At 38.4% G+C, this 144,179-nt stretch overlaps 1 protein-coding gene across 3 annotated transcripts; it reads left to right on the plus strand.

Annotated features, from left to right (window-relative positions):
* The first annotated feature begins 9,375 nt into the window (after positions 1–9,375).
* Positions 9,376–89,932, plus strand: Smarca1 (SNF2 related chromatin remodeling ATPase 1). Of its 3 annotated transcripts, XM_075957565.1 has the most exons (25): positions 9,422–9,711; positions 15,381–15,467; positions 18,448–18,614; positions 18,903–19,003; positions 19,112–19,212; positions 22,251–22,430; positions 25,450–25,605; positions 26,739–26,870; positions 27,860–27,928; positions 32,473–32,582; positions 33,167–33,393; positions 34,365–34,486; positions 37,119–37,154; positions 38,000–38,152; positions 40,462–40,594; positions 42,108–42,256; positions 44,279–44,398; positions 54,526–54,636; positions 54,902–55,015; positions 71,628–71,750; positions 74,142–74,274; positions 77,083–77,201; positions 77,313–77,525; positions 88,293–88,403; positions 89,446–89,932. In XM_075957565.1, the coding sequence occupies exons 1-25, from the start codon at positions 9,538–9,540 to the stop codon at positions 89,515–89,517; spliced, it is 3,213 nt and encodes a 1,070-aa protein (XP_075813680.1). In that variant the 5' UTR covers positions 9,422–9,537; the 3' UTR covers positions 89,518–89,932. The 3 variants fall into 3 exon arrangements, with proteins under 3 accessions (XP_075813682.1, XP_075813681.1, XP_075813680.1); XM_075957567.1 differs by lacking the exon at positions 37,119–37,154 and having other exon boundaries at positions 9,376–9,711; XM_075957566.1 differs by lacking the exon at positions 37,119–37,154 and having other exon boundaries at positions 9,402–9,711; positions 15,381–15,482.
* The last annotated feature ends 54,247 nt before the right edge of the window (positions 89,933–144,179 follow it).

A 144,179-nucleotide genomic window follows, 5' to 3' on the forward strand; every position in this document is an offset into this window, starting at 1 on the left:
TGTATTCTTTTAAACACTGCCTGGCCCATTAGTTCTAGCCTCTTATTGGCTAATTTTTACATCTTGCTTTAACCCATTTCTAACAATCTGTGTAGCACCACGAGCTGGTTGCTTACCAGGGAGATTCTTAACCTGCGTCTGCCTTGGATAGGGGAATCATGGCGACTAACTGACTCAGCTTCTTTCTCCCAACATTCTGTTCAGTCTTCTCCGCCTACCTAATTTTCTGTCCTATCAAAGGGCCAAGGCAGTTTCTTTATTTAACCAATTAAATCAACACAAAACAGAAGACTCTGCCCCATCATAGACAGCTTCATAATGACCCTGGAGCCCCTCTTAAGTCTTGGACCAAGTAAAACTAAAGCTTTCTGAAACAGCAAAGAAAAGACTAATTTTATTGGTAGAGAAAATTTCAAGACCATATAATGTTGAAGCTGGGGCATGGTTGTGACTGATAATCCTTAGGTAGGTATACAATGAAAATGAACAGGCAGGACAGAGAAAAAAAACAAAATATACTCTTAGAGAGAAAAAGAACACCAGGAAGCTTACTACTCCACTCAAGGCAAGTGATAGAAGAGAGGAAGTAATTGTGAGGATTAGCACCATTAAGAAGAAGCTTCCTGCTCTATGGGGGTTGGGGGTGGGAAGAGATAGGTGCCCTCATAGGAAAACCTCATCCAGCTAAGCTGCCACTCTGGGAAAGTCTGCTTAAATAGTTTTTGCTCCTCGAAAGCACCTGAAGAATGTAATTCAAAGAGGCCAGAGTCCATTCCAAGATGGCAGCAAAACTTGGCAGTGTTGTTCATCGGATGCTGGCTTTAGAGGGATGGAGGATTCAAGAGTAGCAGGGGCATGAATTCTTCCTCCTTGGTTTGCAGAGGACCACTGAGGCCAGACTGTGCAGCAGCATAGTCCCTGTGTAAAGACTCTGAGACTGCAGGAGGCCATTGTGTGAAGCTATTAAAGTGAAGTCTGGGTGGCAGTAGAGACTCCAAGATTACAGAGATGCTAGAGCCATGGGGTATATGCCAGTAATAGCTTTACATAGGGAATGAAGCCATCCTAAGAGAGAGAGGGAGGAAGGCTGGAGTCATTTAAGCCCTTCTGACAATGGATATGAGGCTACCAGATTTGCTGTTTGCCCTGATGAGTGCTGGTCTTGTTTTGGTCCAGAATTTCTTCCCTATGCTCTTTTGGAACCGCAATGTATATTCTGTGCTATCATATGTTGTGTGTGGTTTGAATAGGAATGGCCCCATAGGCTCATAGAATTGAATGCTTGGTCACCAGGGAGTGGCACAATTAGGAGGTGTGGCCTTGTTGGAGAGGGTGTGGCCTTGTTGAAGTATGTGTGTAACTGGGGGTGGGCTTGAGGTCTCAAATGCTCAAACCAGGCCCAGCCTCTCTCTCTCTTTTTCTCTCTCCCTCCCTCCATCTCTTTTTTCTTTCTGTAATCTACTGATCCAGATGTAGAATTCCCAGCCACCTTTCCAGCACCATGTCTGCCTGTATGCTACCATGTTTCCCACCATGATGACAATGGAGTAAACTTCTGAACTGTAAACTACCCCAATTAAATATTTTCCTTTCTAAGAGTTGCCATGGTCATGGTGTCTCTCCACAGAAATAGAACAATTACTAAGATGTGTTGGAAATACGTAATTTGCTTTTGAGGATTTTACAGGGTGTTTCAATTAAGAGATTACCTTTAGTTTCAGAAGAGATTTTGGACTTTTAAACAGTGTTTAGACTGAGAAGGACTATGGGCACTTTTAAAGTTGGGATAAGTACATTTTACATATGATATAGCCATGAGTCTATGGGGGGCTAGGAGTCGAATGTAGTGGTTTGAATGAGAAATGTCCCATGTAGCATCAGGTATTTGAACATTTGATTCCCAGTTGGTAACACTTCTTGGCATGGTTTAGGAGGCATGGCCTAGCTGGAAAAAGTGTGTCACTGGGGGGCAGGCTTTGGGTATTTACATTCTCATAGCATTTCCAATATACTTTCTTTGCTTTTTGCTTGTGTTTGGAGATATGAGCTCCTAGCTTTCTTTTCCAGCAACCAAGTCTGACACTTGCTGCCATGCCTTCCCGCCATGATGGACTCTTATCACTCTAGAACCATAAGCCAAATTAAAACTCTGCCTTCTAAAAATTACCTTTGTCATTATATTTTATCCTGACAACAGAAAAAGTAGCTGACACCTGCTGTAAAGGAGCCTTGAAAATGTTAAATGGTTTTTTTCTCTTTGCTGCTCCCAGGCTGAGTTTGGAATCTGTGCCCCAGAAGCTGTGATTCCCAAGTTCTCTGTTTTTTTCCCCCAAGAGCAAAGAGAATGAATGCATCATCTGTGGAGTTGTTGTCATTTGAGGATATGAATGTAAATATTTCCTGGGACAAACGGCATGGCCTGGATAAATACTCAAAAGACTCAGTGCAGGGACATGGTGCCTGAGAGAAATTCATAGCATACTGCATTTAAGGGATATGGTACCAGATCTGAAGTGATCTTCAAATAAGCAAGAATCATACTGGTGGATGGTTGAAGATATTCCAAATACATAGTGTCTCACATGTCTCAAAAATGAATGGCCAATATTAAAAGATACCATGAAATCTGAGACCAACGGTTGTAGTAACTTGTCATTGTAGATAGCAACACATCAATCAAGGAGAGCATTCATTCAAGGTAAAGATATACTTTGAACTCAAACTGTATTTCAATGTGTTATAGGTAGTAGAAACTAGAGATGATGCCTGAGTAACTGAACCATGTATTGTTTGTTATGCATGTGACAGCTGGGAAAACTGGACACCTAGGACAAGATAGAAGAAAAAAATGAGAGAATCAGGAAAAGCCAACCTAGATGTCCAAAGGTATGTATGGAGGGTGGAGGACCCAATGTAGCAGTTCCGTCAGTTCTTGGACTGAACATTCCTATGTCGTTTTCAAAAAGTGAATCATTCCATTATAGTCTTTGATATGTAAATTGTACTATCATACACAAAGTATGTTCTTAAAAAACCCACGAATCAGATATGTTTCCTGGTTTCAGGTAGGTGTCAGTCTAAGTTGGGGAGTATCTTGATTCTTTTTTTGCTTAATTTACTTCTTTTCTTTGCAACTTGCCTTCAGAAAAGTTCAGTCGTACTAAATTGCCGACCCTTAAAATGATAATAGGCTCAATTAACTTGGCAACTGCTTAGGGCTAACTTCCAGCCAGGGCTTTCTTTATATTCGTGGCTCAATCTGAAGCTTGAAGTGTTAACTTGAGTTTTTGTCTTTTTGTTAATTAGCATTCACTGATTGCATTTTTGCGCACCAAGACCATCTAAATGTTTATTTTTTAAAATATTTTTCATCCATCTTTATTCTGCATCTTTGTTAACCACTTTAAGTTACTTGTTATCGTATCTGCTTTATCTGATATAAAGCTGAGGGCAGAAAGTTTGAATAACTGGATAGAATTGGAACTCCAAGCTTTTGAACTACCGTATCAAAGCCAACCGCTCTGCTGCCAGGAATAATTTTTACCATGCATATTGTGTCTTTAATAAGCCCAGTTTATATAATTTAGCATGTTTCGTGTTTTAGAGTATTATGGATGGATTGAATTTCAGGATTAGAAAGCACGTGAGAAATTTGTTATATCTTTTTCTTGACCTATGTTTTATATACTAATTTCTAAAAGTAGAAAAATCTTTATAAACATATGGCTTAAAATGGTTACAGTTAAAAGCAGTTCCTCACCCAGATCACCTTTATTGTAATCAGTAAAATAATTTCTGTTGTTTCTGCTGCTTTACCCACCATGGCCATATTGTTTCTTTAGGATAAAATGCTATTGTTTGTCTCATTATATAGCCCAGGCTGACCCTAATCTCTCCAACTTCTAGCTTCATCCTTCTGTGATTATTGGTATATGCTACCACAGTCCTGTGTTCCTTTCTAGCTCATACTTCTGGCTTCGAGCAACTTTTTTTTGTTTGTTTGTTTTTCGAGACAGGGTTTCTCTGTGGCTTTGGAGCTTGTCCTGGAACTAGCTCTGTAGACCAGGCTGGTCTCGAACTCACAGAGATCCGCCTGCCTCTGCCTCCCGAGTCCTGGGATTAAAGGCGTGCGCCACCATCGCCCGGCTTCTTCGAGCAACTTTTTGATTTTCATCGTTTACCATTTTCTTTCTTCCTTATGTAAAGAAGCAACCTTATCAAGGAAAACTGATATAATAGAAAGTTTAAAAAAAAAACCCGAGTCTGGCAGTGGTGGTGCATACCCTTAATCCCTGTACTCGGGAAGCAGAATCAGGTCGATCTCTGTGGGTTTGTGGCCAGCCTAGTCTACAAAGTGAATTCCAGGACAGCCAGAGCTATTGAACAGAGAAACTCTGTCTCGAAAAACAAAAACAAACAAACAAATCCCCCCCAAACCTAGATGCAATAGAAAAACTGTCTCCCGTGATCCTACTAACCACATTACTGTAACTACTGGTAACATTTGGAGCAGGACTTTTCAATAGTCACATAAATCCTTTCTTTGCTTTTTTCCCCCTGAAATAAGAACAATCTATTCTTGACTTTCCTTTATAGTCAGCTGAATAGTAAGGGAATATTTCTGTGCATAATAATTATTTTTTTTAAAAAAATTGTTATTTATTTATTTATTTATTTTTATTTTATAATTTATGAGTGTTTCCCTGCATGTAAGTGCACCATATGAATACAGTGCCCATGTAGGCCAGAAGAGGACGTCAGATCCCTTAGAACTGGAGTTACAGATGGATGTGAGCCATCACATGGATTCTGGGAGTTGAACTGGGTCCTCTAAACAGCAGCCAGTGCTGTTATCCACTGAACCATCTCTCCAGGCCCCACAGAACCATTCTTTATGTTTGTTTAGTATTTCATTTATGAATGTGTTCTACAATTGTTTTCCAATCCCTTCTTAAATACCTAAATTGTATTTAAGAATCCCTTAGGGTTTCCCCACTCTGCAGTAACTGTCCTAAGAATCAATACTATTTGGGTAATTTAGAGGAAACACCAGGGAGATAGGTGATAGGAATATTTTTCAGTTATTTTCTCAATATAATTTCACTATCAAGGAAAAAGCCCCATGAAGAACAGGGAACTTGATAAAGATGAAATGGGAAAAAATGAGATGTTGAATGAGTTTGGAATTTGGATCTGGCTTATGACACTTACTAGCTATGGAATCTTAGATGAATTATTTAATGTCCTTAAATTTCCATGTTTTCATCTGTGAAAGAGATATGCTGATTTTTATTTGATGAAATTATTAGGAGCTAAAGGTAATATCAGATAGTAAGGACGTAGCATACCACGGTTCAGGGAACACTGCAGAAGAGAAAAACAGGGATGGAAAAGCCTAAGGGTATGGTGATGTGCAGCAGAGAGATGTCTTCAGGGTATGTCATAGTCATTGCCATGAGGCTGGGACTACATGCATAAGGCCTGCACAAGCCTGAGACCATTAACCTTTCATCATGGATGGAAGATGGGTCCACAAGGTTCTGTCTCCCCACAAGGAACTATTGGCTGTTAAAAGTTGTTGGATGTAGGGGTGTCATTTTCTTTAGTGGGGTAAGCCTTGCTTTACCCTTGCTTTAATAAATAACTTTCTATCTATGCGTGGGTAGAACTTCAACAATAACTTCTTCTTCATCTTTCTCCTCCCCCTCCTCCCCCTCCTCCCCTTCCTCCTCCTCCCCCTCCTCCTCCCCTTCCTCCTCTTCGTTCCCCTCCTCCTCTTTCCCCTCCTCCTCCTCCCCCCTCCTTCTTTTTGAGACAGGGTTTCTCTGTGTAATAGTTCTGACTGTCCAGGATTGCTTCTTTCTGCCTCCCAAGTGCTGGATTAGCGTGAGTAAAACTTCTAATTCAGCTCAGTGGGTCACACACGAAGACAGACAGGAAAGTAAAATGTGAGTTTCTTTGAAAGGAAAGGTTCCAGCAAGAGAAAGGCTATAAGACAGGAGAATGGAGGTGAACATGACTCAAATTCATTACATAAATGCACAAAACTGAAAAAATGCATAAAAAGAAAACAAATTTACTGCAGAAAAGCTTAAATAAACTAAAAAGGAAGGAATTCAGTACACTACCTGATACACTATAAGGTGGTTAAGAAGTGTTGCTATTCGATAAAATCATTAATTTTCCTTAATGTCAGCACCAAGGGCATATAGCTTTAAAAATGCCACTACTGTAAATTAAAAAAAAAAAAAAAGGTGAGAGAGAGTTTTGGTTCAAGCAAACTGGTATCATAGTTGCAACCAGGATACTGTGACTAGAATTCTGTGTACTAGCTTCTAAAGATAATGATGTGCTTTGAAGCAACCATCTGGGCCCCATGACAAATTTTAGATACAGGATAAGAGAAGGAACACAAGGCCCTTGAAGTGGCCTTTAGAAACTTAGTGAAACAATTGAATAGCACATGTGAACATGCATTCTTGTAATTACTGGAAAAAGTATTGCCCTGTTAAAGCAACAACAGCACAGCTTCTATGATGCTCATATCTGCCAAGATAGACATTAGCACAGGAGGTTAGATTAATTTCCAGATTACGACATCCACATGGCTTCCTTTTTTTATAAACATTTGCCTTGTGCTCCAACCCTAATGGAACAGTGCAATTAAAGACCATTTCACAAGTTCCTATTAGGGTGGAGGAGAAACAGATAGAGCAGAGTATAGAGAATCATAAGTGAGGGGACTTGAACAAAGTCTCCAGATCAGGAGTGTAGGCAACTTCCCAAATAGGAGGGTCCGTGCTTTGTAAATACCAGCTGTTGCTGTAAGCCAAAGGCCAATATTTACATGAATCCTGTGGCAAAGTCTATTGACTGAGCATCCACCTTCCCAGGCAAATTTGTATACTTGTGCTCCCTTTCAGCCATCCTGTCTTAAAAAAGATTGATCACCTTATACATATGTGAGAAATTGCCAAAGTAAAAATACGTTATATCCCCCCCCAACCTCAAATAACTTCCCAGAATTCTTCTCTTGGAATGTGGAACACATATTCACACAGAAAAAGACGTCCTGATGAAAGTGTATTTAATACATGGTGTACCAGAAACATTGTATGGGAGCAATAAGAAATATGGTACCTTAAAAACAGGAGCACAGAAAAAGAAAACAAATACTTCTTGGAGCTTTCTTATCTTTCTACAAGCTGCAGGCAGTAAATGGGGGAATTCTGTTTTCTCTCAGTTTGCATGAAAACTGCAATTCTGAATGAAATTCAAATGAAAAATGCAGTTTGAATGAAAAGAAAAAGAAAAAAAGGAAAGAAAAAATGCTCTGCTTACTCTGTTTGATAGGTATGTATATACAGCCTACCTTTTCCTTTCAGGTCTTCTGTAATTTGTCTACCAAAAGACCTTAATGATTGATCGAGGAGATTGTACATGCAGGGGGAAGGGATAAGAACTCGTATTCCTTAATGTCTTTTAATAGAAAATATATTTTAATAGAAAATTCATTTCTAATGGTCAGTTAGTCGACTTAATGTCCCTCTCCATCTCCTTTAATGGAATCTGATACTTCAGAAATACCAGCAGTCTTTATCCTGAGACACCCAATGTCCATTGGGTAGTGCATGTCTATACTTCACTAAGAAATGCCATCAGTGGACTGGGGTGGAGGGATTCACACATAATGACGGTAAAATGAGATGATACCATCATCAGATTCTTTTTCTTTTTTTTCTTTTTTTTTATTTATTCATTATGTATACAATATTCTGTCTGTGTGTGTGCCTGCAGGCCAGAAGAGGACACCAAACCTCATTACAGATGGTTGTGAGCCACTATGTGGTTACTGGGAATTGAACTCAGGACCTTTGGAAGAGCAGGCAATGCTCTTAACCTTTGAGCCATCTCTCCAGCCCCAGATTCTTTTTCCCATTCTTTGGCACACTCCTTCAGTCACTGGCTTCTTCTTTGCCTCCTTTTCTGTGTTTAAAATTAGACCATGAAATGGAGCATGGTTGCTTATGCCTGTAATCCTAGGGATTGAGAGGCTGAGGCAGGAGAACTGCTACAAAGTAATGGTCAGCTAGACTTGCAGAGCAAGACCCTACCTCAAAGGAGAGAGGTGGGAGAGAGAAAAGGTGAGAGGGAAAGAGAGAGAGGCACTGAGCAACACATACACACACAGAGACAGAGAGAGAGACACACAGAGTCAGAGCAACAAGACCTAGTTTAGGGACACAATCTCACATCCACATTAATCCACAATCTTAATTCACATTAAGGCACAAGTGACCAGATACAGATATATTTGGGGTCATCTGATTGCTATGGTACTATTTACACAAACCACAGCTTATTTTAGATGTGTTGTTTAGGGAGGTCTGCTGATGGACGTTAACTATGTGACACAGTTACTTTGGAAAGCAGTTGCTTCATTTTGGAAACAGTATGCTTTGTGATTGTTTGGTATACTGTTTCTTACATGGTCTGTTGTCTGTCATTTCTAGTGACTGAACTTTAAAGGATAGGATGTCAATCTCCCCACTGTTTATAAATAATAAGGGGACATAAAAGCAATAATTAATAGTCGTGTTTATATACACGTGCACCTTTTACAAAATACATTCAGCGATCATTGATTAATAACAAGGATATGAGCAGAACAGAAGCAAAAAAAAAATCATAGCTGTTTAATTCAATGACCAATATCAGGTAACCTATCACAAGTTGCCCTAGGTTTTGTGGAAGACTTTGACATTATCTCCTTTGAATTTTAAGATTCAGGGGTGCATTCAAAAGAAGGACTCCCGAGTGTTGGCCATCTGAGGAAACCAGGGTGGAAAGTGGAACATATATTCATAAAATCTCTGTCAGGTTTTGCCTTCTGAGGGAGTATTTGCCATCGAGTGATTCAACTTCTTTTTCAGCAGAGTTTCTGAAGGTTGAGTGTATACTATCAATCTAATTCTCCCAGAAACCTTCAAAAGGGCAGTCCCCAGAGGGGGTCTGGGCTTTTGCAGTGCAGTCATTGGCTGAGGAGTTCTTTATGCAAGGAGGGGGAGAACACACCGAGGCACAGAGGTGCAGAATAGGTAGGGCAGATTTGAGGGAAAGAGAATTTCTTTTGCACACATCTGTGAGGGAAACTCAGGCTCACTGTTGGGGGCATATGGAAAAGTAGAATTTTTAAGGGGCCATGAGCTGTGTGGGTTTCATCTGCCACCCCTGTGTGCACCCCACATTCAGGCAACAGTTGGTCGTGTGGGACCAGCCCGGGCTCTGGGTGGGGAGGGGGAGTCTCGCGATTGGTGAGGGGGGGCGGAGGGGGAGGGTGATGGGGGGGAGGCCATGACGTAGGGTGGGTGGACGGAAGTGGGGCAGGGTTGAGGGTTATTTAAAGAAGGTGGGGGGCGAGCGAAGGGGTTGGAAGCTAGTGTTCCCTACCCCTGCTCTATCTAGCTCTTCCTATCGCAGCCACTGCAACCGCCCAGGAGCCTCCCTTCTCCCCTTCATCTTTCCCGCTCCAACGCCATGGAGCCGGACACGGCCACAGAGGCAGCCACCGTGGCAGCCTCGGATGCCAGAGCCACAATCTTGGTCCTAGAGGATGAGCAGCCTGGGCCGTCCACCTTTAAGGAGGAGGGAGCGGCTGCCGCCTCCACGGAAGCCACCTTGGCCACTGAGAAGGGCGAGAAGAAGAAGGAGGTAAATAGGAAAGGGGTGTGTGCGCGCGCTCTGTGTGTGCTGGTCACATCCTGTGCCTGGCCCCTCATAGGGGCCCAAATCCTGACCTTTTGGCGCCGACAGGTACCGCGATTCCTGCAGGGATGGGGGCAGCAGGGCGGCAGAACCATTTAGCATTCCTTCCCCTCCCCCTTTCCTGCCGGCCGCCTGCTGGGCGGGGGCGGGGCAGGGCGAGGGCGCGGCAGGATAGCGGGGTGTCTGCTCCTGAGCCTCGAGTTTTCCTATCCCCGGGTCCTCCACCTTTCCGGAACTGGGGAAACGGTATGGGGGGGGGGGAGATGGGGCCGTGCAGGAAAAAGCCTCCGCCTCTCCCTTTCCTCGCTTGTTCTCCTATCCTACCCCCCTCTTCCCGTCGGCCTCTGCCTGGGAAATCTGGGCCCTTCAGTCCCACCGTAGCTGAAGGGGGTTTGACTGGGGCTTATATTTGTAATTTAAATTTCAAGGTGCTGGTGGTAGGGGGAGCAGGACGGGGAAGAGGAAAATGGTTGGAAGAGAATGCTTTCTTTAATTGGCACTGTCTTTGGGATTACAGAAATAAAAAAAAATAATCCCCCTTGTTCCTTTGATCCCCCGCCTCATGGTGAGGAGGGGGTGTCATGTCAAGAAAACAACCTCTCCGCGGTTTACCTTACAATCCTCACACCGAGGAACCATGCTTGCTGTCTTAGGAAAATGTCCAATCTCTGCACCCTCACCCTCTTCTGCCCCGCCCCTGGTGGTAGAGTGTTTCACCCCAGGCCACCCAGATGAACCCCCCCCCCCCCCGCCCTCTGCCCCCCGTCGTCCCCCCCCCTCCCGCCTCCACACACACACATCTGGCCTGGTCTTCCAGCCTTTCACTTCCCTTGCCTACTGGGGCACCATTCACTCCTGGACACAGGCAATTGTTTTTTTTTTTTTGTCAATTTGTTGTAAAGTCCGAGTCTGTAGAATGAACTACTCCTGATACACGCACGAGAAGGAGCCGCTGCCAGTCACACCTATTACAGGCCAATCCAGGAAGCAGGTATTATTTCACATGAATATGCAAGTAAAACTATAAAATGCTTCGAAAACTGATGTTAAAGGAGAGGATGGAGTGTAAGAAGTTTTGATGTCTAATAAAATTGCAGACCAGATCGTATATAGGTGGATGTTTTTCTGTTTATGACATACACAATGATTTAAAAAAATGGTGGGTAATTGAAATCATGCTTTAGAGATCTCAAGTGGGTTGGTATGAGTTATTATACAATACTATGCGACTAGACGGACAGCTTTGGGAGGAGAGGAGCACCTTTTCGCCTTGAATTGGAAGAGTGATGCTAAATCCTAGCAGTTCCTTAAGCCACTCAGTTTACTGTTACAAAGTCGACTAAGCAGAAGACAACTGTAGTGCTAAGTGAAAACCATGGGAGATACTGGATGGAAGATGTGTGTAATACCTGGATCAATAAGACAACATTGATGATTAAATCTGGGTCAAATACCATGTATCAAAGTTCAGAAATGTATCTAGTGCCTTTTATTCCCTGGATTGGTAAATATAAGTGCTAACAATTTCTTCTTCTTCTTCTTCTTCTTCTTCTTCTTCTTCTTCTTCTTCTTCTTCTTCTTCTTCTTCTTCTTCTTCTTCTTCTTCTTCTTCTTCTTCAAAATTTCCACCTCCCCTCCTCCCATTTCCCTCCCCTCCCCCCACTTCCCCTCCCCCTCCCTCTCCAGTCCAAAGAGCAGTCAGGGTTCCCTGCCCTGTGGGAAGTCCAAGGTCCTCCCCCCTCCATCCAGGTCTAGGAAGATGAGCATCCAAACTGCCTAGGCTCCCCCAAAGCCAGTACATGCAGTAGGATCAAAACCCAGTCCCATTGTCCTTGGCTTCTCAGTCAGCACTCATTGTCTGCCAAGTTCAGAGAGTCCGGTTTGAGCACATGCTCCATCAGTCCCAGTTCAGCTCCCATTAGATCAGTCCCAACGTCTCAGTGGGTGGGTGCACCCCTCGTGGTCCTGACTTCCTTGCTCATGTTCTCCCTCCTTCTGCTCCTCATTTGGACCGTGGGAGCTCAGTCCAGTGCTCCAATGTGGGTCTCTGTCTCTATCTCCATCCATGGTTAGATGAAGGTTCTATGGTGATATGCAACATATTCATCAGTATGGCTATACGATAGGGCCATTTCAGGCTCCCTCTCGTCAGCTGCCCAAGGAACTAGCTAGGGGCATCTCCTTGGACACCTGGGAACCCCTCTAGAGTCAAGTCTCTTGCCAACCCTAAAATAGCCCCCTTAATTAAGATATATACTTCCCTGCTCCCATATCTACCCTTCCTCCATCCAAACCCTCCCAATCTCCCAAGCTCTCTCCATCCTCCCCTTCTCACTTCTTCTTCTTCTTCTTCTTCTTCTTCTTCTTCTTCTTCTTCTTCTTCTTCTTCTTCTTCTTCTTCTTCTTCTTCTTCTCCTTCTCCTTCTCCTTCTCCTTCTCCTTCTCCTTCTCCTCCTCCTCCTCCTCCTCCTCCTCCTCCTCCTCCTCCTCCTCCTCCTCCTCTTCCTCCTCCTCCTCTTCCTTCTCCTTCTCCCTCTCCTTCCTCTTCCTCCTCTCCCCTCCTCTCCCCCCCCTTATCCTCTCCTCCCCTCCTTCCCCTTTCCTTCTTCTTCCTTCTTTTTTTGGAAAGTAGCCAATGCTGAATTTTGAAACTGTATAAGTTTTTGGGTTTTCATTGTGAAAAGACTGGGGATCAATAAAGTATATTTACAAAACATGAAGTGTATTGCTGTATGCTCATGAACATACACTGCTCTGGTGGAACCTCATTTGTCCCCTCAGGATAGAAGGTGCATTTCCTGGGTCTCCAAAGTTTCCTATTTTGGTCAATATTTTCTTTTTTTTTTAATTTGTCAGTTGTCTCTAAAAGCTTAGATTGGGGCAGCCATGAGGAATAGAATGTGGGTCCCGCTAGCCAGGTAACACACTAGGCCTGTACATACCCGAAGACCTTATTTCTGAGGGTGACAGAGCTAGAAAGATTGCGGGGACGTGGTGGCTATAAGCCTAGTGGAAAAAAGACAGCCCTTGGTTGAGCGAGAGAGACACTGCCTCAAAGGAATAAGTAAAAAGCAATAGAGGAGGAATCTTGATGCTCTCTTCTGTTCCCCACACTTGATGCATGGCACCTTCACACTCATATGTGCAGACAGCCAAGCAAATGTATAGAAACACACATACACACCTTTTAAAAATGTTATGTATATTTTGAACTACCTTGAATCTGGAAGAAGTACACATTTGTTCTTTCCTCATAGTCGTTGGTTATTATACTTTGACAGTGATACCAAGCCAGCTGACATTAAGCAGCTTGTTTCCCCTCAACTAAATAACCATTTCTCAGACTTTTTACAAAAGTAATAATAGCTTCTAATTATTTCCCCTTCTAATATTTTTTTTTGTCTCCTCAGCAGCAGGGTATTTACTTTTACTTTTTAAAGATTTCATCTACTTTAATCAGAAAGAAATTATCTATTGTATAGGACATAGCATTTAAAGCATCTGTAAAATACAAAAATATCAGTGATACTTAACCCCAGGAAGAAGGGATGCTGCTATAGAGAACAGGATTTCAGTTTGGAGTTCTGCCGTGTCTTCCTGGTCTCCATGGTACACCTTGGTTTAGTAGTCTTTACTATGTCATTTGGTACTGCTTTCATTCCTTTAAGTGTACAATGAGATAGACTTGGATAGAGCTGTTAGTGAACTGATTGTGACAGCCCACACAGCGTTATTTTTTCTTACCTTCTGGTTCCTGAAAATATTAAAAAAAAATTTGTTTTGGATAGTAGTGTCAATAAAGTGATTACCCATATCTTTTAATAGTACTACTCAAGATGAGGGATTCATATAGTGTGTGATTAGTTTTTTAAGCACAGAAGTAATTAATAAAATGTTTTTCTGAGATGTAATCTTCTGAAAGTGAAGTTTATTTCCCATATATATGTATATATATATATATATTTGTATATATATGTATATATATTTGATGAGGTACTTATTATTGTTTTAAAACTTGAAAACTCCACCTCATTAACCTTTTAAGATACAAGTGTGAATTTTTTAAAAGACTTATTTATTCATGTATTTTATGTATATTTTGATATCTAAAATTTTGTTGCTTTGAAAATGAGACTTATAGTATATGTGACTTTTTTGGTTTTTTTTTCAGGGTCTTAGAGAAACAGGGTCTCTCCACATAGCCATGGCGTTCCTGGAACTCACTCTGTGGACCAGGCTGGCCTTGAATTCATAGAAATCTGCCTACCTCTGCCTCCTGAGTGCTGGGACTAGAGGCATGCATCATGACTTCCAGCATATGTGACATGTTGAATGTATGCTCTTCAGAGTGTCTTTCTCAGTTTCTATTCCAGTCCACCCAGAATTTCATTCAAGCCAGCTCACATAGTTGATCACTGCACATAAGATGCTGCCTATCTCTATAGATAGGTATTCTGTGATCAGTGCTCCAGAGTAGGCCTCTGACCATGGTCGAGTTCCATAATCTCTGAATTTCCTCAAAATAAAACTTTTAGCAAATGTTGGAAGACAGTCATGAATTATTGGAGGCATTTTATTTTCTTGTTTAAGGCCACATTCTGGTGCTGAATTACTATGGAAGATTTCAGAGATAGCTGGACAAAAGCGGTGATAAAAGTGACCTCCCTCAATTCTTTTGTTTTCATAAAAAGATTTGTACTTTAATTTCTGTTTATGTTCAAATTCAAGTATTCTTGGTATTCATCTTGATGAATAGATTCTTGTTTTTGTTATGTTATCTTTTAATTTCTCTCAGAGAAGGATATTTACTGTAGGTATATTCTGATACTTAAATCAATAGGCTTGTTTTTTCATAAGATGTTGACCCTGTTTTGGCAGGTTATTTTAGACTTCTCATTGCTAATTGATGCTAGTGTTCACTAAATTATAGCATTAAAATATCAGCAGTTAATAGAGAATAGCTCTGATGAATCACTTGAAATAAAATGTTTTTGTAACATAGCCAGAATAGTTTTCTTTCCAGAGGAAATAAAGTGACCAGTTTGAAGTTGTACTATTGGATTATTTTAAATGTATGAGATCATGTCACACTATATAAAAACGTACATGCTTTAATTAGTCTAGGACAACAAATTTCAAAAGTGTCGTTTCAGAAACAGCAGCCAGAGTCTTTTATTCTGAAAGTCTGGCTGGTTTCCAGTACATAAAGAAGTGTTTGGGAGGGTTATTATTTACATTTCTTGAATTCTTTGGTTTGTGGTTGAGCATTAGCCTGTTCAGGATTTCTAAGTCTGCTATTTTATGGTTACACATTTCTTCTGCTTTAATTAAAAAAAAAATAGACAATAAGGATTAGTGTTTTATTTTTGGTTTTTATTCTAATTAATGCCATCTCTCTGATATTTCAGCGTTGCCATTGGACCTCAGGTGCACAGAACTGGATTAATCATAAGCCCTGCTTCATAACTCGCTCTCCTCATTGCTCCATGCACATCCCTCAGTGATTTATTTATCACGTTATTTAATTACTTTTGGCTTTCTTTAAGGAAGAACATGGACAAGCTTAAAGACCTTGCTTTGCAATTCACTGATATTTATTTCCTTTGAAATTCTAGAAAACCACTTCTCCGTTTCAACTCAAACTTGCTGCTAAAACTTCCAAATCTGAAAAGGAAATGGACCCAGAATATGAAGAGAAAATGGTAAATATGCCCTTGGTAAGGTAGTGACCACTGTAATTCTCTTTTTGTGTGTGTGTGTTGTTTGTTTGTTTGTTTGTTTGTAGACAGGTCTGGTTTATATACTTGCAGGCAGAAGTTCTTGAACTTGTGATTCTCTCTCCAGCTTTAGCATCCTGATTTCTGTGATTATTAGTTCCACCATACGTGGCTTATAGTTAATTTTATAGTGATATGAAAGATGAAAAAAATTTGTCTATTTATGACTCAATCAAATTTCTGAGTACAAATGTGATTTGAAACATTAAATTGTCACAAGTGTGTATCTATGTGTGTATGTATGTGTGTGTGTTTGTATGTGTGTGTGTGTTTGTATGTGTGTGCGTAGATCAGATGTGGACTTCAGTTATCTTCCTCAGGCATCTTATTTTTTTGATCCTGGCCTCCTTATCCTGAGGATGGGTTTTGGTGGGTTTTTTCCTTAGCCATTCTCTCCCTTACTTAATTTTTCCTCACTGTCTTACCAAGAGCTCACAGATTTGGTGAGGCTGAATGGCTAGTGACCTGTAGAGATACACCCCTCTTTCTTGTCAATGCTGGGAGCATTGGTGTATGCCATTATACCAACCTTTTTATGTGGGTGCTAGGGATCTGACCTCAGGATGTTATTCTGCTGTGACAAGCACTTTACCCACTGAACCAACTATTACTTTTTATTGAATAAATTAATCTCATTTTCAAAGGAGAAAATTAAGGATTGCGGAAATTATGTGGAATAGTTGAGATGAGAAGCCACATCTCACTTTTGCTCAGTGTTCTTTAGCCAATACTAAGATGCTATAAGGCAAAAATATTTTGTGTGCTCAGTGATGAAGGTATCAGTGGCAGTATCTGTGTGGCTTTGTACCCTGAGGGTTATGCAGTCAAGATTCCAGATCAGTATTTCTCCTTAATTTGTATATAAATGAATACTGTACATCAAGAAAATATGTATTATGGCAATCCATCTTTTGAGGTATATTCAAGCATATTTACCCAATGCATGAAAGTATTACATACTTAAGTAATGTAATCTTATTTGAATGCCATATATTGTTTTATGATTTGTTTAATTTTCAGTCATCGAGACCTGGAGAGGTAGTTGGAACTGATTTTTCCCCCAAAGGACTATTTTTGCAGTTTAAAAATAAACAGAGAGGAAATACATGTTTTAGTTGTTAATAGCTGTTTTACAAGAGCCTGTGCCTTGATGTTTAAGACCACATCTAAGAAGACAGTTAATGTTTTAACAGTTCTAAAAACAACATTCCAGAGAGGATAACATGAAGTGGAAAAGTTTGGCCTCTATCCAGCTCGTCATCTGAATGTATTTTTTTCTAAGTCTTGTATCTATGCTAATGAATGTTCTTATAAGTTTCTGGTGTTCTTATTACTTTTTCACCATTAATCAATTATTCTCTGCTGAATGGTCAGAAAGTAACTTTAAAAGAAAACACAAACCAACTTCATCTCTTTATCTAGGATGAGGTACAAGTCTTTAAATCTTTAAGGTTTTGTAGTAAACACTGTTATTTTTAATTTTTTTACTATATTTTTTATCAAAAATATTTTTTTACTATATTATAAATATGGTTTTCCCTCCCCTTATTCCTCAGATTCTCCCCAACTCACTTCCTATTCACATCCATACCCCTTCTTTCTCTTTCTTAGAAAATCAACAAGCATCTAAAAAAGTAATAATAAATAAAGGCCATTTATTTTGATGCTACAAGTTATATATAATGCTTCAGAGCTTATTGAATTTTAGACTACACATCATTCAGTACTTAATACAGATTAACTGCTTCCCATATGAGTGTACCAATATTTTTTCTCTAAGCTCTTTTCCCTTGGGTAGAAAGTTTGCATACTAATAACATAAAATAGAATTTCCCAGATCACCACAATTCAAAGCACTGTTTATTGCATTATTGTACCATGACATTGAAATATTTTTTGAGAGCTGCTGATTCCATACGCTAAGATTTCAGTTATTTGCAGCTTGGTAATTCTTTTTTTTTTAAAAAATATTTATTTATTTGTTTATTTATTATGTATACAATATTCTGTGTGTATGCCTGAAGGCCAGAAGAGGGCACCGGACCTCATTACAGATGGTTGTGAGCCACCATGTGGTTGCTGGGAATTGAACTCAGGACCTTTGGAAGAGCAGGCAATGCTCTTAACCTCTGAGCCATCTCTGCAGCCCCAAGCTTGGTAATTCTTAAAGTTAAATTTATAGTATGTATATATCATCATTTACATGTGTTTATTTATTTATTTTTAGTTTCTTGAGAAAAGGTCTCTCTGTGTAGTCCTGGTTGTACTAAAGCTTGTTATGTGGACCAGCATGGCTTTGATCTCACAAAAATCCTCCTGTCTCTGCCTTCCAAGTGCTAGAATTAAATGTGTGTGCCACAACTGGCCCCAATTTATATGTGTTTCTATGTTTATGGCATTATAATTGACATTTAATTTTCTATTATTAAGGAAAAGAGAATCATATTTTAGAAAGACGAATGAGTTATATTTTCTAATTTTGACTTTTTGATCCTTTTGTCATATTTTGACACTGGGACTTGAACTCTCGGCCTTGGCGCATGCACCCTCCAATGCCAAGGGTATACATCTTTGGGGAGCATTTAATAAATCTGTCGGGTCATTTTTCTTCTGTTCAAACTGTTTGAAATAGCATTTTAAAATGTGGTTACTTACAAGCTGTTGAAGCTTGGGAGTGTTTCTTGCTCATTCTGTGCCTCCAATTTATCATCTGTAAAATGGCTATGACACTAGTGATTACCTCCTGGATTTCGGAAGGGGATTCGGTACATTAGTATGTTAAGAGCACCAAGGATATTGCATGAGTTAAGCAGAATATAAACGTTTGCTAAATAACTTTGAATAAAAAGTTATAATCTAAAATATAAAAGAAAATCTTTCCTTTTTCCTCTCTTTTGTAAATTAGAAAGCAGATCGAGCAAAGAGATTTGAGTTTTTACTGAAGCAGACAGAACTTTTTGCACATTTCATTCAACCTTCAGCACAGAAGTCTCCAACATCTCCTCTCACCATGAAACTGGCGCGTCCTCGAGTAAAGAAAGATGACAAGCAGACCTCGGTTTCTGCTGGAGAGTATGCACCCTTCTCTCTACTTTCTTCCCCCTCTTTATGCCTCCCCCTTCCCATTCCATTTTCTCAGTATAGCTATATAAAAATATGATTGTTGGCAATATAAATATGTCTTGGAGACAACAATATTTGTTTTTTCCTTTACCAGAACTTAATTAGTTAAAAATGTAGACTGCTTCTAGCACATTCTATGCCAGACACCAGATAACACATTCCTTTTTCATAAAAGTAGTTAGCAAACCTAACTTAGTTGGTGCCTCAGCATTGGTGTTTTTTTTCCCCCCGCCTTAGCTATCGCCACAGGCGCACAGAACAAGAAGAAGATGAAGAACTGCTGTCAGAGAGTAGGAAAACATCAAATGTGTGTGTTAGATTTGAGGTTTCACCTTCCTGTGAGTACTTCATCACAGTCACGGCTCATTTAACAGTTCCTTTTGAGAAAAACAAATTTCCTTGAGTATCCTAGCAGAGTATGAGAGGTTCTTCATTTTTATTTTCAGATGTGAAAGGTGGACCCCTGCGAGATTATCAGATTCGAGGACTGAACTGGTTGATTTCTTTGTATGAAAATGGAGTCAATGGTATTTTAGCTGACGAAATGGTAAGGCGCTGGTATTTGAAATATGTTCTGAGTTACTCAAAGTTTTTAATGTAAATTTGAACTACCTCTGCTGGGATTCCCTATACCTGGAAACTTTACTTAGTGGAAAAATGATTCACTTTTTAGCTTTATTTATTTTCCTTTATGTTTGTGAGTGTCTGGCCTGCCTGTATGTGTACCATGTGTCTGCAGTGCCTGGGGAGGCGAGAAGTGAGCATCAGATCCCCTGGAACCGGAGTTATGAATGGTTGTGAGCCATCACGTGGGTGCCGGGAATGGAACCCAGGTCCTTTGTCAGAGCAACAAGTGCTCTTCACCTCTGAACTCTGCCTCTTGCCTGCAAAAGAATGTTTATAGTCTACAATTGTTCAAACAACTTCGAGAATATAGCCCTTTGCCCAGCACAAAGATCAACGGAGATTTCCTGAAGTGCTACAACACCTCTTTTTGCTTTTGCTTTTGTTTGCACTTTGGCTTCTAGGAAGCCCAGAGAAAAGTGCAATCTCAAAGGAGTATCTCTTCACCCTTTAAGGTCTGCCCTTGGCGATTTCTTTTTCTTCTTTTCCTTTTCTTCTCTTATGCTTTACCTTCTAGTATAATTTTCCTTGATAACTTTTCATTTCTGTTTTGCCTTTGATTTGTGTTCCATGTTTTTATAATAGGCAACCTGGTGTCTTCTCGGGAATGAGGTAGGATGTATAAACCAAACAACACGTAAATGAACGAATTCATACATGAATGAATGTTGTTTTGTAACTCACTATGATAGGCCACTATTATATGGCCTCAGACTAATGGGTTTCAATTCTTTTGCTTTAGCCTTCTGAGTGTTGGGATTCTAGGCATAGCCATGATATTCAGCTTCAGTGTTGAGTCTCCATAAGAGTAGAGTGCCAAGTGACAGTCTTTTGATAAGATAATGAATCATGGTCATGCATGTAAAATAACTGAAAAAGTAAGATCATACATGATGCTAATTGAGTAGATGAGGGGATTATATGAAGGCCCAGATTTGTATTTTAAGATAAAATAATGAAATTAAAGAGAGGACAGAGGGAGTTATAGACCTATTTTACCCATTAATATAATATTTATGGACCTAGGAGCCATATTTTCAATTACTACTCTCCAGAAGGCCAAGTGATGCCGTGCATTCTATGACATCTAGTCAGTCCCATAGGCACTCACTCATCTTTGGATGAGCAGCTATTGGTTGTGTGGCAGAGCATTTTTTTAAAAGCAAGAGTCAGTAGCACCTTACAGTTACATTATTCAGTTCAGAGAGCAAAGGCCTTGATTTCTATCTCACCAGAAGGACCAGGATTATTCACCCCAAGAATTTCTTGGCCACAACCTGTCTAAGACAAATGATCTAAAGATCCTTCAAGAGTCTGCTCATTCCAGACACGTTTTAATTAATCTTATCTTTTATTTTTTATTGTCTTTTTTTAAAAATATCTTTTTCTTTTCCTTTCCAGTACTGGAACTTAAACCTAGGGCCTTGTGTGTACTAGACAAGGACTCTATTACCATGCTCCACACCAGTCCCTTCTATATATTTTGTTTTGAGTTAAGGTCCCATTATGTTGCTTAAGCTTTTAACTTGTTACTGCTTCAGCACCCCCCCCCCCCCCAAGTAGCTGAGATTGCAGGTGCATCCCGTCATGTCCAACTTGTTTTAATTAGCAAAAGAGAGGAAGACAGTTTAGAGAATATATGCAATTTACAAAACTAAATTTTTAAATTAAGTCACTAAGTAATTTTAATTAATAGTAATTCTGCCATCAAGAAATAACCACAGTTGTCATTTTGACATCCTTCTTTTTTAATTTTTCTTCTAGATGTATAGTTGAGCTCATATCGTATGTATAATTTGGCATTTTGACTTCACATTCATATGTATTTTTCATATCATTAAAACAGTTTGTCAAAGGAAGTTTTTACTGCCTAACAGTCTTAAGGAGGTACCACTGTTTCTGCCCACTCTTGTCTTGCTGCTGCCCGTTTGGACTGTTAGCTGTGCGGTATAAATAGAGTTATGATGACAATCTTGTCCTTAGTTTTCCTGTTCCTCTCAGATGGTTCTTACAGGACTCCTGGAAGTGGAATTATCTTCTGAAACATTTTAAGGTTTTGGTGGATATTGGCCATAACAATCCATCTTAAGTGACTTATCAGATAAGATATAGTCCATAAAAGTGGTATTTAGCTTAGATTTATAGAGTGAAGTTATCTGCTTCGTTTAGAGAGAAAGGCGAAAAGCTCCTTAATTATTTAGTGTTTACTTTTACTTGTGAGGCTGGGATCAAACCCAGGGCTTCATGCTAAGCAAGCGCTCTCCACTGAGATACACCCCAACTCTTTATTTTAAAAGAGTGACTTTAAAAGGCTAGCGAGCATACTGCATAGGTACCTTTCCCATGGGCGAGGTGGCAGGCTCGTGGGTGTTTGATATGTTACTTTGAAAAAGCACACTGTGCTTGGAGATCTCTAAGGTCTTTTCTCACTGCAGTGTTCTGTTCCATTTTGATTCCTAAGGTCGTTAAGGGTGTGAGGCGTAAGTAGACAGCCGTGAGTCTCTTGAGATGCGCAGTCTGAATATTTAATGTGCTGAAGTAATGTTGGTGACAATAGGAAAGAAAGGTCACCATCTCAGGAGGTTGTAGAAAGAAGTCTACTTTTGTGAAACATACATCTCAAAATTCCCAGTTTTGCACCTACTAGAAGAGATTATGTAATCAGTTCGCTTGCTCCTAAATAGAGTCAGCATGTCCTCAATGGAAGGGTAATTTATTACACAATAATTTGACTAGAGGTTGTTGGTTCTTTTCCTCCTCACTCACGACAAGTACTGAACTGAAATGGTTTTGTGTCTTTCTTCTTCTTTTTTTTTTAGTCTCCCCTCTTACTTTTCATTGGTGGAAACCTAATTCCCAATGTGAGACAGGTGGCGAGTATTTTTCCTAATGTTGTTTCTAATAAATTGTTTCCTTTGAAAAGTGTATTTATGTGTTTTTCCCCTTGTGATGATAATGCAGGGTCTTGGAAAGACTTTACAAACCATTGCTTTGCTTGGTTATCTGAAGCACTACAGAAACATTCCTGGACCCCACATGGTTTTAGTTCCAAAGTCTACGTTACACAACTGGATGAATGAATTTAAACGATGGGTTCCGTCTCTCCGTGTTATTTGTTTTGTTGGAGACAAAGAAGTAAGAGTAAGTTGAGAAACAGCTTTAAAAAGGCTGCCAAGAATATCATTTCTAGACTGCAGTTGTACAATATTGCTGTTAAAGACACTATGCCTACTACTACTACTACATAATACTCCAGTTACACTGACTCTGAGCTAGGCTCTATTGTATTGTGCACATATTAACCCATTTAGTGACCACATTTGTGAACTGTGTCTACTTTTTAGCTAGTAAATACTATTAGCAACCCCAATTTGTGATGTTTTGGAGGCAGAAATGGAAATGACTTAAATCTTGCTGTTTGAAGTTTTGGCTTGCGTGGTGCATTCGTCCACACATAGATATCTGTGGCTCCAGAGAACCTTACCATTCTCTGCTTAAACAAGACTTTGTAACATGTCTGTATTGTCTCAGATAATACTAGAAATTTAGATTTTGACAGTGGAGGGAGAGGTATTTAAATTAGCTATTTGTCCAGTTAGGCTGTAGTTATTTTAGAACTGTAGAGTCAATCAAAAAGTAATGAATTATGCAAAACCAAAAAAGAATAATTTTCTTAGAAAGCATATTATTGAACTTTGTCTTTATTTTGCCCCCAGAGAACATAGTTTAAAATAAAAGTTTATACTATTTTACATATTTAAATAGATGGAATATCAAGAGACACTCAGTGGAATAGTACCATAATGAATTATGTAATTTAATCATTATCATTTTGCTTGAAGAAAATTTACTTAAATTTATTTAAATTTAGCTTATAAATAATTTAAATATTGAAATACTGAGTTCATAAATTTAGAATCAAAAGGTTGATTCATCCTCTAAGCCTATTATTTCTCCATAGCAAATTGGTCACTTAGAACTCATTTGTGGTCATTGCCTTTACTTAATGTAGTACTATTGCTTACAAAATTGCATTTATAAGATACTGATACTTTAGTAAAATTATGTCTTGAAGATTGTAAGTAAAAGAGTAACATATAGGCTTGAGTTTTCATAGTACAATATTTAAACTGTATTTTTATTTTGAGATAGGCTCTCACTATTATGCCTGGCAGGCCTGAAACTCACTATGTAGATCAGGCTGGCCTCAAACTCATCTCTACCTACCTCGGCCTCCAGAGTATTGGGATTAAAAATGTGAGCCATCATGCCCAGTGCATAAAAATGTAATTCGATGGCTTTTAATATGATGCATAGAATCTAAATGTTTCATGAAGTACCGCTGGGAGTGTTAAAGAGAGGGAGAGTGGAGGTACTTTAATTATGGCTGCTCTGCCTCCTGGGAGGTTGGGATTTTGCTCACTCGAACAGTCTCTTAGTCTGGAAAGCCAGTCTGTAAAGTCAGTGTTTTACAAATTGTGAGTCATCATCCATGAATAGGTTGTGGTTTCATCTTAGCAGTGGCAACAGTGTTTTAAAACACCAGGAAGGAATTGCAGAGTAAGTAAACAGAGTTTCATACCGCGGCAAACAAAAGTATTGCTTTAAGAAATTGTTTAAGTTGTTTTTGGACACACACACTCAAACATCTATCCATATATTGGGTCACATGTTAAATGCAGCTTATTATAGTTCATTATTAAAATGTTCATAGCCAGGAATTCACAAACACACAAGTAATTAATGTGCTAAGTTCAGTTCTTAGAGATTGACATTGATGTATCTAAAATTCTAGATGATCATTTATAGAGCCATTTGAACCCTGGTATTGTATGGGATAGATATGTTGACCCTTTCATTTTTATGACTTCCTTAAATAACTTAGGAGGCAAATATTTAATAATGAAAATTTTAATTTCTATAAAGGCATTTGAGTTGTGAAGTTATTAGAGATTATTCTTGATGCTATCTATATAAAGAGAGGTGCTCTTGATCCTGACAGATATAAATCCATCTTGAGGTCTATTTCAATATTGCACATCTTTATCTATCATGGAGGAATCCATATCTAGTGGGCATGGAAACAGATATGTTCTTAATTCCAACGTCACTACTGATTGCACAATTATGAGTGAGTTTTAATGTGCATGATTTTAATACCAACAAAAGGAGAGCTTTTGGGTCATGTGACCTTCAGTATTTTATCAAGATATCTAATTCTAAGTCTGTTCTACAGTTTCATAAATACTAGATAAGCTAAATAAAAAATAAATACCAGTTTCATGAAACTCTTGAGAAACCATGAAACTGAAACTTCTACTCAGTGAAACAAGGGTAAGGTTAGTAGGGATCAATGAGATCTGGTACCCAGCCTGCCCCCAACAATCTTCTAATATTTTAACTTCCTTTTAAAATGTGGTAACTTCTCAGCATATAAAACTGAGGTGGCTACAATGCTATTTTTCTGTCATCTTTGTTAGTCTAGGAAACTGTAAATATTGTTGAATGAATCAAAAATGTGTTTGGTGCATATTTATGAATTAAGAGTTAAAGATGCTTTCTCTCAAGTTGGCCACCATGTTGGTCACTGCCTGTGTAGATTTAAAAACAGTTATAAATGGTCTTTTACTAGCTTCCTTTACTACATAGAGAATATTCCCTTTATGAAACTGCAACCGTAGCCTTATTAAGAATGTCACAAAAATAGTAAGGTGCTTCTGGGACACCTTACCAAAGTACACAGTTCTTTTCTACTGGGAAATGAAGGAATATATAAAATGTCACCAAAGGTGGGAACTGTTACTATATGTTAAGTACTTTCTGTTTGGTAAATAGATTATGTTAGTAGTGTTTGAATCTTTGTAATACTAAGGTATTCAGTTATTTCGTTCATGTTCTTTTTGGGCCTTTTGTGATATGGAGTGATATTCTGACTCACGTAACATGAGCTTTTGCTTTTTTTAAGTTGATAAATATGTTCTCAACACAGCCAGATTATTGACTACAAAGCTATTTTGGGCCCTGATATCCTTATCTCTCAAATGAACAAACAAAATATGCTCTATGATGTCTCATATGACTCTTAATATTCTCCATTCAGATGAATTTGGTGATCACCTTGTCAACATAATGTAATAGAGCAAACTTTATTTTGCATTAGGCTGCTTTTATCCGTGATGAAATGATGCCAGGAGAGTGGGATGTGTGTGTGACTTCTTATGAGATGGTAATTAAAGAAAAATCTGTGTTTAAAAAGTTTCATTGGAGATACTTAGTCATTGATGAAGCTCACAGAATAAAAAATGAAAAATCTAAGGTAAGTTCTCAATATCTTCATTCAAATTTTCATTTACTTAGTAGGCTTGCTTGTCCACTTTTCAGTGTTTAAAATAGAAACAAAGTACTAGAAAATTGTGGTTTTATTCACAGAATGTGAATGACAATATTTTTTAAAGTGTCCATAAAGAATAAATTATTGAATATAGGACCAATAAAGGTTGAGGACAGATTTCAAATGCAAATTAGGTATTGCAAGCTCTTCTGTTGTAGCCTAACTCTGTCATGCTACATTAGTTTAATATTGCTGAGAATATTTGGTGTACAGATATCATTAGCATTGACTTATTTTTTTATTGAGCAATTGCTTACCTTATGTGTATTCCTATGGATTAGAAAAAGGAATTTCCTGGAATTATCTGACTTGTGTGAATTAGAGTCTGGTGTTAACATTGAAAAATATCAATGATTTGTTGCCATTCAACTTCGACAGTAGGAAAACTTCACTTATAATGATGAACCTCTCTTTGGATCACTGGGCTACTTTGGGAGAAACAGGGACAGAACTGGAGCAAAACCACCAGGTGGAGCATACTAATTTCACATTGGAACTAATCCTTGATAAGAGGATGCATGTTAAAGCATAAATGCTTCATTAAGAGCATTATGAAAATAGGAATTTTTCTAAGATTACTGATTTTTATGTCTTTGTCATATTTTTTGTGGTCTTAAATTTGAAATATTAATACATAGTACCAGGAAAAAAATGAGTTCAATTCCGGTGCTGAATAATTGTGGCCAGGCCAAGTTGGAGCTTAGCTATGCATGTAGATGAACAACATGGTTGGTGGGGAGATTTTGTGGCATGATATGGTAGCTTGGATTCTATGGAAGACGTTTGACTTTCTGAGACCCAAAATGGAAAAACTAAAATGTTTCATGGTGGGGGAGGGATCTCAGATATAAATATGATTTGTATTCTTTCAGGTGTGGAAATGTCTAGGATATTATAGTGTGCAATGCCACCTGAACTAGTGTACTTTTCCATAGGAAGTGAAATTTCAAGTCTTAGTGTATCACAAATGTATTGAGTGAAGTATATAACCGAATGCTGAGCATTCTACAAAACAAAACAATGCTTATGTAACTACTATATATATATATTTTTTTTAGCTTTCAGAGATTGTTCGTGAGTTCAAGTCCACTAATCGCTTACTTCTAACTGGGACACCTTTGCAGAATAACCTGCATGAACTCTGGGCTTTACTTAACTTTTTATTGCCGGATGTCTTTAATTCTGCAGATGTAAGTTTAGAACAGAGTATTTGTGTGAGGGGTAGTGGTGCTCGCGGTTGAAACCAGGGTATTTAGCTGATGCTTTACTACTGATCTCCAATCCCAGTTCCAAATCATAATACTCCTTCCCTCCCTCTCTCCCTCCCTCCCTTTCTCCCTCCCTCCCTTCCTCCCTCCCTCCCTCCCTCCCTCCCTCCCTCCCTCCCTCCCTCCCTCCCTCCCTCGCATTCTGCCCTTCCTCTCACTCCTTTGTTAGTATTGTTTGCTGTGTGTGCATAATGTGTGTATGTGTGGAGATTAGAGAATAGCTTGATCAAGTCACTTTTCTCCTTGTACCTTTATGTGTGTTCACAGATACAACTCATATTGTCATGCTGACCCTGTGAGTCATCTGTTTTCAAAGTAGAGAAAATAGATTAAAATTTATACCTTTTCCATTTGTGATTCTTCATTTGTGTGTTTTAGTTTTTTTCAAGAATAAGAAAGTCCCCAAATTTTAGAGTAAGCATATTTTGGGAAATAGTGTATTTCCATTCTTTCTGATTATTCTGTCCATTATTTTGCCTATATCACATTGTTACCACACTTATAGGATAGATTGAGTTTAGAGTAGTGTGTTCAACCTTTTCATTAATTTGAGAGACGTATTATTTTTTCATTATTATCAACACATTTTATGAGATCAGCAGATTGAACAGAGTGATTTAAGAATTTTAAGGCTTTTTTTAAAAAAAAAATCCTAATCCTCTTAACTAGACATAACTAGATAGAATGTGGTATGATGTAGTGCTCCTTTTGATTGCCATTAAAATTTTGTCAACAATTGCAATAATTTTCACCTATTATAAAACTAAAAAGTAGGACTATCATTATAAAATATTTTGGAAGTCCTTTTAAAGTGAATTATTTCTACATTGGTTGTATACAAATGTATAGAGTATTGAGTTTATTTTTAAAAAAACATGTGTACTTATTCTAGAATTTTCACCCCTTCACAGGACTTTGATTCTTGGTTTGACACTAAAAATTGCCTTGGTGATCAAAAGCTTGTGGAAAGACTCCATGCAGTAAGTAATAGTAGTCAAAAAGTCAATAACAAACTTAATGGAATATAATTGAACACTAAAATAGAATCTGAACTTGCAGGCTGCAAGTTTGCCTCAGTCTCATTGCTTCTCCCTTGTAGTCCTTTTAAGAAATCCATGGTCAGCAAAGCTCTCTTTGGCCTCTCCAGTTAACTTTTTCTTTTGGTCTCCACAATCCTATGGTCCTTCCTTGTGGGGCCTCTTTACTCTTTAATACCCCTCAAGTCCTCCAGATGGCGTCAGTATTCGTCTTGTTGCCCTGTGAGCCTTCTGAGTCACTGCTGCTGCGCTGTATGTATAAACCTCTGCTCTAGAGTCCTGAGCCCTCTCTCAGTTCCATCTTCCACATGCCATCTTCTTTGTCATCTGTTTATCTCCAGGTGATGTCCCGTATTTATTGGTCAACATTTTCCAATCTTTGATAAACACTTAGATCCCTGTGTTACTCATCCTATTTCTTCTGTAATATGACAGAGACCTCCAGTCCCCAGATCCCTACTCCAGTGTATCAATCTGAAAAACCATTTTCTATCATTTGGATCACTCTTTTGCTAGTACTGTCAAGCCCTTTTGCATCCCTATTCCTCTGCTACACCTGCCCTGACAACTCCAAACTGGAGTAAAGTAATGCTCTCTGTCTTCTGGGTTTCAGTTTTGCTGTTGTCCTGTGTGAGCATAGTGAGCATTTTTGTTGTACTGAGACTGCTCAATACTGATAAAGACAATTCTACAACTCTACAGGTGGGAACGACTATAATTTCATGTTCTCTAGGATAAGCTGGAAATTCATGATACTGACCCCCTCAACATGACCTTCTACAGCCTTCTTTCCCTTTTCTTCTAACAAATGATTCTGATCTCCCCAACCTCAAGACTTCCATCTCGGATGTCTCTTGCCCTCCAACCTCGAGTCTTCTATCTCAGGTGTCTCTTGCCCTCTCTATCTCTCAGGAGGTAGCACTATTCTCTTCTGAATGACAAAGTGGAAGTCATTAGGTAGGAATTCATTAATATAGGTCTGTCTTCCAAAGCTCTGTACATTCTGGTAAATCAGCTGCCTGAATGGAAGCATTATCTTTTCTCTGCTCAATGGCAAATTCTTCCATGTGAACTCTAGATATCATCATTTCTTCTTTTTCTTATGGACTTTACCCCATGGTTTATTCTTATAACTGATTAAATTTTTTACTTATCCATCTGTATTGTCTCCTTTTCCTCAATACATAAACATGTGCACGTAGATATCTTGTGGTCCTGGAGAAGATGTTTCTGAGTTATAAAAGATAGCAAATGGATAACAGCCCTTTGTGCGAGGGCTCTGATTTTCCAAACCCATATATACCTGATGTAATACACACACACACACACACACACACACAGAGAGAGAGAGAGAGAGAGAGAGAGAGAGAGAGAGAGAGAGAGAGGAGAAGAGAGAAAGCCATCTATAATCTCTCTCTACCTACCTAGCATCTACTATCTATCCATCTGCCCATCCATCTGTCTGTCTATCATCTGTTCATCTGTGGGAGGTCACTGTAGAATTTACATCTGTCAGGAAAAATGATCTAGGCAAGGGAAAAATGAAACTTGGTTCAGCTTTATTGGTGCTAAGCCAAGACTTCTTGTTTATTTTTGCCATATTTAAGCATAACACAATTTTTGGAAAGTTTTTTTCTATAGCAATTAACTCAGCCCCGTGAGTACAGCAACACTTAAGACATATTTACATTGGGCTCTTTGCAAAATCCATATGGCCTTGCCTGTAAGACGGGTTCTTGTTGACTTAGAAACTATGCTTTAGGATAAGCATGTAGGGAGAATGACTGATGTAAACATAATCCCCATGGGAGTCAGGATTTGGTCTGGCCCTGAGATAACACAGAAGTCACTTAGGCTGTTATATTGTACAAATGACATCTCTTACAAGAATGAGTTTTATGGCCTAGAAGTAATGTTCAAGGTTTTAGGGGGAAAAAGTCTGGGATAAGTAAAGCATAAATTCTGGAAGATAGGAGCAGAGTCTGGCTCCTCAGGCTGCAAAGGATTACCAGATTGTAAACTACATCCATTCCCAGCATTCTAGAAGAAGGATAGCTTAAACATCTCTTTCCTTTGAAGGATGCCTGTGACTTTAACTTTCCTGGCTTCTCCAGTGTTTATCTGTGTACACATGCACTTTTTTGCCCTATCCATCCCTGTGCCCATCCATCCATCAATGCCCCTCATCTTTGGGTACTTAGCTTTGATTTTCCTTTCTTGACAGCTAACCTTCTTGAAAGAGTAGTTTACTTCTACACCTTCAGTGCCTAACCTCCTAAACTTACTCATAAACCCACTGATCATTGATATCTCTCCATTCCATATGAGTGTAACCCATTTTTACATAGTTTTCAGTGACATTTCAGTTGCTAAATTCAGAATATACCAGTTTACTTCTCATAACTATCTTGTAAAATCTATATAGTACCTTTTCTTTGTCTATCATTTTGACTTCTATCATTTCAGTTATCCAAAATCATAGTCTAAAAATATAGAAATAAAGACAATAATTAATTTCTATGCATGAACTACCACTAGTTTCCATACCAGTCTTGGAAGTGAGTATCATTATGCTTAATATAAAATACTTCCTTCTGTTAAAAGAGAATATATTTATATAACTTATATTGCTGTATTATAATGCTTGTTCTATTTTGTTATTATTATTATTTTACCATATTTCTGTGTGGGATTTATAAATTAAAGTTATCACATATATATGACATCATATTATATATAGAATTCTATATAACTTGTTATTTTGAGAATCTTCTAAGAATTTTGGACTCTGTTTCCAGTAGGACAACTGGGAACTACTGACCTTTAACTTTCTACTGTATTCTGAGGTTTTCTTTTTTTGCCTCAAAGTCTTACAGATAGCTTAAATGCTTAATAAACTTTTAGATAAGTTTAAGATGCTCAAGCTGAAAACCAGCAGTCTTATTATCTCTTATAGATATCTAATAATAATGGCTGAAATTTATTGCATGTCCACCACAAATAATCTTTATACATGAACAACCACAAATTTCTATAGCACCTTTGGAAATAGGTATTATTTTAAATGCATAATACTTATACTTATACCATAAATATACATGCTGAAATATTTTTAGATAAACGAAGAAATAAAATTGAAAAAATTATTGTCTGAGTATTTAATTCTGCTTCTACTTCTTAGAATAGTGACTGGTGAACTTACTGAACTTTAAATAATCATATTCAGCCAGGTGGTGATGACACACACTTTTAATCTCAGCACTCGGGGGACAGAGGCAGGAGGATCTCTGAGTTAGAGGCTAGCCTGGTCTACAGAGTGAGTCCCATGACAGAGGAACTCTGTTGAAAACCCCAAAAGTCAAAACCAAACTAGAACAAACAAACAAACAAAAACCAATAAAAAAGAAATAATCATATGAGAGATAGCTCAGCAGTTAAGAACACTTTTGGTTCTTAGGTAGAGAGGACTTGATTCAGTTCCCTACATGGTATCTAACAACTGTGCATAGCTTCATTTCCAGGGGATATGATGCCCCATTCTGGCCTCCATGGGCACCAGGCACACACATGTTGCAATACTATACATGTAGACAAAACACACATATTAAAATAAGATAAATAAATCTGAAAAAATTGAGAAAAGAACCCTTCAGCGATTTATTCTAAGGATTTAACTACTGCCTGTAAAGATAATGGTGCAGTATGTGACAACATTGTTGGCAGGTACTCCATGAATTGGAACACCATTATTTTCTTGTGACAAAAATCTGTGTTTCCTGTATACACTAATTACCTTTTATATCTATTCATTCATGTCTTTAAAAAAATTGAATTCTTTTCTTCTTATTCATTTATATAATTATTTTAAATGACACAAATTTAAATTTTATTTGGAGGGAACTTAAACTGAAACTCTCATTTCCTATTTTCCCTAGGTTAAAAAATCTTGTATTAAAAGCAGTATTTAAAACAAGAATTCATTGATTATTCCGTAGACAATGGTCTTGTCTTCAGTTTTAGTTTCATTTCTCCTGTCACACCAGCAACGTTTAATTCTCCTCTCTCTTGTTTAGAGGGTCTGGGAACTGAACCTAGAGTCTTATGACTGCTGGACATTCACTCTTGTTTTTTTCCTGCCCCAGCCTCCATTCTGACTTTTTTCTTTCAAGACAGGGTTTCTCTGTTTAACAACCCTGGCTGTCCTGAAACTTATCTGTAGAGCAGGCTGGCCTTGAGCTCACAGACATCTGCCTGATTCTGCCTTCTTAGTGCTGGGATTAAAGGTGTGCGCCATTTCCATTTTCTAAGGAGTCATTTTTTGGTTGTTATTTACTGAGAAGTTAGGCAACTGTTGGTGTTTGTTATTGTTGGCGTTTGTTAGAGTATGTATTAGGATGAAAGTTTTAACAGTTGAATAGCATTAATGAAATACACAGTTTGAAATTGTAAATGCTTTATGTGTTTTTATAGTAATCATTGCTTTTTAGGTTTTAAAACCATTTCTGTTACGCCGTATAAAAACTGATGTAGAGAAGAGTCTGCCTCCTAAAAAGGAAATAAAGATTTACTTGGGACTGAGTAAAATGCAACGGGAATGGTGAGATATTTTATATTCACTAACATTTATTTATATATAAGAATTTATTAAAAATCACTTTTGCTGGTTGTTCAGCATGACGATTATGTTTTATTTAAATGGCAAGTTGTGCCATTTAAATATTCTGTTTGAAAACCATTGTGTTTATTTGAAATGGAAGTTGAGATTGCTTTTAGCTCCAACTTGAATATAGCTCAAACGAGTCAAAGTTCACTGTAAACTTTCAGTAAATATTTTAGTAAATGGATAATTGTCAGATGTAGTTGCTGGTAGTTGATAATTTCTAGTAATGGGTATAGTATATGGACATAGGACCATAAGCAACGTAAGTAAGATACAAAACAAAATGTTCAAATCATTAACTTCTTGTTTTTTCAGGTCATATTTTCTTTCAAATCAAAAACCTTTTTTGATCTTCTGGCATTGAACCTGGGGCACTGTGCATGTTAGACGTGCATTGTACCATTGAATGATACCTCCAGCCCTCAAACCATGCCTGCTTTTATCTACTATATTCCTAGTGGGACATTTATTCATGGCATTAAGTGTTCTTAAAATTGATTAATTATAGTTTAACATTTTAGGTATACAAAAATTCTGATGAAAGATATCGATATTTTAAACTCTTCTGGCAAGATGGACAAGATGCGACTCTTGAATATTCTGATGCAGCTCCGAAAGTGTTGCAATCATCCTTATCTATTTGATGGGGCAGAGCCTGGCCCACCTTATACGACAGATGAGCACATTGTCAGCAATAGTGGTAAAATGGTAGCTCTGGATAAGCTGTTGGCGAGAATTAAAGAACAGGGTGAGTGAGGGATTTTTCAACTAGCTTAGTGTGGGATAAATTCCCAATAATGGTTTGTGTATGAATAAAATGTTTTGCATTCACCCACCTATTTGGCTAGTAGACATTGTGGAGTACTTACTGTTTGTCAGGAATTGTCCCGCAGGCTAGGAATGCAAAGATGAATATGACAATGATTTTGCCTTGAAGAAGCTGGCAGTGTAGTGAGGAAGAGGAGCTGCAATTCATTGTATGGAGAGCACTTCCTTGTGCTGTTGAGAAACTGAGGCTTGGGATTGTCTTCCCAGTGGTGATGTTTGAAGTGAAGGCTGGGGAATGTGGGTAGGAGTGAGCTCTTGGTAATGGGAGGGGAATGCTTTTCTAGGGCAATGCAACAGGTGTGAAAGGGAACACAGCAGAGGAGCTTATGGCGTGTGAGGTAGAATGGCATTTGGTGAATTTGGTAAGGAGCATGGAACGTCTTTAAAACCATACTTCAAAAAGTCTTCAGACTTCTATTTTGGATGCAGAGGAGTTAGAGAAGACAGTGGCAGGAAGTAACATGAGCAGAATTGTATGTCAGGAAGATAACGTTGGAAGCACTTTGTGGGAATTCTACTGGGGATGAGAGAGTAAAAGCAGGAGACAAGGTGGAAGACAGTTGCAGTAGTAGTTCAGTGAGAGATTAAGTGGACCATTGAAGATCCTAGTCCTAAGGAAAGGCACAATCTGTGGTAAGATTTTGAAGACCTACTGAAAACCTTGTAGTTCAACAAGCACATAATTTTGTATAACATTCTTTGTCTTTTTTGTGTGATTGTGTGTTCATGTGTCATATTATTTAGATTGTTTATGATGCTTTATTTTGTTTCTGGCTTTCAAGCTAGCTAAAATTGCTAGCATATATTAATTGCACAAAGATGATGTGTTTCATTATGGCATTTTCATACTTTACACAAGTCATGTAATTGTTTTCTGGTGAAATCTTTTAGGGTCAAGAGTTCTCATTTTCAGCCAGATGACTCGCCTGCTAGACATTTTGGAGGATTATTGTATGTGGCGTGGCTATGAGTATTGTCGACTAGATGGACAAACCCCACATGAAGAAAGAGAGGTGAGGACAAGAAAATAAAGCAAGGTTTTAAAAGATCAGAACTTAGTTTTAGAATAATTTTCTTTACCTATTTGTTTTAAACGTTAGTCTGGTCTACTTCTAGGTGGTACTGAATTTCTCACTGCCATCATGGTATTTCTTCCATATTTATCTTCCATTCCACCATTTCCCCCCCAAATCATCCCAAGCTCTTCAAGGATATTCTTTCTTAAGAACACTGTCTGATTCCATCCTCATCTATTTTAGCCACTGCCCCATTGATTCCTGTCTCTCAACTTACCCTTTGACTTCTGATGTTGTGTTATTTTCTTGATTTGTTTCCTGCTTTAGACCCTTGGCATTTATGGAGTTTAATGGTGGATATTTTGCTGGTTTATGATGAACTAACTTTAATATTGACTTAAGAAGCAGTCTTGACTGTGGTGGGTTTTGTAAAAATGAAGTTATAACAAAGTAGGTATAGGTACTTATGAGTTTGGGATTTTAGGACACCAAAATGTTGGTTTGTGAGCATGAGTAAGTACACGTACCCAATGTCTTCTTCAGATTTGGAAATTCTTTTTTTTTTTAATTTTTTTTAGTGTCTCTGTAATTTTTTTTAAAGATTTATTTATTAAGCATCCAATGTACTGCTGGCAAGGAAGGCACCAGGTCTCATTACAGATGGTTGTGAGCCACCATGTGGTTGCTGGGAATTGAACTCGGAACCTCTGGAAGAGCAGCCAGTGCTCTTACCCTCTGAGCCATCTCTCCAGCCCAGATTTGGAAATTCTTGCAAGTCTTTATTATTATTATCCATCACAAATGTCATGGGTCAAAGGCATTTTTAACCCACTATTTCACTTTGTTGACAGCTTTGCTAATTCTTTCTCTCTTTTATGTGATCCTTTAGGTCTCTGTCTTTGGTTTCTTCTTTAAGTCAATACTCATGCTCTGGGCAAAAGAACAAAATTTTATGGTACAGTAGAAACTACACAGAACTCGGTTTGAAGGCCTGACTTTTAGTATTAACTCCACCACTTTCATTGAATTCTGAAAGCCTCAGTATCTTTAATATCATAACGATAAAATTAATACTAAATGCTTCTTCCTGGTGACATTGTGAAGACTGGTGGATATAATAGGTGCAAACAAACAGTTTAAAAATACACAGTACACTATATATTGTGTGCCACAGGTCTTTGTATATGTTTAGGGCATCTTCTTAGACTGTGGGAATCTCAGCCCGTGTTCTTCTCCTTCCATTGAAACAGTTTTCTGTCTCTTATTCGCGCCCTTATTGAAGCCTGGGTATCACATAGTATAATGTTGCCAACAGCTCAAAGACCTCTTTGTTAAGGGCCTTTGGTTGGCTACCTATTGAAACAGTTGCCATAACTTTTACACATAAAAAAATGTTTAAATGCTTCAATTATTTCCCACCTTATAGTTTGAAGTCCTCTAAGACAGTGACTTGAAGCTTTTGTTGGCTGAGTTCTGAGCACCTATTTATTAAGTATAGCACCTTTAATACTGTTCAAGATGATTGAGATTGACTCTTCTTTCTAGAATGGAGAAGACACCAGACAGAATTTAGTAGGCATTATCTCACCTCAAAATGCCAGTTGTGTCACTTCTGACCTATCTCCCTGCTCATTACTAGTGATATAGAAATAAATCTTCTTCTCCTTCTTCTTCTCTCCAAATATTGTTTTCCTTTCAAAGATTTTGAATTACATGCATCAAATATGATACAAAGAGGTCAGAGCCATTCTTTCTTTTCCCTGGGAGAGGTCCTGTTTATGTAATAATTTCAAGTCTTTTCCTAATACATTTGATTCTTTGTCTATCAGCAATAGTGATCCCCCTTAATAATTCTGGCATTCACTCTTTCCCTATGGATAAATAAGCTAGTTAGGCCTCTGGTCATCCTCTGACGTGAGGGAAAGGGATTAACATTTATCAAGCAGCTACTATAAGCCAGGCACCTTAAAGTTCCAAATGATCCCAGTAATCTGGATAAGGTGCTGATAGGATTTTTGCCACACAAAATTGTGTCAGAGACGGTAAAGGCTCATGTCTCAGATAGATATACATGGCTGAGTTATGCTTCACTCCCAGGTTTTTGCTATTTCCTCTAGACCATGGTGTCTATCACCAATCTTATTGTATTCTACACTGTACAGTTTCATGCTCTACCGACTGTGGTAATGCTAGTCACCTTATCTGCCTCGAGCTTAGACCATATGTGTCTACTGAATTAACATATATGTGCATTTTGTGACTATATAAGTAATATATGAGTACTGAGGGAGATTTGCAAAATCTGGGAAATCTTTACGGGAAATAATATGTAAGAAATTGATATCATACTACATAATACATACATACATATATATAGTGTATATAATATATATTATATATATCAGTATTCTGGTACTTTTAATCAGGATTATATTGCGCTTTGTTAGTATAAATAATCATTATAAATAGTTTTAGGAAAATATTTAACCTTAATGATGTAGTACTCTATGTAATGTGTCCTCTTGTTGTTAATGGTTTAGGTTGTTTCCAAGTTTTCACTGTTGTAAATAATGCTACAGTGAAAGTCCTTATACATAAATCTTGTGCACATCTCTCATTATTTCCTTAGGATAAGTTCCTGGAAGTGGAATTACTGGGTCAAAGGGTATGACCATTATTAAGGCTCTTGGTGCATGTTGCCAAATTGCTTTCCAGAAAGATTGTTCCAATTTACACCCCCAGAAGCAATATCCCTCTGCTCCCTCATCAACATTGAGTATTATCCTTTTTTATCCTTAAAAATGTCATTATATTATTTGTTTGCATCTATTTTATTACTAGTGAGAGATGAACATTATTCTTGCTTTATATATATGTATATATATACACATATATGTATTCTGTAAATTGAAGTTGTTCACTTTTCAGGTTCCTTTTTCTTCTGGTCAGCATTTTCCTAATTAATTTCTATCAGGTCTTTGTAGAGAGGATGTTAACAATATATTAATTTCTAGGTTTCTTTACTAAATATTCCTGAACATGTTATTCTGATTTTTCTGATTATTTACCAATTTTACCTTTGTCATAGTAGTGATATTGATCATCTTACTGTCCTTTGCATTTCTCAACTTTTCTCTCTCTTGATTGACCTTACCCACACCTTGTTTAGCAGGCCTTGGAATGATATTGATGTTTCTATCATTTTACTCAAAGTTATATTTTACTTGTTAATCAATTAGAACACTTTTACTATTATTTTCAAAGAATGCAAATGAATTATTATTTGATTAGTTAAACTTGTTTGTATGATTGCTCTCTGTCTCTATTGGATAACATTTTCAAACTCTTTTAGAAAAACCTCTTTTATCCCGCTGCTTACACAGTATAGCTTTGAAGAATATTATAAAACATTAGGTTATGGAGAATATTACATATTAAGTATTTTCTGTTTCTTAAGATTTGGAATGTAATCCATTTTCTCTTTTTATATTCCTGTGTTAATTTAAAAAGGGAGCGATAGAGGCCTTCAATGCTCCTAATAGCAGCAAATTCATCTTTATGCTGAGTACAAGGGCTGGAGGTCTTGGAATTAACTTGGCAAGTGCTGATGTGGTTATCCTATATGATTCAGACTGGAATCCACAGGTTGATCTACAAGCTATGGTTAGTAATGTTTAACAATACCAGGAAATTACTGAAGCTCAGAATACTATTGTTTATATAGCACAAAGTTAATGAATGATTAAAGTGTATGATTTTGGAGAAATTTCATAGAAGTTAGAATTAAAGTTGCTCATTTAATTGCAAAAACAAAAAAGATGAAAACCAGCATATATATCTCAAATATAAGTGCAAAACTTAAATGCCTATATTTTTGCTTTTATCATAGAATAGAGATATCAGCTTTTTCCTATTCTTGAGTATTGAGGAGGCTTCCTTAGTTTGTTTTAATAAGAAGGATTAACAAGAAATCTCATTATTTTTTGTAACAAATATATATTAAAGTCTTTAGGCTAGGTGTGGTGGCGTGTGCCTTTAATCTCAGCACTCTGGGTTTGAGGTGAACCTGGTCTACATAGTGAGTTCCAGGACAGCTGGGACTGCATGGTTATACCTTGTTAAAGAAATCTTTCGTACTAAAATTAGAAAAGGTCAGATTTTCACTCTTGTGATAAAATAATTGGGAAGAGAAGGTAAAAAATGTGAAAAAGGAAAATGTGCTGTTTGAGGACGTCACTGGAAAACTTGTGTGCCTGTATTCATTTGTGCGCATGTGCACTCCTGAGAGGGCATACCTGGAAGCTTAGAGATGGCATGAGGATGTCTTCCTCAATTGCTTCTCTGTCTTTTTTTGAGACGGGTTCTCTTACTGAGCCTGGAGCTTGCCACTTTGACTTGCAAGGTTGGCCAGTGTGCCTGCCTTGCCCCCCACCCTGAATCCATTTGTCTCAGCCTCCCAGTTCTAGAGTTGCCAGTGTGCACCTCCATACCTGGCTTTTATGTGGCTGCTAGAGATTCAAACTCAGGTCCTCATGCTTGAGCAGTGAGCATTTTCCCCACTAAACCATCTTTCTACCCCTGCAAATAATTTTGTGCGTGTGCGCGCATACACACACGTCCACACCCCCACCCACGAAGCTGTTTCTCTTACCATTTATCATAGCCTGGTCATTCAGGGACTGTTGTTTGGAGTTTAAATTTTTAGATATTTGTAGAACATTGAATGATCTTTGAATGTGCTTCATTTAAAAACTGGCTATCGGACTGTAGTGTTTTTTTCAATTCTTTTTTATTTATTTTTTATTTTTTTGAGTTTTATTTATTTATTAAAAATTTCCACCTCCTCCCCTCCTCCCATTTCCTCCCCCTCCCCCCACTCACCCTCCCTCTCCAGTCCTATAAGCAGTCAGGGTTCCCTGCCCTGTGGGAAGTCCAAGGTCCTCCCCCTCCATCCAGGTCTAGGAAACTGAGTATCCAAATAGACTAGGCTCCCACAAAGCCAGTACATGCAGTAGAATCAAAACCCAGTGCCATTGTCCTTGGCTTCTCAGTCAGCCCTCATTGTCAGGCACATTCAGAGAGTCCGGTTTGATCACATGCTCGTTCAGTCCCAGTCCAGCTGGCCTTGGTGAGTTCCCATTAGGACTGTAGTGTTTTTGTATTTACTACAAGGACTGTCTGCTACCTCGTTTCTTTGTTTCTCTCCACCTCCTCTCTGTTCCCCTTCGTTCTGTTAGTTTCTGCATTTCAAATACACCCGCCCCACATGCTTATATTTTGCCAGAATTTGCCACCTGCCCCCTTTGCTAATTATAAACCATTGGAGCAATTCTAGTATAGTAAAATTATGAAGATCTCATTAATATTTATGAGCCTTTACTATGTATCCCAGAATTGCCTTGGTAAGCAGAAAGAACGGCTTGATGGATGTGAGATAAAGCAGACTTTGTCAATGTAGCAGCCCTCACGAACTACTTTGTTCCTGACTGCAAAAACACCTTGTTTGTCCTAGAGATGGTCACATTTAGTGAAAGTTACTTAGTAACTTTTTTTTTTTTTGGTTTTTCGAGACAGGGTTTCTCTGGCTTTTGAGCCTGTCCTGGAACTAGCTCTGTAGACCAGGCTTGTCTTGAACTCACAGAGATCCACCTGCCTCTGCCTCCCGAGTGCTGGGATTAAAGGCTTGCGCCACCATTGCCTGGCGACTTAGTAACTTTTTGTCCTCATCTTAAAGGGGATTTGCCTTATGAAATTCTAGAAGATTCCCAGTAGTAGCACAGCACAATTTGAGATTTCTTTGTTCCCAGAAGTCTTTGGACATTCTTAACATTCATCATCCACCTTTCACAAGTGACAGGCATAGAGAGAGATTGAAGTCTGAGTTTTACTTTTGGATATTTATAGCATTGTAGCTATATGTCTAAGTCTTGTCTGCAGTCTTCAGCATCTTACAGTGGGACTGTTTCTGCTAGGATCGGGCACATCGCATCGGGCAGAAGAAGCCGGTACGAGTCTTCCGTCTCATTACTGACAACACAGTGGAAGAGAGGATTGTAGAGAGAGCTGAGATAAAACTGAGACTTGATTCAATTGTTATACAGCAAGGTATTTCTATGTGGACTTCATTAATTTGGGGAGGAGAAAAATACTTTTAATTTCCTTCAGAGAAGTTTACTACTTTTTTCCCTTTGATTTTTAGCTTAATGTATTTTCAGCATTTCTTCCTTCCCTTTCCTCCCTCCAAACCCCCTATATGCATACCCCTCCTTGCTCTTTCAAATCAATGGCCTCTTTTAAAGTTGATTCGTATTGTATTCATATTTGTAAATGTATATTTTCAAATATAAACTTCTCAATCTGTATAATGTTACTTGTACGTAAATAATCTTTGAAAATACGTTTGTAATCTTTCTTATGTTTTTGGTTGTGAGCCTAGCCTTTAACTGCTGAGCCATCCCTCCAGGCCTGTTGTAATCGTTCAAATTTAAGCCTACGCTTTCAGTATATGACATAAGATCACTAGGTTATAGTTGAATGCCAATGACATGACTTTTGCAGTACTTTATGCTATTTAACACATAAATATTGGCTTCTGGAAATTTTTAACAAATACACACTAGAGAATCTTTTCCATAGGAGACGTTATCTGGAAAACAAGATTGGAACACAAAAAAAGTATTTCTGACTTGGATTTTTAACTGAAATAGTGAACTAGAAAATGCGAGTAGTCGTTTATTAAATAAATAACACTAAGCTCACCAATGTTTTTTTTTTTAAATATTTATTTATTATGTATACAATATTCTGTCTGTGTGTATCTCTGCAGGCCAGAAGAGGGCGCCAGACCTCTTTACAGATGGTTGTGAGCCACCATGTGGTTGCTGGGAATTGAACTCAGGACCTTTGGAAGGGCAGGCAATGCTCTTAACCACTGAGCCATCTCTCCAGCCCCCAAACTCACCAATGTTTGTGATGATATTTTGTTTGTGATCTGACAAATAAAGTTTGCCTGAAGATCAGAGTGGAGAGCTAGGCACAAGTTAGCCATAGAGGCCACACAATGGTGGCACACACCTTTAATTCTAGCACTCTGGAGGCAGAAGCCTTTGCAAGTTTAAGGCCACCCTGGACTACACTAGATTGAGGCTGTCTAAAAGAGAAACAGAGCCAGGAGGTGTTGGCTCACACCTTTAATGCCAGTACTTGGGAATTGCAGGCCTTTAATCCAATCACTAGGGAGGTGGAGACAGGGAGGGATATGGCTGGGTGGAGGAAGAATATAAAGTGGGAGCAGACAGGAGCTCAGAATTCAGTCTGAGGTTTCGTAGAGAAGGCATTCATCTGAGGAGTCCTAGAGACGGGATACCCTATTCAGTCTGAGGACTTCATAGAGGTAAGAACTAGCGGCTGGCCGCTCTGTTTCTCTGATCTTTCAGCTTTCACCTCCTAATATCTGACTCGCATTTTTTATTAAGAAGACCAATTAGAATTCGAGCTACAAACGTTTCTCATAAAGCTGCTTTATGTATGATTTAATTCAGTTGTGTCTGATCAGAACCATTATACTGTACTTTCTTTGACATAGAATTGAATGTTTCTAAATTTTATCTGCTCTCAGGAAGACTCATTGACCAACAATCTAACAAGCTGGCAAAAGAGGAAATGTTGCAAATGATCCGCCATGGGGCCACCCATGTTTTTGCCTGTAAAGAAAGTGAGCTGACAGATGAAGATATTACAACCATTCTGGAGAGAGGGGAAAAGAAGGTTAGTTCAAAATAGCATTGTATTTTCAAGGTGGGTTATTTACAATCCACATATTTCCACATACATGTTGTATTTCTGCTGAACTGCATGCTTCAGACAAGGTTCTTCCTAAGAACTTGTAGAATTGTGTTTGCACGCATAGGGTAGGGCTTTACTTTTCTTAGCTCAGTGACACTAGGCACACCATTTAAAATTAAGTGATTTATGCCTTCTTGAAAATATTTTACTCAAACACTCTCCATTTTGTATGTAATTGCACATGGAAAGACTGCATTTTGTGATTTTTTTGTTTGCACTGTATTAAGATACGGTGCACTATTGGAAAGTCTTTTGTAAACATTGTGTGAAACATTTGGGTGATTCTTTGTCAAATCACCCTAAGTGGTTATACAGTATTGCAATTGTGTGTCTAATGTGCCCTTTCCACTGCAAATGATGGTTAATTTCAAGCATAAGAAAAGGTAGATAGAATTGTGTAATGAGTTCCATGTGTTTATCACCAATTATACTAAAAAAAAAACAAAAGACATTGCAGCTTTGCCTCACCAGAAACACGTTTTTAATAACATCAGATATTTAATATCCAATAACTACTCAAATTTTAAGTGTTACATAGCTAGTTTGTTGTACTTAAAGAAATATTTTCCTTTTTATTTTTAAAAAGTAAAGTCTGTACATTGCAATTGATCCATATGTTGTCCGTATACTCATCCTCTGTTTGTGTATTTCCCCCATAATTTACTTGGTAATAAAACTGGGTTGCTTGCCTTTTCACTTAATCATTGTGTAGATTTTGTAGATCTATGGTCCTTTTAAAACATGTTCGGGATTGTCTCAGTTCCTTTGGTCTTCCTATAACATAATACCTGAGGCCAACTATAGGGATAAGAGATTTTTGAAAGTGCAAGAGCCTGATGCTAGTATTGTCTTCCAGTAAGGGCCTTATGGAGGATAGCATTCCATGGTGGGAGTGTGTGTGCAGAAGAATCTGACCTGATTTCATAGCAACCCACTGTCATGAAAATCTAGTCTCACAAGACCAAGAAAGCAGGCTTCTGAGATCACAGTTACTCCCGAGGGAAAACCTTTAATCTCTCTTAAACATATAGTCAACATCTTTTGACATTCCACCAATTCAATACCATTACAATGGGGACCAAACTTGCAGCTCATGAACCTTTGGGAATAAAAAACTATTGAATTTTTCATTTGGTTCTCAAAAGCAAATTGATTCTCAAAATGCTTTTGTTTTAAAGGTAATAGAGCAATCTTGTGTTACTGTGCTTTATATCAATATGCAAAAAGTGTTTTGGTTTAACTTTGCCTTTATGATAGCATTAGCTGTTTCTCTCATTAGAGATACACAATGGAAATTATAATATGGCTGCATCTTCATTGATAAATGTCCTTTAAAGGAGCCTTGAGTGAAAATATTTGGGAATGGAACATTTAATTTTTTTTAAATACTCGAGACAAGTTAAAATTTTAGGACTATTTTGTGTGTGAGTGTGTGTGTGTGTGTGTGTGTGTGTGTGTGTGTGTGTGTATGTGTGTGTGGTGTGTGTGACTGGAGATAGAATGTAGGGCTTTGCATGTTGTATGTAAGTCTTCTATTACAGAGTTAACCACCATCTCAAGAACAGTATGTTGTCTCTCCCCTCCTCTCTCAGCATTGAGGTCTTTAAAATTATTTTAATTTAATTTAATTTTATATGTACGGGCATTTTCCTGCATGTGCCCTTGGAGGACAGAAAAGGCTCTTGGGTAAAGTTGAATTGGCGTTTTGAATGGTTGTGAGGCACTGTGTGGTGCTGGGAGTTGAACTCGAGTCCTCCACGAGAGCAACAAGGGCTCTAAACTGCTGAGACATCATGCTAGCCCCTAATGTTGAGCATTTTTCCCTTGTAACTTAGAAGAGTAGATATTTCATGGCAAACCTGGCTTCCAGAAAAATAGGAAATTCACATTTTTTTGCAAGTTAATTTACTGATAATTTTCTCATTTCAACATATTCAACTTCAGACTGCAGAGATGAATGAACGCATGCAGAAAATGGGAGAATCTTCTCTAAGAACTTTCAGAATGGACCCTGAACAAAGTTTGTACAAGTTTGAAGGAGAGGATTATAGAGAAAAACAGAAGGTAACTTTATTCTTGCAGTCATTCAATGGTCGAATTTTCACTTTTCCTTGTAAAATCTATACGATAACACAGGCATTCATATATTTCAAGGTCAGTCATGAATCTAATTTGCTTTAATATGATGATGGTCATATTGCTGTCGTCACTGCAGCTCAGTATGCTTTCCCCACATTTTGGATCGGAGAGTTTCATGTTTTGGAGTCTTTTTGATTTTGAAATATTTACAGAGCTGTAATTGATCTGCCAATTTGAAGTCAGAAATAATATAAAACTTTTCTTAAAATTTGGAATTTTGGAGCATTTTGGAATTCAGATTACTTTTAGATTGGTACGCTCAAGGTGTTTTTAGTTTCACTTTGTTAGTGAAAGTAAGGACAGGAACGTGGTTGAGTCCTGAAACTCAAGCTGAAATCTCATTTCTGTTATTAGGGAAATGACTTTGGGTACTCAGCTTTTTCATGTAACAAAGGGAGAATGGAGTAAGAATGCAGAGTGATCCTCATAAGGAAATGGGTTAATATTTGTGAAGTAATTAGAACAGCACCTGGCAGCGAGTGTCTTAGTTGCTTTTCCTATTCGTTGTTATAAACTACCCCGACAGAAGCAACTTAAATGGGGCTGGAGAGATGGTTCAAGGGTTAAGAGCATATACTGTTCTACCAGAGGACCTGGATTGGAATCCCAACACTTGCGTCTAGAGGCCCACAATCTCTTATAACTCCAGTCCCAGGGGACCTGTCACCTCTGTCATCTGTGTATCTGTTTACATGTAGGTACACACACACACACACACACACACACACACACACACACACACACACACACACCCCTAATTTATAAATAATAAAATATCTACAAAAAGAAACTTAAAGAAGGAATGGTTGTTTGTTTTGGTTTACAGTGCAAGGTACAATGAGTACATCATGGCAGGTGGAGCGAGGTAGTAGAAGCTTGAAACAGTTGACCCTGTTGCAATCACAGTCAGGAGGAAGGCAATGATAAATGCTTTCGTCAGCTAGCCTTTCCTTTAAATTAGCATTTAAAAAAAGAATTATGTGCCGGGCAATGGTGGCACATGCCTTTAATCCCAACACTTGGGAGGCAGAGGCAGATGGATCTCTATGAGTTCAAGGACAGCCTGGTCTATAAGATCGAGTTCCAGGATAGGCTCCAAAGCTACAGAGAAACCTTGTCTTGAAAAAAAAATCATGTGTGTATGTGTGTACGTCAGAGGATAACTTGTGGGAGTCGGTTCTCTCTTTCTATCTTGTGGGTTCCTGGTATTAGACTCAGATTGTCAGGTTTGGAGGCATATGATTTTATGGATTGAACCTTCTTACTGCCTCCCTTCCTCCTTTTTATACAGTCCAGGATCCCATCCCAGGGAACGATGGTGCCCACCATTAGACTTCTCACCAACATACTGTATCCCCAAAGGTTGATCTCAAACATACTACATCCCCAAAGGTTGATCTCACCAACATTCTACATCCCCAAATGTTGATCTTACCAACATGCTACATCCCCAAAGGTTGATCTCACCATACATCCCCAAAAGTTAATCTCACCAACATGCTATATCCCCAAAGGTTGATCTCACCATACATCCCCAAGAGTGTCCCACATGATTTTAGATCTCATCCAGATAAAAACAGATTTGTGATCACAGTTAATATTAACTGAGCATAATGTCACATTAGCAGTTAATTGCCACAAGGGCTTTATTATATGTAGTCCTTTGAAAAAGAATGCCTTGTGATATACGACATAGATATCAGTGTTGAAGAAGTGAAGGTTTTATGTTTTGTATGCTTAAACTGGAATTTAAGCAGTAATTTTAAGCTTTGTATTTTAAAATGACTTTAGATGAATGGAAAAATAGCAAAAATAATAGTTTAATGCTAATAATATATGTGTTACTTCAATTATTGAAATGTAAGAAACTACCATCAGAGTTTTTTTTTCCCTTAATGTTCTTTTGCTGTTCCAGGGGCTTCATTCTAGGATTCCAAATTGCATCATTTTAACTAGACTTTAGCAGGGTGTGGTGGCATATGCCTTTAATCCCAGAACCTGGGAGGCAGAGGCAAATGGATCTTTGTGAGGCCAGCCTGTTCTACATAGTGAGTTCCAGGACAACCAAGGCTACGTAATAGAAAGACTCTGTCTCAAAAACCTAAAACTAAACCAAACCAAACTAAGCAAAAAAAAAAAAAAAAAACCCCACAGAAAAACCAAACAAACAAGACTTTATTTTTAAGAGGAATTTTAGGTTCTCAACACAGTTAAATGGGAAGAACATATATCCCTTGCCTCTGACATACACCTCTCCTCTCCAATCCTGTGCCAAAGTGGTACACGTGTTACAATCATGAACGTACATTAACACATCACTGTCACTCCAAACCCATCATTTACAGCAGAGTTCTTTTTATTAGAGTGGCATATTATAAGATTTTTAATAAATGCGTAGATATCTACCATCTATCATTAAGTATTTTCACTGCCTAAAAAAATCCTTTGTGCTTTACTCATCCCCCCACCCCCGCCGTTTTTCACTGGGCTTCTGTCAAGGATTCATCTTTTTATTTGCTGTTTTCATGGTTTTGCATTTTTCAGAATGTCATACCATTAAATGAAGTCTTTTAGAGGTTGAATTCTTTCATTTAGTGATATGTGTTTCAGTTTCCTCTGTCTTTCTTCACGGGTCAACAGCTCATTTCCTTTGTAGTACTGAGAGAGAGTTGACATTCTGAACGCCCCGCTGTTTATCTAAGGAGCGTCTTGGTTGTTTCCAAGGTTTGGTGGTTATGAATAAATCTACTGTATACATCTGTTTGCAGGATTTTTTTAAAAACAAAGTTTTTTTTTAAATTCCTTTGGGAATACCAGGGAATATGCTTGTTGAATTCTATAAGAAAAGTAAGTTTACATTTGTAGAAAACAGCCAGACTTTCTTCCAAAGTGGCTGTGCCGTTTCGCATTCTCCCAGCAGTGAATGAAAACTCAGTCCACATCTTTTCCAGTACTTGGTGGCATTGAAATATTGGATTTTCACTTTTCTAATTGGTGTATAGTGACTTCTTAGTATTTTAATTTGCATTTTTACTTTTAAAAAATTTGGGATTATATTTGCATCATTTTTCCTCTTTCTACTCCCAATATGCTCCTCCTTGCTCTCTTTAAAATTAATTTCTTAAATATATAAATACAACCTGCCCAGTCTATCTTATGTAACTTGTATGTATGCTTTCAGGGCTGACCATTTGGTGTTGGATAATCAGCCAGGTGCCTGGGCAAGGCTGTTTCTCCTGCTGTCAGCATTTCTTAGTTGCTTGTAGTTCTTTGTGTAGGGCTGAGGTCACATGAGCTTCCTACCTGCCTGCATTGCCATGCCTATTGGCGTCATTGACGTCATCAGTGTTCAGCTTGGATTTAGGCAGTTATGCTAGTGAAACATCATTGATGGAGCTTTTTTTTTTGACATTTCTAGGAGACGTAATTTCACAGCACACTTTCTGCTCCTCTGGCTCTTAGAATCTTTTCTCTCCCTCTTCTGAAATGCTTTTTGAGCCTCAGTGCACGAGTTGTGCTGTACACATATCAGTCGGAACTAGGCTCCATGACTTTTCGATTTGGTTGGTTGTGGTTTTATATGATGGTCCATGTCTGTTGCAAAGAGATATTTCCTTGATGCAGGATGATAGCTTTTGGGGTCCAGCTTCCGCTCCGGTTCAGGTCCTGAGACAGAGAAGGGATGTCAGCTCAAGGAAAAAGTCTTGACTACCAGGTGGACTGCACTCAAGTGACCCCAAAAAGCTTGAGCTATCTTTGCTTATACTGTAACAGAGTTTTTTTTTTCCTACCAGGCTTACATGAACAGTTTTATTATTGGCTCCTATTTTTTTTTACTTTGAAGAAATACATTGTAATCATCATAAAAGCTCCCATCGTTCCCATTTATGCTTCCCAAACACATTTTCTCACCTCCTACATAACCTTATTCTAGACACAGAGTTTAGCATTTTTGTAAACTTGGCTAAATAGGAGCCAGACACATCCATCTCTTGCAGCACTTATCTCTGCTGGCTGCTACTTGTGGTTACAAAGTTAAAAAGTAATAGACATGGGTACAGTGCTTTAAGAACAACAGTATTCAAATACAAACAATTCTTTTATATTGGTAAGATATATTTTTATACAGTTTCTTGTTCTATAAGAGGGTGCCATGTCTCAATTTCTCTGTAAAAGGCAGATTTTGATAAGGTACCCTTCTCCCATCCCACTATACTTCGTCCAATGATATACGCTCCTATGTATGGTAAAGATGGATCTCTCTAGCCCATATTTTATAATGCATTTTCCTATTGAATCATACTAGATCTTATCATTAATTTTATGTGCCTTGTGTCCAGGGAACTTACTCTCAACTGTTGCCACTATGTATATTCCCGAGGCCTTTTTTGTATTCTCTGTGTGTGTGCCTTATTCTCCTTTCCAGGACGGTGAGACATGGTTAATGTTTCAAGTGGTGTTTTCTCATATATACCTAACTATCTCTACTAAGTCAGAAAAGTTCCCAGGATTAGGAGTTGTGTTTAATAATACCAGATAAGAAATTTGAGGAGCTTTAGCTTCTGGCTGAATCTTAGGGAAAAACACCTGAGAAAGAAGAGACTTTCAGGGAAAAATTACAGCTGTTGCATGTGTGATTGAGAAAATAAAGCTAAAAACTGCCCAAAGAATCAACAACATAGTGAGAGAAAAAGGAGCCTGCAAGCAGCATGAAGTTTGCAAATTTTTCTGGTCCTTGCCAACTGAGAATCCATTTCCATGGGTGATTTGCCCTGAGGAAACCCACTGGACGGTTAGTGGTTAGTCAGATGCTGAACTGAGACTAGGCTGTACGACTCTTGACAGATACCTATACTTTTACCTGTGTGTATAAGAATAAATATTCAGAATGCAGTTAGGACTTATGCTGCTTTAGTAAAGTGGTGGTTTTGGGTCTCTGCAAAGATCAATGGCTTCACTAGCCCTGTGTAGTTGGCTAACTTTCTAATACCAGACATGTTTGAGTGAGTCTTAAGTCCAAGTAATTAACAGTTGGTTCCTGCCAAGGTCTGCATACCACTACTATTGCACCATGCTGGTCATCATTGTGGTTCACAGATGTCATAGCTGAGTAGCAATGTTGGTTGCTTCCCTCCTTTGGACGTTTGCATGGCACCTTTTGGTACCATGAAAGCTACTCCTCAGGGAGGAGACATTCATTTCCAACTCAGGAATCTCCGGGTTTTGTGTCTGAAGTGCAAGGCACCTTCAGCAATAGGGACTTAATCTTTCACTTCTAGGGGGCAACAAGGTTAATAGCAATATTCTGCAATATTTTGGGAGTCTCTTGGGCCCTTCTGACCAACAACTCAAAAGAGGGATTCTCATGCTTGATTTGGGGGATTTTATTAGATAGCTTATGCCTCTTTGGGGTAACTGCCAACTGAGATGGGAAGATTTCATTTAAGCTATGTATGTATTTTTATAAACAGATGTAACATGTATTAGAGGTATTTTTAGATAGATAGTTGATGTATGATTCTTTATGACTTTTTGCCAATCCCCTTACTGTTATTTTACCCTCCTCCCTCCTTCTGTATTAACCACCCTCTGCCTCCCTAGAGATCCCTCCATTTTCCACTTCTCCCCTCAAATCCCTTGTTCTCTGCTGTTCCCTTCTCTATTTCTAAGAGGTGTAGAGGGTTTTCTTCTTATTTTAATCTGAAATTTCTTGGTGACATGTTGAACATATTTTCCACATCCTTAACTACTATCTCTTTGTCTTCTTTGTTTAAAGTCTTGTCCAGTTTATTTTTTCAGCTGAATTGTTTTGTTTTTTTCTTGTAGTGCCAATATTTGGATACTTTGTTTTCGATAATGGTATAATCAATTTTGCTCTTACTAATATTGTCTCCCCATTTGTAGCTTATTTTTCATTTTTTTATCCCACATTACTCTTTTTGCTGTGTATGTTTTTTGCCTCTACTAGTCTGTGTTAGTTCTCCAGTTTTTTTCTTTCATGACCTGGACACTCTGGAAAAGTACTCATCAGTTAGTTATTCGTAGCTCGTCTCTTGCTTTGTGTTTGTTTGGACAGTTTTTTTAAAATATTTATTTATTTATTTATTTATTTATTTATTTATTTATTTATTATGTATACAATGTTCTGTCTGTATGCCTGCAGGCCAGAAGAGGAAGCCAGACCTCATTACAGATGGTTGTGAGCCACCATGTGGTTGCTGGGAATTGAACTCAGGACCTTTGGAAGAGCAGGCAATGCTCTTAACCACTGAGCCATCTCTCCAGCCCTGTTTGGACAGTTTTTAAGGATTTTACTGAGATTATGCATTTTTGGCAAGAATATCCCAGAAGGGATGTTGTGTCCTGAACATATTGTCAGACCATCAATGAACTTAACCTATCTTTTTATGGGTGATGTTAACCTTTTTCACTTAGTGGATGGCATCTGCCAAATTTCTCTCTTATGAATTTAGTATTTTTACTTTTGTAATTCATAACTATCTTAGGAAGGATATTTTCAAAGTTGTATGTGATGATCTTAGCATCTGTAGGGGGAGTTATTGTTATGCTGTTTACCTGAGGGCCATTTCCTCATTTCATCTATAATTCCTACTTGGGAATTTATGTAAGAGGAAGATACCCCTACTCTGTTAATTATTTATGTCCTCATTTATTTAAATTGATATAGATTCATGTCTATTTATTTTGACTTACAATACAGTTGATTATTATTATTGTTCAAATTGTTCCATAAAACATATTTTTGAATTTATAGCAATAATGTTTCATTAAAGAGAAACACTTTTTTAGATCTTGATTTTACTGCAAACTGAGAGCTGAATCATTTTAAATTCCATCACATCCATTATACTGACAATACTTTCTTGCCATCATTCGCCTCTGATAGGTTTTGTTTCTTGGCTTATATTTGTCTGTTTTATTTGCAATCTTGGACGCTTTGTGTTTTATCCTGCTTAGATGGAGGTGATGGCCTTTCTGTACAGGGTAGAAATTTTCTACCTAATATGTTTTTTAGATCTAATTATATGATATAGATTTTATTTACTCTCCAATTATTCCTATGGGTTATTGGTATACTACGAATCTTTTATAAAGTGGAAAAATATTAATAGAACCTAAATAGCATTGAAACTTCCTTTTTTTTCAGTGTTGGGACTTCCTCATGCTCAGCACATCCTATACTACTGAATTACATCCCTAACCCCATTCAGTTAAAGTAAGATTAGTGTTAGAAAATACTTGTGTATGTGTAATATAATAAGCTGCCCCATGCTTTGATTTCTAGCAAACATGATAATTTACAGATAATATGTATTTTAATGATTATAATGATTCTTCTAATTGAATGTCTACTATTAACAGTAATATCCAAAATCAGAATTTTTGAGTTCTCATTTGAGATTATATTTTATTTCTATGCATTCATGTTTTCTACATAGGGTCATAATTAGGCTCATATTGTTTCTGAACAGAATTGAAAATCTGATAGTATATTGTTCATAAATCTTAGACATTATATGTTAAGTTAGATATTCACATGTGATTTATTGAATCAGTTACATTATTTTACTACCATGCCTAGTAAATTTAGTCATGGTAGCTGACATTAATCCTTGATAATTTAACTTGAATAAGTTAGTATAAATACGCTTTTGTCTAAAACAAGCCAATTCAGTATAATTAATTCTCTTTCTGAAAGTTCAAGAATTGACCTTTAACACTTATTTCGAATTTCAACATCTACACTTTCAAACATATACAGATTGGATGACCAAATTACTTTTAGAAAGTTAATTTCAAGTATACATTTTACTTTAATTTAGAAAGATTAAATTATATGTTATTTATAAAATCTTTTTTTGGTGTGTGTATATGTGTGTATGTATGTTCACATTAATGTGGGTGCACATGTCTGTTTACATGTGTATGGAGGCCAGAGGTTGATATCTAATGTCCTCCTTGATAGTTGTCTGCCTTGTATATTGAGGCAGAGATTCTCACTTGAACCCAGAGTTTACTGATTGGACTAGCCTAGGCCAGCTTCCTCTGGGGGAATCCTCTGTTGCCACCTCCTGAACTATTTATAAAATCTTTTTTTTTCTCAAATACTGTCACCTCACACACTTATTTTGGTATAAGAACCATAATTCATCTTCCTCCTTTCTTCCTTCCCTCCCTCCCTCTCTCCCACTGTTCTTTCCTTTCTTTGTTTGGTATTAAACCCTGGGCTTCTTACATGCTAGACCAGTTCTCTACCACTGACGTACATCTGTAGCCCTAGATGTGGATATTTATTTTATTTAAGCATCCCATTTTAATTTCTTTTAACTTCTAAGAATTAGAAGGCATTAAAGGTCATTTCCTCTATGCTTTCTTGTAATGAAGGAATCTCACTTTATAGGGTGAGCAAGATGACTCAGTGAAAGGTGCTTGCCACCAAGCCTGACAGCCTGAGTTCAATCCTTGGAATCCGTATGGTGGAGAGAACCGACTCCTAAAAGTTGTTCTCTGATCTTCCCAGGTGCGACATGGCATGAACATGCATGCACACATACACACATATGCACACACAAATAAATAAATGTGATTTGAAAAGAAATCTCATTTACAACATCTGCAACAGATGATAGCCTGTGTTTGAATTCTGAAGTGCTGGGGATCCTACCTCTCTCTGGGAAATTCCTTTTACTGTTTGCTGTCTTGCCCTTGTGTATTCTAGGCAAACAGTCTACTGCTGAGCTACACCACCAGCCCTGTGGACTTAGATTGCATAATGATGGTATTGTTTCTTGTAACTTTGCACATTGGTTTGAATCTTATGAATCAACAAAAAAATAAACCTATTCTTTGCTATTGTATAGATTTTGACTTATGAGCCTTAACATTAAGATTTATTTCTCTAGACACAGTGAGAACTTGTAGATCTCTAACCACCCTCATTATCTTACTTTATTATCCATGTTTCTCCTAAGTGGTTGTGGGGATTGAGCCAAGGGTCTTGTGCATGCTTAGCATTTGTGCTACTACTGAGCTACACAGGCAGCCTTGCCATCCACTCTTTGCCTATGCTGAAATATTGAAATCAACCTTAAGATAAGATATTGGGACCATTAATGGTAGATTAATAGTCTTTTAAAGGCCCCCATGGCTCATTTAAAGTCACTAGTAAAATGGAGAAACACCGTGAAACAGAGAAAGCAGAGAAATAAGAAAATTTTTCCTTGGAGTCTAAAACTTTGTATTGTCAATTTTGTTTGTTGACTATTAAAACTCATTCCCTATCTGATAATGGGGTAAGTTTTGCAATGAGACAAGTCTATGGTATAACCTTATTCTCCATGTGTAATAGTAATACCTTAACATTAACTGTTGGCTAGTTAGCTACTGCTTTCGGATATGTTATTGTGTGTGATATTGCGGCTCCAACCCAGGGCCTTGCACAAGTTAATCATACAGGGTTCTACCGAGCTAGAGTCTCAGATCCTTGTGGTCATATTTAATCTTCAAGGTAAGTATTAATTGTTCTCATTTTACAGAAAACAGAAATAACCCTCCAAGATGTCTGTCCAATGAAATGTACGATTCAGATTCAAATCTGAATCTTGCTGATTCTAGTGACTTTTGCCCACTCCTCTACAGCTTGCTTTTCTAGAAAGTTCCCTTCAAACATTTTTCGCTTTTGCTGTGAAGGAGGTGTGCCTGTCATGGTGCTTCTCGTCATTTACTCCCCTGGCCTATTATATGTTTAAAGTTACCAGAATCAATACTTCCCTTCCTTTTTTGAAAATTCCTCTTTATTTAATTAAATTGACATCAGATACTAACCAGAATATGCAAATTATTCTCAATTTAGGAGGAACTAATTTTAAAATTATTTTCAAAAATACAAAAAAAAACCTTTGCTCCTAAACTTGATTTATAGCAATGTTACAGAACTTTGCAGGTAGAAGTAGAATTTATGAACCTTATTGCATGTGGTACTGAGAAAATAATTTGGAATAACTGAACCTCTTGTTCTTGCTTGTGTGTAGCTTGGTATGGTGGAGTGGATTGAACCTCCTAAACGAGAACGCAAAGCCAGCTATGCAGTGGATGCCTACTTTAGAGAGGCTTTGCGTGTCAGCGAGCCAAAGATCCCCAAGGTAAAACTGTACAGGGCCAGGTTTTATATGCTGTTGCAGAAGTCTCTTACATCTGGTTTGTGATTCAGATCTTCTCATATTATTGCCAAATCATCGTTCCTAAAATTTAACAATACAGTCAGCACTTGCTATGGGCCAGCCATATGAATGGATTTTGTTGTATTTATTTTTCCGTATGTAAAAATCACTAGAGTTACTTATATCAGCTTTGTGCTTCATGAAAACAAGTATGTATGTATGCATGTAACATAGTTTTTCCTCATAGGCTCCTCGACCTCCAAAACAGCCAAATGTTCAGGATTTTCAATTTTTTCCACCACGTTTATTTGAGCTCCTGGAAAAGGAAATTCTTTATTATCGAAAGACTATCGGTTATAAGGTAAGGTAATTTTTTTCAAATTAGTGTGATATAATCTTTTAAAAATTGTTTTGTTTTATTTTATTTGTATGAATTTTTTCCCTGCATGTATGTCTGTGCTCCATGTGAGTGCCTAGTGTCCTCAGAGGCCAGAAGAGGATGTTAGATCCCCTGGAAATTAAGTTACAGGTGATTGTGAGGCACCATGTTGGTGTTAGGGACTGAACCTGGGTCCACTGGAATAGTATCAAATTCTCCCAACTACTGAATCATCTCTTCTAGTCTCAATATTTTATGTGCTATTATAGAATTCTCTTATAACATGGTTTGTTATTCCAATTTTCTTATATTATTGCCAAATCATAGCTACTAAAATATAACAATACAGTAAGCATTAGTTAAAATAGACTATGTACTCTAGCTAATATTAAAGAATATAAGAACATATAACAATTTTTTTAAACTTTTTATTTTTATTTTTAGATTTTTTTTTTTATTGAGGAAAGGAAAAAAAAGTTTCCCCCTCCTCCCATTCCCCTCCCCCTCCTCCCACCCTTCTCCCCCTCCCCCCACTCCTTTCCCCCTCCCTCTCCAGTCCAAAGAGCAGTCAGGGTTCCCTGCCCTGTGGAAAGTCCAAGGTCTTGCCCCCTCCGTCCATGTCTAGGAAGGTGAACATCCAACCTGGCTAGGCTCCCACAAAGCCAGAACATGAAATAGGATCAAAACCCCGTGCCATTGTCCTTGGCTTCTCATCAGCCCTCATTGTTCGCCATGTTCAGAGAGTCCGGTTTTATCCCATGCTTTTTCAGCCATAGTCCAGCTGGCCTTGGTGAGCTCCCAATAGATCAGCCCCACTGTCTCAGTGGGTGGGTGCGCCCCTCATGGTCCCGACTTCCTTGCTCATCTTCTCCCTCCTTCCGCTCCTCATTGGGACCTTGGGAGCTCAGTCCAGTGATCCAGTGTGGGTCTCTGTCTCTATCTCCATCCATCACCAGAGGAAGGTTCTATGGTGATATGCAAGATATTCGTCAGTATTGCTATAGGATAGGGTTGTTTCAGGTTCCCTATTCTCATCTGCCCAAGGAACTAACTGGGGACATCGCCTTGGGCTCCTGGGAGCCACTCTAGGTTCAAGTCTCTTGCCAGCCCTAAGGTGGCTCCCTTAACTAAGAATTGTGCTTCCATGCTCCCCTATCCAGCCTTCCTTTATCCCAATCATCTTGTTTTCCCAAGTTCCCCATCCTCCCCTTCTCACTTTTCTCTCCCCATCTCCCCTTACACCCATCCCACCCCACCCCCAAGATCCCAATTTTCTCCGGCAATTTTGTCTACTTCCCATAGCCAAGAGGATAACTATATGTTTTTCCTTGGGTTCACCTTCTTATTTAGCTTCTTTAGGTTCACCAATTGTAGACTCCGTGACCCTTATTTATGGCTAGAAACCAATTATGAGTGAGTACATCCCATGTTCATCTTTTTGGGTCTGGGTTACCTCACTCAGGATAGTGTTTTCTATTTCCAGCCATTTGCATGCAAAATTCGAGAAGTCATTGTTTTTTACCGCAGAGTAGTACTCTACTGTGTATATATTCCACACTTTCTTCATCCATTCTTCCATTGAAGGACATCTAGGTTGTTTCCAGGATCTGGCTATTACAAATAATACTGCTATGAACATAGTTGAACAAATGCTTTTGTCATATGATTGGGCATCTCTTGGGTATATTCCCAAGAGTGGTATGGCTGGGTCCAGGGGTAGGTTGATCCCGAATTTCCTGAGAAACCGAAACACTGATTTCCAAAGTGGTTGCACAAGATTGCATTCCCACCAGCAATGGATAAGTGTACCCCTTCCTCCACAGCCTCTCTAGCAAAGGCTATCATTGGTGTTTTTGATTTTAGCCATTCTGACAGGTGTAAGATGATATCTCATAGTTGTTTTGATTTGCATTTCCCTGATTGCTAAAGAGGTTGAGCATGACCTTAAGTGTCTTTTAGCCATTTGAACTTCTTCTGTTGAGAATTCTCTGTTCAGTTCAGTGCCCCATTTTTAATTGGGTTAATTAGCATTTTAAAGTCTAGTTTCTTGAGTTCTCTATATATTTTGGAGATCAGACCTTTGTCTGTTGCGGGGTTGGTGAAGATCTTTTCCCAGTCAGTAGGTTGCCTTTTTGTCTTAGTGATAGTGTCCTTTGCTTTACAGAAGCTTCTCAGTTTTAGTAGGTCCCATTTATTCAATGTTGCCCTTAATGTCTGTGCTGCTGGGGTTATACCTAGGAAGCGATCTCCTGTGCCCATCTGTTGTAGGGTACTTCCCACTTTCTCTTCTCTCAGGTTCACTGTGTTCGGACTGATATTGAGGTCTTTAATCCATTTGGACTTGAGTTTTGTGCATGGTGATAGATATGGGTCTATTTTCATTCTTCTACAGGTTGACATCCAGTTGTGCCAGCACCATTTGTTAAAGATGCTTTCTTTCTTCCATTGTATACTTTTAGCTCCTTTATCGAAAATGAGGTGTTCATAGGTTTGTGTGTTAAAATCCGGGTCTTCTATATGATTCCATTGGTCGACTTCTGTTTTTATGCCAGGACCACACTGTTTTCATTACTGTAGCTCTGTAATAGAGTTTGAAGTCAGGGATGGTAATGCCTCCAGAAGATCCTTTATTGTATTGGATTGTTTTGGCTATCCTGGGTTTTTTGTTTTTCCATATAAAGTTGATTATTGTCCTCTCCAGATCTGTGAAGAATTTAGATGGGACCTTGATGGGGATTGCATTGAATCTATAAATTGCCTTTGGTAGAATTGCCATTTTTACTATGTTGATCCTCCCAATCCAAGAGCAGGGGAGGTCCTTCCATTTTCTGGTATCTTCTTCAATTTCTTTCTTCAATGCCTTAAAGTTCTTGTCAAATAGATCTTTTACTTCCTTGGTTAGAGTTACCCCAAGATATTTTATGCTGTTTGTGGCTATCGTGAAAGGTGAAGCTTCTCTGATTTCCCTCTCTGCTTCCATATCTTTTGTGTATAAGAGGGCGACTGATTTTTTGGAGTTGATCTTGTATCCTGCCACATTACTAAAGCTGTTTATCAGCTGTAAAAGTTCTTTGGTGGAGTTTTGGGGGTCGCTTATGTAGACTATCATATCATCTGCAAATAACGAAAGTTTAACTTCTTCCTTTCCAATTTGAATCCCCTTGATCCCATTATGTTGTCTTATTGCTATTGCTAGAACTTCAAGCACTATATTGAAGAGGTATGGAGAGAGTGGACAGCCTTGTCGTGTTCCTGAGTTCAGTGGGATGGCTTTGAGTTTCTCTCCGTTTAATTTGATGTTAGCTGTCGGCTTGCTGTATATTGCTTTTATTATATTTATAATACCCTTGTATCCCTAATCTCTCCAATTCTTTTATCATAAAGGGATGTTGGATTTTGTCAAATGCTTTTTCAGCATCTAATGAAATGATCATATGGTTTTTTTCTTTCAGTTTATTTATATGATGGATTACATTGATAGATTTTTGTATGTTGAACCAGCCCTGCATCTCTGGGATGAAGCCTACTTGATCATAATGGATAATTTTCCTAATGTGTTCTTGGATACGGTTTGCCAGTATTTTGTTGAGGATTTTTGCGTCGATATTCATGAGTGAGATTGGCCTGTAATTCTCTTTCTTGGTTGAGTCTTTGTGCGGTTTTGGTATCAGAGTGACTGTAGCTTCATAAAAGGAATTTGGCAATGACTCTTCTGTTTCTGTATTGTGAAATACATTAAGGAGTATAGGTATTAGGTCTTCTTGGAAGTTCTGGTAGAATTCCGCATTGAAACCATCCGGTCCTGGGCTTTTTTTGGTAGGGAGGTTTTTGATAACAGCTTCTAATTCTTCGCGACTAACAGGTCTATTTAGGTCGTTCACCTGGTCCTGGTTTAACTTTGGTATATGGTATTTATCTAAAAAAGTGTCCATTTCTTTTACATTTTCCAGTTTTGTGGCATACAGGCTTTTGTAGTAAGATCTAACGATTCTTTGAATTTCCTCTGTGTCTGTGGTTATGCCCCCCTTTTCATTTCTGATCCTATTAATTTGCATATTCTCTCTCTGCTGTTTTATTAGTTTGGATAGGGGTTTATCAATCTTGTTAATTTTCTCCAGGAACCAGCTTTTTGTTTCATTGATTCTTTGGATTGTTTTCTGTGTTTCTATTTTGTTGATTTCAGCCCTCAGTTTGATTATTTCCAGTCTTCTACTCCTCCTAGGTGAGTCTGCTTCTTTTTTTTCTAGAGCTTTTAGGTGGGCTGTTGAGTCTCCAATGTGTGCTTATTCTGTTTTCTTTAAGTGGGCACTTAGTGCTATGAACTTTCCTCTCAGGACTGCTTTCATAGTGTGCCATAAGTTTGAGTAGGTTGTTTATTTTCATTGAATTCGAGGAAGACTTTAATTTCTTTCTTAATTTCTTCCTTGATCCAGGTGTGGTTCAGTAGTTGACTGTTCAGTTTCTATGAGTTTGTAGGCTTTCTGGGGGTAGCATTGTTGTTGAATTCTAACTTTAATCCATGGTGATCTGATAAGACACAGGAGGTTACGAATATTTTTTTGTAACTGTGGAAGTTTGCTTTGTTACCCAGTATGTGGTCAATTTTCGAGAAGGTTCCATGAACTGCAGAGAAGAAGGTATATTCTTTCCTATTTGGGTGGAATGTTCTATAGATGTCTGTTAAGTCCATTTGATTCATTACCTCCATTAATTCTCTTATTTCTCTGTTAGGTTTCTGTCAGATTGACCTGTCCATTGGTGAGAGAGGAGTGTTGAAGTCTCCTACTATTAGTGTGTGCGGTTTGATGGCTGCCTTGAGTTTTAGCAATGTTTCTTTTACGTACGTGAGTGCTTTTATATTAGGGGCATTGATATTCAGGATTGAGACTTCTTCCTGATGAATTGTTCCTGTTATGAGTATAAAATGTCCCTCTCCATCTCTTCTGATTGATTTGAGTTTGAATTCAACTTTGTTAGAAATTAGTATGGCCACACCTGCTTGTTTCTTAGGTCCATTTGCTTGATGAACCTTTTCCCATCCCTTTACTCTGAGTAGGTGCCTGTCTTTGTGGTTAAGGTGTGTTTCTTGTAAACAGCAGAATGTTGGATCCTGTTTTCGTATCCAATCTCTTAGCCTGTGTGTTTCTATAGGTGAGTTGAGCCCATTGACATTAAGTGATATTAATGATCAGTGGTTGTTAATTCCGGTCACTTTTTTAGTAGTAGAGTTTGTGTGTTTCCTGTCTTTGAGTTGTGCTGGTGAAGGGTCTCTAGATGTCTGAGTTATTGTGGTTATTGTTGGACTCCTTGGTTTGTGATTTTCCTTCTATTACTTTCTGTAAGGCTGGATTTGTGGCTACGTATTGTTTAAATTTGTTTTTATCCTGGAAAATTTTGTTTTCTCCATTTATAGTGAACGAAAGCTTGGCTGGGTATAGTAGTCTGGGCTTGCATCCATGGTCTCTTAGTTTCTGCAGTACATCTATCCAGGACCTTCTGGCTTTCATGGTTTCCATAGAGAAATCAGGTGTAAGTCTGATAGGTTTACCTGTATAAGTGACTTGGCCTTTTTCCTTTGCAGCTCTTAATATTCTTTCTTTATTCTGTATGTTTTGTGTTTTGATTATTATATGGCGAAGAGATTTTTTTTTTTTTTTGGTCCAGTCTATTCGGTGTTCTGTATGCTTCTTGAACCTTCAAAAAAATATCCTTCTTGCTCACCTTAGGAGACCTGGATAGAGGTGGGCAGTCCTTGGGCTTCCCACAGGTCAGGGAACCCTGATTGCTCTTCGAGCAGATTAGGGAGGGTGACTTGATCGGGGGAGGGGGAGGGAAATGGGAGGCGGTTGCGGGGAGGAGGCAGCAATCCTTAATAAATAAATAAAAATAAAAAAAATAAAAAAAAAATAAAAAAAAAATATCCTTCTTTAGGTTGGGAAAGTTTTCTTCTATAATTTTATTAAATATATTTTCTGGACCGTTGAGCTGTACTTATTCTCCTTCTTCTATCCCAATTATTCTTAGGTTTGGTCTTTTTATTGTGTCCCAGATTTCCTGAATGTTTTGTGATGAGAATTTGTTGGCTTTGCTGTTTTCTTTGATCAGTGTGTTTATTTTCTCTATGGTATCTTCAGTGTCTGAAATTCTTTCTTTTATCTCTTGTAATCTGTTGGTAGTACTTGTCTCTGTATTTCCTGTTCGTTTACCCAGATTTTCCATCTCCATCCTTCCCTTGGTTTGTGTTTTCTTCATTATTTCCATTTCATTCTTCATGTCTTGAACCACTTCTCTTACCTGTTTGATTGCTTTTTCTTGTTTCTCTTCGTTTTCTTGGGTATCTTTGAGTGATTTTTTTCATTTCCTCTACCTTTTTGTTTGTGATCTCTAATTGTTTAGGGCAGTTTTTCACCTCCTGTTTAAGGTCTTCTATTATTTTCATATAATTTACTGTTGAGTCAATTTCTTCTAATTCTTCTAGAGTAGGGTGTACAATTCTTCTTATTTCGGGATCTCTGGATTCTGGTGATGTCATGTTGCCTTTCAGGTTGTTGGAGGAATTCTTGCCTTGGCACCTTCCCATCTCTTCCTTCAAATGGAGCTGGGAGAGGCCTGGTGTCTTGGTCCTGTCTTTGCTGTGATTGACTCTCTGGGTGTATCTCTTCAGTGTAGAAGCAGGAACCATTCCGTCCAGATGGACCTCCTCAGCACCAAAACATGGACGCCTTGTAGTCCAATGATGCGAGGACAAAAGGGGGAACTTGGGGGGTAGGGTGGGGACGAGTAGAACACAGGACACCCTGCCGCACAAGCTGAAGGTGCGCGTGCTCCCTTTGGGGGGGGGTCCTTGCCGCTCTGGGTGGGTAGCCTTAGTATAGGAGCAGAAAACTGTTCCTGTGCAAAGGACCTAGCAGAAAACGCAGGCTTGTGAGGGGGAGGGGGGGTCGGGTGTAAGAAAGACAGCCCTGCAGAAGGAGCTGGGGGAGGGGGGCCTGTGCTCTCTTCCGGGACAGTCCGCCCCTGGAAAGTACACACTCACCTGTCCAGATGGAACTCCTCAGTACCTAAACAGGGCCGCCTGATAGCCCGATGATCCGGGCCATATAACAATTTTTTAAACTAGTAGTAATGATTAAGCTGTTGATTCACTCAAAAGGGTCCCCAATGAAATCAATTGGTCTCCAATATTTCAAAACAGTAACATCTGTAATAATGTTATTTCAACAGATTTTGTGTTCAGATTGTCAAAGAACAGGTAGAAAAAAACAAGTATGTGGTTGGAAATAAATTTTGATATATGATATGATTTTTAAATAATTTTTTGTAGTAGAATTAAGAAACAGTATTTTTGTGCTTATTTCTCATAGGTTAATAAGTCTTGGTGGTTAATGGTCACTTAGATGTTAAAGATATCAAAACATATGATAATTAGTCATATGATTTTAAAATAAAATTATATTTGGAATTAAATCCTTTTTTGCATATGTGATACAAATTTTAGTAATTAAAATTTAGTGGTTGCAATACTGCATCTACATTATTAAGAAATTAAGAATATCAGGTTAATTCTCTACATGGAAACTGGCTTTTTAGTCAATGGAGATGACTTACTAAAGGTATAAGAATCACCAACATAAAGAAAATTAGAAAAGTATCAGCACAATTGTAATCTTATGAATTTTTTTGTTCTATGAATTGGAAGTTATATTTCAAAATTTATTTTGTTGCACCTTTATTAGAGTTGGAACTTTGATCAAGTATTTGATTAGTAGCTAGTATGTACCTAGAGAAACTATGTATTTATGATAATTCATTTATGTTACATGGGCTAGTTAAAATATCGTTAGAGAAATGTGGTTAGATTTGGACATAATAATCCAGACCAGAAAGAATCATTTTTAGGAAAGTGTAGCGGAATAAAGTAGCCATGTTTGACTGCTCAGGTTATGCATGAGACCACTTGCAAAGAAAGTGAACAGAGTGTAGAAAAAATGAAAAATGCAAGAGTTATTAAATAGTTAACTTATTGAGATAAAAAGACATAAAGCACTTTGTTGGGGTTTATAATTGTTCTTTGTCATAGAACATTATTTTCAGCTTCTTTTATTGCCTGTTAGATTTTGAGTACTAAACAGTAGTGTAGGATATTTTATAATTTATATAATGATTTAACATATATTCTATTTGATTCTAACAACCTCATTATATAGGTTTGATTGTCTGCTTGTAATTGGTAGGTAACTGGAGTTCAGCAAGGTTCAGTTACTTTGTGCAAGGTCATGTAGATAATGAGGTTGCCCTGCTGTCTCAAACCCACTTATTAGACTTTAAATACTGTGCTCTTAAATACTGTGCTCTATCCAGATAGTCTTGGCTGTTTCTGCATGTGATATAACCCTGTTTGTTTCTGCAGTCCTAAATAAGGACTGTGTTTATTAGTGGTGTGACATGTCATTTGGGAGGTGGGCCAAGCGGTAGTCAAGTAGCAGCAGTAAAAGATCATCTCGGGTGGTGGAACTGTTTATTTTCCTTCTTTGGAGATAGTGTGAGTTCCCTGTGAGAATTCCAGTGCCCACCACATTCGGGCCACAGGCTCAGTTAGAATGTAAACAGTGCCTTTCATTACAGGCAGTTTAGAGTCAGGTCTCAGAATGATTGTTTGGGTAGTGGCCAGCTGGAAGAACGTAGGGGAGGGAAGCAGCTGCAAGGTAAGAGAGGAAGAGGGAGGAGGTATAAGAGGAGGGCGAGAGAATGAGTTAGGAAGAGGAAAGATGCTATGGAGTTTGCATTCTTGCACTTTAGTGTTTAATTTCCCTCACCTCCCAGAAAGTGTTAGAGAAAGAAGAGTGAAAGGAGGACTGACTGTTTAATACCTGTTCACTGAGCACTGCTTTGTGTTAGATGCGGTGATAGTCACTCGGGAGAAAGCGATAAATAAACTTGGCTGCTGGACTCCTTCCATGACGGGACACAGACATGCTCCTGGAACAGGCCTGTTCTCGTTAACTGTCCCTTTGCTGTGGTGCCCCTGCTGAATGAAATTGACATCTGTCCGTGCAGCACATTGGCAAACTGATGGAGAAGGGCCTGACTCCTTCGACTCAGAATGGTCTTTAGAGGCTCACATGGTGTCACACAGTGCCTGTTGTGATGGGTAATAAAATCTTTGGAATCCATCAGTCTAAGAGACTTACTCCTAATCTTCCTGAAGATCATTTCTATTTAACTAAGGAAATAGTTGTTGTTGGTAGACATCTTGAGGGGAACTGAAAGGAAAAGGGCACTAAATTCCATCTCATTCTGATAGACACAATTCATCTCTTAACATGATACTATCAGTACCATCACTGTCCATTGGAAATATAATTAATCCACAGCCTCTATCCTAAGCTCGTCTATGTACTCAGGTGGTAAAATCATTGTAATTATAGTAGTAGCAATAAGAATGATAACAACAACAGCAACAACAACAACAACTAATGATAATGAGAGTAAAGAAAATGACAAGACTCTGAGAATTTAGATTATAATGTGAGAGACATACATTAAACAGACACCACAATGCAGTGGGATTATTTGTGCTCACAAAGGGTGCTGCCAGGAAGTATAATTGGTGTACAAAACAGTCTGGAAGATGAAGGCAGTGCTCTCTAAGGAGCTGCCACTTAAGCTGAGATCTACTAGATGTAGGATTGAGCCTGTATATACTGATTGAGACGCCATGTTTTCTGCGGGAAAGAGGAGGCACTTTTCCAGAGGTGGAGCATGAGATATGTATTGCTCACAAAGAGGCTGAAATTTAGCTTTGGAGTAAAGGACCCCCCCTAAGATGCCTTTAAAACAGGGATGTGAGAGGGTGACAAAATGATACTGATCTAAGCATTCCTTGTGTTTCATGATGTTCCAAGTTCTGTATAAATATTAGATGGGCATCCTCACTGGAGGAACTATGTCATTATTTTACAAATGAAGAACTTTCCTCAGAGTTGTAGGCCTTATAAGTGGTAAAGGATGAACAGATTTACATTTTGCAGAATTATTTAAATTTTACTTTGTGTGTGTTCCTGTGCATGCTATGCCCACAGGAAGAAGTCAGACATGGCTTTCTGGAGTTGGTTCTCTTCTTTTATCATGTGGCATCCAAGAACTAAACTTACATTGTCAGACTTCTGGGGCAAACATTTTTGCACACTAACAATCTCACTGACCCTTGATTTATATTTTCTGATATATTTAACTTTATTTTATGGTGTGAAGGTGTCACACTGCCTGGAACTGGATTTACAACCACTTATGAGCTGCCTTGTGGGTGCTGGAAATTGAACCCGGGTCCTCTGGGAGAGCAGTCAGTGCTCCTAACCACCCAGCCATCTCTCCAGGTCTTGATTTATATTTTCAAATTATTATTTTGGATGTTAAAGGAGGAACAATGCATTTATTAGGAAAATCTCCCAGAAAACTGTTGAAATATGAAAATAAAAAATGGTGCTGACAATATTGACCATAACTGTGGCAGGCATGGTGTTGGTGATGGCAGGAGAGCCCTTTTACTGCCGTTCTGTTCCTACCTTTGTGCTCTTTTCAGTACAAAGTGCCACCACACTTTCTAAAGATTTGCTGTGAGTCTTATTAGGAATTCCTAGCAGAGGATTTAGCAGGCAAATACCACATTCTGGATCTTGGCTCTTTCTGAACTTTGTTTCTTCCCTTATTTCCTAAGAACTATGGGCTTGAGCTAAGGTAGATTATCTCTCTAATTGGAAGGGTCTCATGTTTGAGTTCAGAGTACAGACAGATCAGCATGGCACGTTAATCATCTGCAGACCTAAAGGATAGGGCTGGAGAGATGGCTCAGAGGTTAAGAACACTGGTTGCTCTTCCAGAAGTCCTGAGTTTAACTCCCAGAAACCACATGGTGGCTCATAACCATCTATGATGAGATCTGATGCCCTCTTCTGGTGTGCAAGGCAAAATGCAGATAGAACACTGAATACACAATAAATACATTTTTAAAAAAGGCTTGACGGTGGTGGCACACGCCTTTAATCCCTACACTAAAGAGGCAGAGGCAAGTAGATCTCCATGAACTTGAGGCCAGCCTGGTCTACACAGTGAGTTCCAGGACAGTCAGTCAGAAACCCTGTCTCGCCCCCCCCCCCCAAAAAAAAACCCAAGATTTTTGGCTGGCAGTGGTGGCGCATGCCTTTAACCCCAGCACTTGGGTGGCAGAGGCAGGCGGATCTCTGTGAGTTTGAGGTCAGCCTGGTTTACAGAGTGAGTTCCAGTACAGGCACCAAAGCTACAGAGAAACCCTGTGTCGAAAACCCAACCAAATAAACAAAAACCATAGCTTTATATGGCACATCTTCTCAAGAAATACCTAGGATATTGTGTAGGTGGAAGTATGTGAATCCTCAAGAGCCCAAATAAAAGGATAGCAAAGATTTGTTAGGAAACACTCACGAATAACAACAAAGTAGAGAGCTGCCATGGTTTTCTGTTCTGCCCTGGGTTGAATGAAAGCAGCAATCCAATCTTCCACCACTACATGAGAGAGTGGGAGCCTGCCCTTGCTTGCTTTCTTTCTTTTTTCTTGTATTTAAACTGAGAATACTTGCTGTATATATTTTATTAAATTTATTTTTTTAGAAAGACTTTTCTCATTTTACGTATCTATCCCAGTACCCACTTTCTCCCTTCCTCCCACTCCCTCCACCTTCTCCCTACACTTTCCTCTTTCCACTCCTCAGAGAGGGTAAGGCTTCCCATGGGAAGTCAACAAAGTCTGACACATCACTTTGAGGCAGAACTAAGCCTCACCCGCTATATCTAGTTTGAGCAATGTATCCCTTCAAAAAGAATGGGCCCCAAAATGCCAGTTCAAGCACTAGGGATAAATTCTAGTCCCACTGCCAGTGGCCCCACAGACTGCCCAAGTCACACAATTGTCACCCATATTCAGAGGGCCTAGTTTGGTCTTATACAGATTCCTCAACTATCAGTCCAGAGTCAGTGAGCTCTCACTAACTCAGGTCAGCTGTTTCTGTGGGTGTCATCATTATGGTCATGATCACTTTGCTCATATTATCACTCCTCCTATCTTTAACTGGACTTTGGGAGTTCAGCCCAGTGCTCCACTGTGAATCTCTGCATCTGCTTCCATCAGTTGTTGGATGAAGGCTCTATGATGACAATTAAGGTAGTCACCAATCTGATTACAGGGAAGGCCGGTTCAGGTACCCTCTCCACTATTGCTTAGGGTCTTAGCTGGGGTCATTGTTGTGGATTCCTGAGAGTTTCCCTAGTTCCAGGTTTCTTGCTAGGCTCATAATGGCTCCCTCAATCAAGATACCTCATTTCTTGCTCTCCCTCTCTGTCTTTCCCTATCTCGACCACCCCAGTCTCTCATGTTCTCTTCCTCCCTCCCCTTCTCCACTCCCCCTCCCCTTCTGCCCTCCTCCATCTCCTCTTCTGCCCTCCTCCCCCTCCCTACTCTCAATTTCCTTAGGAGATCTTGTCTAATTCCCCTTTCCAGGGGGATCCATGTATGTCTTTGTTAGTGTTCTCCCTGTTACCTAGTCTCTCTGGGGCTGTAGACTGTAGGCTGGTTATCCTTTGCTTTATGTCTAATATCCACTTATGAGTGAGTATAACATGTTTACCTTTCTGGGTCTGGGTTACCTCAGGTTTTCTACACACGGGTTCTCAAAAAATGCAACTGCTTCCCTTTTTTTTTCTATTTTAATTAATAATCATTCAAGGGTGTCCAATATTTTGACATTGCCGCATGACTGCCATCTACAAAGTTCACTCTCAAGACCCATTGAGTTCTAAAACATAACAAAGAATCTGTGTTTTAAATAAGTTTATAGTTTCATATTGTACTTCATTCATAGTTCCCCTTGGCCACTGCAGGTTAGATTATGGGCTAAGAGGAAATGGGTATTGTCTATAGCTGAGCACACTGTAGCTAATGGATATGATTTATCTATTTTGAGTCTCCAAAGTCTTAGTCTACAGTAATTGAGGAGAGGGCTAGTAAGGGATTCACTAGTTTGTGTTTTTGTTTTGAGACAGGGTTGCACTGTGCTATGCTAGCTGGTCTGGAATTCTCTGTGTAAATCACCCTAGCCTCAAACTCACAGAGCTCTGTCTGCCTTTGCTCTTGAGTCCTGGGATTAAAGGTATGCACTATCATGCCTGGTATCAGCTCACTAGTTCGGAAACAGTTGGTGATGCATGTTTGTGAGAGCCTGCTTATTATTAGCTATTAGCCTTTTCATTTTCTAGTTGTCTTTCCTTCCATATTCAGTACACCAAGACGACAGCAGAAGTGTAGGTGGTAGGATTTTTAGTGAAAAGGTTTTGTTACACTTGGGGCTGGGAAAAGCATTTATTTGCTTTTCTGTAACCACTTTGTGGCCGGCAGAGTCAATTCTTCCTTCTGGAAGCTTTGACCTTGCTGTGAGACATCTTCAGAGATGTTATTACTCTTTCAAATGAAAAGAGCTGATATTTAATATACTTACTTGTTCACCAAAGTCTTCTCATTGGAAGAGGGTGACAGTTGAAATTTTAACTGCAGAATAAAAGGTCCAGGTTACCTGGAAGTTGTGGTTGATGTAGGAGCATGAGCGAAAGAGCTTTGTCATATTTGAAGCTGAAGAAAACTTTAGGACATTCCAACAGCTGTCTCCAAAAAAAGATTTCTTTAGGGACAAACGTAAACATTTGACAAATAGACCAAGTTCCATACACTTTGTGAGCTTTGGTAATATGTCATTTTGGGCTGCCTGTTAAACTATGGGGAGCTGATTTCAGGCGACTGCTCTCATGTTCTTGTGCTGCCACGTTTAATTTTGCAATCCATATTTCTAGGAAATCTCGCTGTACTCCTAAGCAATAGAAGTTTTTCACTGTCTCGTGGAATCTAGCTCCTTTTTAATTCATTTTATTCATTTCTTTATCTTGAAGAAGAGGGAGAAGGGGGAGAGAGAGAGAGAGAGAGAGAGAGAGAGAGAGAGAGAGAGAGAGAGAGAACACTATAGTGTGCCTATGGAGCTCAGAACAGCTTGCTGTAATCAGTTCTTTTCTTCCCCATCTGAGTTACAGGGATTGAATCCAGTTGGAAGGCAGGCCCTTTGGCAAGTGCCTTTATCTCCTGAGCCATTTTGAATGAGACTACCATCCCACCAGCCCCTCCATTTCAGTCTTAGTTTGTGCTTTTCTATTTCTTTTGTCACCACACTTCATTTCCAAGTTATGGTGGCTCAGAAACTCTCCTGCCTCTGGTAGCTGCTTTACTTTACTCCATCTCCTGGAAGGATTACATTGAAAATGCTGCATTTTGGTACTTTATTTCCTTGATCTGAAGTCTTCTATGAAGTTTGGGTCCCTCTGAATCTGGCTATCTGGTTTTGATTTTTGGTCCTTTTCTCAATATTAGTCCTAACAGTTTTTTTCCCCCAGTGCTTGCGATAGAACCCAAGCTTTTATGCATTCTAGGTAAGTGTTCTCCTGCTCGGCATACCCCGTACCTAATATAACTCCTGTGTATCCCAATGCATTTCTGCCCTCATGCCTTTGCTTATACTGCTCCAGTTTAGAAAAGTCATTGCCTCCCATTGCCTCAGAACTTTATTTATTTATAGGTTTTAATCACTGCCCAGTCTTTCATTTCATCTCCTTTCCTCTTTTTATGCCACCGCCTACTCTGCTTTTCTCTTCTCTTCCCTTCCTGCAACTGCCTCTCTCTTTTACTCTCCCCTTCCCTGCTTCTGTCTCTCCTCTGTCTGTCTGCCTGTCTGTCTGTCTTATTCGTGAGCCATTCTCCTGCCTCAGCCTCCCAGCTGGTAAGATAAGAGGATGTGTACTAACACAGTCTTTCCTTTCTTGTTTTATGAGATGCTCTTGTCGTGTAACGCAGCTCTCCTTGGACTTACAAGGCCGACCCAAGCTGGCCTCAAAATTGAAACCCTTCTACTTTGGCCTCCAAGTGCTAAGATCACAGTTGTGTGCCATCATACCTGGTGAAACTAGGATGCTTAAATAAAGGTCAAGATCAGAGAACTGGTTTGGGAATTTCTATGGGCAAGGACTGTGTCCAGTAACCAGTCCATACTTACTTTAGCACTAAGAGTACAATGGACACTTACTCAGTATATTCTGATTTGGTTATCTGATACTGATGGTTACAAATGAATCTGCTTTTTAATATACAACATTTCTTTTTAAATATATATTTGGGAAGTTTTTATCTGAAGAACTATTGGATACAATACTTTTAAAATGCTCACCTTTAAGTTATAACGATGCATTTTTTTTTTCCGAGAATAGAAAGGGTTCCTGTGTGTAACAGCCCTCACTTTCTGGAACTCTCTTTGTAGACCAGGCTGGCCTTGAACTCACAAAGGTCCACCTGCCTCTGCCTCCCGAGTGCTAGAAATAAAGATGTGTACCACCATGTCTGGAAATAGGTATAACAATGAGAAAAATATCCTCTAATAAATGTTATAATTTTATTGTGGTATTTCTATTTGACATTTCTAGGGAATGAGTCATTTATATTATGTGTGCATTCCAAACAGTGGAAGACTTACAGCCAAGCCTCTTTTTTTCACGTTTAGTGGAACGCTATAAAACACATTCCATATGTTCTGTACCTGCTCTCTTAAATCACTGAGCTGTGGCATGGCTTCAGATTTTTGTAGTGGTGCTAGAAGACTTCAAGGCTGGAACCCAGATTTGTCTTTCCCTACAAAGAATGCCGTCTAATGCTGCTGAACCACAGTGGACTGTGTGCACACCATGATACCCTGGAACCTTCTGAGCTACCATTTCGAGATGTACACGACTGCTGGCTTCCTCATAGATCTGTGGAAGATCTGAGGGTCTTCTGTTTCCAGTGGTGCCAGTTCATGTTTTCTTCTCAGTTGTCAGTGCTTTTACAGTCCTGTACCGTTGTTATTTCTGCTGGCCACTGCCAGTGTACACGTTTTCTCCCACGAATGATGATTCCATCATAGCTGTTTGTGTACTATACTATACACTCCCTGTACATACACTTAACTTCTCTATTTCTTTCTATCTTTCTTTATCTTGCCAGTCTTCTAGATTACCCATTTTATATCAAATACTCTGCGGTTACAGCCTATAGCAGTGAATAAAGGCACTTTATTGTTTTCACACCTTAAGATGACCAGAACATTGGCTATTGTCTTTAGGTGCATTTTTGCGTACCCTGCTGTATACTAACAGGGGGCTTTAGACTTTTTAAATGCCAAATTGTGTGCTTATTCTACATAATGCCATATTATAAGGACTTATTTCGTTCTATGGCATAATGAGACTTAGAATACAATGTGGCATCTATTTACCAATGGACTGTAGTCCTAAAATATTATACCATACAGTAGGAGAATGGTTTTCATTAGGGTAATACCATACTGGTAGAAATGCAGAGAGGCCTGTGTGCCATCTGCTTCTGAGTTTCCACTGTTGACGGTTGAAAGGACTCCCCAGATTGATATATGTATGTACACTGGTCTTCATTATTATTTTCTTATCAGTTTGTTCATCATTTCTCTTTTGATCTTAGGTTCCAAGGAATCCTGAGAGCCCTAATCCAGCTGTCGCTCAAAGAGAAGAGCAAAAAAAAATCGATGGAGCTGAACCTCTTACACCACAAGAGACTGAAGAGAAGGACAAACTTCTTACACAAGTAAATTATTTTAAGTGACTGAACTTCTTCTAATCAGCAAATAGAAAAAGCATAAATAATACCTGCTTTTTACTGTGTAGGTCCAGTTGTCTTGATCTGATATACCCATAAACAAATATTTTGACCACATCTCTTCAGGTTTTAGAAAATTTCCTTAGTAGAACATGCTCTTCTGGAAATACTGGGGTAACATATGCATGGGAAATAAAATTATTAAAATTAAGACATGTTTTCCCCATTATAATAAGGTCAGTGAGTCCATATTTGAATTTTGATAAATAATAATTTCTAATATATACCTGAAAATTAATTTCTTTGATTGACTTAATCTCTGAACTGTACACCATTTTTTTTGTTTATGAAAAATTCCTTTTGAAAGAAGTCAAGAGTTCTCAGGAGAGAACTTGAATACAATGATGAGAAATGCCTGAAGCATTTTAATGTGATCATTGTGTAATTAATGGCTCTACATTAAATAGGGAAGGCTCCCACCTTAGAGCTTTCAAGTCGTTGTTGGTTTAATAAATTTCATATCACACTTCTGAAATGAGTTTTGGCAAAATAAACAAAATGTAAAGTTGTGGCACTGCCTTAGCCAACTAAATCTATTTCTTCAACACTTTTTGGAACAATGCGCACGGTTCGGTAGCAGACAGTTCTCGAGTGTAATTGGTAACTGATAGTTTGGAATATTTCCCACACAAAAGAAGGGTTGCTGCTTGAGGTAACGTATATGCCAGTTGTGGAATGTGCTTTACAACATCACACTGTGTCCCGGGAATATGTGTTAATAAAAGTAAAATAAGAGTTTTATATTTATATATGGATGCAGTCCTTTTCCTTTTAATAGCATATAATTTTGCTGAATGAATTTTCACAAAATACTTTCAAAGTTTTTGAACAAATGCCTGGAAGTCACCAAGTTTAGCCTGAAAGGATAATTGCAGTTGGCAGAGTTTTGAGAAGTACCACAGAATAAAGCATTTAAATATTCATGTTTTCTTTTCTTTTAATTTCAGAACTTATTTCCTGAGCACAAAAATAAAGTTGTGCCCTTTGAATACTACATTGCTTAGAATATATTCTGAATATACAGTATAATGTGAATATGTAATCTCGATAGAGATAATTGACTTTATAATTAGAGACATAATCAAGTTTTTTGTCCCTAGGAGTTGAATTTAAGCCATCTTTTTTTCTGATGTTACAAATTTGATGCTTGTTTTTTCAGTGTTTTATGTTTCCCATGATGGCCTTGACTTCACTCTGTAGTTGAAAGGATGACCTTGAACTTCTGATCCTCTTCTGAGCATCGGAATTACAGGCATATGCCACCATGTTTGGTTTATATGCTGCTGGGACTTGAACTTAGGACTTTATCCATGCTAGGCTAGGTCTCTGCCAGCTGAGCTACATTACCATTGATGGAATAATAATTGTGAAATGACGTAAAACTCTGGTTCTTACAAATTTTAGTAAAAACAGATAGCTAAGTAATATTCTGCTGATAGAAATTTTATTTATAAATATAATCTTTTAAAAGTCACTTTATTATTTTGGAGAGAGGCATGTGTATGTTGAGGTCTGTATGCAGAGGACATAGGGCAACTTTTGAGAATCAGTTCTCTGCTTCCACAGTGGGATACAGGGATGGAGCTCAGGTTACCATGCTTGTGTGGTGGCAGTTTCAACTGCTCTTCCATCTTGCTGGTCCTTTTTTTTTTTTGGTTCCTGTCCTGGAACTAGCTCTTGTAGACGAGGCTGGCGTTGAACTCACAGAGATCTGCCTGCCTCTGACTCCTGAGTGCTGGAATTAAAGGCGTGAGCCACCACCGCCCGGCTTTGCTAGTCCTTTTGAATACAATTTTGACTAGAATACTACTTATCCACTGTAGTTTGGATCAATCTAAAAGACTAGGAAAATTTTTTACCAGATTCTTTCTGGATTTTCTTTCAGTGTTCTTTCAATGCAATACATGCAAACCCCCCCCCCCAATTTACATGGGAACAGACCCATGGGAAAAAGTCACTGAGACACCGAAACATTAGAACTTAAGAATTTACATTAGAATTTATATCAGAATTGTATTTTAATGTTGTAGGCATCTGGAAAATATGGAATTAAGACTATGCAATGTCTTAGGATTATAAATCAACTTAAAATACTTGAAAAGTACACCTCCTTGAAAACAGAAGAGCAGTAATTTCGTAACATTCCAAACTCAGCTTTTGAGTTCACATTACAGAAAAAACTTTATAAAGGGGTTCATGCTAAGTGTTTTAAACTGCTTTGCTTGCATCACTGTACAGATAGTGATATAACATAAGTAGGTTAATAACTGAATTGATTAATTTATCATCTATTGATGATGCCTAACTTTTTATCCATAGGGTTTCACAAACTGGACTAAGCGGGATTTTAACCAGTTTATTAAAGCGAATGAGAAGTATGGGAGAGATGACATTGATAATATAGCTCGCGAGGTAGAGGGCAAATCCCCTGAGGAGGTCATGGAGTATTCAGGTTTGTATGTCATTTCAAACATGATACTTTATTTTAAATGTATGCATTTCTTTGAAATAAGATTTATTTTTAAGTGTATGTGTGTGTGTCCCTGTGGATGTATGCTATGGATGTGCAGGTTCCTATGATGAACAGAAATACATCAGATGCCCTGGAGCTGGAGTTCAAGGTGGTTGTGAGCTGATGTGGGTGCTGAGAACCAAACTTAGGCCCTCTAGAAGAGCAGCAAGTGCTCTTAACCACGGAGCCATCTCTCCAGCCCTTTTCTTTGTTGTTAATTTAGTTGTGTCTTTGTTCAGAGACGCTGCTGTTGTCAATGAGACGGAAGTAAGGATGTACGATATGTCTGCATTTGTACACTGCTGTCTCTGGGAGGCAACTAAGGAAGCTGAGTGAAGCTCTGCATAAACCAAAGCGAAAAACTCGGCATGAGCTTTTTATTCTCTCACTTCTCTGGTTTGGTCTTTTTAAGGTCTAGTTCTAAAGCTTCTGGTGAGCGGTTTGAAATACTCATTGTAGGTCATCCTTGAAGTTGAGAGTTCTTATCAGGCCCATTTAGAGACTCAACTGCCCTCAAGGAATTCAATCAGGTAGTGGCGGGCCCTATTAACTTAAGGCAATTTAGAATAGATCTAAAAAGATTTCTTGGTTAAATCTGTTCAGCAGTCCTTGAATCATTTCCCTCTCCTACTCAGCTGTGTCTTTAGCCTCAATCAGAATCAGAATAGCTGCACAGAAGCGTGTGGCGTTAATATTAATTCCTATGTCAGATCATATCTAAACGCAGGCTTCAAAAAAGAAAGCTTATTAAAATCCCTTAATCTATCTGTTGTCTATGTGTGGCTGAATTTCACATAGGCTGAACTTTCAAGTTTAGTCTGAATATCAAGTATTTAGAATCAAGAGCATTTTCCATAAAAAAAAAAACCAGTGTTAAAATGCAGTATGGTTTCTTTGCCCCACTCCCCCCCTAGTTATTTGAGATAACTACCGAAATACTGTGTTTATTAGGAAAAAAGATGACAAAACACATAAATAAATCCAAGTGTGATCATTAGTAGGTGTAGCTTTTCATCTATCTAGAGTCCTTGTTAGTGCTTGAAGAAAATTCATTGTAATTAGAGAACACTCACTCTGTTTTTTACTTCTAGAAGTCTAAAAGGAAATTCCGAAGTTAGTTGTGTCTGGACTTTATTTCATATAACATCGGACTCCTGAACTTCCTTTTCTTTGAACACTAGCATGACACTACTATTTGTCTTAGGGTTGAAAACCTAGCTCAAGGGCATTTGGGGGACAATAGATGGGAGAGAAATATTTTCGTGAAAGCCGAATGAAAAGACGGTAAAGAGCAAGCATACAAAGGGGCCCAGCATTGGTCTGAGACAAGCTGCAGGTTACAACAGTGTTTCTAAAAGGCATCAGGTAGCCAGGCATTGGTGATCCATGCCTGCAGCCCCAGCCTTCAGTCTGAGGTGGGAGAATCATGAGGTTGAGGGTAGCCTAGTTTGCTTGTTTGAGGCCAGCCTGGGTGTAGTGAGAACATGTTTCAAAAATATAAGGACTAAGGTAGCGTGGCTACGGCTCTAGGTTTTGCTCACTACACTGAGATAAAGAAGGGAGGAAAGAGAGAAAGAAAGAGAAAAAGGAAGGAAAAGGAAAGAAAAAATACACTGAGCTGGGGTTTTAGTTCAACTGTAGAAGGTCCTAGGTCTTATTCTTTTCACCATGAAAACAAAAATGACAATGAAAAAAATACTCTTTGTCAGATGTTCCTTTAAATTTGTCACTAAACCAACTACCGTGAAATGAGTGTCAAAGACATGTACAGTGAGGTTGTCTCAAGAATTTTCTTTTTTCTTTTCTGGAGTTCTATGGAGCAAGCTCAGGGCCTTTAAGCCCAGGCAAGTGCCTCTACCCTGGCTCTCTATATACTATCAGCCTTTCTGGAGAACTTTCTTCAGAATTGTCATGCATCAGATTGGAGGCTACGTCGGAGGGTGGGGAGATTTGAGTGGGCTTATTTGACTGGTAGGAGAAGAATTGAGCACAATTGGATATTCAGGAATAAACTGTATCTTAACATAAGACGTTGTGTGCATGTGTGTGTGTGTGTGTGTGTATGCACCCGTGCTCATGCATGCACACTTACTTGTGTGTTTGAGCACATGCCCGTGTGTGGGTGTTGAATAAGTAGAGAAATGCATAAATGAACATAAGTGCTTAGACAAACCATGACGTGCTAACATACCTTTCTTGTTAAGCTCCAAAAATGAAGAATTTGGGAAGGTAGATAGAGTCGTTAGGCCTTCCCTGAAGTCATAAGATGTGACTTATTAATGCAACAGATTATTTGGCTCATATATAAAATTTGATTGGGTGGCTTGGTGATTTAAATATTCTTCTGTATGTGTCCAGTTAAAATCCCTCATCTTTAAAGAAACTCTAAGTGACTGTAAGTATAAGAATAGTGAATGATTACAGACATAGCCAACATTTCTGTAGAAATCACCACTTCATAGGAAAAAGGGGAATGATCTAGTAACGGATTTACTTTATTGTCATTTTGCTTATTAGAAGGCTATATTTACATTTATATGCTTATGCTTCCCGCTTCTGTTTCATTTTATGCACTTGGTTTCTTTTGTATCACATTTGGATAAAATGATAACTTAAGAGTATTTAACAATTGATCATATTATATACACCCAGATGACCCCATACCTGCCTGTTAATTCTTTACCCTCTAACTCCTTGGATTCATTTGCTTCAATGATAGTAATTTAAAGTAATAGCTTTCTTTTTCAGCTGTGTTTTGGGAACGCTGCAATGAATTACAGGACATTGAGAAAATTATGGCTCAAATTGAACGTGGAGAAGCAAGAATTCAGCGAAGGATCAGTATTAAGAAAGCACTGGATGCCAAAGTACTGTATCCTATTTCAGTGTATTCATAGTTTACTTTATTTGCTGTAGTGTTTAGCTTTGACTTGTTATGGAAATCCAGTTAAAAAGTGCCATTTTGTTGAATCTTACAGATTGCAAGATACAAGGCTCCATTTCATCAGTTGCGTATTCAGTATGGAACCAGTAAAGGAAAGAACTATACTGAGGAAGAGGACAGATTCTTGATCTGTATGTTACACAAAATGGGCTTTGACAGAGAAAATGTGTATGAAGAATTAAGACAGTGTGTACGGAATGCTCCCCAGTTTAGATTTGACTGGTTCATCAAGTCTAGAACTGCCATGGTATGTATTTCTTTTGTTGCTTAATTTTGAAAAAATATACATTTCTTGTCTTCTCCTTCACTTACTTCTTAGTTAACACTGCTTGTGATGCTCAGTTTGGTCACCTGGTTTTTGCTATGATTCCCAGGGATTACCACTTTGTGGTACATTTTCCCTCTGAAACTAACCAGGCGAATTTTGAGGTTGTCCCACCACCAACTCCCAAATCACAACATGGAGACTTATTATTAATAATAAATGCTCGCTTAATAGCTTAGGCTTGTTTTTTAGCTAGCTCTTATAATTTAACCCATTTCTATTAACCTGTGTGCTGCCCTAAGGCTCATATACTGCATCTACTTACTGTCCTTCTTGCTTTTCTGCTTTTACTGTGTCTTCTTGCATGTGTTCCCTTCTTTCCAGCATCCTCTCTGCTGGGAAATCCTGCCTAGCTATTGACTATTTAGCTTATTAAACCAAGCAGAGTGACACTTCTTCACAGTGTACACAAAGATTGTTCTGCAATTAGATGTAGGGACAGAACAGTTTCTTGACAGGGTTCTTCAGATCATTGAAGTAGATTGTTAAAGAACAATGTAGACTTGCTTTTAAAATCCTCTTTCATTTTGACTGTCATCAGAATTCAGCAGTGAGTTGGTTTGCCATCTTGCTCAGAGTATCTATGTCCACATTTAGTAGACAACTTCTTTCAAAGCCATGCATTTAGATTTCTAGCCCCAAAAGTTTTCATGCATATAAAGATGTAATTTAGAGCAGAACTAATAGTTTGTAAAAGAAAAATGCTTAACTGCATTTTCTAGGAAATCACATTTTCGAGCATATGTGCCCTTTTGTGTGATGAAACATTTGTTGAATTCTGTGATATTTCAGTGGTATTTTACTAATTTTTTAAAAGGTTGGGAGCTTGATGTTGGGTCTAGTTCCTGTAGTTATTAAACTAAGGCAGTGGGATGAAAGAGATCCAAAGTGCAAGAAAAGACGTCAGCTGTTTGCATTAAGATGATTGCAGAACTCTATAGCCGAACTCCATTACCAAGGAAAAAACTACAGTATATTAACAACCACTAGATGTCTCTGAACTCCCGTGTAAAGATTCTTATTTTTCCTCCATCTTCTTATTTATTTTTTCGAAACATTTATGTCTGTGCTCTTTCTTTCTGTAGATATTTAAATCTTCAGAGCATATTTGCCAAAAGGCACATATTAAATATATAAGTAATCATGAATTGGAATCTGTATTTTGTCTATTAAAACTGAAGACACCCATGTGTTCTATTACCATTTAGAAAGTAAAATTTCTAATTTTTACAGAACCTTTAAAAAATATAGTCATTTATTTTATGCTCCAATATATTAATTTACGTTTTTTAGCTAAACTTTTCTATTATGCTAAAATTTGATTTTTTTCCTTCTAGCTAGTGGATACATTTTACTTATATTTCTTGAATTAGAGTATACGTTGTATATTTAAAATAAGTACATATTTATGTAATCATTTTAGATTATGTTAATATCAATAATTATGGAGCTCGAGACATGGATTATTAGTATTTCTAAATCATCTTCCTCCATTTCCTTCTAAAATAGCTTCCTTTTTAGTGAATAATTTTCATAATCTAGGGAGAGAACCTACCCTCCCGAGAGAAGCAGCTGTGGTTTCTGTAATAGAAAACATTGGCTTCATTGAAAAACCCTGTCTTCCAAATAGAGGATGCAATCTGATTCATTTTTGTGACTATAGCTGTGCTTAAATGAAAATCTTTGCAATGATTGAACTTGGCTTACTGAAAGGTTCTTCTTTCCCAGACACATCAACAAATAGCGTGAAATCTTTCTTTAAAAAATGTAAGCACCTTAATGGTTATATTTTATGCGCAAATCTCAAAGTACTGAACTCATGACTTCTGACTTAAGTAACACCCACAAATTGCTTAAAGGAGCGAATCTCCACTTCCACATATGCCTCACTTTGGAGGCCCTCAGTTAAAGGTTGAAGAGTTTGAGGCTCTTCTCCATTTAAAACTGCTGGCTGTATAAAAGAGAAAATACGATTCAGTTCCATCTCTCTGTGCTAAAAAGATTGTGAATTTTTCCTGGAGAAATTGTGTGGTCTTTAAGTAAGTAATCAGCCTCTATTGAAGTTCATAGACAAGTAGGAAGCATATGCTGAACTCGGATTTTCAAGTGCAGAGCATCTGAGTTGCCTTACCTCTCTCGTCCTGGGGCTGGGGATCTTAGAATAGGGCCTTAGTGTGTGCTCATTCAAAAACAAAACAAAACAAAAACAAAACAAAACAAAACCCAAAAACTACTATGAGAGGAAATGATAATATCTATGTGCAGTATCTCTTACATGATGCTGACCTGTCCCTGCATCAACCATTAGCTCATTAATTTTCTTGCCATCTCTGCTCATTTCTTAGTGACATAGCAATGTGAGGAGAATGGGAGTGTTCCAAAGGTAGTAACACACTAGTCAGCTCATTGGACAATACACATGGGGAAAGTACCTAGCCTTCCATCAGTAATGCCTGATTCTTCTTAGTTTCCTTTGAAGTACTTAAAGAAGAAAAACGAAAATTGAATTCTCAGAAATAAACATTCACTGATCAAATGCTTGTTGTTTTCTCTATAAGATGACTTTGGTTCTTAAGTTTAGTGAAAAAAATTCTTACCTTTCAATTGCCAGAGAGCATTGTTTTTCTCTTTAGCCAGCTCAGGAAGCTGTGTGTTGCTTTGCCCGTGGCCAAGAACATTACGGTTGAAGCTGAGTATTAGTAGTTAGTCATTACAATTACCCTGTCTTTTGTAGTAGTTTAAATGAGTTTTGGCGATAGCATCTCAGAGAATCACATACTGCTGAATACTGGGTGATAAAAATTTCATGTTATTAGTTTGTTTTCAAATCACAACTTTATTATTAATGAAATTGTGCCTTATTTAAAGGTAATAAAATGGCATTTCTCATTAGAACTGTAGGAGAAAAAACTACTTCCTAGAAAATATTGCTATAGCTTTTTTATGAACTTGCTTCCCACTTTATATGGTTATCACATTGGCTAGTAAATGATAATTAGGTTATTGGTTCCACACAGAATGCTTTTTTTCTAAATATTCAATCTAGTTGGAGAGGATGTTTCTTTTTAGATGTATTAGAGGAATAAGAGGGAAATAGAAAATTTCTGGTTGTTCTATAACCACAGTGATGCTTTGTTGCTTATGATTTTATATTGTATGTTAGTTCTTAATTGCATGTTGACAGCTAACAGTGATATTTTAGGACATTACATTCTTAATTAAATATAAGAAAGATTAATAATACACTGTCAACACTGATAACTACTAAAATGTTCTGGCAAGCTTTTTCTTGTGTATGGCATTACATGTGACCTGAAAATGGAAAGAAAACTTCTAGAAGTAGGAGGGCAGAAGAAAAGAAGAGCATATGGGGAAGAAATACAGGCAGAGAGAAATGACTAAAACAAGTTTCATCCACAAATTCAGAGACACGCATGTACAGTGTACTTGTTTGCTTTATTTTACTTTCCTATCCCTTATTCATTCACTTTTGACTTTCAACCATAACAGTCAAACTGCATCCCATTCTAGTTTCATATGGCATATAGACTAAGAATTATTTCATATTTTTATAAAGAAATTCAAGGTAGAATATTTTGACATGTGAAAACTATACAATTCTAGGGTTAGTATTTGTAACTAGGGTTTTATTTGAACATAAGTTTATGCTCAGTTACAGATTTTCAGTGGATGCTACAGTGGAAGAGGTTAATAGTGTGATAGAGACTATATCATTTGCAAAATTCAAAATATTTGCCACCTATTCTAGTTAATTTTCTATTGCTGTGACAAAACCCTGTGACCAAAAGCAACTTGGGGAGGAAAGGGTTTCTTTCTTTGGCTTACATATCCTGATTCACAGCCCATTGAGGGATGCCAAGGCAGAAACTCAAAGCATGAACCTGGAGGCAGGAACTGAAGCTCAGATTATGGAGCAACACTGTGTAATGGCTTGCTCTTCACGGGTTGCTCAGCCTGCCTTATTATGTAACCCAGAACCACCTTCCCAGGGCATTGCTTATAGCATGCTGGGCCTTTTCCCAGCAGTCATTAATGTATTACATACTTGCCTACTGGCAATCTGATGAAGTTATTTCCTTAATTGAGGTTCCTCTTCCCAGATAACTACAGTTTATGTTGAATTGAAAAAACCCACCAGGATAGCACTCTTCTCCTTTTTGGTCACAATTCTCAGTGTAAGTTTTGCAAAACACAGGCAGAAACAGCCAGGTTATAATGTTTGAATTTTATGCTGCTTTGAAATTTTCTCCACAGATAAATTAATCCACGAATTAACCTTTACTGAAAGTTTTATGGAAAGAACAAAGTGTATTAAGGTATTTGCCATGGAAAAACACATGACCTCTAGTCCAAGTTTTAATAGAGTTCTCATTCTCATCTGCAATTCCATGAGCACAATCTTTATTCTTTTTACAATTATTGACATTCTGATCTTGGGGTTCCCACAAGAATCATTCATTAATTTCTCCTTATAGCATTCTTTTCTATCCAACTTTTAACTTTTTCAAAACCTCTGAACAAGCTGTTTCCAAAGGCATCTGAGTCACATCATCAGGTAGTCACAGAACAACTACATTTTTGCAGCACTGTTGCAGGGAACTGCTTGTTTGTCCCGGCCGCCTGGTTAGCTTAGCCCCAAAATAACCACACAGAAACTGTATTAATTAAATTACTGCTTGGCCCATCAGCTCTAGCTTCTTATTGGCTCATTCTTACATTTTAATTTAACCCATTTCTATTAATCTGTATACTGCCACGTGGCAGTGGCTTACCAGGTAAAATTCCCACCGTCTGTCTCCAGCGGATCCATGGTGTCTCTCTGACTCTGCTTTCTTCCTCTCAGAATTCATTTCTGTCTTCTCTGCCTACCTATGTGCTGCCCTATAAGGCCAAGGCAGTTTCTTTTTTCATTAACCAATACAAGCAACACACAGAGGGGACTCCCACATCACTGCTCTAGTTTTCTCGGTTATACTTTTCATTGTGATGACAAATGCATTAGAAAAACAAGGGAGGAAAGAGATATTAATGTGCAGGGTTCCTGAGGTTTCAGCCCATCAATGTAGGAAGCTATATGTGTGTGTGGTGGAGCAGAGTGTCTTTGTTTATTTATGGCCAGGAAGCAGAGATAGAGATAATCAGTGGACTTTCTCTCTCTCTTGCTGCCATTCCATTGGGACCCCCAGCTTATGGAATAGCTTTGTGCACATTCATTCCAGGCTTTCCTGTTCAATCCTCTCTGGAAGCACCCTCACAGGCTGACTGAGGGCTCTGCTTTACTATTCTGCATATGTCTCAATCAAGTTGACAGTCAGCATTAACAAGTAGATTTGTGTGTTACACGGTCTTCCAAGAAATGTTTTACGTGAAGGATGGGAGAAAAGAGAGGATATTTACTCTGAACATGAAGTATTCGTGATTCTGCAGATGATTCTGCTTGAGTCACAGGAGCTGCCTTGAAACACAGAATTGTTAGGAGATGGGCTTATTTTCTTTGACTACACACTTTGGATATGGAACCAGTTGTTACATTCCATAAGGTAACAAATGGCAGTGTTGCACAAAGAAAGGTGCTCAGGTTATTCAGAGTTGGAATAGCTGAGCTTAGAAGGTAGTGAGCCTTCTGACATTGGAGGAAACCACATAGGTGGCTGGGCTGCATGACTCATTAGCAAGGATCTATTATTAGGGATTCATGATCAACCTAAATAATTTTTAATGTCAACCCCTTTCTAATTTTGGGTCTAAGATTTTTATGAAGTGACAATCTGTATAAAGGAGTTTCTGAGCACAAAATGAACATTTAATTGTGTCACCCACTTAACCTTCTCAAAAATTGTATGGAGATTCTTTTGTCAGTTAAATTACATGGAAACCTTTAAGGATTTTTTTTTGAGCTGTATATAACTTAGCCTTAACCATTGCTGTTACCTTGCATATGATTTGCCAAGTTGGCTTCTACTAAATATTATTTCAGAACCAGAAAAATGTTTTGTGCTGAAATAGATTTGGGGCATGCTGACACTGAATTTTGCCACCAAGACTTCCAATCCACATTAGAATGCTGACAGCTAAGAAGTCCTTCCTTGGATAAGTTTGTTTGTCCCTTTGAATTTCCCACATGTGTGAACACAGAATACTTAAAATATTTTCCACAGCTTTCAACACAGTGGAGCAGTTTTCCAATTTGTTATTTTTTTATTGTCTTCTGTCACCCTTAATTGCTTTGGCATCTCTTTTTCTGAATCCCCTGTGTTAGTTTTCATTCTTCTAAAATCATCCCTAAATCAAGAGTGGGGAATTGATGAGAGAGTCAATTGGACTACAGAATTACAGAAATTGTTTGACACACCATGAACCTCAGAAAAATAGGAAGCTACATGGGAGGACAAGAAACAGAAATTGAAGAGAACAAAAGAGCTTGTCCTTTTTTTGATGCTTTTCTGTAGAGTTTGTTTTTCTGTGTTTGGGGGAGTTAGTGACAGGTTCAAAGAAATAAAGGTAAGAATTTATAATTGTAGTGTATTTTGAATCATTTTGAGATATTCTATTTCCTACATATAAGACTGTCTGAAAGTATTAGTATTTGTCCCTGAATCATTCATATGAACCATGAATATGTATCTAAAGATATCTGCAGTCACAGGCAGCTATTACTTATTGAGAATAATAATAGCTGGAGGGTATAGCTTAATGATTCAAGAATCAGCTTTATATAAAGAATCTATGTAGTTTCCTTAGAAACCAAGGATCAGATCTCATCAGGGTCAACTTAGCCCTTTCTATAATAGATAAATTGAATAACATGCTGTTTAATTTGTATGTGTATATATTATTGAATAAAACTATGAAGAGTATTTGGTCTGCATATTAAACATATCACCAAAAAAAAAACATATCACCATGACTTTGGTAAGCCATGAACATTAGATTGTTATTACAGTGTTATTTGTCATCAGTTTATTTAACCTTGGGTAGTTATGAATGTCCATGAAACTTGAACATTCTGGTGTTATATAATATTGTTTTTAATTGGAAAACAAAAATTTGTTAATGTGTAATATCTTTCTGGCCAGGCTTTCTTTTATTTTTTGGTTGCTTGAATTAGAGAACAGAAAATATTTGGAAAGCTGATAATATATATAATTTCAACATTGCCTCTGTTGTATGGCAGTTTTCTAGATCTTACTTAGAAAGATAAAACCTTTTTTTTTAAAAAAAAAACCACTTGCCATTTCTTCCAACTTTATAAATTGCTCAAGACATAAAGCTTATTTTAGAAAATTTGGAAATATAGACATGTATAAAGAAGAAAATAAAAGTTATTAGTTTAACTACATGAGTTGCTGTGGCAAAAGCTCATTTGAAATTTGTTGCAAATGTATCTTGTACAGAATAAACTGTTCTTAGTTTTTCAAAAAGAAAATCTCAGTACTAATGTTCCATTCAGAGCTATTGGGTATTAACTACTTGTTAGCATTTCTTTAGCTACTTCTAATATCTATATCTTTCATTACCAAGTACCAAAAATTTAGTTTCCGGGATTTCCCTGTTTTCAGTGTTCTAAATTTTTTCCTGATATGTTTTATGTTTCTCTTTATTATTTTTATGTTTATTATGTTCATTATAGTGTCTAAGAATAGAATTGTTAAGGCAAAGGATGTTAAATATTTAAATATTGAAAACATTTCTTTGCTATTTCCAATTTATCTTCTCAAAAGGTAGTCCACTGCTCAATGCTGTAACAAAATACCACAGACTTGCTGGGGTAGGCAACACTTCTTTTTTGTTTTCTTGTTCTGGAGACTGGAACCCAAGATTAAGGTACCAACAAGGGTAATCTGTTGGATAGATGGCCACCATTTGCACATGGTGAGGTGATGGGAGGGTTAGTACCCTTCCCTTTCTGGACTTTCTTAACTTTAATTATTGCCATAAATCACCCCTCTCTAAATATAGTCAGAAGATGACATTGAACATCTTGGATCCCCAAAATATGACAGTCAGGGCTTTAATAGATGAATTTTGTGGAGAAGGTATAATTTATAACAAATAATATTGCCATTCGACATCAGTGAATGAGAGTTCTCATTTACAGCTTACTGCAGCTAAGGATACATACTACACCTGAATAAGCACAAGGCAGGGACACATGGACACTATGAACATGGTAGAAAATGGCACTTCCCATTTCTTTGAGTCTTGCTTTCAGAGAACAAATTGTTTTTGCATATGTGTGTGCATGCATATATGTTGTGGAAGACAGGTTGGGCTAGTGCTTTACCACTGAACTACATATGAAACTTAAAAAAAACAAACAGAAAAACAAAAACCAATTCTTGTACTAGGGATGGAGAAATGGAGCAGTGGATAAGAGCACTGGCTGTTCTTCCAGGGCAGTTGGATTCTCAGAACCCAAATGGTGGTTCATAACTCTCTATAAATCCAGTTCCAAGGAATTTGATTATCGTTTCTGACTTCTGTAGGTACCAGACACACATGTGGTGCACAAACATGCATGCAGGAAAATACTCATAGATATAAAATAAAAATCAGCCCTTAAATATTCTTTAAAAGTTTGCTGAGTTTTCTATTCTTATACTTGATCATTTTTATTTTTCTCGAGTTTGCTCTTAATTGCCAGAAATATATATATGTATACATACACACACACACACACACACACACACACACACACACACACACACACACATATATATTGATTTGAGTGTTTTGCTAGGCATTACTTCTTATACAGAAAAGGAATAATTTGTGTAAGCATTATTTATCCTTTGGTACTAATCCATTATTTACCTTTAAATACAGCAAAGCATAAAGAGTTAATAATAGATGAGTTTCTATATTAATGAATCATATGTTTAATGCTTACCATACATTCATAAAATCTGTTTATAGTTTGAATGCATTGATTTCTTGGCAGTAAAATATAGTAGTGGCAAGGTTAATGCAAAAATCTTTTCAGATAATGTTTAGTCTGAATTGGCAAGTACAGCTCTAATTCCCAGAACTTGAATCCCATAAGATATGTAGTGAGAGACATCTGTTGGCAAAGAAGCTTTGGGAACAGCTGCGTCTTACATCCCTGCCTAGTGGTTCATGGTGAGCATCGGGAGTTGGAAGGTTCCAGAAAGCTTTGTAATAAAGAAATTTGTTTTAGCAAACCACAACCAACCAAAATGCAGAGTTGTGGAGCCTAGTCCCAGTGGATACATCTACAAAATACTCTTACAACTAAGTCTCATGGATCATTGGAAAAGAGGGAGCAGCAAGATTGTAAGAGCCAGAGAATCAGGGAGTTTGCTGTGAGACTCTGTCTCCTAGGAATGCCAGAAGCTACAACCATAAAGTTCCACTAACACGATTATCCAACCATGAGCTGAACAAAGAAAACAACAGACATGACCAAGTGGACAGGGAAAAGCCCATACAAGGCCTCAACCATACATGAAGAACCACAGGCAACCAAGAAAAGCTGAGAATGGGAAAGGTGTACAATTGGCTGTCAAGTACCAAAGGTCAGCCTTGCAAACACAGATCAAGTTATAATTAGGAATTAGGAATCTATGCATATACATATATGCATGTAATAACAATGAACAAGAGGCCATGAATTTGAAAGAGGACTAGGAGGAGCGTATGGAAGGGTTTAGAAAAAGGAAAAGGGAGGGGAAATGATGTGTTTGTATTATAATCTCAGAAAGAAAAAGAGAAAAGGAAACTTTTAACTTTTACAAACTCCACGTTTCCAAAACTTATTTTAGCCATAGAACATTTATTTATTCTTTCTTGTTTATGTGATTTATATTATCATTTTATTCTGAAATATTTATAGAGTAACAGAAAGTTATGAGGAAATGTACAAGGAGATGAAATTCACCCTTCACACAGATTTCCCCAGTGGTAACAACTTGAGTAGCTATAGTATAATGTTGCAATTTGAAAATTCATGTCAGTATATTCCACAGAACTTTTTGTATTATCATTTGTACAGGCATTTTGTGTGTGTGTGTGTGACGTAGTGTTACCATTTGCAGATTTGTGGAACCATCATTTCCACAAGAGTCACTTGTACTCTCTCTAGCCACACCCATTCTTCTATTCTCCTCAGCATCTGGCAACCATTGATCTGTTCTCCATGTCTCTAATTCTGTCCTTATATAGCCAGACAGGGTGTCGTATGCCTGTTCTCCTAGAAATTGGGAGAGTGAGACAGAAAAATTGCTGCACATTTAAAGCCTGTTTGGCTACATAGTGAGTTTCAGTCTAGCATCCTGCTTCAAAAACATATTATAGAAGTGGAAACACATTAGACATAACCCTTGTGATTGGGCTTTTCACTCAGAATAATTCTCTGCACTCCATGGTGTTTTGTATATCAATAGTTCCTTCGCTTTTATTGTTGAGTAATGTTCCATGGTATAATGGAGCAGCTTGTTTAACCCATCACCCATTGAATGACACTTAGCTCTTCCTCTTCCTAATACTTTATACAAATGGTATTCTAAAGAATACTCATTTGGTAGGGGGAGGGAGGGAGAAAAAAATACAAATTTTGGAAATTCTCTTCTACAGAAATGATGCAGTTAAAGAAGTATCTTAAAGGATTGAATCAGTTTTAGAAATTAAGTTCCTCATTGTTTCATTTAGGAATTCCAGAGACGCTGTAACACTTTGATTTCATTGATTGAAAAAGAAAATATGGAAATTGAGGAAAGAGAGAGAGCAGAAAAGAAGAAACGGGCCACTAAAACTCCAATGGTAAAATTTTCAGCATTTTCCTAACTTTTAGGTAGATTTCACTTTTTTTACACCTTTACAAATGTTTATACAATGTTTAATGCCATCATGATGTCTGTTACCAAGCTGGGTTTTATGAAATGCTAATTGGTTTTAGACAGAAGAAGAATCACACCACAAATATACTCCCTTTTTGTTTGAAGAACATGTGGTTAGGAACTCCCCTGTTACAAGACTCAGTATTTTAAGAAATCCCTCACAAATCTAAGCAGAAGCATACTGCAAATGAGATCCTACGAATTGAGACTAGGTCGCCGTGGGAGTAGGGGAAGTTTAGAGTTGAGACAGGATGGTGTGGAGATTGAAACCTGGAGTTCTGAGTCAATCAAATAAGTCATTTGATCTTTTTGGAACTGTGTGTGCAAAAGAGAACCCTGAGCAGACAAGAAAGCTCTTTTTTTTGACAAGAAGTTAAGTGTTGGCTAAAAATGTGATTTTAATCCTGTCTGGTTGCTGTGTATATCTATGATTCAAATGTTCTTTAGAAGATCATCCTGTTTGAGTGTGTTAAGTAGACCACCGTATTTTATTAAATCTAAGATGCTTTCTGTGGTGAGACACAGCATTTTTTGTGCCACTGAGAGATTTGATGCCAAGATACATCTTGATGTCAGAGATGTTCAAAGGGGAAAGAAATGTGCACCATAGAAGATATAAAATATGGTGTGTTAACATTTATCTTAAATAAAAAAAATTCCCCAGAAAGTTTAATATTAGGTAGTTCTTTAAGAGTACATTTATAAGCCATGTGTAAGTAGATACTTGATGACTATTTTTGATGGATATTTTATGTCTTTTCATAAAAAGAAACACCTTTAAAGTTATTTTACATTGGGTTATATAGTTTGTTGGGCTATATAGAACATTAACTGTGAGTGTAACACTGAAGTGAATATACATCTTAAAAAATTTTTTTAATGCATTTACATCCTAGATTTAACATTGTTGGGCCATTTAAAAGTGTGCATATTGGAGCAGAACATTAAATCTGTTTCCATTTTAGTCACAGAAAAGAAAAGCAGAGTCAGCTACTGAGAGCTCTGGAAAGAAGGATGGCAAGAAGGTGAAATCCTAAAGCCTAGAAATAAAGTTTTAAATGGGAAACTGCTATTTTCTTGTTCCCATCTTCAAATGCTAATTGCCAGTTCCAGTGTATTCACGGTACTCTAAGGAAAAAAAAATCTCTTTGGTTTTGATTTCTTGCGTATTTTATATATTTCCCAATCCTTTCTACCTGAAATGTGTAGCTTTCTATTTGATGCATTCTAGTATTTTGTGTACTGTATTTTGTGCATTTCGTGTCTTCATCAAATCCCTCTAAGTCCTTGGTTTTTGGATGCTCGTGCTGAGGTTTTAGCTTTTCTATGTTTTCTATGCCACTGCTTTGAAAGAGAACCTAGATTCTATAGCTGTATTATTGTTGTTTCAGACTTGAAATTTATATGGCTGTGGAAAAATGAATTAAAATGATTTGAGGAGAAAGACTTTTTCACTTCTTTGTTGCTTTCTTTTCTACTGAGTCTGGGCTTGTTTGTGTTACTGCACACTGTGATTAGCATAATAATTGTGTCTTTGAGGTCATCTAAATATTTTTTTCCTAAAGAAATAAAGGGTGAAAAAAGAGAAATATTAAAAAAGCCTAATATTTGATACTGTGCTTGCTGTCAGTATGCGTTACATTTAAATTATTCTCTAAATATTCAAGTGGGAAAATACAATAAAGAAATGTCTATAAGAAATGTAATTATTTCCTGTTTTTTTGTGCAATAGAAAGCAATTGTATTTACTGAATTGTACTACTCACTAGTATGTGTTTTGGTTGAAAGCTTAAACTTTGCCTGCTGATTTGTACATGGTCTTCTGTTCCATGGAGCCAACACGGAGGACTCTAGTTGTACCATTTAGATTCAGTAACAGCTAAATTAGAAGATGATGAAATGAGGGTTGAGCATTGCAGAAGGGCAGCTGTTCTCATTAGGAATGCAGTTAAGCTCAGGTAGCAACCTCAGAGCGTCAGGGATTTTGAACACCAACAATTTGTTTCTGGCTCACACTACAAATCCCATCCAGGTTGGAAAAATAGGGTGGGAGGGGATAGTTTCCACAGAGTCACTCAAGAGTCTACACTGACTGAAGTTCTACTGTTTTCTAGTTTAACTGCCCAGGGCCTGCAGTATCTGCCACTGTAGTAGGATAAGAGAATGGAACATTTCATACAGTCTCTTTACTGCTTCAGCCCAGAAGTGACACATCATACCTACTTAAATTACACTGTCCTCCAACTAGCCACAGGGCCCTGTGTATTTCCAAGAGAATAAGCGAATGTAAGGGAAGAAATGGAATGGCCTGCATTACTGCCGTCACTAACTTGTGCAAGGACCCCCAAATTGCAACCCAGAGCAATTAAACTTCTGATCAGATTTTGGGATTTTCCACTCAAATGAGTCGAAAAGCTCCCATCAGTCACTGGACCTGGAGAAAACGATACCCAGAAGAAATTTCCTGAAGCCCTCAAGTTGTTTGCACTAGAGAAACCCTTGTTTTGTTCTGGGAGGGTGAAGATGAAGGGCGGGATCATGCACAGTTGGACATTTAAGTCTTTACTTCTTATCCTTTCTCTGTTAACCACAAGTGGCTAATGGCTGAGTTGTATGTGTCTGCCCTAAGGGAGAGAATTTGCAGGTAAGTTCTTCAAGCTTTTCACGAGGCTATTTCCTTGATGCATAGCATGACTCTTAAGGTTCTTTCTTAGGCCAAAGAATTGTGCCATTCAGTTCTCGAAGACTGTCAATAAAGTCTTGAGATGTAATTCTTAGAAACTTGTGGAATGGTTTTATGTAAGATCTGAAAACACACACACAGCAGATGTTGGAACATGTCTTTTGTATGTAAAGATAGGCAATGGCATTCCTGAATTTAGTCTTCTAAGAAGACCGCCTAGCCAGTGATCATGCCACGTTGAGGGATACAAAATGCCCCAAGTCTGACTGTGAGACCCTTTTTGGTTGTCCAGTTTTTACAGAGAAATTTAACTGGCGTAGAAGATGTCAAAATTCCAGGAAAGAAATAACATTTCAATCAAGAGATCTAGAATGATGGGATCGTATCCCTAGAACTGGCTACCATGTTGCAGAGAGAGAAAAGGATAGACAGTTTCTCACAGCAGCTGATTGGAGGCCAGAGGAAGAAGAACAAAAGGCCTCATATTTGTGTGGGATTCTGTAGCCTATAAAGACTGCACTCGGCTCTCTAGTACTGTCACTCTAATTGATGGCACTGAAACACGACCCAACTTGACTCTTTGTTCGGAAAGTACACAACAGGGAAAGGGGTAAAGAAACAGGACTCTGAGGAGTCTCCTTTGCTCGACCTGTATTCAATCTGTATGGAAGATAAGGGGTGATTAGGTCTGCCAATAAGAGTAAGGATTCTATAGAATCCCTTATAAAGAGAAATCTTTAATAAATAAATAAATTAGAAAAAAAAAACCTGATGAAACCCACTAGCTCTCAACATGAGACAAAAGAGATACGAAAATGGAAGGGAGCTAGTTGAGAAGAGAGACAGACATACCCGGAGTGGGAGCGGGACAAGAAAGGGTAGCATGAGTGAACATGATTTACGTATATGAATAAAAAACCTTATAACAAAAAAAAAATACAAATGAAATGCCACTATGCAGACAGAAAAAAAAAAAAAAGAATCCCTTATAAAGTAGCCCTCTTAATCTTGGGCCTTAATTTCCTTAGACTCAAATGATGGTGCTGTGCTATCACCCTCTCCTCCACACGATTCGTATCTCCTCGGTGCTCAGTCTGATTACATATTTTTTTCAATGAAAAATGTCCATAAAAATTTATCCTTTGAGACTCTCCGTGAAAGGCAGTTTACTGAGTAGAATATTTGTAGCTATGTTGCTTGCTATGATATATGTTTTGGTTTGAAAAGCCTCTATTTAGCTGGTGAAATTACCCACTATCACCAAAATAAAATGCCATTTTCCCCAAATTTCATCGAAGGTTTGTTTTTGTGGCCTCATTGTTCCTTCTCTTAATAGTAGTTAAGATTCCCTGCCCCGTGCCCAGGCCTGTGATTGACACTTAAATCCACATGACTTTCTCTCCAGGTGGTTTTATCCACTCCAAAAACCCTCGAACTGCTGCCAAATTTCTATTTGTTTATAGCCCTTATCACTTTGCTACTCCTCGGTGTATGTTTTCTCAGGTCCAGGTTGTCTCTCTGTTCGTTTTGTGCTAGTTTGGTATTGGCAATAAGCATTGCCAGAATATGACCGTTAGTATCTCTTTTACTAAGATTTCTATGGCGTCTCACCTACTGCTTCCCAGAATGTGTTATCTGTATTGTTTACAACTGAGTCTCTGGCTTCTGTTAATTACAATTAAGTTTGAGATCCAAGTCTATCTTTGTGGGTATATCCCCCACTCTTTTCATGTGTCTTTTTTGGTTTCTAAGATCTCAAGCTTTCTTCTTTTCCTCCATTTCCTAATTCTTTTCTGGTTTGTCTCATAACTTCTAAAACTAAAACATCCCCTGGACAAGCATTTTTGCTCGTTTAATATATCCTGTAGTTACTTCTTGCTAATCAAGTCTTTAAGTGTGTCCAGTCCAGTGCAGTTCTCAAAGCAAAGGCACTCTGGGTCCTAGCCATTGTTTACTGTCTTTCTTACTTTGGTCTTATTTAGTCTTTCATTAAGTTTCCTTCCCCATCTCAATCTATGAACAATCTCCTTTGTCCACGGAGTAAATGCAGAGCTTAGTCCATTTTCTTAGTGAATCCTCTTACCTGCCTTCAGCGTTTGCACCCAGACTCTGAAATCCATAACTATTAGACACTTGAGCAAGGTTCTTGGTCATGAAGCAATTAGGAGTCTGTTGTCAACTGGATAGTCCTTGCAGTTCACTAGAGGTTGTTTCTTTGCCTTCTCTTCAGAAATGTGAAGATTAAGCGTTGTCCGGTGTCTAAATTAGAGCCAACATGAGAGCATATTCTGGGGAAAGGACTCAGGAGACTATAGAAGTCCATGACACCCTAGGATTTTATCGCACTGTCATATTTTCTAATCTTTGAGCATAGTTTAAAAGGCGAGCAAGAAGAACAGCTTGAATTTGCCATCTAGTTGGCTGCCTGAGTACATGGACCCTATGATCTAATAGACCAAATGTGTGAGAGACACAGTTATTTTATTTATGTGAGAGATAGTTATCTCGTATGGAACCTTGTTGCTTTTGCAGGTTGAACTCATGGCCAAACCAATCTTAACTTCTAAACTGCATATTTTCATGAAAATTAACCCCTGCCAGTTATACACAGGAGCTAACATTCTAGTATTCCACCACCAGTCATTCAAGTGTGAATGACTATTCTCTGTAACCTTATTTTCCAATTTCAATGCTGGGGGCAAATAGTTGCTCGTATCTTCTGAGAACAAATCTGCGGTAGGGATGGAGTGAGTTCCAGATGCTGTTAAGGGACAAATCATGGTGACAACCAGGGAATATCTGAGTCCTGCTTGAGAACTACAATCTATTTGTATTTCACACAGGATGCACATGCCCAAAGGGTGACTCAAGAAGCACATATATTTTATTCAGTGGGACGTTAGCCCCAAACCTTAGTTCAAAACTCTACTGAGCTAGTCTTTATCATAAGGGGGCTTAGGAGAGAGTCAGCCTGGAACTCAATACCGAAACAGGATGAGTAGCTGAGCATTTCCTCTAAGGCAAAAGTCAACTTTCAGAATTTGTTGTTTCGGAAAGAAAAAGCAATCATAGCTACCATCCCAGAAAAGAGCCTTCCTATCTGTGTTGGGTTGCTTATAATCTCAAGGTTCTATACACTAGAAATTGTTGTTCTTCAGTGCTGGAAGGTATTGCCAGTCATTTCAGTACTCTTCTGCTACTTAGAGGGTAGGTGGAGAGTGTATCAGAGGGGATCTTTGAACTTCTTCCTTTGGAAGTCAGTGTGATCACCAGGCTTAGACTGTTCCAATTCTGTAATTGGGTCAGGTCCTACATCTCATGGTTGATTATATGTTCACATGTGAGTAGAGCATTGAGTAACATAAAAAATATGACAAGAGGCACTGTGATATATAAGTACAACATTGAGGATTCTCTCCAGGGCTTTGCACATGCTCAGCAATGCTCTACTGAACACCCCCAGTCCCAAGCTTCATAACTTATGATGAGAACTGTATTCTCTAAATAGGATTTCTTCCTACTGGGCTGTGTGTGTGCGTGTGTGTGTGTGTGTGTGTGTGTATGTACACATGTGTTGGCGAGCACATTGAACTTGAGCTCTTAAGAACAATGGTTTTAAGTCTTCTGAGAGATGGCAATGGCTTCTGGTCACCACACCAGCAGAAAACAAGCTACAATAAGCACACATCTGTTGCACTTTGTATAGGCCTGGGATTTAAAATAGGGTGTTCTGTAGTATTTTTCAAAAGCACTCTAAACTATGCGTGCATAGTTTGCTTACTATAATTTTCCCCTGAGGTAATCTTCCACAGTGCTAGGTAGGTGCTGGGACTGGCCCATGGGACTGGAACCTGGGATTGTGTTGCAGGAAGAAGGGATTTGGACTTGCTATGCTGAAAGCAAACATTCTGAGCTGTATTCAGAATTGTTAACCCAAAACATTGATGACAACTGTATTTGCTTTGGCTTTATTTTAGTTAGACTCTGTATCCAATTTCATTGCAAAACAAACCACCCTAAAACTTAGTGCCTCAAAACAACACTATTTAACTTGCAGTTGGGTTAGGTGTGGGCAGTTTGAGTTAAACACGATATCTCATGTGTTCAGTTGCTTAAGTTATCAACTCTCAATGCATCAGAAGAAATACTTATAAGCTGAAATGGGGGTATTAAATGAAACTCTGAATAAAGTTGAATTATTACATCTTAAGTGAGCTGTATTCTGAGTGGAGGAAAATGCAAAATTCAGAACAAAAATGCTCCTGAAGTTACAATGGCAGGGTCAAACTAGGCTATCCTATTTTGTCTGAGAAGGCCCTGAGGTCCAGAGATGGCCCTATTACTCTATTACTGCTGTCACCAGGATATCATGCAGGTAGTCCTTTTGTAGGCATGAAACTTCCAACTCTAGTATCCAAGATGTTTGCTTCAAAACAAGCTGTCATATCTCCCCATGTGTGCCACCCGAAATGTCAAAGTCTGTGATCCTTTGATTGCCATTTCATTGCTGCTATTGCTGCTGCTTTATTGTTGCCCATTATGACTAAATCAATGTGTCCGGGGCAAAATGTTCCCTTCATCTCACTGGCCCCTAAGTGAGAGTCTTACTGAGGCCATCCTTGAGCACAGGTGCTGTAGCAAAGCCTGTTCTAGAAGTTAGACATGTCAGCTCCTAAGGAACACTAATCTTGTTGAGTATGCCACCTCATAGATCCAGTCCTGTATCTGTGTGACACAGGAACGTGGGCAAGGATCACTGCTGCCCTTTCATTTCATTGCTTTTTTAGATTTTTTCTTTTATTCTTTTCTCATACATTACATCCTGATCACAGTTTCCCCTCCCACCACACATCCTAGTCCTCTCCCGCACCTCCCCTCCCCCCATATCCATTCCTCCACTACCATTCTTTTGTACTTCATGTTATTTGATAATTAGATGTTTTGCTGTGCTGTGTGCCCTGGCCAAAGTCACCTCTGTCCATTCAATAAATGTTGCTACTCTAGTCACTCATTCAAATGCGTTTGTCTTCCATGTGCCTGTCTATTCATTTTTAATGCATTAATTTCCAACTTGACCTTAGATTAGAGCTCTTAAATGTGACTATGATCACATTTGTAGTACGAGGAAGAGTGGCCTGTGTCCTGCCACCTGACTGGCTTATACCCGGGCCAGGGGACTCCTGGTCGTCCTGTCCACCTGGCTAGCTTATGCCCAAAATAATCACATGGAAATCTTTATTAGTTAAATTACTGCCTGGCCAATTATCTATAGCCTCTTATTGGCTAACTCTCACATTGTTTAAAAAAAGAGGGGGATGTGGTGTGGGAGAATTGTTTGTATTCTGTCAATCATGTTTTAAATAAATGCTGATTGGCCAGGCAAGAAGTATAGGCTGGTAAACCAGACAGGAAGTAGAGGTGGGGCCATGAGAATAAGAGAATTCTTGGAAGTAGGAAGCTCCCTTGGAGTCCTGCTCAGACCACAGAAGAAGCAAGATGTGATCTACCCCACTGAGAAATGTACCAAGCCATGTGGCTAACATAGGTAAGAAAAATGGGTTAAAATATACGTTATAAAAGCTAATAAAAAGCCTGAGCTACTGGGTCAATCAGTTTATAATCTTATGGAGACTTCTGTGTGATTTTTCTCTGGGACTAAACAGCTGGGGAACTGGGCAAGATGGAAACCCCAACCAGCAGCCCCTCATGTTACAGAATGGCACCCAACCTAATGTTACAGAATGACACCCACGTGGATAACTGCATCCACAGAAAGCCTGAGAAAGCTTGAGAAAGAATAGAGTAAAGCATGTTTTCTTGGTAGCAGCAATTTCTTGGGTCTGCTCTGCTTGCTAAAAACAAGCAAGCACTCTCATTTAAGAGAGGCTTCCTGACTCAGCTTTAGCTGCAAAACCCTGCAGCTCTTTAAGAGGTCCTGCCACAAAACACTTAAATGGTGTTGATAAAAGCTGAAGGCATGCTTTTTGGTTTTCAGAGATGGCAGGAATAAAGCTGCGCTGTTTTAAAATGCTGGCTTTCTGGCCCGTCCTGCCAGGGCAAACTCTGACTCTTTCAGGTAGGTGATCCGACTATGGAGAATTGAGTGTGTTTTCTGAGTGCACTGATGCAGCTTGCTTTCTGGCAGGGACCTTGAAATGCCATAGAGTTGTGGCAATAAACACGGCTATAGCTGGTATCTCCACCATGAGAATGGAATTTCAGGAAGGCTAAGAAATGGGCTGGATCTAGCCGTCAAAGCCGCAGCTTTAATCTTCTCCATACTGCTTAGCAAATTAAGGACTCATGTAGTCAGAAAAAGAGAGATATACAGTAAAGAGAGATTCAAAGTCAAATAAAGCCTCTAAATGTTTTACAGTATGTTAAAAATATATGCAGGCTAAAGGTTAAAGTTCTTAAAGTGAAAAAGAAGGAAAGAAAGTAGTTGGGTGTGGTGGTACACACCTTTAATCCCAACACTTGGGAGGCAGAGGTAGATTGACCTGAGACTTCAAGGGGAAGAGGTAGATTGGCCTCTGTGACTTCAAGGTGTGGTAGTACACACCTTTAATCCCAATGCCTGGGAGGCAGAGACAGACAGATCTCTGTGAGTTCAAGGTGCTGTAGCACACACCTTTAATCCCAACAATGGGGAGGCAGAGGCAAGTAGATCTCTGTGAGTTCAAGGACAGCCTGGTCTACAGAGTGACAAAGATACACAGAGAACCTGTCTCAAAAAGCCAAAAGTTAAAAGTAAAAATAAAATAAATAGAGGTTAAAGTAAAGCCACATAAAGATGAAAAATACACAGAGAATCTTGATCCTGTATGCTATTATGCTCTCTTTGAATTGTTTGAATGCTGAGGAGGGAGCAACAAATGCTAAAAGATATTTGCTTATAAATGCTGCAGAATTAATTCAAGATAGATATTTTGAAAATACTTTGACTTCAAAATTGAAGTCAAAAGGTATGTTACTTTGGAGAAGAGATTTTGCTTTTGTTTCCACAGGAAACGAGAGGCTGTGGATTCATTCTGAGTTAAGAAAATCAGGTTTGATCAAGAAAGGCCACCTGAGAAATCCCTGGTAGAAACAGATGGCCCAGATGTCAGAGTTCTACATCCAGAACAGGTTCAAGACTGCTGCCTGAGATGATCAAGACTCACAGATACTCCAGTCAGGACTTGATCATAACTAAATTTTCTTTAGGTCCTCATAAGATTATCAGTGCCTCCAACCAGCCAGAAGTAGCCTGGAATACTACACCCACATTCCCAAAAAATAGACTATGGATATTTTCCTTTTTTTTAAAAAAAGGGAGGGCAGTGGTGTGGGAGAATTGTCTGCATTCTGTCAATAATGTTTTAAATAAACGCTAATTGTCCAGGCAGGAAGTATAGGCAGGTCAACCAGACAGGAATTAGAGGCAGGGTGATAAGAATAAGAGACTTCTAGGAAGGAGAAAGCCCATTCCTCCCAGTCCAGCCTAGACTACTGAAGAATCAAGATGTGACCTACCCTGCTGAGAAAGGTACCGAGCCATGTGGCTAACACAGATAAGAATAATGGGTTAATATAAGCTACAAGAGCTAATAAGAAGACTGAGCTAATGGGTCAATCAGTTTATAATTAATGCAGACTCTCTGTGTGATTTTCTCTGGGAATAAACAGCTGGGGGACCAGGTGGGACAGAAACCCCAACAAGCCTGCCCTCATGATACAACATTAAACGCGACTATGATCACCTATCCCACAGAATGCTTTTCAAGTTTTGAAGTCACCCAAAGGAGCTATTTGTCTCAGTTTCATTTTTCCATTTGTTTGCATTTCTCGTAAGTGGACTCTGTCACTGTAGACTTAAATCAGATGCTTAAAGTAAATGGGGCTCCCTGCAGACATTCTAGTAACTTATTTGGACTAAGGAGGGTGGATATTGAAAGGGCCTCAGGAACCAGGAATATAGATAGGTAGTCATATAGGTACTATGATATATATCTTGATTTCCCTGTCATTGTCTTTCTTTTTTACTTTTTTATCTATATGTATCTATTAGCTTAAGGCAGTGTTCTCAACCTTCATAATGCTGTGGCCCTTTAATACAGTTCCTCATATTGTGGTGACCCCCTATGGTATATATTAATTTATTAAAAGGGGAGCTATGGGGAAAACAGACTCACAGAGCTGGGGATCTGACCACATGCTGGTTGCTTCACAGTGCTTGACCTGGTCTTCACCACCCAAGAGAGCACACAACCTCTGATGGTCTCTTTTTAAGAGATCAATCCAGTCCACAGGAAAGAAGTCACACCCTAAGTGCGGTACCCCAAAGCTATTGATAGAGAGAATTCCTGAAACACTCTTCCCTAAAATTATTTCATTGCTACTTCATAACTGTACATTTGCTACTGTCATGAAAAATAATGTAAATATCTGATATGCAGGATATTTGGTATGTGACCCCCCCCCCAAAGTGGTCATGACCTACAGGTTGGTTTAATTTCAGAGATCATGGTTCTAGAGGGTTAGAGTCTATGACCATCATGATGGAGAACATGGCAATAGGCAGGTAGACATGGCCCTGAAGCAATAAATGAGAGTTTACATGTTGAGACAACAATCACAAGGTGAAGAGAGAGAGAGCTAATTAGGAATGCAGTGGGCTTTTGAAACTTCAAGGCCTACTCTAGTTGACACACTTTCTCAGATAAGGCCACACCTGTAACGGCGTAAACGAATGCAGACAGATTGTAAATATATATATATATATATATATATATATATATATATATATATATATATATATATATAGCTTTAATGGAGAAATAGACTTACAGAACCACTGTTCCCGCAGAGATCAGGAAAGCAGAAGCAGCAGCTGGAAGCACGCTGGCCAAATTTATAGGCAAACATTAGCCCGAGGTGAACATGCCCCCTAAGGGGCGGGACTTATCCCTACATCTCCCCTTTTTGTCTAAATAAGACAGAACTAAACCAAATACAACTATATACAATAATAACAAATAATAAATATAACAAACAATATTGAGAACAAAAGTTTTGCTAAACATTCTATCTCAAGGAGTCTAAATAATGTAGAGAGTAACTACAATTATATAATCTTCAACTCCGTCAAAGATCTGAGAAGGGAATTAATATTACTTAACAAATGAGATATATCCAAAATGTGCAACAATTGACAGAGACAAGTGACTACCTGGGCAATCACCCAAAGTCTCATTTGCAATGTTTAGTCAACCAACTTTGGGTAAGGCCTAACATAACTGACATACCATTACTAAAGGCAAGGAACTTTTCAAAACTATCTTACCCTGTCTTGGCAGGATATGAAAGTCCTGTTTTATCCATTGATGCACGCTCTGTATCTCTGTCAGTGGTTGAGGTATGGGCATTTCTTTGCCCAAAGGCCAGTTCTGCCAAATAGAAAGGCTCCAGGTGGAGTGTCTTTGGTGCTCAACATTCTCTCCGGAATAGAGCTGTGTTGCCAGGAGCAATTGTGTCTCACTATCACGAAATGCTGAGTTAGATTAAAGGCCATTTTCTACAGATCTTTGAAGAGGTTGAAGATTATCTATCTATACTGAGTATAATCTCTATATATCTAGAGAACCTGATTAGTCTAATTATAAATGACAATCTTAGATGACTATTTATCTATATAATTCACAATATCTATCTAACTTAAAGACTAAGACAATAAACAACTGTGTAACAAATGAGGATAATGACCTCCAAATATAAACACTGTACAAATATACATTGCAATATGGTAAATATATATCAATACACAAACATTATATAAGTATCTTAATCAGAGGTAGAAATGTACACTGCAATATGGTAAATATATACAATATATATCAATACAATATATGTCAATACATAAAAAATGTTTTAAACAGAGATAGAAACATGCATGCATACAATAGTCAATATAATTTAATTTTGTATCAATATACAAGAATCGATACCAATATATTTGTCTAAAAGCAGTAACTCATAATTATAAGTCTATTATCCCATCATTCCCTCTTTTTTTTTCAAAATGATCCCTGAGCTTATAAAATTCCTTCCCCAACCTCCCAACCCCTAAATGATGTCCCTAAACCCAGGGGCAAACTTTACTGGGAGAGGGGACTTCGTTCTCTAGAATTACTTCCAGCTGTCATGGAGGTGACGTTCTTTCTGGGGGATCCTGTGAAAGTAAAATGATGGTTAAATTTCAAGATCAATGTCTTTTAAAATTGCAAATAGTCTGAGTATTTTGTGGAGGTCAGGCCAGAATGTTGTACAAGATGTGCACCATTTCAGCTAACCAAGTTGGGATCGTCTTGTGCAGCTGGTATCCAAAACAGGTCTTGTAGTAGCGCTATCAGTATCATGACGTCATATCAACCAGGTAGAATTGTTGTTGTGGGGCCCCATCTTCTTCCTGGAAACTTCAAATGTCACTTCAGGAAAAACTCATTGTTCATTGTGAAAAACTTAAACATTAATCATATAGACATATATAGACATACATACATACATATATATATATATATTCAATGAAAGGCATGATAGATATATTCAATGAAAAGAATGATAGATATGAAGAAAAGCAAAGATGTTTTCTAAACTCATATTTCTTTCTGTCCCATATCATGGCTCTTGACACGAGACAGAAACTCCAGAAACTCTGGGTTTTTCTCTTACTAACAGGCTTGGGATTGGAGAGGGACTGAGCCAGAGTCCAACTTCAAAACCAGCTCTACATATTTATAAAGAAATGTTTAATAAGACACACACACACACACACACACACACATATATAATTAATACTTACAAAATGTGTCCATCCATCAGTAATTAAATATTCAGGGTCCCTTAATTTCTTTGAAGATGAGTATTTTCCTGTGGAGATAAGAAAAGAACCCTGCCTCCAACCTATCTGTATTTCTTACCATCAGTATGCTTGCCATCCTTTATGAAAGAATTGTTATTTATCTTTTCCAAGTGGCTTCTCTTCTTCAAACCGAACCTTTATTAATTTTGATGGTATCCACAATTCTTCCTTACCTGTGGAGATAAGAGCAAAACCCCTTCTCCAATGCAGCACATCTCCTGGTTTCCATTGTGAGGTCAGCACATCCTTGAAATAAACTGGTTGATTTAGTTCAGTAGACTTTTCCATTATCCAATGTCTTTCTGCAGCCGTTGTTCCCTTCTCATTAGCGTTGAGAAAATTCAAGGTTAACAAAGCATTATGTAACCTATTTCTGGGGGTGTTTTCTACCCCTTTCTGTTTGTTCAACATATCCTTTATAGTCCGATTTGATCTTTCTATGACTGCTTGACCTGTAGGATTGTATGGTATACCTGTAACATGCTTGATATTGTAATAATCAAAAAACCGTTTTATTTTCCTAGAGACATAAGCGGGACAATTATCTTTCTTTATTTGTGTAGGTATACCCATGATAGCCATGACTTCTAATAAATGAGTGATTACTGAATCAGCTTTTTCTGAACTAAAAGCAGTTGCCCACTGAAAGCCTGAATAAGTGTCAATGGTGTGATGAACATATTTTAATTTGCCAAATTCGGCAAAGTGGAACACATCCATCTGCCAGATTTCATTCCTTTGGGTGCCCATTGGATTAGCCCCTGCAGGCAGTGGCGTTTGGTTATAGAAAGAGCAAGTAGGGCATTTCTTTACTATCTCCTTAGCTTGTTGCCATGTAATTGAAAACTCTTTCTTCAAACCTTTGCTATTAACATGATGTTTTTTATGAAATTCAGAGGCTTGTAGCACACTACCAATCAATAATTGATCAATTTCTACATTACCTTGTGCTAGAGGACCTGGCAGACCCGTATGGGATCAGATGTGTATTATGTACATAGGGCAAAGCCTGTTCCTGATCAAATTTTGAACCTGGAGAAACAATGAGGTTAGTTCTGTATCATCAGGTATAAATTCAGCAGTTTCAATATGTAAAATAACTCTTTCTGCGTATTGTGAATCGGTGACTATATTAATAGGTTCTTTAAAATCCCTTAGCACCATAAGAATGGCATATAATTCCGCCTTCTGGACAGAATTATAAGGACTTTGTTCCACCTTACCCAAGTCTTCTGATTTGTAACCTGCCTTCCCTGATTTATTGGCATCCAGTTATTGGAGCATCACGGACGATTTGAGGAAGAATCCAAGAAGTTCTCTTTATGATCTTAAGCCTCTTGCTTTTTGGATAGTTGTTATTAATGTCTTTCAAAAAATTAGCACAAGCTCTTTGCCATGGTTCATTATCTTCCCATAATTTCTTTAGTTCATCAGCAGTGAAAGGCACTATAATTTCTGCTGGTCTATGCCTGCTAGTTGACGAAGTCTCAGCTTGCCTTTTATAATTAACTCAGAGACTTTTTCCACATAAGTTTTCAGTTTCTTAATTGGTTTATGTGGTAAAAAGATCCATTCCAAAATAATATCATCTCTCTGCACTAAAATTCCTGTAGGTGAAACTTTTGATGGTAGTATGACGAGAATACAATCCAGCTCTGGATTCACCCTGTCCACATGTGCCTGTTGTAATTTTTCCTCAATCATTGTCAGTTCCTTTTCTGCTTCAGCTGTTAATTCTCTGGGACTGTTTAAATCTTTATCACCATCCAAGGTTTTGCTCAAATGAATTATTAGATTAGGTGTTATTCCAATAGCTGGTCGTAGACTGGAAATGTCTCCTAACAGTCTTTGAAAGTCATTAAGAGTCCATAGGTGATCTCTCCTAATTTGTGCTTTTTGTATCTTAATTTTTGAAAACCTATTTTATAACCTAAATAATTAACAGAATCTCCCTTCTGAATCTTTTCAGGAGCGATTTGCAATCCCCATTTAGGTAAAAGTATCTTTATTTCTTCAAACAGCCTATTCAAGGCATCCATGTTTGAATCGGATAACAAAATGTCATCCATGTAATGGTATACTATCGATTTGGGGAATTTCTTGCGTATTATTTGCAATGGTTGGTTCACAAAATATTGGCACAGGGAGGGGCTATTTAACATACCCTGGGGGAGGACAGCCCAGTGGTACCTCCTCGAAGGTTGAGAATTGTTATAAGTAGGCACTGTGAAAGCAAATTTTTCTCTATCTTTTTTTAGCAAAGGTATAGTGAAAAAACAATCCTTTAAATCAATAACTATGAGAGGCCATCCTTTTGGTAATAAAGAGGGCAAAGGAATTCCAGATTGCAGAGGGCCCAAAGGTTGAATAACCTTGTTGATGGCCCTGAGATCTGTCACCATTCTCCATTTACCTGATTTTTTCTTAACCACAAATACAGGAGAATTCCAAGGGCTGGTAGATTCTTCTATATGTCCAGCATCTAATTGTTCTTGTACCAGCTGTTCTAAAGCCTGTAACTTTACCTCAGCTAAAGGCCATTGCTTTGTCCATATTGGTTTCTCAGTCAACCATTTTAGAGGCAAGGCTGTTGGTATCTCTGAAGGGACATTAATTGCTTGTTCTTGTACAGCCCGAATGGCCGGTTTTCTCCGTTTGTAATATCTTTTAATATTATTCTCAGAAATATAGGCTCTAGAAGTAGCAGGAATGTTAATTTCGGTATTCCATTGTTGTAATAGGTCACGACCCCATAAATTCATTGCGATATTGGCTACATATGGCTTTAATTTTCCTATTTGTCCCTCTGGCCCTATACATTCAACCCATCTCGTGCTCTGCCTTACTCGAGATAGGGTTGCAATTCCCAGGAGCTGAACATTTATATTCTGAAGAGGCCAATACGGATGCCAAGATTCTGGGGTAATGATACTTACATCAGCACCTGTGTCCAGTAGGCCAGTAATAAAAATGCCATTTACACACACTCTCAGTTTAGGTCTTTGATCATTTATAGAAGTTTGCCAAAACATGCGTAACTTATCTTTCTGATCATTATTGCTTGTAACAGTAGCCATGGGGCTTCCTAATTGTCCTGACGAGGCACGTTCTCTTCAGAAACTGGAAATGACTGAACCATGTTTGCCATGGGGGCCTGTGAGGCCCCCCTCACGTTTCCCGTCTGTATCAGGTTGCCTTGTCTATCTCTTGTAGACCTGCATTCATTAGTCCAATGTCTGCCTTTTCTACATCTTCTACATAAACCTGAAGGCTGAGTCCTCCTATTTCTGTTATTTCTAGAAGATGCATTATTATTATTATTTCTGAAAGATGCATTATTATTATTATTACTATTATTATTATATCTGAAAATCCGTTGTCTACAATTCCTTTTCATTTGACCCATTTTGCCACAATTAAAACATTTGGTATTCTGGTGTCTCCTTTTACCATTGGAAATTTCTTCTACCCATGCTTCAGTGCCATAATCAAATGTATCAACATTGAGTGTATGCAAGACCCATTCTTCCAAGGGTGCTGATCTGAGCTTTAAAGGCCCCAAAATCCTTTTGCATTCCACATTTGCATTTTCATAAGCCAAAGACTCAATCATTATACGTCTTGCTTCTGGGTCAGATATCCCTATTTGTACAGCCTTAGTTAATCTTTGTAAAAAGTCACTAAAGGGTTCTCTCTGACCCTGTTTAACTCTGACAAATGATTTCATTCTCTGTCCTGGGTCTTGTACCCTGTCCCAAGCCCTTAAGGCTGCTGTAGTACACATGGAGAGTGTGTTTTCATCCAAATTAGCTTGTTCCTGAGGGTCGGAAAAGCCCTTCACTTAGAATTTTATCTAGGGAAATGTCAATTCCCTTCGCTTTTTCCTGATGTTCTAAAAGTCTAGCCTCTTGCCTGAATAAGCATTTCCATTTCAATTGCGGTCCACTCTCAAGTACCGCAGAGCTCAGCTGGAGCCAGTCTGAGGGAGTTGCTCTGCTTGTCGTGGCCCAAGATCTTAGCATCTCTTTAACAAAAGAGGCTTGCATCCCAATAGTCATGACAGCCTGTTTAATTTCCTTGAGGTCATTCATATGGACAGGCTCCTATGTATCCTCCTTGATGACCCTAGGGTTTCTGGAACCAATCACCTTCTCTGTTGTTATTACTGGAAAGGCAGGTAGAGCTGCAGGTAGAGCTTTGTGGAAATTGTCCCGGAGAGATTTACCCATAGATGTAGTTAAAATTTGCCTTTCTACCCTTTGCTCTTCTTCATCAGAATTTAGAAATTCCTCAATCTTTTCAATTCTATTCACCATTGCCTTCTGCAATGTCTGAATCTCCTGTCCAGAATTATGTTCCAAAGCCTTTATTGAGGATTCTAAAGTATGAAGTTTGTCCATTAGAGATAACATCTCATCTTTGGACATAATTTTTATGGCATAAACTGTGCCTTCTTGTATTGACAATCTTTCCGCCAATCTGTCATAAGCTTTAGACAAAATCCGATTGTCACATTCAGCAGTTTTGATTCTCTCAGTTAATGTTTCATTTCCTACAGAAAGGGACTGAAGCTTACAATCCAAATCAGCTGTTCCCTCTTCCATAGTAATGAATTTCTCCTTAACATCAGCCTGGAGAACTTCAAACTGATTCTTGAGAAGATTGTTGTCATTCTCAATTGTTTTTAAGTGTTCAATCTCTGCCTTAAGAATCCTGGATTTGTCTCATAAAGACTTTATCATATTTCTATTATCAAACCATTTAGTGCCAATGAAAACTACGAATCCCAGAAGGATCCATAGATGTGGGGTGATAGACACCTCTTTTAAAATCTCCCACATGGTACAATTTAAAAAACTGTTACATTCTTGAATAGTGACGTTTTCAGACATTTTATTTATAAAAGAAAAAATTTTTACCTGCAATGATCAGTTCCTGCCAGTGGTGGTCTCTGTGTTTTTGGAGCCTGTCCTAGAACTAGCTATTGTGGACCTCACTTGCTGGCAGGGACCTTGAAATGCCATAGAGTTGTGGCAGTAAACATGGCTACAGCCAGTACCTCAGCCATGAGGCTGGAAAGCTAAGGAATGGGCTGGATCTAGCTGCCAAAGCCATGGCTTTAGTCCTACTGATATTGCTTGGTAAATTAAAGACTCATGTGGTCAGAAAAAGAGAGATATAAAGTAAAGAGAGATTCAAAGACAAAGAAAATTTCTAAATGCGTTACAGTGTGTTAAAAATATATGCAAACTAAAAGTTAAAGTTCTTAAAAGTAAAAAATGAAAGAAAGAGAGTAGTTGGGTGGGGTAGGACACACCTTTAATCCCAAAACTTGGGAGGCTGAGGGAGATTGACCTCTGTGACTTCAAGGTGTGGTAGCACACGCCTTTAATCCCAGTGCCTACAAGGCAGAGACAAACAGGTCTCTGTGAGTTCAAGCTGTAGTAGTGTACACCTTTAATCCCAATGCCTGGGAGGCAGAGACAGGTGGATCTCTGAGAGTTCAAGGACAGCCTGGTCTACAGAGTTATTCCAGATCAAAGATATACAGAGAACCTGTCTCAAAAAGCAAAAAATAAAAGTAAAAATAAACAAAATAGAGGTTAAAATAAAGCGCACAAAGATGGAAAATACACAGAGAATTTTGATACTGTATGCTATTATGCTCTCTTTGAATTATTTGAATGCTGAGGAATGAGCAAAAGCTACTAAAAGATATTTTTTTATAAATGCTGCTAAACTAATCCAACATAGATATTTTGAAAATGCCTTGACTTTGAAATTTGGATCTAAGGACACGATGCTTTGGAAAGGAGTTTCTTATTTTGTTTTCACAGAGGGTGAGAGTCTGTGGATTGCTTCTATCCCAATGTGGTATGATAGATCACGTCCTCCTGAATGGTTGCTGTAAACATCTTCAGAAAATTGCTTCACTCAACTGCCAACTGAGATGAAACTAGCACACAGGTTATACCATGAAAGACCTAATTAATGATGCCCCCATTCAGCAGGAAGCAGTTTGGAGAGAAAAACTGCGCCCATGTTCCCAAATATGGTTTATAAACGTTCTTTAACATTTAAAGGGGGATATGATATAGATATGAATAATTTGTATTAGTATAGATTTTGCTTTATTGATAGAGATTTAAGGTCAATTTTGTTATATGTATATGCATATTTCTGTTATTGATTAAGGTATTGTGATTGTGTAGTTCACTTAAAAATGTAATGTATATAGGTTGTTAATAGATAATCATAATAGTCAAGTTTGTAGTCATGTTAGTTAAGATTTTCTAGATGTGCATAGATATATTTTAGATAGGCATTCTTCATATTTTTTCAAAGATTATAGAGCATGGCATTTTAAATGTTTTAATAACTTAGGGTTTTTCATGACAATGAGACACTCTGCTCCTGGCAGCACCAATCTACTTCAAGAGGAAGATGGGCATCGAAGAGGATCCTTATGGAGTTTGATAGCCATTTGGGCATGAAACTGCTCTTGCCTGGACTATTGCATATACTGGACACAGAGAACCCGCAGAGAGAGGACTACTGAACTTGCCTAAAGGTGAGATGATCTTTCGGGGTTCCTGATTCATGAAAGAGTCTGCAAGACATTCTGCAGGACACAGCAGATAGTGACTGAACTGACTTTGAAATGTCCTGCTTCATGGAAATGTCTCTGGATACCATGGGCCTGTAGGGCAAAGATGGATGCCCCAACGGTACAGAGAAACTTTGGATGACTGTCCAGGCAGCGAGATGTCTCTGTCATTTCTAGAGTTTGAAAGTTGCTTTTTTCTTGTTTGCTTAGGTAATATTGTATCTTTCTGGAGTCTTTGATGGAGTTAAGAATAGTTAGTTATAGTTATAGTTTTCTTTAGTTATGATAAAGGTTATTGTAATTTTTACTTGATAACTGTTTTGTTATATGTAATTTTGCTATGTTAAAGTTAAAGCCTTCCTTTTTTTTTGTTTAAAAGAAAAAGGGGAAATAATGGAGGAAGGTCATTGGTTAAGTAATAAATAAACTGTTTGGCCCTCATAGGTTAAAACATAGGTGGGAGGAGTAAACAGAACAGAATGCTGGGAGGAAGAGGAAGTGAGCTCAGACTCGATAGCTCTGCTCTCTGGAGCAGAGACGCCATGCTCCCCTCTCCTGGGAAGACACGGGGATAGCTCTGCTCTCTGAGGCACACGCGATGAAGCTCAGACCCAGGATGGACGTAGGGTAGAATCTCCCTGGTAAGCCACCTCGTGGGCTACACAGATGATTAGAAATGGGCTAGTCCAGGTGTGAGAATTAGCCTAGAATAGGCTAGATAGAAATGGGCCAAGCAGTGTTTAAAAGAATACAATTTGTGTGTTGTTATTTCGGGGTATAAGCTAGTGAGGCGGCCGGAGTGCTGGGGACAGAGCCCCGCCACTCCTATTACTACACACACCTCCTAATCCTTCCCAAATATTACCACTAACTGAAATCCAAGCATTCAAATATATGAACCTATGGGGCCATGTTCATTCAAGCCATCATGGGTACTGAATCCACCTTAGGGTGATGGTTAGGGACTGCTTTGTGGATGTGGTAATGTCTCAGTTAAACATCGGATAACTAATAGAGTGATCCTAGTAAGGGTGGTAGTCATGGATAGAGGATAGCATGTTTTATGCAGATAACATGCAGGCAAGAGTATGACTTAGTTGTTAGTGGAGTGAATATTTCAAACATCTATCTTTCTTCCCTAGTACGTTTTATGAGTATGGCTTCTGACAAAGCACTACCCATCTTCCCCCTTTCCTTAAGGGATGGCGTAATGATTTCATTTCTTGGAATTCTATGTTGGGTCATACATTTTGCTTCTACTTTATTATGATTTGTCATGTTTCCTCTGACCTCAGGGTACATTTTTGTAAACCTTTGCCCTCATTTCTAACTGCTAGAGTTTTTAAATTCTGAGTGGGAGGATCATAGAGACACAGACTGTCTCCCATGTATGGTCACTTATAGGGAAGAGTCTCTGCTGACTTGGCTGTATGTGTCGCACAGGCCATGCTCTATGGATAAGGATGAAACAATATAATATAAAGCTGGCCATTGTAAGCAATAGGCTGCAGGAAAATAGTGTTATCATCAGGCCTCTATTGACACCTCCCTAAAGTCTATTTCTTGCCAATTGGTGCACTGAGATTCTCCCCAACACAATAACAAAGTTGTCTTTGTCTAACCCCATTGAGCTGTCACACCTTAATCACACAAACCCCTCTTCCAGGAGAAAGACAAGCCAGTTTCATTCAGAAGCAATGCCAGAGGAACATATTAAAAACTGCCTGTCAGCTACAGAGCCTGTAATTTTTAGGGGACATCTCCATAGTTCCAATTTTCTGGGCCTGCCATTTCCTAGAGTACATCTTGCATCATGTTGCTCCTTGGAGATGGGTAATTACCAGCTGGAGGCAATAAGCAGTTGCATTGCAGAAAGGTGAGTTCTTCATCAGCCTTTCTGAGAAATTGGAGAATCTGCCTCGAGGCGGGTGTTGCCTCTGAGATGCCCATAGGGCAGAAACAATCTGTTTCCAGGTAGTTTTGGCATCCTAGGCAAAGCTACCTTTTATATTTGGTTCTCAATTTTGATTTCTGCTCGGAACACCTGGATGACCTGTTTAAACCATGGCTGTAGAAGCTCACCCTCAGCACTTTCAAATCAGTGGGAATTTGCAGTCCTTACAAATTTTCAGGTAGTGTTCATGTTGTTGGGGAATCACACCATTTTTGAATGTTGCCTTGAATCAGGCCTTTGGCAGCTGAGTAGAAGTGAGTTTCTGTTGTATTGTTGGTATGTTCCATCCAGGAAAAAATTCTCTAGGTTGTCTGCTACTTGCATTTCTCTGAACCCTTCACTGTGTGAAGTCCAAACAGGACTCCTTGTGTTCTGTCCCTCCTGGCAGCTGGTTTGCCACTCTTCCCTGTGTGCTGATTGTCGTATCTGCAGTTACTTTTATAATGAACTGCTGCTACTTGGGTAGATCTCCAGCTCTTGCCATCTGCTATGTATTTAATGACTCTATTGTCAGCACTTCTCTTGTTAGGAAAGGATTAACCTCTATGTATATCAGTCTCTTCAGCTTTCTTAAATTCCCAAGACTGGGCATGTGGTCCACTGATCACGTTATCTTTCTGTACCAGTCACCAAAAATATGATTCTGATTGTCATTTCATCTTGAGTTTCCTAGTAGCTAGTAGAAACAAGACTCACATGGTAAATAACATAGTTGGCTAGGCAGTATGTGCTAAGAGTAGTTGGGCCAAGGGGTTGGTGTTTGGGTACTATAGATTAACTGGCAGGGTTAATTTTCCAGATAGAATCCAACATACTAGTGGTTTTAGTAATACTAATATATAATATATTATCGAATATAGCACCAATTAAAAATAATACTGACAATTATTTAATAACTGAGCTAAGTCCCACAACTCTCAATAACTTCTGACTAAGCAGAGACTAAAGATTTGTGTTCTAAGTTTCTGCCTTAGGGCTAAGGTTAGTTTCAATTTTGACTTCCTGATTTCTGTGTCATACCAACTACTAAATATTTTGAATGCCACTCCAATGACTTAGAAAGAAGATCCAAAACTACATTGCCAGGAAAAATATTAATATTCATAAAATATGTTCTATGCATAGTTATTTTGGTGTAGTTGCAAACAATGTATTTAGTGGTTTGGTTGATTTTTTCTAAAGAAATTTTCTACCTTGAATTAGGCTTTCACCATAGTTTTGTAAGAAAAAAATTACAAGAGGAGAAATCATGTACTGAAATTGTTTTAAAGTGATAATCTTTACTTAGGTTAATTATCTTTTGCCTGAAAAATAAAATTTGGCCCTAAATATAGTTGATGAGTTTGTCTATGAATCAATATGACAATCCAGCAAAACTGAGCTAAAGAAAAATGTTCCTCTATTCTTTACAGAGAAGAACAGATTCCACAGCAGAAACAAATCTAGTAGAATTTTCCATAGGGCTGGAATGTAAAACAACATCAGAGTAAATCAAACATTGTTGAGGGTTTTTATTCCTAGAAGGGATTCTGTATGATATGCAATGCCTGGACACAATGGTATGCAGAATGGCTGATTTAAGGATGCAATAAATAATCATGTCCCCAAATGGATATATAATGATTCCTTGGACACACAATCCTTTGAAACAATGCAGAATTTATCAACCAACCAACAGTGAAGTGTATATGACATAAATTTTTGAACTTCAACAGAACATCATCATGGTGGGTATATTTTCAAGAAGCTGAATATGTTTACTAAAAGGAGCTACATTTAAATAACATAGACTTTAGGAAATGCAAAAGGAAAAAGGAGCATTATTTAATAATTGTCTTTTGTTGTTGACCCTTTCAGTGTATAAAGTAATAAAAGTGTACAACTCAGATTTATTAAAATAACAAAGCATAACTATAAAGCAATGTGTGTACTTGTGTGTGATGTGTGACAGGGTATTAAGGCCACTACTTTAAGTTCTGCTGATTCCTGTTCCTGGAAGTGAAGCAGACCAGCAAATAAGTTCTCTATTAGATGCCCCGAAATACTCCTACTTCTATGCTCCTGATAACTGTGAGAACCAAGGGGGAAGGCATCAAAGTGTAGGTTCAGTACAGCTTTAGATAATGAAATTCCTCTGGTGTTTAATTGTAGTTTTTCACTTTGTTGGTATGTGGGGTTTAATCCACTCTCTTACTTCTCAGTACTATCTTGCCTATTTGTAATGTGGGCATGGTATACTTAGGGCTGGCATTCAGTATGAGTAGAACGCCTGTTCAGAGTTAAGTTCTCTTCTGACTTGAAAAGTCTAATGGGTGCCCATGATATCCTGCTTATTAACTATTTTGGCCGTCATAACTAAGCCTTGATGGGTAGGGTTATTAATAACATAAAATGAGATAGTATATGTGAGGTTCCTGATACATAGCGACTACTCTGTAAATATTCCTTTTTATTCTTCCCCAGAAGAATCACAAGCATGTATTTTTCAACCTAAATAAAGGGAAAAAAATTTTCTGGCAATTTTATTTTTGATATTAATAGAATAAGGAAACAGTTGGGAGCATTCAACCATTTGACATTGTGATATCAAAATCTACAAATGTGGTGGGTTGCATTCATAGCTGCCACGGGTGTTGCCCTGAGGCTGTGGGTTGTGCAAGCTTTGTTACATGTTATATTTACTCAACATCCATTAAACAAACACTAAGTTCTTTCTGCATGCCAGGAACGGAGAGCATGCCTGGACTAAATGGATGAACATTGCATAAGTCCCAGAAGAACTCTCTCTCTCTCTCTCTCTCTCTCTCTCTCTCTCTCTCTCTCTCTCTCTCTCTCTCTCTCTCTCCCTCCCTCCCTCCCTCCCTCCCACTCTCTCTCTCTCTCTCTCTCTCTCTCTCTCTCTCTCTCTCTCTCTCTCTCTCTCTCTCCTACTGCATTCATATTCATGTGGTGCATGGGCATGTGTGTGTGAGAGTGTGTGTGCACCCATTTGTATAGAAGCCAGAGGAAGATACTGGGTGTCTTGTTCTGTCACTCTCCAAATTATTTCTTTGAGATGAGCTCGCTCAGTGAACCTGAGCAAAGTTGGTAGCCAGCATCCTCAGCAAGCTTCTGGGTACCCACAGCCACACTTGTTTTTTTTTTTTCTGTTGGTGCCGAGGATTGGAACTTAGATCCTCATACTTGTGGTCTTTCCCACTGAGGCAGTCACCCGGCCTGTCTCTGATTTTAATCCAAACAACTGTAAGAATAACACAAACCTATATGATAGTTGTATGCAAATTTAATATAAAACTTTCTTTGTGTGGGTACAGCCAGGCTTGGTTTGGCAGCTGATAACAGGCTGGATTTCAAGTCTTTAATGACTGATTACCCGTGGTGGTCTTGAGAACTGTTATAACAGAGGTATTTACCATATGCTTGTATTGTGAGGAATAAGATTTTGAGTTTTGTAGAGTAAATGGCATTTGGCCAAATGTAGATGCAGGAAAGAGCATTAGATCTGTGCAAAGTCAGAGCTATGGAAGAGCTGGGAGATTAGGGGAATTAGAAACATTGTAATCATCTGTAATATATTTGGACTCTTGTTTTAAATAAAGAGATGACAATTCTTTTAAATGCTGAGAGAATATTATGTGTAAATTAATATTTTTTTTCATTTTTTTTGGAAAAATGCAAAATAATCCTAGCTAATGCTTTTTAGATTTTCATTTACATTAAAAGCCTTGCTTTCAGTTGATGGGCACATACTGTTTTCTCAGGTTATTTGAGGTAATCTATGATTGTCTTGCAGGCCTTGAACTTAGACAAAGATCAGTGATCACCAGAGGATAAATGAGTCAGTGAGATGATATTTATTAAAAAAAAATTATTGAACATCATGCCTCTGAATTGTGGATCTGTGTTTCCTTCATAGAACATTAAGTAATAGTTAGAGCTTTGAGAATTTGGGAGACTATTGTCTTTAGTCTCATTTCAAAAAGTGACTTTATTGTTCTTCTAAAGTGGTACATCTTTATTAAAAATTCTAACAATTCAAAATAAAAAGTTGAGAGCTAAAACTCCCCTAAATCTTGCCATCCTCTTATGAGTACTAAAATCAAGGTTAGTAGAATTCAATATATATCATTGCATATGTAGACAAATGATAAATGAAAGGAAGCATTTTTTATGAAATTTGGATCATGCTATACATATTTTAATAAAAATGTAATTTTGCTAGGATTTAGTGTAATACGTAAAATAATATAAAATGGAGACATACATTCATTTCCTGGTAGGGATATCAATTTCAGACAGATCCTTTTAAGATTGAGGAAAAAGTGATGAAAATACTCAAAAGGTTGGTGTTCTTGTATTTTTTTAAACTTTTTTCAATTGTAAATAATATTGATTAACATCTTGTTATGAAAGATGAGGAAATCCCAGGTACTTTTTCTTTTCTTTCAATATTATTTTATTTATAAAATGGTATATTACATTGTCAGCACTGTAACATTTGCTTTGTGTTGTAGGGATCATTTATAGATTGTGTTTGCCAATTAATAAAGGCAAAACTGTAGAAACTTAACATGTAAGAATTTAGTTTTGATCCAGGATTAGTGATTGACTCCTTCAATTCCCAGCGCTTGGGGAACTGAGGCAGGGTGTGTGATTGTGTATTTGATTCTAGCTAGATCTCCACTAGGCTGTGCAGAAGACCATGCCATTCAAAGTTAAAAGCAAGCAAAGAATTTAGCCTCTCATGTGAAGCATATTCAAGGCTCCATGACTCACTGGAGATTCAGATACTTGTGGCTTCCTGATTTGCCCTGAGTAGTGGTGACTTTCATTGTCAAGGTCTCTATGACTGTTGCTGTTTTACTTTTGTCTATGGTTCATACAAGGAACAAGGATGGAGAAGGTTAAAAAAAATCACTCTAGTAGTCCCAAATACTTCTTGTGTTTTACTGCTTAGCTTCATTTAGGGGAGATTGCCTGTGGTGGGCAGTCCTCGTAAATCTCAATTTCCACAGTTCTTGGTTTTAGATGAATATACATATTCTTCTCTCATACAATATATTCCTACTGCAGTTTTTCCATCCCTTCAGTCCTCCCAATTCTCCCTGAAACCCCTGTCCCCAATATTCACTTCTCCATTTCCCTTAAGAAAAGAGTAGGTCTCCCAGGAATATCAATGGAACTCGGCACAACAAGTTAAAATATGACTAGGCACAAACCCTCTTATCAAGGCTGGGTGAGGCTAGCTGGTAGGAGGAAAAGGTTCCCAAAAGCAGATGAAAGAGTCAGAGATACCCCACTCCCATTGTTAGGAGTGCCACAAAACCACCAAGCTAACAACCATAACGTATTTACAGAGGACATAGCACAGACCCATCCATACTTGGTGATTGCCGCTTCTGTTTTAACTTTATATCTACAGGGACTTAATATTTGAGAAAAGTGAATTTCACTAAAGGATCTCACTGAGCCTTTAATTTTGATTATCTCTTTCTTGGCTGATTTCATCATCAAAACAGTTCTTTCCAGAAGGTTCTATTGAAACTATATTACCTAAGTTTTTCATTGCATGATTTCTCTCTTAATTGTAGGGCACTGTTTGTCACTTTGTCTCCTGAGGTTGTTTCATTTTTTTGGTTGTTTCATTTTTATACTATGGTACACAGTGTCTTGATTCCTGTTGCTTTCGATTGATATCTCTCTCCTGGAGTTCTCTTTCTCCTCTCTTCACTTTGACACGATTGCTCTCTGGTCCTGATATCATTAGTCATCCCATGAGTTCTTTTCACTTCAGCCTTTGGATGGATCCACTGGCTCTTAGATCTCAGTGACATCTTTTTCTTTAGCTTACTGCTCTATCTAGTTGGCATCATGCCTCAAGTAACTTTGTAATAAATAATGTGTGAGATAGAAACTTTCTGAGGGAAGCTATTTTGATTCAGTTGTCATTTTCGATTGATAGGTTTATACTACGGAATTCTCAGTCTGTTTCTTTTAGAACTTCAATGCATGGCACAATTGTCTCTCAGTAGCCAGTGTTCTCAGTGATACAGGGTACTATTGGTACAATGCATGGGTTTTTCTAGGTCATCATTTTTCTTCATTTCAGAAGCTTCTAGAACTTCTATTTGTTTTTTTATATTCTAAAATTCAGGTTGGTGATTCTTGTGGAGTATTTTTTGATTCGTTGTACTGGGTATTAAATTATCTCCTTTGATGAAAGTTTCATAAAATTTTCTGATTTTATTTGTTTTGGTAATTTCTTCCCCTTTGCCTATACTTCTTGCTTTTAGAGTTTGTCCTCTATATTTCTCATAGTTTTACATGTATTTTCCATTTCTCTGCTTTTTCGTCCTATTTTCTTGGGAATTTTCTCAATTTTATGTTTAGTCTTGTCACAAATTTTGGTTAGGAAAACATTTTAAATTTTTACAAGCTCTTTCTTGTCCTCTGAGTGGCTTATTGCTTTAGCATTTTGTTCATGGTATAGGGTTGCTGTAGTAGGAGGCTGCTTGTTTGTTCCCTGTTACCCAGAACAGAAATAACCACACAGAAACTGTATTAATTACAATACTGCTTGGCCTATTAGCATATGCATATTTCTAGCTCTCTTTTATCTCTTAATTTAACCCATTTCTATTATTTTATATTTTACCACAAGGCTTGTGGCCTACCAGCAAGGTTCAGGCTGACGGCTTGCATCTTTTCCTCTCTGGCGGCTCCACAGCATCTCCTGACTCTGCCTTCTTTCTCCCAGCATTCAATTTAGTTTTCCCTGCCTAGCTCTACTATGGCCTATCACCAACCAAGGTGATATTATTTTAATCAATAAAAGTAACACGTATATAGAAGGACTTCCCACACTGGGCTGCTATGTTTTTTATTTAAATATTTTATTTGTTGAGAATTTCATATAATACTTTAAAAAATCATATTCATCTCATACCTTCCCTTAACTCCTTTAAGATCCCTCCTCCTTCCCCTACCAACTCTGGGTCCCCCACTTTTAGATATAATTCACCTAGTCCAGTTTGTGCTCTTTCTGGGTGTGGGGGCCCTTATTGTTGACTTACCAGGAGCCAAAACTATTGTTGGTTGGCTATTTTTTACTCTTGTACTCTTTGGGGGAGGGGCCTGCCACTCAGCTCTCAAATAAATCACACAGAGGCTTATTCTTTTTTTTTGTTAAGATTTATTTATTTATTACATACACAATGCTATGCCTGCATGTATGTCTGCAGGCCAGAAGAGGGCATCAGATCTCATTACAGATGGTTGTGAGCCCACACAGAAATTGTATTAATTAAATTACTGCTTGGCCCATAAGCTCTAGTAACTCTCACATCTGGATTCAACCCATTTTTAATAATCTGTATGTCACCATGAGGTCGTGGCTTACCGGGAAAGGTTCAGCATGTCTGACCTGGCGGCTGGCTCCATGGCAGCAATCTCTGACCCCTCTTTCTTCCTCCCAGAATTCAGTTCTGTGTACCCCGCCTACCTATGTTCTGCCTTATCAGACCAAGCAGTTTCTTTATTAATTAACGAATGAAAGCAACACATAGATAGAACGACCTCCTACACCATATTATTTTGACTCTCTTTTCTTTTCTCCAGTGCCCCTGTGTAGTAGGAGGTTGCTTGTTCATTCCCAGCTGCCCACACCACAAAATAAATAATCACTCAGAAACTATATTATTTGTAATACTGTTTGGCCGATAGCTTAAGCGTATTGCTAGCTAGCTCTTACATCTAGAATTAACTCATTTTCATTATTTTATATTTTATCATGAGGCTCGTGGCCTATGGGCAAGGTTTCAGCTAGCAGCTTGAGTTTTTTCCCTCTGGTGGATGCATGGTGTCTCACTGACTCTGCCTACTCTCTCCTACTTATCTTTTTTAGCCTGGCTTTACTCTGTTAAGCCATTGGCCAGAAGCAGCTTCTTTATGGACCAATAGAAGCAACACAAAGACAGAAAAACTTCCCACACTATTTCCCCTTTTCTGTTTAAATTAAAAAGATAGGTTTTAACATTAACATAGTAAAATCACATATAAAAATAGGTATCAAGCAAGAACTAAAGTTACAATATTTATATATACTTTATTATTATAACTAAGGAAAGCTATAACTATTTTTAACTCCATTAAAGACTCCAGAAGGATATAATATTACCTAAGTAAACAGAAAATACATTGTAAGCAACTTTCAAAATTCTAGAATTGACAGACATATCTTGCTCCCTGGACAGTCACCCAACGTTCTTATGTATTGCTCTGGGCACCTAGTGCGGGAGAATTGTCTGTATTCTGTGGATCGTGCTATAAATAAACACTGATTGGCCAGGCAGGAAGTATAGGTGGGAAAAACAGACAGGAAGTAGAAATGATGTAACAAGAACAGGAGAATTCTGGGAAGGAGGAAGTTGATTCCTCCCACTCCTGCCCAGACCACCAAAGCAGCAGGATGTCATCTGCCCCACTGAAAAAAGGTACTGAGCCACATGGCTAACATAGATCAGAAAAATGGGTTAATCAAGATGTGAGGGTTAGCCAGTGAGAGGCTAGAGCTAATGGGCTAATCAGCTTATAATTTATGGAGACCTATGTGTGATTTTCTTTGGGGCTAAACAGTTGTGGGGTACCTGGCAGGACAGAAAACACAAACAAGCAGGTCCCTTCCATGTTACAGGCACCCACCTTTAGCCTACTGGCCCATGGTATCTAGAAGACTTTTCCATGAAGTAGAAAATTTCAAAGATAGTTCTGCCTATATTGGCAGTTTGTCAGTCACTTTCTTCTGTGTCCTCTATGTCTGGCTGACTCTTTTATGAAGCAGGAACCCTGAAGGATTGTCTTACCTTCTTGAGGAAGCTTCCGCAGTCATTTCTCTGTGGGTCCTGCAAGTCCAGTCAAACAGTTCAAGCAAGAGAGGTTTCTTGCCTAAATGGCTAATAAACTCCATGCGGAGCCTCTTTGATGCCCATTATCCTCTTGAAGTAGATTGGTGTTGCCAAGATCAGATGTGTCTCATGTCATGAAAAGTCTTAAGTTATTAAAACATATATAGAGCCTAAAGATTTTACTGTCTAATGCTTTGTAGAAAAATATGCTAACCTATATTGTTTAAAAATTAATACAATATGTGATAATTGATGAAACATTGTGTTTTATATGCAGATTTGCTATCCACCCACATTGCTAAAAATGGTTATTTGTGCCACTTGTACAAATGGGGTGTTGAGCAACTTTTTGCTGCTCTGAGAGTGTGAATGAGAAAATGAACCCACAGGAAGAAAGATTTATTTTGGCTCACAGTCTCAGAGGTTCCAGTCTCTAGTTACTAGTTTCTATTGTTTCTGGGCCAGTGGCTCGGCAGAGCATCATGGCAAAGAGGGCACGGTGAAGCAAAATTTCTGAGCCCAGGAAAGAAGTAGAAATAGACATGGGTAGAGAGAGAATGGAAGGATGAGAAGGAAAGTGAGAGGGAGACAGGAAGAGAGGGAATGAAGGAGAGGGGGGAATAATAGAAGAGAAGAGAGAGAGAGAGAAAGAGAGAGAGAGAAAGAGAGATCTTAATCTGCCATCAGCACTGTCCACTGGATTCCAGGCTTGGTCTTTAGAGGATTTAAGAAGCAAACCATAAGAAATGGCGGTTTTATTTCTGTCTTAATGGTGTCATATATATATGTTCTGACTTACTGATGAAATATATTTGCTATAAATAGTGATGAATTTGTTTTGTTTTTCAATTCCAAATAATATTACGGTGTGATTCTACTGTTTCACTATCAACTATGATGTTCATAGCAGGTTCTTGGTGTCTTTATTATTTTTTTAAAAGAAAACAAACTATCTTTTGTCATTTTACATACCAATCCCAGTTCCCACTCCCTCCCCTTCTCCCATTTCGTCCACCTACTCCCCACCCCACCCCCATCCACTCTTCAGAGAGGGTAAAGCACCTTCCTATGGAGAAGGTCCAAAGCTCTCCCTATTATATCTAGGCTGAGCAAGGTATCCATCCAAAGAGAATAGCTTCCAAAAAAGCCAGTACAAGTGGTAGGGATAAATTCTGGTGCCACTGCCAGTGGTCCCTCAGTCTGCCCCAGCCATACAACTGTCATTCACATTCAGAGGGACTAGTTTGGACCTATACTGTTTCCTTCACTGTCTGGCTGGAGTTGGTGAGCTCCCATTAGCACAGGTGAACAGTTTCAGTGCGTGGCCCATTATGGTCTTGACATCTTTTCTCATATTCTCATTCTTCTCACTCTTCAATTGGACTTTGGGAGTTTAGTCCAGCACTCTGATGCAGGTCTCTGCCTCTGTTTCTACTGTTGTTGAATGAAGGTTCTATGGTGATATTTAAGATATTCATCAATCTGACTATTCGGCAAGGCCAGTTCAGGCCCCCTCTCCTCTATTGCTTAGGTAGGGTCTTAATTGGGGCCATCCTTGTGGATTCCTGGTTTTCTCTAATGCTAGGTTTCTTACTAGCCCCATAATAGTTCCTTCAAAATATCTCTGTTCTTCTCTCATCTCTGTCCTTCTTTCACCTCGACTATCTCATTCCCTCAAGTTCTCCATCAGCCATCTCCCCCCACCTTCTCCCCTTATCTTCCCTTTCTGCCCTCCCAACTCCCCCCAACCCCATGCTCCCAATTTTGTCAGGCAATCTTATTTATCTCCCCTTTCCAGGTGGATCTATGTATGTTTTTCTTAGGGTTCACCTTGTTACTTAGCATCTCTAGAATCATCAACTATAGGCTCACTATCCTTTGCTTTACAGCTAGTATCCACTTATAAGTCACTTATAAGTGAGTACATACCATGTTCATGTTTCTGGGTCTAGGTTACGTCACTCAGGATGGTGTTTTCTAGTTCCATCCATTTACATGCAGTTTTCAAGATGCCATTGTTTTTTACTGCTGAGTAGTACTCTAATGTGTAAATGTGCCATATTTTCTTTATCCATTCTCAGTTGAGGGGTGTTGAAGGAGCTGGGGGCAGGCCTGCTTTTCATCCTGCCCAGCTCCCACACGGCTAGCTTTACACCTGAAATAACAACACACAAACTGTATTTCTTTAAACACTGCTTGGCCCATTTTTATTAATGTGTGTAGCACCATGAGGTGGTGACTTACCAGGAAGATTCTAGCCTACGTCCATCTTGGGTCGGAGCTTCATCGCATCTGCCCTGGAGAGGAGCAGCATGGCGTCTGCCTCACTTTCTCTTCCTCCCAGCATTTTGTTCTGTTTACTCCACCCACCTATGTTTTAACCTATCAGGCCAAGCAGTTTCTTTATTAATTAACCAATGAAAGCAACAGATTGATATATGACACTCCCACATCAGAGGGGCATTTAGGTTGTTTCCAGGTTCTAGCTATTACAAATAATACTACTATGAACATAGTTGAACAAATGCTTTTGTAGTATGATTGAGCATCTTTTGAGCATATGCCCAAGAGTGGTATTGCTGGGTCCTGAGGTAGGTTGATTCCCAATTTTCTGAGAAACCGCCATACTGATTTCCAAAGTGGTTGCACAAATTTGCATTCCCATCAGCAATGGAGGAGTGTTCCTTTTACTCCAGATCCTCTCCAGCATAAGCTATCATTGGTGTTTTTGATCTTAGCCATTCTGACTGGTGTCAGATGGTAGCTCCAAGTTGTTTTGATTTGCATTTAATTTAATTTTTTTCTTCATTTTATATTACAAACACAGTGGTCCCTCCCACCCCTCCTCCCACCACCCCTCTCCTTTCCTCCAGCTCACTCCCAATCCATTCCTCCATATGGGAAGGGCTCCAATGGGGAGTAAACAAAGTCTGATACATTAATACATTTTTTCTGGAATTATATTTAATTCAATTTTAAAATTTATTTTATCTAACAACCATAGTTTTCACTTCCTCCTCTTCTCTTATTCCTTCACCCCACCTCCTTTCTATCCCCCAACCACTCCTTAGGAAGGGTAAGGCCTCCCATGGAAGTCAACAAAGCTTGGCATATCAAGTTGAGGCAGGACCAAGCTCCTTCCCCTTGCATCAAGGCTGAGCGAGGCATTCCACCATAATGAATAGGTGAAACAGATTTTTATATTATTTATTAGTTGTGTATGTTTATGAGTCTCTCTGCGTATGTGCATGCATGTTAATGTCAGAGGTCAATTTTGTAAGTGTTGCTTCTCACCATCTACCTTCATGAGGGTTTCAGGACTTGAACTCGGATCATCAGGCTTTTACCATCAGACAGCAAACACCTTTGCCTACTAAGCCATCTCACCAGCTTCTGGATTGTGTTATATAAAATATGGATTATACATTTTTGAAAATTTGATTATTTACTTCTAAATTTATTGTGTTTTTATTTATTGTGATTACTGATGTATTTGGACTCCTTAATTAATTAATTGCAGTCTTTGGATTTAAACTCAGATCCTTTTGTATGCAATGTATTATTATTATGTATGCATTACATCACTTCAAGCTTTGCTTTTTTAAAAAAATAGCATTTTGATCTAATCCATAGATTACAACATTTTTAACTGTTAACACTTTAAAGGTTTTGTTATATTCATGAAATGATACAGCCATCACTATAACTGGACTAGCAGAAATGAAGATATTCTAAAGAGAAACATATCTTTCAGACTATAGAAACAATTGGCCTCAAAGGGTAACTTTCCTAGGACTCTGAAGGAAGAAAGAAAGGGTGGTAACCAGAGAGGGAATTTGTCTTCTGGAAAGAGATTTCACATAGTTCTAACAAAGTAAGATGAAACTGAAATACAGACAATGATGGATTAATGTTGAGAGGGACCACATCTTGACTAGGGTTGCCTACATACACATATGCTTTGCCCTCTATTTAAATTTTGATCTCATTTCAGGACCACAAAGATGGGCTTGCAAGATTTGTTGCATTGCTTTGTTCCTCTTCTCAATGTGGCCCCATTGAATAAATCTCCCTTTTTTGTTTTCCACTTTTTGTTTTGCTCTTTTTATTTGCTTATTGAGGACAGGTAGGCATATCTGACGCGGGGCACAGGTTGAAACGCCCTGCAAGTCTGATGGCATCATGGCAACACAATCTTAAAACATGCTCATTTCATAAAAAAATATCCTGCTACACATCAGCAATCTTCTCCCCCTCTGCTAACTTCTGGCAGCCTCTCATCTCTTTTCTGTCTCCATGAATTTGCCTATTCTGGATTAGTTATAAAAATGGAAATGCAAAGGGGTTTTTGGAATGAGGCAAATATAATGTACTCATGTATGGAATCCTCAGAAATTAAAAAAGAAGATATATAAATTAAACATCCACTGGTAGTAAATCATAATTTATTTTCAAACAATCATTTTGTATGCATACAATTTTCTCATTTGTTAAAGACTAAAGAAATCTGTTTTAAAGATGCAATTCCAAATGTGTGGCCTTTATATTCGGCTTTAATGAGTATCACGTTTTCATAACTCAACCATGTAGCTTGGGTGATATTCATGCCTTTTGTGGAGACACTATATTTCATTACATGGGTAAACCACAGTTTGATTTCCTGTTCATCAATTGATTGGTGTTTCAATTGTTTGTCTCTTCTGGTTGCTGTAACGAATGCTGCTCTGAACATTTTGCATGTAAATGTTTTGTAGACACACGCTTTCAGTTCTCTTGGGTATGTTCCAGGGCCTGGGATTGCTGGACCACATAGTAACTGTTAGACTTTTTGAGGAAAGGCCAGTGAGGGGTCTTGTTTTTGGTCAGGATTCCTTTGTTTTTGTTTCCACTGTTTATTCATTTGGAAGTCAGAAATTTCATGTCTTCTCTTTGGGTAGTTCCTTCTAACTTGGAAATTATAGAAATAATGTGACTTAACAAAACTTAATAGACATTTTTTTTGCAACAGTTTCTTCTACAAAGACCAGGTTGACCATAAACTCATGATCAGCCAGCCTGTTCTGCCTCAGCCTCCCAAATGCTGAAAGTACTACCAGGCCTGGCCCAAAATCTTTTTTTTTCTGAATAATGTAAGGAAACCATAACTGCTGTTTCCATGTTATTTCCTAGAATATTAATTTTATCACCAAGCTATTCTTGACTGTTCTCAATGTTTATTTTGAAGTTAGGTGTCTTTTGTATTTGAAAACATGTTCTTCATTTTCTCTGTTTGCCAATGTTTCTTGTGCCCTAAATGTTCCTCCTGAAACTATGTCTTGTTTTGTACAGAAGTACATATTTTCTTTGTCTTTCAGCAAAGGTCTATGAATGGAAAATGCTCTTAAGCCTTGTTTATCAGAAACTGCCTTTTGTTTATTCTCATTTCTTAATGATTGTTTAGCCAGGAACAAGCTTCAGGGTAGCAGTATTTTTTTCCCCTCATCTCTTTGAAGCTACCATTCCATTTTGTTTGAGTCTCTATTGTCAATCTAATAGTCATTTCTTTGTAAGACTATTTTGTTTTGTTCTGTTTTATCTTTGGCTTTCTGCATAATGAGTTGCCAAAAAGCCAGTGATTGGCACTTAGGATAGAAGAGTTCATTACTTTGAAGCTAAATATAAAACTGCTTCCTGAATATTCAGTCAGTGAAAAAAACACTCAGCTGGTTTGTGGTGATTTGGGAAGTTAATTTAAACTTCACATGGCGCTGTGTTAAAGAAAAGACATTTTTATAGCATCTGCAGAGCTGATGTATACTCCATTTCTTGAGCTACAATGCAGTGTCAATAGGGTCAAGTGACTTTTCTTGCAAACAGAAGACTGCAGGAGAATAAAAGGAAGATTAAAAAGAAATGAAACATAGAGAGAAAAGAGTATAGTATTATGTACTATGTCTTAGAAAACATGGAAGAACGGACTTTGTGAACACTTGCTGTGTCATGCAGCAATGTGCTGTACATTTTTAATAAGAAAGAGCATCAGCATGGGATTTCTTTTATTTATATCAAAATCAATAGTTTACAAACTATACAAAGCATCTTTGAATGTTAGAGCAAGAACTGAGACAATGTCGTTTCTTCACCCCCTCCTGCCCTTCATTCCCCGGTTAAATGAAGCTTAGTTGTTGCTAACCTATAGCTTTCATAAAAACACATTTACACAATAGAATGAAAGGACAATGGCACTTATCTCACAGTTGTTGTGTGTCTCAGCAAGTAGCTTATGTCCCCATAAGGCTTAGGGAATGACATCATGCTGTCACAGGGCTAAGAAAAAATGAACTAACTTTAATTGCAGTGAGAATTAAAGATGAGCAAAAGAATACCTAGAAGGAAGGAACTCGTTGCTGAACTCTTTCACTTTGGGGTCCCATGCTACATTTTCAGAACTTTAAATGAGTCTAGTTAATGATGGAGAATACCATCTTCAAGGGAGCATAAGTGACCATGCAAAGTTATTCATGTATGATATAAAAGGGAAAAATTAGACTCAGAGAGCTGATGTCTTGAGTTGGGTCACTACAGAATTGGGTCAAAATCTTAGCTCCTAGCTCAGTGTTCTTTCTGACAGCTGATACAAATTAAAACTTGTGTTGTGTAGTTTTATTTTTTCTAAGATGCTGTTTCAGGGCTGAGGGTATGACTCACTAGTGGGGTCCTGGCCTAGTATATACAAGCAATTGGTTTTGATCCTCAACACAACATTAAAAGAAAATGTTGTATTTGTCTCTTAGCAGAATACAATGAACTGTGTGCTTTAAAACAATTTTTGGAGGTTAGAAGTCTAAAATCAAGGTGTTAGTATGACTACATGTCCCTCTGGACTATGGGAACAATGCTTTCTTAAATCTTTATAGATTCTGGGAGTAATCCGTGGTCCCCAGTGTTCCTTGGTTTGCACTGCAGTCCTCCGTTTCCTTCCTCTCTTGTCAAATGGCACTCTTCTTGAGTGTCATTCTTCAAATTATTTTCTTTCTATAAGGGCCCTAGTCATATTGGAGTAGGGATCAAACTAATGATTTTCTTAACATAAGTACCGCTTTAAATACCATACTTCTGAATGAACATATTTTTGGGAGACACAGTTCAATTCACAGTGATAGCTTTGTTGAAAAGTAATTAACACTTATAATAATTCATCTGTTAAAATGACAAGATCTGTCTGTTGGTTTTAGTATATTTGCAGTATTGTACAATAATATAACTTCAGAATTTTCATCCTTCTTGATAAAAATTCCCAACAATTAGTACTCCCTCCCAATTTCCCTTCTCCCTGCTTCAGCCCTAAGCAACTATCAATTCACTTTATTCTCTACAAATATGTGCACCATGGACACTATATACAAATATCATCATGCAATATGTGATCAATTCTGATAGTTCTTTCTCTTAGAAAATTGTTTTTAAGGTTAATAAATGTTATAGCATGTAGCAGTGTCTTTTTAGCCGCTTGTGTGGCTAACTAATATTTTACTGTAGATACTATACTACACTTCGTCTATCCACTCATAAGCTGATGGATGTGAGTTATTTTCCACATTAGGATTGTCTATTATTGATACTGCTACTATGTTTATTTATGTGAAAACTCTCATATGGATATATATTTTTATTTCTCTTTGATGCATGACTAGGCATGGAATTTCTGGATGTTGTGGTAGGTCCTTATTTTATCACTGAAAGAACTTCCATATAATTTTTCATAGTGACTACCATTTTACATTCCTAGCAGACATGAATGGGGTTTCAGTTCTTCAACATCATTCCCAAATTGGTTATGCTTTATCTTTATTTATTATAATCAATGTAGTTGGAATAAAGTATTGTTGCATCATAGTTATAACTAATGGTGAGGAGCCTCTTTTTGTGTGCTATTAATCATTTGCACATCTTTGGAGAAATGTCTTTCCAGGTCATTCAAACATGCTTTTAAGTGAGTTGCTTGCTTTTTCTTGTTGAGTTGTTCTTTACACAATCTGGATATATCTCTCTTCAAATTAATGCTTTGCAAGTATTTTCTTCCAGTCTATTGATTCTATTTTCATGTCTGTTTTTTTAAAGACAAGTTTTCACTGCATAGTTCTGGTCAGCTACAGTTCTTGCTTATAATAAACGAGGGTGGCCTCGAACTTACAGAGATTCACCTGCATTTGCTTCCTGAGTGCTGCAGTTATAGGTGTTTGCCACTATACCTGGCCTTACATGTCTTATGAATAGCAACAGTTTTAAATTTTGATGAAGCTCATTATTTTTATTTTTTCTCATACTCATCTTTTTTTTTCATACTCATCTTTGAATTTTCCCCCTAATCTAAGTCTGTGAACATTTTACCTTTATATTTTCTTGTATGAACATCGTAATTTTATCTCTTAAATTTGGGAGTTTGATATACTTTCAGTTAGTATTTCTCTGTTTTATGAGGTAAAGGTTCAACTTATTTCTTTTGCATGTCTCCACGGCATTTATTAAAAAGAACGTGCTTCTCAATGAAATAGATATGGCAGTCTGGCTGAAAATCAGCTGGTTGAAGGCATGTAGCCTTTGGGCTCCTGACTGTGACAACTGTCATTGCGTTTCAGTACAACTTGAAATAAGCATGAATTATATACTTTACTTTTCTTTATTGAAGTTTTCTTCTTTTCCTATTTAGGGAACCTTGTAATTCCATGTGAATTTTAGAATAATTTTGTCAGTTTCTACAAAGAAGTCAGTTGGGATTCTGTCAGGGTTATGTTGAATATGCATATCAGCATGCAAAAATCTTAAAAGCCCTAGGATTTCCAAACCATGAACACCAGATATTTTTCCAATTATTTAGATTTTTAGGTTATTTCAACAATGCTTACTGTTTTAGAGTAAAAATTTACATTTCTTTTAAAATTATTGCATAAGTATTTTGTCCTTTCTGATGTCATTGCAGATGCAAAGTTTTTAGGCTTTTTAATTCACTTGTATAAAAATTAGGCTAGTTTTGCATATAAATATTTTATTCTGCAAACAGTGAATTTTTTTATTAGTTTTAATGGGTTTTTAGTAAATACTTCAGTGTTTTCTCTATTCAAGATTATTCTCTTTTTAACTTTTGTATGTCTTTTAAATTACATTATATTTAAATTTTGATGAAGTCCAAATTATTTATTTAATTTGGTCTTTTTTCACATCATATTGAAGAAACCTTTGAAAATGAAAATGGTTGTACTGTTTCCAGCCTGGGTGATTTTGTTTGTTTATTTTTTTCTTGCATGATTATATGGCTAGAGTTGCAGTGCTGAACAGATGTGCATCAAGTAAGAATCCTTGTCTCTTCTAAATCGCAGAAATCTTTTCTTGGAAGAGATGATGTTACCTATGCATTCAAAGCTCTTTTTTAGCTAGTTTTCACCCATTTTCCTATTGACATCCTCTGTATGCTTGTTGCCCAACTCCACCCAAGGCTTGCTTACAAAACCTCAGTGGACTAGCCTGATTTTCCCCTTCTTACCACATTCCCCGTTTAATTTTGTGTCTGTTGATCATAAAGTTAAGTAAATGCCCATTTTTTTTTCCACAGAAAACTTAGCTTACACACTTCCTTAGGGTAAAACTCTATTTCCTAGATTATTGTACCACTATCTCTCCAGCGAACACAGTGGACAAACATATCTGGACACATATACTCAAAAACTGCCCACAGGGCAGGGAACCCTGACTGCTCTTTGGACTGGAGAGGGAGGGGGAGGGGAGTGGGGCGTGGGGGGAGGGGAGGGAAAAGGGAGGTGGGGACGAGGAAATTTTTAATAAAAAAATTTTAATAAAAAAAGAAAAAAATGATTCTTTAACTACTCATTTCCTGCATGCTTAAAGTTTTTACATTTTACTTTAGCTTGAACTAAATCACGTCACCTCCTAAATACTCTTGGCTTTGTCTTGGTTTCACCACCTAGAGTATAAGTTTTTCCGGAAGGAGAACCAGGAAGATTATATTTGAATTTATTTCTCGCAGGACTCAACATATAAAGGCTTAATGAAACAAAACTGCTTAATGAACTACAATTCAGACTTCATCTGAATTTGTTCTTCTAGAAAGATCTCCTCTCCTCTGCGAACTGTTCTGACCATCAGGGACTACCTGGATACCACCATAGTCCTCTATCAGTTCCCACCTCTATTTCCCAAGCACCAAGTCATTTCTTCTCTTCTTATATTGGCTGAGTTTCAGGAGGGAGATAATTGGCCCCATCAATTTTTACAGCTTAATGAAACTCTCAGCCATGTTTACCTGCTTTCCTTCCAGGGTAAATGTACCACAAGTCAAGGCAAAGTCATCCCCATAGCCCTTGTTTAGAAAATGTATGATTTTTATATTGTCCCCATTAAAGCAATACAGTTCACTAGCTGTAACCTCCAACATGACCGCCTTTAAAAATTAGTGCCTCTCAGTGTGAGACGGTCATTTTCAAGGCCAGGCCCATGCTGGGGTTGAGAGTTTGTAACAAAGGTCCCAGATTACTGAGCATACTGCCTAATGGTACTTTGCTTTCTGTGGCATTTGCTTACTTTTTTGTGCTGTCTCGCAACTAAAATATGGACATCTTCCTGCTCTACACCACCAAGCATAGCAAATGCCACAGAAGGAAAAAAAATCCTTTGCAAAACACATGCCACAAATAAATTGACTGTAGGTTTTGGTTTTGCAGCCTTAACAACTAAAGAGGCACTCTGTATTCTAAGTAGACTTTATTATGCTTTTTGAGGAGCAGAAGGCTTGTTTCAGGAATAGGGGGATAGGTAAGTCAATACATGACTGCTGCTTTAGGGGAGTTTATAGTTTTAGTAGGGTGCTAAAAGCAATGTACTTCAGAGGAAGAATTAAGTTCCAAGTGTGGATATTTGCCAAAATGAGACTTAGGAGCATAGGGTCAGAATGAATTTTGAAAGATGATGATGTCTCACAGTTGACTTGGAGAGACAGGAAGAGCAGTATAAGGGATAGGAGAAAAGCAACAAGAGGTTGGCAGGGGGAGTATAGCTCAGTCAGTGAAGTGCTTGCCCCTACATGCCTGAAGATGTAAGCTTGGTCTTCAGAATGTTCGTAAAAAAGGACAAACATGGTGATAGTACTCTTACTCTAATAAACTCTCAGGGGCTTTGTTTGCCCACACAAGACATGCATGGTATCAAACTAGTCAACATTCTAGCAAGTAGAGGGGAGGAACTCATGAGCCCCTAACTCTAACTGAAGAATATTCACAATTGATGGTTACTGGGAAGGAAAGTCAGTTTTCTTTAAAGGTATGAATGACCACTGATAGGTTGACTATGCTCTAGTGGATGTCCCTGAACCCATGATTATTTGGGACTCACAAATTGGATGTGGTAGTTGTTAAAAACAAAGAGGACATGAAATTGGGGGAGGGCAGGAAGGTAGGGATAGATCTGGGAGAGGTTAAGGAAAGGAGTGGGGTGTGACTATGATGAAAAGACATTGCAAGGCATTCTAAAAGAATTAATAAAAATTATTTTTAAAAATAGACTTATAAGCTTAGCCTTAGTGAAGCCTGGGGTTCACTAGCCACACAACACGGCTTACTCATCAAGTTCCTGGCCAATGAGAGACCCTGTCTCAAAAATTAAGGTGGCTAACTCCTGAGGAATGACATTTGAGGTTGACCTCTGTTCTCCATAGGCACACACATACACCTCTACATGCACACACATATATGAACCTACACAAACATGTACCCCTGTGAACATGTACCCCTACACACCTGCTTTCCCCCATAGGAAAATAAGGCAACTACAAGTTGAAAAAGTATTTGATTATCCACATCAACAATCATTTGGAGAAGATGTTGTAGAAGTAAGATGAATCTAGGGTATGTTTCAAATCAGTAGAATTGCTACCCATAACTGGATGTTGGGGAAGTCTTAAAGATAAGGAGAGTATATTGAGCATCTACCTAGTGTTTCCAGGATCTTGTCTTCTTTAAGAAAGCATTCGGAGATGAGTCTAAGTAAAGGAATGGCAAGAAGTTTATAACAGGTCAAAGGTACACACTCAAGGAATGAGGATGGCCTTTTCAAGACAGATTAATATTGTAGGATTTTTGATAGTTTTTATTCTGAAATTGAAAGGAGAGTAACTCACCAGTTAAGGTGAGGAAAGGCAGAGAATTCATTCTAAAAATGTGGTGATTCTTTTTTCCAGAATAGGATTCACTTCTCTTTAAACATATGTATTTTTGGATGTGGTATAATTTCAAGTGCATTGTGGAAACAGACAGTTTTGTAAGAGATATGAAAATGACATTATAATGAAGCGAAAGATAGTTGGTAGTTGTCTTGGTTGCTATGTTGATTCCAGCTTGTTTTAGGTGGTTTTACTAGAGCTTAGCTTTTTATTATATCATACTATATCCTCGTTGCAGTTTGCCTTATATTTTGTATTCATATGTAGCCTATCTCAGAACCACAGAGTATGAGAGCTGCTAGTATTGGCGCTAGATGTGGAATATATAGTCTAATGTCTAGCTCTTGAATTTTTTATTAGAATTATTTCAATGCACATAATTTTTCTTTAAATTAATTCATGTGTTTTTTAAGCCTAATAACCCACTGAGTCCAATTAGTGCTATCCATATACACATGGATGGGAACAATCCACGGACTCCAATATATTGTATATATATATATATGTAAAAATTTCAAAAAGTAAATGCAAATATTGTTTTTAAAACTTAATATGGAAAGGAGAAGGAAGTCAAAGTACTTTGGTTGAATTTAAGAAAGATAAAGATGCTTTGTTTACGAGCTACCCAAGCTGCACAGAGATCTGATTCTGATCTGGGCACCAGGAGAGCCATCTTTGGGGTGAGTGAGTGCGGCAGCAGCCGGAGCAGGGAACTCAGACGTACCTCATCCCTCCTACACTTCCTGGTCATCCTGCTGGGGCTATACTGCCCAATGCCTCCTCTGTCTTCCTATCCCACCCAGCTTGCATCCAGACTCTTCCCCCCTCCCAGCTCAGCCTGTTCAGGTGCTGGGACCGGGACCGAATCCGAATCAAACCAGGAGGGTGGTAGTTCCTTTGTCTCCATAGCCTGCCTGCAGCAAGCAAGGTAGGCCCTTTGTTTACGAGCTACCCAAACAGCACGGAGATCCAATTCCGATCTGGGCACCGGGAGAGTCATCTTTGGGGTGAGTGAGTGCGGCAGCAGCCCAGAACAGGGAACTCAGACGTTCCTCATACCTCCTACACTTCCTGGTCATCCTGCAGGGGCTATACTGCCTGATACCTCCTCTCTCTTCCTATCCCACCCAGCTTGCATCAAGAACCTCCCTCCTCCCTCCCTTCTTTGGCCACATAACATCTTCCAGCTCAGCTTGTTCGGGGGCTGGGACAGGAGGGCGGTAGTTCCTTTGTCTCAATAGCCTGCCTGCAGCAAGCAAGGTAGGCCCTTTGTTTACGAGCTAACCAAGCAGCATGGAGATCTGATCTGGGCACCAGGAGAGCCATCACTGGGGAGGGACATCACTGGGAAGGTACATCAGTGGGCAAGGAGACCTGATCCTGTAAAAGAAGATCCATAGGGGAGCATTTGGAGGAAGAGATGGGCAGGCACCAATGCAAGAATTCACCCAACAATCTGAAAAACAACATGAAAGCACCAGAACCCAGCGACCTCACAACAGGAGGACATGAACACCTTAATCAAGAAGAAGTAGAAAAAATTGACTTTATGAAAGTGATAGAGGCCCTTAAACAGCATGTAAAAAATGCCCTTAATAGAAATGGATGAGAAGTATAACAGAAAGTTTGGAGAGTTGAATAAATCAGTGAATGATACCCTAGGAAACCAAGGAAAAACAGTCAAGCAGATAATGGAAACAGTTCAAGACTTGAAAACTGAAATGGAGGCAAAGAAGAAAACACAAACAAAGGGCCGGCTGGACATGGAAAATCTAGGTAAACGAATAGAGACTACAGAAACAAGCATAACCATCAGAATACAAGAGATAGAAGAAAGAATCTCAGATTCTGAAGATAACATAGAGAAAACAAACACACTGATCAAAGAAAACAGCAAGTCTAACAAACTCTCATCACAAAACATTCAGGAAATATGGGAACAATAAAAAGACCAAACCTAAGAATAATTGGGGTAGAAGAAGGAGAAGAAGTGCAGCTCAACGGCCCAGAAAATATATTTAATAAAATTATAGAAGAAAACTTTCCCAACCTAAAGAAAGATCTACCTATGAAGGTTCAAGAAGCATACAGAACACCGAATAGGCTGGATCAAAAAAAAATCCCCTCGCCATATAATAATCAAAACACAAAGCATACAGAATAAAGAAAGAATATTAAGAGCTGCAAAGGAAAAAGGCCAAGTTACTTATAAAGGTAAACCTATCAGACTTACACCTGACTTCTCTATGGAAACCATAAAAGCCAGAAGGTCCTGGATAGATGTACTGCAAAAACTAAGAGACCGTGGATGCAAGCCCAGACTACTATACCCAGCCAAGCTTTCGTTCACTCTAAATGGAGAAAACAAAATTTTCCAGGATAAAAACAAATTTAAACAATACGTAGCCACAAATCCAGCCTACAGAAAGTAATAGAAGGAAAATCACAAACCAAGGAGTCCAACAATGACCACAATAACTCAGACATCTAGAGACCCTTCACCAGCACAACTCAAAGAAGGGAAACACATAAACTCTACTACTAAAAAAGTGACCGGAGTTAACAACCACTGATCATTAATATCACTTAATGTCAATGGGCTCAACTCACCTATAAAAAGGCACAGGCTAAGAGATTGGATATGAAAACAGGATCCAACATTCTGCTGTTTACAAGAAACACACCTCAACCACAAAGACAGGCACCTACTCAGAGTAAAGGGATGGGAAAAGGCTTATCAAGCAAATGGACCTAAGAAACAAGCAGGTGTGGCCATACTAATTTCTAACAAAGTTGAATTCAAACTCAAATCAATCAGAAGAGATGGAGAGGGACATTTTATACTCATAACAGGAACAATTCATCAGGATGAAGTCTCAATCCTGAATATCTATGCCCCTAATATAAAAGCACCCACGTACGTAAAAGAAACATTACTAAAACTCAAGGCTGCCATCAAACCTCCTTTTTCTTTTTAAACCAGACATGTTCTATTTATTTCTGTCTCATGTACTCTTTTTCATTTTACACCTTGATAAAGGAAATCATTAATAATAATCATGCCACAGATTCAATGTTGTGTTGTCTTGAAATTCTTCTGTCAAATAAATTAGTTCATTACTTTTCAAATTTAGTTTCAGGCAAGTTCTCAGGGCATGAACATACGACAACCAGATTCTTTCCTAAAATATCACAAGAATGGCCTCCAGCCCAGTCCTTTTTTTAAAAAAAGAATAACTGGTTTTTATTTATTTCACATACCAACCAGTTTCCCCTCCCTCCTCTTCTTCCATTCCCATCTACGCTCCCCATCCACTCCATCTCCCTCTCCATTCAGAAAGAGGCAGGCCTCCCACAGGCTTGCACAAAGCATGACACCTCAAGTTGAGGCAGGACAGAGCTTCTCCCCTTATGTCAAGGCAGGGCCAGGTAATCCAGCGTGGGGAACAGCTTACCAAAGGCTTGCTAAGTGCTAAGGGGGAGGTCCTGCTCTCACTGTTAGAAGTCTTACTAAGAGACCAAGTTACACGATTGTCAGACATGTGGAGGGCCTAGGTTGTCCCATTCAGGCTCCCTTACTGTTGGTTCAGCAACCAGGAGCTCCTGTGAGCGCAGGTCATTTGTCTCTGTGGACTCCCCCATCATGACTTCCTGGCCAGGCCATTTCTTAAAGTCTTTGATCATGAGCCAGGCCTTTACAGTTCACATTGCTCTTAGCGCTACTGTCTTAAAGGTGCCTACTAAAATTCCCTTTTAAGCAATGCTTATAGCATTCAGCTGCTGTTGTAGTTCAACAGTCCAAAGTCTTCCCCATTCCTCCAAACGCCAACATGGCCAGGTTCTTCACAGCAGCAGCCTACTCTCTGGCATCAACTTCTGTATTTGCTTTTTTTAAATTATTATTTCAATAAAATTCAAGACCAAGGCAAATTAAAAAAGAAAGAATTAATTTTGGCCTACAATTCCAGATGGATAAAAGTTCATCACGGTAAGTTGGAAGCATAGCAGCAAGTGGCAGACAAAGTAACAGGAACAAAGAGCTGGGAGCTCCCAATTTCAAGAACAAGTGCGAAGGAGAGAGAGCACACGAAGTGTGGTGAGACTGTGAACACTCAAACACCTCTCTAGGCTAAGTTACATCCTTCCTTGAGCAAGGTTCCATCTCCCAAAGTTCCATAACCTCCTCAATGAGTGCCACCAACCAGGGACCAGGTCTAAATATCTGAGTTCATGGGGGACATTTTCACCCAAACCACCGTACTTTCCCAGCAATCTGCACAGCACCTTCCTCCGTTATGGAAGCTAGTCAGCAGAAAAAAAAATTAGGGTGTTATCAGGTTGATTTCTACATGTCTTTTAATCAAAGAGTATGACATCTTCAGGAATAGGGACTCACCATTAAGTTCTGATGGGTAACCAAGAATGATGGTAACAGCCTATATGATTTTAGAAATCTCTATGAACCCCTGACCAACAACTCGAAAATCACATATGCAGTGCTAGAATTTTTTTATAGCCCGTGGCTAGTGAGAAGAACATTATTCCCATTTGTAAGATATCTCTATTTATGCTTTTAAGAATATATTTTTAGCAGGCTTATAAAATAGCTTTCTGCATTTTTCTCTAAAATACTTAGTGTTAGTTAAATACTAGCCCCTCATTTCTCCCTGCATAACACCTGTGTTTTATTCCTCCTCCAATAAGATTCCTTCTCCAAACATTCGTCTCTTTCTAGTTTCTTGACTTTTACAGTTACTTGTAGTTAAACGCAAAAGTTTAAAGATTTGGCGCTAAGACCCATGCATGAGAAAGAACATGTGGTGTTTGTCTTTCTGGGCCTTAGGTTATCTCATTCGGGATGAATGTTTCTAGTTCTTTGTATTTATTAGAGATCTCATACTTTAAATTTTCTTTACAGTTGAAAAGGAATTCCATCATGTATATGTGCCACATTTCTCCTTTATGTTCATTAGCCAATGAATAGCTAGGCTGATTAGGTTTCTTATATCTTATGAACACAAATATGCAGGCATTCCTGTCATAGGGTATAGACTCCTTTAGGTAAATCCTCAAGAGTGGTGTAGATGTGTCATCTGTTAGATTTATTTCTAGCCTTTGAGGATGCACCACATCATTTTCCATAATGGCTGTACCACTCTGCACTCCCACCAAATCATGAATATATTTGGTATACAGGAAGGCTACTGATTTTGGTATGTTAATTTTGTTAACTACCATTTTGCTGTTTGCTGGAAGTGTTTAATCAGCTCTTGGAGTTTCCTGGTGGAATCTTTTTTGGGGGGAGTTCTCTCACTTATATAGTTATATCAATTGTAAATGGAGATAATTTGATTTATTTTCCTATTTAAATACACCTCCACCAGGATACCTCCCCACCGTACAAGGGGGCCAAATCTCCTGCACCCATGTCACCTGTCTGCTTTCCCATGAAGAGTGGGACGAGCTCTCTCATGAGGGGTGGAGCCAGCTCTCTCATGAGGGGTGGGGCCAGCTCTCTCATGAAGGGTGGGACCAGCTCTCTCATGAGGGGTGGGGCCAGCTCTCCTATGCTCACACTACTAGGGCCAGGTCTCAAGCTGCAGCAACCAGCAAATGGCTAAACCAGCTCTCCCAGGGTCAGTGATATCACATGGCCTACGGTGGCAGTCCAGACCATGCTCTGGTCCACAGTCATCCGCATGGCCTTTTTTTTTGGTAACACAGGCTCCAGCCATCAACACAGACCCACACTGCGGTAGGACCATATACCCAGACATGGTCCTCAGTAGCAGCACAGGCCTGGATATCATATAGGCTCAGGTGGCAATCCAGACTATGGGTGTCTGCCTGGCCTTTTGTGGTAACACAGGTAACAGACATCAAAAAAGACTCTGGCTGTGGTAGGATCACATACTCAGACATGGCCCTCAGCTACAACATGGGTCCATATGTCACCAGGCCTCAGATGTTAGCACAGGCCACAGAGATCAGTATGACCCCAGTGGCAGCATGGCCTGCAGACATCAATATGGCCTCAGGAGGCGACCCGGGACCATGGACATATCTATGGCCTTAGGTGGTAACATGGGCCATGGTCATCAACACAGACGTCATCTGTGGTAGGGCCATGGGCCCAGACATGGCCCTCAGCAGCAGACTGAGGGCCCAGATGTTACCATGGCCACTGATGGCAGCACAGGCTGCTCAGATCAGCATGGCCCCAGCAGCAGCATGGCTCTTGGACATTAAGATGGACCCTGGTGATGTCCTAGACCAGGCTTTATGTGGTAACATGGATCATGGACACTAACACAGACCCTGGGTGCGGTAGAGCCACAGACTCTGGCATGGCCCTTGGAGGCAGCACAGGCCCAGACATCAATCACATGACCTCAGTGGCAGTATAGACCATAGACATCCACGTGACTCCTGGTGGCAACATGGGCCATAGACTGGTCAGCACAGACCCCAGTTGTGGTAAGGTCAGAGACCCAAGCATAGCCCTCCACAGCAGCATATGCCTAGATAACACTTGGCCCCAGGAGGCAGTGCAGGCTACTCCCATCAGCCTCTTCCTCACTGCCATTGCATCTCCAGTTCCTTCCTCTCCACAGCACATGAACTGCTCTGCTCCCCTTTGTCTGCCATCTCTCCACCACATACCTTCCCATTTTAGCTGAGCCAGCAGCATGGCATAGCCCCGGCCTGTGGCTTCTGGCTGGCTCTCTTCTTTGTCTTTTCAATGACCCCATTAATCATTAAATTGTGTTTTTAATCTCCGTGAGTTTGTATTTTCTGCAGTTTCTTTACCTGTTGATTTCTAGTTTTATCCATTGTGGTCACGTAGAATGAATGATAATAATTTCACTTTTTTTTGCTTTGTGTCCAAATATATGACCTATTTTAGATATGGTTCTAAGAACTGTTGAAAAGAAATGTATATTCTTTGGTGTTTGGATGAAATGTTCTGTAGGTGTTTGCTAAGTTCATTTGATTTATAATGCCACTTACATAAAATATTGTTTATCACTTTTGTTCAGTTGATTATTAGCCTTATGGTGAGTAAGGGGTATTGAAGCCACCCACTGTCTTAGTTAGGGTTTCCATTGTGTGAAGAGACACAGTGACCACTATAGCTCTTACAAACGGAAACATTGAATTGGGGCTGGATTACAGTTCAAAGGTTTAGTCCATTGCCATCATGGTAAAGAAGCATGGCAAGACACAAGCAGTAGCTGGGGGTTCTACATCTGGATTGACAGATAGTGGGCAGTGATTTGATTCACTGGGCATGGCATGAGCATAAATGAGACCGTAAAGCCTGCCACCCAGTGACACACTTTTTCCAATAATGCCACACTTACTCCAACAAGGTCACACCTCCTAATAGTGCCACTCCCTATGAACCTATGGGGGCCATTCTCTTTCAGACCATCACACCCACTATTATTGTGTTGGGGTTAAGCTATGACTTTAAATCTAGTAGTATTTATTTTATGAAATTGAACAACCCTGTCTTTGGAGCCTATGCATTTAGAATTACAATTTCTTCTTAATGGATTGTTCCCTTGATCAGTATGAAGTAATTCTTTTTATTCCTTCTGATTAGATTTGGTTTGAATTTGTCAGATATTAGGCTAGCAGTACCTGCTGGTTTCCTGGTCCTGCTTGCTTGGACTATCATTTTCTATTCTTTCTTCCTAACACAGTGTTTATCTTTGGTGGTGACATGTATTTTTCTGGGGGCAACAAAAGGAAGGATCCTGATTTCTAGTCTAATTCAGTAGTCTGTTTCTCTTGGTGTGGGACTCAAACCCAAGAATATTCGGTTATTATTAAAAGGTGTATGTCGGGGCTTGGAGAGATGGCTCAGCAATTAAAGAGCACTGGCTGCTCTTCCAGAGGTCCTGAGTTCAATTCCCAGCAACCACATGGTGGCTCACAACCATCCGTAATAAGATCTGGCGCCCTCTTCTGGTCTACAGGCATATGTGCAGGTAGAACACTGCATATGTATACATGTTAGATAATAAATCTTTTTTTAAAAAGGTATATGTCGATTTCTGCTGTATTGCTGATTTTGCAGTGTCTGAGGATTTTTTTAGTGTCCTTTTGCTCATGAAGTATCTTAGCATTGTTTATTTTTATCTTCTGTAGCCTCTTGAGTATGTTTATCAATCTCTTCAGGCCAAAGTATTTTCACCAATATACTCTGTAGGCTTGGCTCGGTGATCATCAATTCCTTTACCTTACATTACTTATGGGACTGTTTTCTTTCACTTTTACTTATGACAGACAGTTTGTCATGTATATTAGGTTAGGTTGGCATTTATCCTCTTAATGTTTGCTTTTGTTGTTGGATTGAAAAATCAAATCAAGGGTTGTTCTGGTGGGCTTGCCTTTGTATTTAACTTGGCTCTTTTCTTTTGCAGATTTCCCACCACTTTATCTTTCTAGTCTTGCTCTGAACTATACTCCTTGTTCGTATCTTTGTTTATGTATGTATGTATGTATGGTCCTGTTTCCAGATCTACTCATACTCATGTGTTTTTTTTCTTCTTGTTTCTTGTAAAATTGCTTGGCTCTCTTCTGTGATCTGGGGATAGCCAAGGCAAATTCTGCCCAGCCGTAGTTGCTATGATTCTACAGGGTGGCAGCAGTTCTGAAAGCACGGTCTAAGACTGTGCTTAGTTCCCATGGTTTTGTTATTTCCCATTGGGACACTGGTAGCGGTTGTAGCTGCAGAACTGGGGGTCCCTTCAATAACATCCCTATTTGTATAGCTTTTGTTGATTTCTTGGAAGAGCTCTATTTGCCCAGTTTGAAGTCAGTCTTAAAACTCTGAAGTTTATGTAGCTGTAGTGGCCACTGCTCTGATTGTAGCTGCCATGAGAAGTCTTGTTCACATAGTAGGGAACATTTGTTAAGACATTAATCAAGTTGATTCTAGGGACCAAAAGAGCAGTTGACGGAGTAATAGAAAGTTCCTGTTCCCTTGGTTTCCCTAACTGTAATCAGCTACTCACTCCCATGTGGCTTCTAGACTGGCACAATTCCTATATTGTGAATCTCAGAGTCTCTTAGCAGCCATCCTGTCTGCCTTCTCAGAAGCACACTGCATCGCATAGTGTTCCTTCTTGCTCAGCACCCTTCTTTCCCGTGTTGTGTATGGATGCACCTCTTTGGGTACTTTACTTCCTGGCTTCTAAGTTCCATTGTGTGTTCATTCTTTTGCAGCTAAACTTTGAACACTGCGTTCTTCAGGATTGAGTTGTGGACATTTTTACTTGCTCTCTGCGATGCCTGGTTTTAAATGTCAAATTGCCACAACTTAAGAGTTATGCGAGAGGAAAACATTGACTGAAAAACTACTTATATCAGATTGTCCCAAGGGAATATTGGGTATCTTGATTATTAATTTATGTGGCAGGGCCCAGCCCACTGTAGGCATCTCCAACCCTAGGCAGGTGGTCCTGAGCTATACAAGAAATCTAGCCAAGCATGAACCCCTAAGCAAGCCAGAGAGTGATTCAGTAAGTGCTATCCTATGGAGTCTGTCGCCAGATTCCTGCCTTGAGTTCCTGTCCTGACTTTCCTTAATTATGAATTATGACCTAGGAGTTAGAAGCTAAAACATTCACACTCATTGCCTATGCAACTTTGAGTCAGTGCTTTATCACAGCAACAGAGTGGAATTTACCAATGTCATTTTATGGATCCATGAGTAGTTTCTATATAATGCTAACTCCCAGATTATATTCTAGCTAAGCTTATTACTGATTTTATTAATGAATAAAGATCTTCAAGTGGATACATTGCCCCTATTATGTAGTGAAAATTAAAAGAAATCATCTTTTCCTCCCTCTAGCTCCCCATGATTCCACCTTTTACTGTACTCTTTATGTGAAAATTAATGTCCTCTTTATGTGAAAGTGAATGGCATGGCCAACCATCCAGTCCCTATGACATATATCTAGAGCTCGTTATTTTTCTACTGCATCTTCAATTATAGGTCGTATTCACTGTAATTTCTAAATATCTCTCTAATAACTCATTTTTCTGCTTCTCTGTCACTACCCTGTTAACCATATTTTCTCTATTGTGCTACTTACTAGTAATTACCTTTAACCTGTCTCTGTGTTTCCATTACTGACCTCCAACTAGTTTTCTACTTTTTATTCCATAGAGGCTTTAAAAGATAGAAGGAAAAAAAAGTAACTTTTGATACAGGGTTTCATTCCGTAGTCCTGACTACCCTTGAAATGATTATGTAGTCCAGTCTGGCCTTGAACTTGTGAACTTCCTACCCATTGCTCTCATGTTATGCAATTATAGGAGCACACTCCTCTGGCCAGTCTAAGGAACGAGTCTAGACTATGCCTTTTCACAGCTCAGAAGTCTTCAGTGATAGCTCATTGCCTAAGGATAATTTCTGAATTTCTTAACTTGTCTCAGAAAGCACTTATCCAACCTTACTCTTCTAAGTCAGCTCTCTTTCTCTCACACGGCCACCCCAACTGCAATCAAATTGGTTCAGTTTCAGTGTGTGCAATGCTTGCATATTGCCAGGCTGACTCATCTTTCTGGTCTACATAGACACTTTATTGCCTCTGGGAAGTTTTCCCAATTCTATTTCCTCTCCAAAATTCAGGATAAATATCCCTCCATTGTATTTTCTGTAGTCCCTTGATAGACTCTCTTTAATGCAGAATGCATCGTATATTACTGCCATTGCTGCTCTAATTGCTTATCCCTAATAGTAAGCCTTGAGCTCACTGAAGACGAGGTCCTTATTTGGTATACCTGGACCCTCAGAGTGTAAGATGGTCTCTAAAATATAGTAGATTCTTTTCCTTTGAAATAAAAAACACCCTTTGACTAACATATCCAGTAGCATTTATGAGGCCAAAGTGATGTTCTGATATGCATATACAGTATGCAGTCATTAAATGGATTTAGTAAACATGTCCTCAATACTTACTTTTGTTGCGAGAGGACCTGAAATTTACTCTCAGCATTTTGAAATATCAAATGCAGTATTATCATCTACAGTTAAAATGCTATAAATTAGATTTTAGAAAAACACTTTTCTTTGTTCAATTGTAGCTTTGTAGTTTTTGTCTAAATTTCCAGGCAGTTTTCTAAAAGTGGCTTGCTTAACTTTGCTACTTTGATGATGATGGCTGTGCCTGATCAGGTGCCGCTGTGGGTTGCCTTATCAAGTTTGGGACATAAAACTACTACCAGTGTCTGCCTGCTACTCGTTGGGAACTTCACTGCTTTGGTACTACATGACGCCAGGCAGTCTGGCCTTCCCTTTGGAAGGCTCGGTGTTACTGATGAAGCAAGGCTGCTATGAGCATTCTGTAAAGTGTCCTAGAGTCCTAGAGAAGTTTGAAGTTCACCCTTGGTTCTCTTTTACCATGGGGCCTGGGAAATATTCTCTGACACTTTGATTACTAGAGAGAAGGGAAGGGACGACACCGTCAAAGTCAGACCATTTCTCTTAACTTTTCTAATCTGGGTTTTGTTCAGTTCTCTGGCCTGGGTGATTATATTAGTTTCATTCCCAACTTTGAGGGATTTGTTTGTGGAGAGTTACTAGTTGGACTTTCTGATAGTAGAAACGAAGGCTGTGACCTCTTATCTTGCGTTTTACTGCTGTCGTTGCTGGAGGCTCTTAGAAGCGTATCCACTGAGTGTCAAGCCATGTGTGACGCTTGCATGGCTTTCCAAAAGGCCTGAGAAAATGTGACGACAAAGGGGGGGTTGTCACAATTCTCTCATTTTACTGTTTTTATTTGGTAGCCTTCTTGAAAAGATTCATTTTGAGATCTTGGAACATCATTTCCAAGTGCCCAGGGCATGCTTTTATATTGGTCAAGATGATTGTGGCTAAAAATCTTGCCAATTTTTCTATGGGGAAAGCTTTTCTTTTGGCTTGCAATTATGGTTACCTAACTTCTGCAAAGATCCACTGGGGAAATTCAAATAAAACCATAAGAAAGTTGAAAACATACAGATGACAGACCCATTTGAAACTGATGCAGTCAACTAAGGCATAGGCTCTCTCCTTTCTCAGCTGTTTATCACTTTTGAATCTCAGACTATGTTTGCTGGAGAGAGGCAAGCTTGTTGGTGACATGGGCACGGTGACAGAAGACTGGACACAGGAAAGCCTGGATGAGATGTGAGAGACTATCAAAGGCCTGTGCTGCAAATTAACATTCCACTCTCATGAACTTCTAAATTTCCTGGTTTTCATTTTTTTTTACAGAATCTTTTTTAAAGATTTATTTATTTATTATGCATACAATGTTCTGTTAACATATATACACCAGAAGAGACACCAGATCTCATTATAGATGGTTGTGAGCCACCATGTGCTTGCTGGGAATTGAACTCAGGACCTCTGGAAAAGTAGCTAGTGCTCTTAACCTCTGA

This window comes from Microtus pennsylvanicus, chromosome X (assembly GCF_037038515.1).
Source record: "Microtus pennsylvanicus isolate mMicPen1 chromosome X, mMicPen1.hap1, whole genome shotgun sequence".
Classification (NCBI taxonomy): Eukaryota; Metazoa; Chordata; class Mammalia; order Rodentia; family Cricetidae; genus Microtus; species Microtus pennsylvanicus.

Bases quoted from the DNA above. Each gene is read 5' to 3' on its own strand.
- Smarca1 (XM_075957565.1), top strand. From the start codon at position 9,538: ATGGAGCCGGACACGGCCACAGAGGCAGCCACCGTGGCAGCCTCGGAT. The intron at 34,487-37,118 runs GTGAGGACAAGA...TTATTTCCTTAG, and splicing joins CCCCACATGAAGAAAGAGAG to GATAAGTTCCTGGAAGTGGA. The intron at 54,637-54,901 runs GTAAAACTGTAC...TTTTCCTCATAG, and splicing joins GCGAGCCAAAGATCCCCAAG to GCTCCTCGACCTCCAAAACA.